Raw genomic sequence first — 137147 nt, 5'->3', positions numbered from 1 at the left:
CGATGTTTTGGACTACTCAAAGTGGTAAAAAATTTTGATCATTCCTCTGTAAATTGGATGTTAAAAGCAGCTATATGCGTAAAGAACACGCTCAGTCAGACTACAAAAATGAGTTTTGGTATAAAATCAATAAAACTGGATTTACAATGTTCTTTCCCTGTATACATTTAGATAGAATGATAACAATTTTATAAAAGAATCATTTTATGTTGGTTCAAAGTAATTAATAATCAAGATGGAAAGTAAAATAAATCTCACCTTTCTTTATCATTTGATTCATCCCTTGCAATTGGAACCTCCATAGAACTTCCACTTGTTTCTTCCAAAGATACACAAACAGAAGTGTCACACTTGGAGCTATCTTCTATTTTACGCCTTTTTATCCAAGATAAACGAATAGCCTTAGAATGCTTATTTCTCTTCCTACTTCTGGAAGGACATCGCCGCGTACGACCCATTTCTAAAACACTAGCTGAATAAAACTGTGCGTTGGTAACTCTGTCAAGACTTATCCAGACTGCAAGAAGTTCCGAAAAAAAACGTCGCCTGAAGTGGGAGGCGCCACCTCACAAACCAAGAGGGTGGCATTTTACATATTACGAAATTGTTTCATGTTTTACTTTGAAATGCATATGTCTATATCCAAAACTGTGGTACCAATCAAAAGACAAATATATAGGGATTTGCCTGATATGCAATATATAGGAATAAATAAAGTATTTTTCACAAAAATAGTGCTCAAAACTGAAAGTTTGTTCCTCATACGGAATTCAGTAGTATCAGCAATGCACTTTTCCATTTTCAATTAATAATAATTTAATATCTGTCACGATATTGACGTGTATTATTATTTTATGTCAATGAGAAATGTGTAAAGAATCATATACTTTTTTACAAAAATATTTCTGACAATTGATTACAGAGAAAAACACGTAATAAAAATGCATAATTAATAATTAATTATGCAGTAATTAATTATCTAATTTTGTATAAAATCACTTTTAATCATACATATAGTCAATGTAATAGTGTTTTCATACAGACAGAACATGAGTAATGCATTAATATTAGTAAATCTCAAAATGGCAAATGTCCCCTTAAACATTTGGTATAATAGTATAGGACCCTAATATATATTACTGTAACTTCGTTCCCTTTTAGGGGTACAAAATTGCCAAAATATAAACGTAAGCAATACGTTGTACCACGTGTTTCGTTTTTTACCTAATCTATTCCATTGGATGAGGTCCTATTACCTTATACGTTATATGGTCACGTATGGGGATTCATTTCCTATCATAAGACATAGGTACATTTGTGCACCCGGGAGGGGTACTTTGACCCACCCCTTTAATTTTGGAAATTGTCCCTTTTATATGTTTGGTATTATAGTATAGGACCCTAATATAAATTACTATAAATTTTGGTGATTCACCTCGTTTCCTTTCATGGGTACGAAATTGCCAAATTTTAGTACAACCACGTGTTTGGTTTTGGCTCAATTTATCCCCTTGGATGAGGTCCTATTACCTTATATGGTTATATGGTCATGTATATATTGGTCCATTTCCTATTATAAGATATGGGTACATTGATGCACCCTTTAAATTTTTGGAAGGGGTACCATGGCCAACCCCCTTAAATTTTGGAAATTTTCCAATTTGAGCATTCGGTATCATAGTACATGCCTCAACATGTATCATGATAAATTTGGGTGGTCCATCTTGTTCCCTTTCATGGGTAAAAATTGCTAAAATATAAACATAAGCAATATGTTGTACCATGTGTTTGGTTTTTGGCCCAATTTCTCCCCTTTGATGAGGTTCTATTACCTTATATGGTTATATGGTCATGTATATGGGTTCATTTCCTATCATAAGACATGGGTACATTGACGCACCCTTTAAAAATTTGGGAGGGGTATCTTGGCTCATCCACTCATTTTTAGAAAATTGTTTAATATAAGCATTTGGTATCATAGTACAGGACTTAAATATGTACCACTATAAATTTGGATGGTCCACATCGTTCCCTTTCATGGGTAAAGAACTACCAAAAAATCAAATTTCGGAGGTTATTGACACCTATTTAGCACGTTATATGGGTATGTACAGAGGTTTATTACCTTTATATGTTTATGTTCCCTTTTAAATTTGGGAATTATCAAATAACAAAATTCGGTAAACGTTTTCTAGGACCCATTGGTGTTCCTCTTATGACCAAATATTCAAAATTTAAAGGTTATTGACCGGCTTTATTATTGAATAAGTACAGGATTTATTACTTTTTCATAAGACACAGGTGTATTTGTGTACCAATCTTAAATTTTCGGAGGAGGTACATTTCTTATTGTCATATCAATAATTGGTAATTGGATAGTATCTCATTCATTGGGTAAATCATTGTCAAATATGAGTATGATCACGTGATCAGTTATTAACCTATGATGGGATTAGGAGTCCAGAACATTGGTACATTGAAACTTTGTAGGATAATTTGAGAATGCGTCATTGGTTTTGATTATTCCCGCCAAATATAAACGTAAGCAAGACGTTGTACCACGTGATTGTCCTTGATGAGGTAGTGTACAGGGATTCATTTCCTTTGTTGTGGTACTTCTTAAGTTTGAGTACACACACTTTTAGAAAACAGTTGGTTCTACTCAGGTAAACAATTGACGGACATTATTGACCTTATTGAACATATAATGATATGATTAATTCTAAGACTTAGGTATATCAAGAGAAGTATTATTTAAATTTGGGAATGGTGATAAACAGAATTCCCCATGAAAGGGAACGAGGTGGACCACCCAAATTTATAGTGATACATACTAGGGCTCTATACTATTATACCAAATGTTTAAATTGGGCAATTTCTAAAATTGAAGGGGTGGGCCAAGGTACCCCTCCCGGGGTGCACCAATATACCCATGTCTTATAAAAGGCAATAGACTCCTGTATACGCTCATATAAACATATAAGGTAATAGAACCTTATCCAAGGGGATAAATTAGGTCAAAACCAAACACGTGGTACTACGTATTGCTTACGTTTATATTTTGGCAATTTGGTACCCCTAAAAGGGAACGAGGTGGACCATCCAAATTTATCATAATACATATTAGGGTCCTATACTATAATACCAAATGTTTAAATTGGGCAATTTCCAAAATTTAAGGGGTGGGCCAAGGCAACCCTCCCAAATTTTTCAATGGGTGCATTAATATACCCATGTCTTATGAAAGGTAATGGACCCCTGTATACGCCCATATAACTATATAGGGTAATAACACCTCATCCAAGGGGATAAATTAGGTCAAAAACCTCCGAAATTTGAATTTTTGGCAATTTTTTACCCATGAAAGGGAACGACATAGACACCCAATACTGATAGAGGTACATACTGTGGTCCTAGGCTACCATACCAAATTTTTAGATTTGGCAATTTCCTAAATTTAAGGGGGGTGGTCCTATGTACCCCTGCCAAAATTTAGGGGGTGGGCCAAGGTACCCCTGCCAAAATTTAGAGGGGGTGGTCCTATGTACCCCTAGGTCATTGACCCCGGGCCAAGGTCATTGACTTTTCACCCCGGTCATGAAAGAGAGTGAGGATGAGTCATTCGGGCAAACGCCGGGGCCTACTACTGTCCCCTTCACCCCGCGGGATTTGTGCCACTGTAAGTATGGAATAATGTAAAACAAAATTACTAATTCAAATCTTATCATTTAATCTACTATGACATTAGTGTTAATTGCATGGAAAACAAAATAATATACATACATACAATATGTAACAGTGTTTCAACAAAAATTAAAACTAATATAGTTTGCAATGTACTGCAGTATCAATTCTCATCGAAACGAAAACAATATGTTTACGATACGGTATCTATTTAAAACGGCACTGTTAAATCGAAATATGTTTAGGCATAAGCCTATTTTTTCTAAGTTTTGTACCGTCCTGCACACCTCTTCAGAACAGTTTTTGTAGTCCTTGTTTTTAAAAAAAAATTCTCGATTATTATTACTTTTATTTGTTTTCATATATAAAGAAGAATTTTAGAAACAGTGCAGAATATATACCCTATTGTGAGTGTCTCTTACTTCGCTCATCACCGGCAACGATGTCGTCAGGGCTTCTACCGACATTATCGGCGACATGTGCAAAGTACGCCGATATTATCGGGGCTTCCTCCGATTTTGTCGGTATCGTGTGCAAACACGCTTAAGCTAATCTAAAATCTACTACCAATATTGTACCACCAAGTCCACTCTTTGATCTTGTATTCAATATTTGTACTAGCGGAAGCAAAATATTCTGCAATCTTCTTTCATGAATCCGTATATTATATATATATATATATATATATATATATATATATATATATATATATATATATATATATATATATATATATATATTTAAATTGGCTGCCATCAAAATATGTTATTCATAATCGCCTAATCAGCTCAACGAATCCGATATTCAAATATTTGGTTTGCACGGTGCATATGCATTTTATACAACAGGAATACTGCTCCGGGAGCAAAGAGTACGTGGAAGTACCCTCACCGCAACTTTTTGACAAGAAGTAAAAGTGCCACGTATAAGATCCTTCAATTCTCATTTGTATTTACCGTGCCCCCCCCCCCCCAGAAGACAATTCTTAAATCTGCATGAGCACCCCCAGCCATCGCTTTTACTTACGGAAAGGTTGTGGGCTTGTTTGACACTGCGGGAGAACTCTGCAACGCAAATTATTATCAAGTGTCTCCTACGTAGCTCCTAAGTAGCCCGCAAAATAACTACATACGTCCCTCAGTTAAATCTTTCATGACCCTTTCTCCTCGCCCCCCTTCTGTTTCTACCTCGGTCCATTCCTCCTTGATTTGTTCTCCAGGTTAATCTTCCGTATTTCATCCTCTTCTTCCATCCCTATCTTGGTTTACTGTGAATTCTCCTTATTCTTATTTTTATCTACGCATGCACTCTTTCTGTTCAGCTTCCTCCTCCATTGCAACCTCTCCCTTAATTCGTTGTCTGTTCTTGATTTGCCGTACATATGTACTTTGTCCTGGTTTATTGAACACACCTCTGTAAAAAACTTCGTCAGCCACGAAAAATCAGATTGAGCCAGATGCGTCCTAGTGTGTACCACGTTCTAGTTTCTTTAATCACCACAATCGGAAAGTCTCTTACAATCGCTCCTTTCTATACAGATATCATGAATTGACCCAGTAAAAGAATCTTTCTGTTGTTTGCTGCCACTAAATTAACTCATATTGTGGGAATTTTTTAAAAAATAATCCACTTCTGGGATTATCGTGATCCTGCTCCCGTATCCAATTTAAAATTTACCACCTGATTTCCGCCAGGGGCGGCTAATGAGGGAAATCACGCCGGTAAAAATTAGTTTTCTCACGTTTAACTAAAAGAATAAAATGCTCTTGAAGTACAATTAATACATTAGATAACCTTTACTCCCATAGTTTCACGTGATGAAACTTTAATCTTTACTAGCGTAACTTTCCTCATGAGCCGCCTCTGGTTTCCATATTGTACGATAACTAATAACCGTTATCAATCCTTTTTTTTTTTTTTTTTTACGCTCAGTTCTAAAGAATCCAACCTTAATAATCCCAAGGTCATCCCCGTTTCTTTCATTCCGTCGCTTTCTGATTGCAGATTTTTTTCAGAGCTCAGAAACTTCAGAAACTTATGCGACCTATACACTATGAGATAAATACTAGAAAATGTCTTACAATTTTTCCTAGTCAAAATCTCAATGTGTATGGCATCAGATCGTGTGTCATTTCCTTTGTTTTGAACGATCCTATGGGATTTCTCTTACTTAGAGCAGGCTCTATTTTGGAAAGTTCGTGAGACTTCGATTTAAGCGGCATCAGGTGAGAGAAAGTGAAAACAAATTTGTTTTCCCTCGCAAGCAAATATGCTATTTGCGCACCTATTAGAGCATACATCTTTATATGATACAAAGTCAACGCTCTGGCACAATAGACATGCAAGGCAGAAGGCACTGGAAAACATTGCTGGTCGAATATGCGTTGTGAAACCTGACACCTCTTCGGAGGCTGTGAAACAGGAAAAATCTTCACATGTACGGCACAAAAGGATAGGATTTCCTAAAGTTTATTCAAGGAACGTTCAGTACCTCATGTAAACAAATACACGTTCTTTGATTTTATTGGTTAGAGAGCCCTAGAACACCCATGCGACAGAAGAAAATAGTCCTTGCTTATAAGGCTTATTACCAGAATTCCTTAGAATTAGACAACAGAAACAACACTTTATCTAAGAACTAAACTGAATTAATGCAATAAAAGAGAATACGCATGCACTGGTTTTGACCCAACTTTAGCGCGAATCACAGTTAACAATATGGCCACATGCGGGGAATAAGTAGAACATCGACAGGGTACAAGCACGTGCTTCTCGAAAGAAGCGCTGACCGATAGCCAATCATCCGATGACTGGCGGAGTAATACAATTCTGCAATGTTTACATCAGGATCAGAAGGTTCGTTGAATGACGTATAGGAGATGTGTCGTGATATTTATCCTAGGATATTTCCTAGAATTTATCTAATAGTGTATACTCAACAAAACTCTTACTTCTTCCTTGTTTACCTAATTTTATAGTACAGAACTTGAACCAATACTACCAAACCTATGACGGGAAAGTAGCAAACATGTTAAATCCTTTCAATATAAGAGCATAAACTTTAGTTGCTTAACTACGTGTTACAGTTTCGCCAACTAACACGTATGGAGTATTTTATGTGAATATATTGTTTTGCTTAGCAAATAGTTTGTTTGTGTTTAAATACAGAAGCGTATACGGAGTGTCTGATCCGCAACTATCAAGACACTTTTATGAACTTATAAGCATACATTTCCTAATGATTTCCGTCAACGCAACCCAAGATTTGCGACATTCGGCATAGCAGTTGACTTTTTGGATTGTTTCACTTGTAGAATTTTGTCTATACTGGTACGGCATGACCACCAAGGCATTTGTTTTCAGTAACGCATTACAACAGATGCAGCGCCGTTTTCGTTTTCATAGACGCACGCGTATATTGCGCCAGATTACTGAGAATTGGGTGATGCATATGTATGAAAAAAAAAAAGGCATTTCGTGTCGTTCTATTAATGCACAATCAAGGACATGTGTCAAAGAGCTATACTCTCCTTTTGTTCCAATGTGTAATATTTCATGACATGATACGTTCTACGATTAGCCACAGTATGCACTTTGTTCACTTGGTGGGGAAGTTCGCACTTAGTTCATTCATGCTTATTGGAATTTGATTTCCTTTTGTTTCATCACTAAAATGTAAGCTTGCTGTTTTTATTTCTGAACCGTCGTCTTCTATTCCTCCACGTACTAAAAGGCAATTTTCAAGTGAGAAGCCTTATTTTCTTCAGTTTCTCGTTAGAGAAGGTGGGAATATGGAATACTTCTTTGTTTCGCTCTGTCATTTGACAAGTTCCTGAGTCTGACTGCTTTCACGTATAGAAGAACGGAATTTAGTCTTTGATACTTGTATTACCAAACTTATATGCAAAACTGTGCACTCATTTAGGAAACATAAAATTATAAAACAATACAATACAGGAAAATAGGGTAGTAATATGAAATAGTGACACAGTTCAAAATAAAAGCCGAGTGAAGGATTGTCTAGTGAAGTTTAATAAACTTATATAATCCTATATACGTAGTGTGCTACAACATTGAGTGTGTAGAAAGCGAATAATGAATTACAAGGTAGAGACCTGTTTAGCCGTACTTTAGACCTAAATTTGGACAGGACGATATGCATTCTGCATTCTACATATGCATTCTGAACCGAAATATGTCAACTGACTGCGAATGCTTAAGGATAGTAAGAACAAATATCACCTATGTAGTAATCGTTTTCACATGCTGAACATTCAAGATGAGCCGAAGACTGAAACTTTACGCACTGAATCCACTGTTCGTGAGGCCCTGAATTCGCCCGTCTCACCACAGAATAACATGTACGGTTTGGGTTGTCAGGATAAATCTTTCCAAGAACTGCAGGTATATCTGAAGAGCCAGAAGAGATGGAAACATCACTAGCCTAACATCTTCTGAACTTTACTCGCCTTCCTTGGTTTCCCAATGTACGTTTTTCCTCATTCGGGCAGTTGCATATGTTTTCGTCTGTCCAAAACTTTTGATGTGGAGTCCGCTGGAACCTGGACCTTGCGTATCTTTGGAGTAACGTTCTTCAGTATCACATTTCGTGGCTGCTTTACACAATTTTGTTTTCTGTTTTCCTGTGCTTGTAGTAGGGCATTCTTATATGGAGAACTAGTTAATACAGTTGCTGACCTCTGATTTCTTCTTTTTAAATACCGGCACATGAGAAATTTCCTCCGGAGTTACGTAACTCTTTCCAGGAGTTGACGACGTTCTTCTTTCTTCCGTTTGTTGCCCATGTGTGGACATCCCACTGCCGTTCGTTCTGTTGCTTGCATGTAGGCTAACTCCTGGATGACAAATGTTGATGGATGACAAATCTGCTCCTCTCCCAATGTTCCTGGGCGTTGAAACACCAGACAGTTGTTCATCATCGAAGCTGTTAATTTCATGGTTCGTCAAATTTGGCTCCTGTTCACCAGCAAGAGTCTGCGTCAGAAAAAAAAAAATCTGTTCAGCTGATAAATACCGGTTACTCTAAACCCACTCAATGCGCTAGCTCTTGTTTGAACCTTGAGATATGCGGCGTTCACAGATTTCTCTGCTATGTAGTACTGATCCATGCGTTGTTCTCATGCTCTGCCTTATCTCTTCACTGTAATATGTTTTGAGAGGGCCCTTTCCAAGGGTTGGAGTCGATGAGTAGTATGTGGTGGCAGCCATAAGTATCACATAACGTTCTCGTGCCATCAAGATTTCTTGTGGGGGAGAAATGCCCATCAAAAATCAAGAGTACAGGATCTACAGCAGATGACCGTATGAAATTTACGAAATGACGAAACCACTCTGTAAATAGAGACGCATTGACCCAAGCAGAAATAGTATGTTCCCCAATAGCTCCCGGGGTGCTCCTCTCACAAGTCTCTCGCTCCAATTGGCCCCTGGAAATATCAACATCGGTGGTACAAACGTTCCGCCTGCACTCATGCACACAATGATAGTCACTAGTGATCCTCTTTCGGCTGCAGTTAGCGTTCCTATTTGCCACTTTCCCTTCAATCCAACCCCGTATGATACCTTACTTTAGACGACATTAAGACCGCTTTCATCAACATTATAAGTACGACCAGGGGGAAATGAATGTTGCTCATACAGTTCAAGGGCATCAAAAAAATTGCCAACACGTTCTTTACTCAAGGCAAGAGCACATGCCTGAGATGTTCCTACTGGTTTCCGCAGAAAATGGTAAAACCAAGCTCGGCCTGCTATGTCATTTGTGAAAAGAGTCTGAATTCCATTTCTTGTTGCTAGTTGAAATACCATGCACTGGATATCGTTAGGGGTTAATCCATATTATTTACTTTCCATTAGAACGCAGTATTCAACGAGATCTTTTTCTAGATCGACGAGTAACGTTGGTTTTCGACCCAGTTTTGTATTTGCTAACTCCTTGGGAGACTTCTCAGTGCCATTAACTTATCGGTACATTACAACTAGAAGGATGCTCTCGGTACATTTAAACAGCTACTAGCTTCACTCAATGTCTTTTTCTTTTCCCTAACTGCACGTACAGCATTCTCCACATCTTCAGAATTTCATTGGTCTTACATTTTTCTTCGTAGGAACAAGTTGTGATCGTGGCATCTTGTACCAGTAACAATAGAAAGAGTGGTTGTAATATGGAACAAGTTATTTTTCAAATACAAGTTGTTCCATATTACCACCAGCAGCCATTTTTCCAAGCACCTTCAATACCTTGGTACGATAAAACTTTACACATTAACTAGTACATTCATATGAAGGTCTCATTTGCGTACTTTCAAAAACACGGTACATTGGTTTGCGAATAAAACTAATAGTATGTCAAAAACATGTAAAATTCTTACCTACTAACAATTGTTTGATGGTCGAAAACCTTGAGGTTTTGTCTGTGTCACGCCATTAGTAACTCAATTGCATACAACGCAGTCTAGTGAGAACTGGTGAATATATTGCAAGTGTTACCAGCCTCCAACACTGGATTGAACTAGTATAAAGACAATTATAGCGAATTTCATATTACAACCCTGTTTCATATTCCTATTTTCTTCTTTAACTTTTGACTTTTTAGGAATTCTTTGTTTCGTTTTCACCAGCTTTTTCCCTTGTGTATTTTCACAGTTCAACGTACGTGCCCAATTACCTGCATCACCTATAGATCATCGTTACCCTCATTCTTGTGCTGAACGACCTAACATAATACGTTACATCGCACAGGCGACCCGCAATTTCTAGACCAGAATAACAAGGAAAGTTTCTTCCATGGGATTGTAACTTTCGATGAAATATGAGTATCATATGACAATCGTGAATGATCAGACCTATAGTTGCATCGTGATCAATGTTCAGGACACTTTCCTGAACCACTTCTACAAACACAGGTAGTTGTTGCTGATATGGTGGTAATGACCCACCATGTATTTCTCAAGCTAGGCGAAACCATCAATGCATATTGTTACAGTGCTGAGTTACACGACATGCACCGCAAACTTGTCCAACAATGGTCAAGTCATAATATCCTAATTTTTTTATGACAATTGTTTGTCCACATGTCGCGTAATGGATGATGCATACTCTTCATGATCTGCAGTACGAAACCCTTCCTTAGCTACTGCATTCCTCCGATACCTCCCACTAATTACCGCCTCTTCCGGCATCCAATCACTTCTTACAAGAGAAGGCATTTTTCGATTATCAGGCGGTACCATGTGCTGTTCAGATCTCCTTTGCATTGTTGACTCCAGATTTCTTTCTGCCAAGGAATTCATCTTGAACTGGGCGATGGAAAAAGTGTGATTGCAGAAGGCGACTGTTTGATTAATCAGCTTTTTATTAAAGAGAAGTGACGCACCTGGGGTGAACATTTCATTCGCATCAAACTAATAATTTCAAAAATTAACCACTCAAGAAGATAGAAGAGAGCTCAAGATAGATCCGGTAAAAATTATCCTGGTCAAGTCTTAGTGCTCTGGCTAAAGCCTTCCTAAAGTGGGTTTGGGCTCAAAAGAATTGAACCTTCAAGCACGAACCGGAAGCTACGTGTTCTATAATGCTCAATGGTTCAACTTTTATTAATGTGAATACACACACAAAAGAAAAAACACTCAGAATTAGATTGAGAATATATTAAAAGACAGCACAATGGATGCATTGCTTCAGCTATAAGCCGAACCACAAGCATCTTTTATAATGTCAAACGTATTGGTTCCCCTCCATGTAGCGGACAGTCATCGTTGGAAAGGGGCTGAAGCTGAGAGGGCGGTCTCACTTTTCATTCATGTATCACTCCTCATCTGCACTCTCTTGCATGTCTTTTCAGCCGCGAATATTGCTACCAAACTCGCGGGTGGTTGGTGGGAGTCTTGGGAAGTGGATGATCTGTAGACGTCTTCCTCCATTTGGGGTGGACGTGCACTCATCCTGGACTGCTGTTGTGAGAGTCCAGTGTTTATATTGTCCACTGTTCCGGTTTTTGAAAGTATAAAAATACCAAAACACTATTAAAATATAAAAATCCCACATTTTGTTCTCTTGTGTACTACTGAGGTTATCGTTTTGGTTCGAAAGCTTCATTCCTTTAGTTCCAATCTTGTTTCTTTTAGGTTGCTTCTTTTTCAGGGGTCATGAATTTCTGTCGACAGGAATGGTTCTTACACCCCATTCCCCTTGACTGCGTCGGCCACATCCTGATCCTAGGATGAGGGCGTGCTTATGGGATAGCCAGGGGGTAGCGAAAGTTCTCCTCGCAAGCGCTTCGGTGCGAAGTTGTGGCGTTCTCACACATTTTATCTTTATGAATATATATTGAATATCAACTTTTATAGGTACTAAAAATATAAACTTGGGTCCAGGCTCAGCCTCTCGAAAAAACACAAACCAAACGAGAACGAGACAACGTGTGCCTGTAATCCGATATCTTGCAATTAAAGTTAAAGATCCTGATAGTGCCTATGCTGAAGCAAATCGTTCGAGTGCTATTGACATTTTAATACTGAATCTGTACTTAGTTTGAATACGGAATCCGAACTACAGGTTCCGGATATAAATTTTCTGTCTCCCATACCAAAGGCGAAAATGTTTACCATCTAACCACGAGGTGCCGTATCTGCGGAATAAGCATAACGTTGTGGATAAATAGAGCTATATTGAGGGTAGAGATTGATTCCAGACGATGGCGAGTTTTTGCTGGTACCATCTAAGCACTATGGAATAGGGTATCAGCAAAGTTGCCCCTACGTTCTAGTCGTCCATCTTCCTTTGATGAGGACCATTCGCACTTGATCCACGTCAAAGTACCCGGAAATTGGCCACGGACATGGACAGTGGACAGGCATCCATTGTGCGACACCTTCAATGATGGGCAAGGTTCCAAAACTGGGTCCGTTTGGGTCTCATTCATTCAGTGCAGACAACAAGAATAGCGTGTTACCATATATGATTCTTTGTTTAATCGGCGTCGTAAATCATGTCGCCAACATGACCCCTTTCTCTCACGTACTGTTACTGGAGATAAGAAATGGTGATTGTACGTAAACTTTAAGCAGAAGAAGAAATGAATCAATGTAAACAAAGTCAACACCACAGTTGATGGTGGAATCCGAGCCGTAATGCTTTCAAGGCTCTACCACCGTGAAAAGAACCCAGTACTCCATCCTATGCACCAAAGGCGTATGTGCCAGCCCTAGACAGCGGGGTGGACAGATGCAAATATTGAATGCTTGCAGAATTGTGTTTCTTGAACATTTTTGTGGGGGAGTCCGAAAATAAGTTTCCCCTCTCGTTTTTTCCAGGAAAGCGAACAGCACTGGGGAAGCAAGACAGCAGTTGCACACGCAACATTCCAGACATAAGTGGGTATCATTCACCCACGATCCTGCAGATAGTGTGCCGTCGCAGCGCCTGCGCAAAGCGGAGAATAGCGTGTCAGTCTGAGCCTGGTAGCTATGGAGAGAAGAATTTTGACGTCGTGGTCAAAGAACTAAGTGCGAGCACGAGCAGTGTTTCTTTCAGAAACAATGTTCGGGGGGAGCACTACTGATACTATTGTATTTATTATTATATTATAGACGTATTATTTTGGTCTGCTTCGGGGGGCAGTGCCGCCCCCAAATTAGGTCTGAAAGAAACACTGATCACGAGACGCTATGAATGGGCATGTGGCATATCGGGAGCAGAAATCCATAACCGCCTCGTGGAAGTCCATGAGCCTGATGTGATGTCGAAACAAATGGTGCGGAGATAGTGTCGCCAATTCAGTGAGGGGCGGCAGCAAGTACTGGACAAACCGAGACCTGGAAGGACGTACACGGCCACTACACTGCCAGGATGGTAGATGACATGATTAAAGCGAACCGGCGTATTACCATCGATGAAGTAGCGGAGGAACTTGGAATGTGGAATGTGCAAGCTCACAAGATCACCCACTACGTGCCGCGGCTACCGGAAAATGTCAGCACGATGGGTGTCAGTTGGAACATTTCGGCGTTACCATCGTGATGGCAATGACTTTCTGTTCTGGATTGTGCCGGGGGATGAAACGTGGGTCCACCACTTCACGCCCGAATCGACGGCCGCATCGATGGAGTGGAAACATCTGTCATCACCTGTCCGCAAAAAGAAAAACAACACCCTCTGCAGAAAAAGTCCTACTCACAGTGTTTTGGGACGCCCAAGGGGTTTTGTTGCTGGACCTCTTGGAGAATGGAACCATCACTGCTGCGCGGTACTGTCACACCCTGTCGAAATTGAAGGAGGCGATTCGGAACAAGCGGCCTGGTCTTCTCACATCTGGTGTTCTGTTGTTGGATGACAATATGAGATCACACTCAGAGACGACTACGCAAAACCAACTCTTGGGTGGGAACGCCTTGCCCATCCGCCACAGTCCGGATCTCCCATCCAGTGATTTCCATGTTTCCGACTTTGAAGAAGACACTCGCGGGCAGACACTTTGGAAGCAAAGCTGAAGTCACGGAAGCTGTTCGACGCTTCTTCTGTATGCAGAGCACTAAACTTTTCCTGGAAGAGGTTTTGAAAAGCCTTTTCCAGGTTTGAAGGTTTTCCAGGAAGAGCATTTTCCTCGAAGAGGCTTATAGACCGATATAACAAATGTTTTAATGTACATGGTACTTATCTGGAAAAATAAAGGTAAGTCTGATCTTTAATGTCACATGCTATTTTTGGTCTTGCATCCCCACCTCTGTCCACAGTCGCTTTGACTCTCCCTCGAATATAAAATGTTTCTCTTTGTGAAAAAATACATGGGTATTCTTACAACAGATCCCCATCCATGAACTATGATGCCAAGAAACTAACATAGCATTAGAAACTGATAGGAAGTTTTCAAGTGATGCATAGTATTCACGTAACAGATTAAATTGATTAATTAATTTTTAAAACAATCTTAAAAACAAATAGAAATCATAAGTTCACTTCCAACTGATGCAGAACCTTCAGAATACTTTGCTAAAGATACGAACCCTACCATATTATTACACAGAAATATATGTAAATAAATCTATATTTTATATGAAATATACAAAAACGTTCCTGAGTTCAAACGACTTGACGTATAATAGAAAAACCGCATGGTGAATCGATTATTCCACTTATTAAATCTAGCCTGTTGGTTTATAACAATATACCCATTTCCAAAATACATATTAGATTATCAAAATGCACCACACAGCAGAAAAGCACGTTTAATACCGATAAACACATTGGCAATAAAACTGAATCAACAGGCTTGTGGAATACGAACCACATAACTCCCACCGAGAATCGAACCCGATTTCCCGTAACAAAGGCGCGTATGCTAACCATATAGCCGTGAGGAAGCGACGTCAAATAAACCGAGGAATGTACTATGCGAGTACCCATTCTGCTTTCAGTACAAGATCAAATTATGTCTAGGAACCTAAATATCTTCACTCCTTAAGCTAAGCTACAAAATCTCAACTAAGTTTCGCAAAAACAATTTAACCGATTTTGAAGATTTAAAAACAAAACAAAAAGCTCTAAAATGATTTAAGGAAGTTCAAGAAAAACTTTGTTGGAAGAACTTGGAAAAGTGGAGCCCAAATTCATACCTTGCGTATGACGAAGTACGGACTCCCTCATTGCTCAACGTTTAGCATTCCCACATTTTGTGCAGAACGTGTGAGTTAGATGAGAGCTCTGATGGTTCAAGTTCAATTGTAAGTTCACATTTAATTGTAGGTTCTCGTTCCATGTAACTTTTATGCTAGAAAAAAAGGTGGTAAGACTAAACAAAACGAGGGTGAAGGGTAAAATACTGCTTTGATCATCTTATGCTACAGCATAGATTTGGTAATTGATTTTTTAAGAGTAACATCCATCATTTGTGGAATTCGATAATAATAATAAAAAAAAAAAAAAAGGACATGATATATTGTTTATATATATTATATGAAAACTACATCTTATATTTTATATATTTTATATAAAATTGAATGTGACTATGTTTGTGACTTCGTATCTCTTGAACTATCTTACCGATCTCATCAAATTTTCAAGGAAGGGGGACGAGGAGGAGATACAAAAAAATAAAACTTAACACTTGAACCACTATACCGATCTCGATCAAACTTGCAACATAGATGAGGATCGGGCCTGGTATGTTTTTTATCATTTCACTTTGACGGTGCAACCTAGGGGAGGAGGATGGGGGGAGGTATAGAAAAATACATACAAAAGAAAGTAACTACCTTTGTGACTTCGCACCGCTTGAACTACCGAACCGATCTCTTTATCAAATCTTCAACATAGATGAAGTTTCGGGCCTGGGAATGTTTTTATCATTTCACTTTAACGGTACAACGTAGGGGAGGGGGTAAATATTTTAAAATGACCCATATTAGTGTCGATTCCATAGATTTCGAGGCCGCTGAAATGAAAAATGACACTTCCGATGCCGTTTAAATCCAAATTCAGCCCCGCAACTTATAATGACGGAAAATGACCAATAGTAGTGCCGAATCCATAGTTTTCGGGGTCGCTGAGATGAAGAATGACACTTCCGATGCCGTTTAAATCCAAAGTCAGCTCACAATTGTAATATTTAATTTTTACTGCCATTTTTAACGAACACATGACATAAGGAGTTGTGCATTTAAAGTTTTCATTTTAACCTAGCAGAACGGGTAATCAACGATAGTATATAATATAAAAGCTGTAGTTTTGAAGTAATGCATGTTATTCACATAACAGGTCCCAAATTAATTATTCAATTTTTAAAACAACCTTAAAAATAAACAAAAATCATAACTTTGCTTTCAATTGATACAGAACTTTCAGAATACTGTAGAGCCTTTTGCATACTGTGCTAAAGATATGTACCCTAATTTGTCCCTTCCACAACAGATACCGACAGGTTGGAGTTTATCAGCCGCATCTAAGAATGAATTTACAACTAACCTTTATTTTTTATTAATATACAACAAACAAATATGTTTTGAACCAAAAGAAACTTGGTTCTCATTAAATAAAATTATGCTTTTTTCTTATTTCCATTTGAAGTTTATTTATTTACTCATCTATTCGATTTTAATGGAGAATTAAAATAAAATGACAAATATATAACAATCATGCAACTTAAAAAAAAAAAAACCTAGTCTTAAATTAAAGTGTTTTCTTTGGCAACGTGAACATTTAGACCTTCAATATACAGTAATCACTTATAAACTGACGCACTTATAATTATTACTAGTATAAGACATGTCATACTTCACAATGTTAAATACCAACTAAGAAAAACTCCAGTATAATAGTTTAAAATAATACTTTACTTAACAAGATGCAATACATATACTGTTTCATTTATAAAAAATAATTTATTTTTTATGTGAAGTAGCTCCTGGCCCACAATGAACTTCACATACAACTAAAATAATCAACAGAGAAAGTTTGCATTAAAAATGTGTCTGAAAAAGAGTGGAAGTACTCAGAATCACAGCCGCTTTAGCTATTCCTATTTCTTGGCAATTAGCTATTTTAACTTGCCATCCAAGTTAGCACAGGTGAGAGAATTAAAAAATCTCTTGGACTTTTGTTTCTCTAATACTAAAATTGACGTTATTAGCATATAACAGTTCTTTCTTTTTTTTTCAAAACAGTCCTATTTAGCACGTAAATTTCAGGATCCATTATTGCTGTTTAGATTCTGCTACTCCCACCTTAATCACCGGTGATGAAGGTTTCTTTTCTTCTGGTGGTATTTCTAATATCTTATCACCAAGATTAGATTCTTCTTTCTCTGCTGGTAAATTAGCTTCATTTTTCTTATTTTCTTTTAATCGATCAGTCATTTCACATGCTTCACAAACGTGTTTATTGAATATTTCACTCTTATCTGCATACACATGGTGACCAGCACCTGTGATAACCTTTAATATAAAAGAAAAATCAAATAAATTAGATTGCAGAAGAAATATGTATAAAAAAAAAGATTGGTCTACTAAACAAGAGACATAAAATTACCTATTACAAAAGAGAAAACAAAAAATATGAGCCATTATCTAAAAATGAAATATTTCAGTTTTACGTCCCACAGTTATGCCGGCTCGGCTGAAGGAGACGGTGATGATGAGAAATGGATGCAATGATGGAATGAATAGTGGAAGGAAACGGAAGATCTCCGAGAAAACCCACGCACACGGTATTTGTACACCACAAACTTCACTTGGTGCGAGGTGGGATCGAACTACGGACACCATGCACAAGAGGTAAACGCTCTACCACTGAGCCACCGCGGCCCCTTATCTAAAAATGATGAATGCCATAAATCCATATCTCTGGTAGAACTTTTGTGTAGAAAATGTTTATGAAAATCGTGACATTCTGTTGATTGATAAACGTTTCTGGTTTTCATTTGTAATTTTATAGAATTTGAAAGTCAGACAAAAATGTGGTAAAAATTTTGTCGGTCCAATTTGTGATTTGTCACACAAAGGGTCACACCCTCAAATGGAAACAAATCTTTTTGAAAAAAAAAATAATGAATGATATAGAAGAATTATTACAACTGTTTAGAAATACGGACATTTAGCCAATACTTACAAGGAAAGAAAGATTTACATATTTCTGACAAAAACATATTCAAAGACCGAAAGGAGAAATTGTTGGAACTTTAGTTGTTTCCTTCATAAAATACTTTTCTTTCATTTAGATTAAAACATAATATTAAACAGTCAGCAAGATGACAGGTGCACTTCATGGATAGCTATATACAAGGTGTCTCAAAAGTCCCCTGACATAGGATAACTCTGTTATTATCAAACTTACAATAAAATGTAAGAGAAAACTGTCTCCAAATACGATGTTTTCAATCTAAAGTGAAGTTTTTTTTGTTTTTTTTTTTTTTTTAAATCGGACGAGCCGTTTGGGCTGTACACTCTTTATGCGTCCAATGTTAAATGAAAATGAAACGATGCAATTTACTTGGATCCATAACGTAAGTGAATAAAGTTACTGTCTGTTATGCTAACATGTCGATGGCAAGCCTCCATTTCAAACATGCCCCCATTCACCATGTTTGTAGGAACAAAATTTGTCCACCTTCCGTCCCGTCCTTCCCTCCCCCAGCCCCAAGTAAATGGCAACTATACATTTTCATCTAACATTGAGCGCATAAAGAGTGTACAGCCCAAACGGCTCGTCCGATTTAAAAGATTCCTTCACTTTAGATTGAAAACCTCATATTTGGAGACGATTTCCCCTCTTACATTTTGTCGTAGCTCTGATAATAGAGCTATACCCTATGTCAGGGGACTTTTGAGACACCCCGTATTTGTATGACATATTACTTCTATTTACTTAATAATTCATTAAAAGTTAAATGCAGAAAACTACAAACAAAGCACCAGAATTAATTCTCATGCCGAAAAGCCAGAAAAAACAACTTATTCCTGAAAAAAATCAAATCTTGTTTCAGAACTTAATTTACACAAGTGAAAACAGTCAACCACTACAAATTCGTAGTTTTCACAATTCCCGAAGGCGCCTTACGGTTATTGGCAGACGACGGCTCATTGCTTAACATTTATACTTCGTATTAAATTATTAGTTTATCGTTGTACACAGTAGGTAGTAATCACTGAATTAATTATATAAAAACGAAAGGAATGCGAATAGGAGAGGAAACGGGAGAATCCCTCAGCCCACTCGGTGTTTATTTACAACAAAACCAATGTTAGCACCCATGGTTTGAGCGCAGGAAGTTGGCGCCAGAAGTGAAAGCTCTACCGACTATGCTACTGAATTTATGTTTTAGTATCAAATGCAAAATATTTCAAACCCACCTAACATCCGAAACATGTTCGATCCCTTGGATAAGTTTCCTTCCAATGTGTGATAATTGAACCGTCAGCAAAACCAAACCTGTTTGTTTCCCTAGTTCCAAAACAAATATTTTGTCGAAAAATAAAATATAGAACAGCAACATATGAACATGATGAAAATCCCTTTACGATTTTTCCTTACTGTAAAAGTATGACGATGTTAACATTAAAACAGGAACTGCACATCGTGAAACTTCGTTATTTTAACAGTGTAGTGGAAACAAAGTAATATTACTTTATGATAATTTTAATCAGAATTCTAACCATCCCTTTTTCTTTTATTTCACTGTAAATTTCTAAATGAAGAAATCTAGTCTTTGTTACGATTTTTTGGAGAGGAGTGCTAGTAGGGGTGTCCTCATGGCATACTTTCCAACAACCAGAACCGGTTTTGTATTTCCGTTCGAAAGCTGCATTCCAGTTACAAATCATTTTTACACGTCTTGTCTGAGAGGAGCCAGTTTTATAATACTTTGAACATTTCATATTGGGTTGAAAAAGCATGACTGCAACAAGAATAATGTGACCGCAAAACATAACGAATGTAAATGCTGAGCAGCCTTCAAGCCACAGAGACGATTATAGACCTGGTTTAGAGTACAGCCTGTTGGTAGACATTCGCTATTAAAATAAAGAACAATTAAAATATCTTGAGAGGTTCAGAAATAGGATATATTTGATTCTGACGCATTTAAGAGAATTAGGTATGCAATACCGAAGAGTGGAGACGATAAAACTCAACTTCTCTCCACGGAATACCAAACTTAACTTCTCTCCACAGAATATCACATATATGCGCATGTACGCGATAAAGTGTTGAATGACATCATCTATAGAAAAAAAAAAAAAACACATATACCACCTGAATAAGGTGTATTTATTGTACAGGTTCCACAAAAATAAATTTAAAAAACTTACAAATAACTTCACATTCCACATACGATATATGCAGATAGCGGTATGAAAACATTTAATTCTTATGCCCTTATTAATATACGGTTTTCTCACACTTCATTCTTGAAAACACACAACACTGTAATATTTGGGGGGAAGCAAGACTTCCACAGCATATGTTCCTCCCACAAAGATGATACATCACTATAAGAAATGCTGGCATATTGATTGCTCCATGCAGAGATTGAGGCGTAATAGTAACTAATTGGTGCTTTATACCTAATTTCAACTAATTACGTAGCGTAAGCGAAAATGTCTGTAGTGACTTCACGCTATTATTAAAAATCTTCTATCTTTTGCTTTAATGCTTTCTATCTTTAGAAATGAATATTCAATGCAAATTCTAAAATATAGATAACTGAGTAACTAGGAGCGCAAGTAACTCTAACAAGTTGCTTCTTCAAAGTAATATGTACGTACTAATTTGAGAACAAGAAGCGTTCTCCGCGTTGGGTTTGGTTTGGCTTGCCAGAAGCGGAATTGTTCAAAAGATTTTCACACAATTTATGAAATGTTACTATGAAGTATGTTAATATACGACGAGTGCACTGTGTTAACTTATACAGCCCTGGCTGCGTCAGTCTAGATAACTACCCAGTCTTTCTTGGGATAACAGCGTATTCGCACAGTCCGAAATCAACATTTTCAACAAACTTTAAGGTAAAATCGAACAAAATTATTGCAGATCCATATGTTCGCATAAGAAAGAAAACAGTTCGTAAATAAAGTATATTTGGCAATTCTGAATATGATTCGTTGTCTGACTTTCTCACACGCTTCACACTATCAAAAGCCATATTGTCTTCTTATCAGTCAGGCTGACGATAGTAAGTGGGAGGAACATCTGTATCGTTTCTGACGAAAAACTGTCCAGTTTGTAAAAGGAAAATTTACTATTTTTAACGTTCTTGTATTTTTTGTCTTTCATAACAAAGAAAAATTATATTAAAGAATAAATGTTCACTAAAGTGTTGTGCTAAAAAGTAATTTAGAGCCAAGAATTGCTCATAATTTCTTCGAAATTCCTTGACTCTTAACAGGACTTTTCCCCGTCTTCTTAAATTGCCTGATTTTCCCCGATTTTCCAGGTTTGTCGCTACCCTGAAGATGGGCGGAACAATTCGCTTGCATGGGAATTATACGCAAAAAAAAGTTCTAATTACAAAGTATGGTGTTATGATGGGTAAAGATAATCACGATGAAATTAGCTTGATAAAGTAAAGAATACAACAGTGCTTTAGTTTCTACTGCGACCTTTTCCTTTTCGGATTTTTAAAGCCATAGAGTTCAATGAAATCCTATGCACGTTTCCAACGGCAAGATCAAAGAGAAATTTCAATTAGTCTTATCTTTAATGATTATATAGTAATACGTTTACCTGAATGTTCATATACGACCCTTTCCTCTTCTTTCTGATAGCGTCACCCGCCGAGCTGTCAACCCACGAGCGAGAGCCGTATAAAACAGTTAATGGGATATTACTTTTCAATGATTCGATACGGCTAATCATAGGATATTTCGCCCATCCTAAGTTACTGCTCATCGCATGAAATGCGCTTTCTCCGCTGAAAATAAACAAATATGATTATATACAATAGTAATGATCTTGTTAAAAAGTTTATGATAGTTATTAAAAAGTTTACATGAATTGGGGTAATTACAAGAATCGCACTGTCTTAAATACTGCTCCACAAAGTATGAATAATTATTTTTGTACATTTCAACACCCTTTAATAATAATAATAATAATAATAATAATAATAATAATAATAATAATAATAATAATAATAATAATAATAATAATACACTAATATTTGTAAACCAGACCATCGAAACGTTCAACAAGATAAACTGTCGATAATCGCACATGAAAAGGTCGGCGACGTACATTTAAGATGAAATGCCTGGTTAAAGGTGGTAACAACTCAAATTCAGAAAAATCTTGCCAGGAAACACTTAAAAGGATGTCGTCCTCATTCTCAGCAAAGAGCTAAGGGTGAGAACTTACCGGTAAAATACAGATACTACTATCCATTTCATAAAGATAGGCCCCTGACTTCGCGATGCTGCCGTGACGTTCAGTCAAAACTTATATTGTATTGTCGTACCTCGTTGGAATTGTTGGAGTGTTGTCTTTTCAATACTTCATACAAATTTTCAATACTTCATACCTATAGACATACAAATTTTCTTTGTACTGTGTAGTGAGAAAAAAATAGAAATTAATGAAAAAGTTCGTATTTTTTTGTACTTTTTTCGTAAATCTATGTTTATAGGACTAAATCTCGGAAAGAAGATAACATGAAATAATTTCCTGTGCACGATATGTAGATGCATATATTACCTGTAAGTTCTGAAAATTTCATTACTCAACACGCAGTAATTTTCTTGTTATTCAGTAAAAAGTGAGACATCATTATCTCTGAATTGCTGCGGTGTATTAACAATCTGAAAAAAACTTTTAGAAAGATCTTAAAGTAGCTTTTTCAACCAAACTGTTTTGACTTGTTTTAAAAGATAAACAATCACAAATATGACATTATGATTTTCTCTGCTTTGCGCCCTTCGCTATCGCAGTTTATACGGAGTGCTACGTTGCCACATTTTCCTGGCGTGTATACTCTCAGCCGGACGGGTATTTAAACTTGTCACCCACACTGTCCGGCACTTTTTAGAGATATTTTTAAAATTTAATGTCTCCACAGATATATATATTTTTTTTTCAATCAAAAAGCACGAGATATACTCATGAAAATATAAATGCCCATTCGTCCCTCTCATTGCAATGAACCTATATGATGTGAGTGCGTGTGTAAGTTTTTGACGCCTACGAACCAACGGGAAGTGTTGAAGACGTAATCAGTGCGACGTGATTAGACGCAAATAAAGGACCCATTCTGTGTTACTGTACATTCGGCAGGGGAATTGATCGCAGAACTTGGGTGAACACGTGTTTGCCAAGGCTACAGTACATTTCTTTTTAACCTTTAACATGTTCGTAAGCTGGAAAGTGTGTATATTGATAGATCTTGAGGTAGAAATGGAGCCATTGTTAATGAGTATTCAGGAAGATAGCAGGAGCAGCGATGAGTCAACAAAGCCATGACGAAAGTGAATGAAGTAAATAGATTAAGAGATGGCTTTTTGGATGTTACTTCAACGTTTTATTTCGATTACATTGAGATGTGCACACTCATGTCCAAAATTGTTGTCGCATATCTATAACTGTCTTCTTGTAAGAATATAATTTGATAATGATTTTGCAGGGTACTTTTAATACTGATACTGTATGTAGAGTCGGGAAATGTATATTTGTAATTATAAATACGAAAATTAGCATGAGTAAAACAAAATGTTGCTAAATGGATAAGAAAATTTTATTTTCGTTTTATTGTTCTTATTTACTGCTCTTTTGACATGAAATTTGCCACATACATGTCTTTGCTGATTATACACATACTAACATTATAAGAAATACCAGGCGAATTCGTTATCAAATTATATTCCTACAATAACATATTTATAGACATGCGACAATAATTTTGGATTGATTGATTGATTGAAAGGGGTTTATATGGGCGCGTCGACAGCGAGGTCTTTTGCACCCTTCTCTGACTAGAAAAATGAAGTACCCAAGAACATAAAAGCAGAGTATCACAGATATAATAAAGTAAAAGCAAAGTCTGGAGTACGTAAAAGGTGTTCGGTCATTTATGAATTTAAAATGTCATAGCATTCAAGAAACGTGCAAACTCGATACACAAACACAAGGACTGGTTAGTACACAATGACAGGTTAATCTTCTCTGCCGGGGCAGCTCGGCAATAGGTGAACACACGTAGAGCAGCCCATAATTAGTATTGAACATAACAGTGCAGGAATAGAATAAAAGCAAGGAAATGCTATGACAAGCATAAAATCATGAAAGCTAAGAAATAGTAGATAAAATCGGAAATAAATTAAGTAAAAGGAAACGCGAGAAATGCACTCACAGAGCATTCATAACATGCAGATTCTGCAAATAATTGAACATTTTCTGGATCATGGATTCATCATCTCCAAGCAAGATTGTCATATCGGCTGGTAATCCAAGTCGAGCTCGCTCAGGAGCAAGAGGTACACATTCCACTAAGAGGTGACGAATACTCAGGGGCTGACCACAATGACGACACACAGTCGGAGGCGTACGTCGCAGAAGATGTGCATGGGTGAGATGACTATGTCCAATACGAAGTCGTGCCAAAGTCCGCTCTTCCAGGCGAGATGATCGGGAGCTCGTCGACCAGACTCCAAGGTGGGGCTTCACTGCATGCAGCTTATTGTGAATCTGCGCATCCCAGTGTGTCTGCCAGCGGTGAAGAAGAAGACGATCGATCACAGGACGAAGATCAGAGCTGGGGAGCGGTGCTGAATGGGCAGGTCCTGTAAGGGTAGCTTCTCTGGCAACACGGTCAGCATGCTCATTACCTGGAATACCAGCATGGCCAGGCACCCAACAAAACTGGACGTCACAACCTGCAAGGAATGGCAGGAGAGGAGAATTTGCTGAACGATAGGGTGCGCAGTTGACACGTCGTTAAGACTACATAAAGCGCTGCTGGAGTCAGAGCAGACAAGAACCTGCCGAAGATGGCGGCGAGAATATAATGCAGGGTCTCCAGGATAGCAACCAATTCAGCAGTGAACACAGTGGAAGTAGGATGGAGCTTCAAGCCAGCGCTATGATCATCCGTGACGAAGGCACAGCCAACAGAATTTTCATGCTACGAACCATCCGTGTAGAAGACAGCGTAGGTACGGTACGCATCCAGAAAAGAGAAGAACTCCTGACAAAATTGTTGATTGCTGGTAACAGACTTCTTAAATTGCGTTAGATGAAAGCTGACAACTGGTGGAAGGACTGTCCATGGAGGAATGGGCAGGAGGCCCAATGGAGAGATGGCAGGGACATCAAGTCCAAGAGAAGCACCAAGGTCTATAGCACGAATGCCAAAAGGCCGGGTAGCAGTAGGTCGTGCTTGATATCTGTCATAGCGAGCACCAGCCTCAAGGGCAAAGGCCGAAGGATGGTCAGGGACGGCACGGATATGAATGCAATAGCGCAGGAGCAGGCAGTCCCGACGGTGGGAAAGAGATGGTTCATGAGCCTCGACATAGAGACTAGGAATAGGGCTAGTTCGGAAAGCTCCAAGCGTCAAACGAAGGCCAAGATGATGAACAGAATCCAGATGACGTAGGATGGAAGGTCGAGCAGAACCATATGCAACACAGCCATAATCCAATTGGGAGCGGATAAGGCTACGATATAGACGCAACATCACCACATGGTCAGCACCCCACGAAAGGTGGGACACCAAACGTAGTAAGTTCATGGAGCGGAGACAGCGGTACTTCAGGTCTCGAACGTGAACAGCCCAGGTAAGTCGTCGGTCGAACTCCAAGCCCAGAAAACGAACATGATCCACATAGGACAATCGAGAACAGCCAAGGAACAGCTCAGGATCATAGGCACAGTGACGAAGGCGACAAAAATGTACGCAGTGTGTTTTGGTGAGAGAAAAGCTGAAACCAGTAGTGGTAGACCATCGGTGAAGGCGGTTGAGCGCTAACTGCAACTGGCGAGTAACTGTACGGAGATCACGTGAGCGACAGTAGATAGTAAAGTCATCCACATAAAGCAGCCCATGAACAGAAGGGGAGAGCTGCGACATCACACTGTTCACTGCAACAGCAAACAAAGTGACACTCAAAACACTACCCTGTGGAACGCCATTCTCTTGTGGAAACTGAGCAGAGAGAGTAGCTCCAAGCTTGACTCTAAAAGAACGTTGTTGGAGAAAATTCTGGATGAAGAGAGCCAAGTGGCCACGTAAGCCCCAGAGATGGAGTTGCCTCAAAATGCCATATCGCCAAGCAGTGTCATAGGCCTTTTCAAGGTCAAAGAAGATGGCTATCAGATGTTCTTGATGACGAAATGCATCCTGAATAGCACTTTCAAGATGCGCCAAATGATCAGTAGTGGAACGGAAGCGCCGAAAGCCACACTGAAGATTGGAAATGAGGCCATGGTGTTCAAGAAACCAGACTAAGCGGGCATTGATCATCTTCTCCAAAAGTTTACACAGACAGCTAGTCAATGCGATCGGGCGGTAGCTTCCACTGGAAATAATTTTGGACATGAGTGTACATGCATTATTATTATTATTATTATTATTATTATTATTATTATTATTATTATTATTATTATTATTATTATTATTATTATTATTATTATTTTGATGATGTTGTGAAAGGTTATAATAAATACTTTTTTTATTACATTCTTATGAAGTAGGCTTCGCGCTAAAAGCTTCCTGAACGCGACAACACTGCACGACAGCGTTGCCGCACTTCCAGTTACTGTATGGTGTTTCTTCATATAAGCGCGGGGAATTCAAAGATTGAGCTACAACATGGCTCATCGTTTAACGCAGAGAATATGTTGAAGTAAACATTTTTTAAAAATAAATAAATAAATAAATTACCAACTAAACCCTTTTTTGTTAATAGTTCCCAATATTTGGAACACTAGACTTCCAAATTTTCGAACAGTGTTTTGTACGTTTCTCTACCTACCATGGTAAAGGAGATCAGAGCGTCGTACATTTGTTTTAATTACACAAAAAGTATCAAGTGATGAAAATTGAACTTTTCACAACTTACAGTTAATGGATGCATCTACGTATTGTACACAGGAAATTATTTCACGTGATCTCTTTTCTGAGATATAGTCCTCTAAACATTGATCTACCAAAAAAGAAAGAAAAAATACGCACTTTTTCATTAATTTTTATTTTTTTCTCACTACATAGTACAAAGAAAATTTTTATGTCTTAAGTACTGAAAAGACAACATTCCAGTAATTCCAACGAGGTACGACAATGCAATATAAGTTTTGACTGGACGTCACGGCAGCACCGCGAAGTCAGGGGCCTATCTTTATGAAATGGATAGTAGTTACTTTTTTTTTCTTTAAATAACCCATATATCAAACAACCGCGCATGACGAAAACACAAGCAAAATATACGTTTAACGGATACAATCACCACATTATGACTTTCCAGTTATTATTATTATTATTATTATTATTATTATTATTATTATTATTATTATTATTATTATTATTATTATTATTATTAAAACAACTGAAGAGAGTCAACCGAAATGAAAAGCTTTATATTACAAGTTCCATAAGATGCTCATGAGAAGATCCCAAAAATTCCTATTTCTATAATCATGGTTTGGTGAGGCTGTGCTAGATTGCACTACTGAAATTCATTTCTGTAAACAAACAAGACCAAAAATGAAAAAGAAAAAAGTTACAACTTCTTGTAAAGTCTACTAGGAAGTAGTTTCGAAACTTGCAGTTGAGCTGTTATCTGACACTTCCATTCAAAGAGGAAAAAGTGGAGCTTCCAACAAGACTGAATGATTATGATTTAACGGGGATCAACATTATGCACAGCCAGTAAAGCTAAGGCCAACCAGGAATGTCTCGGCTAAAAATATTGGGCTTCGTGTCTCAAGCGGACTGATCTTCTAGCATTCTATATCTCAATTCACTGAACTATAAGCTAAGGTTTATACAGAAGGAAAGTAGTAGTATAGTCATTTTTACGCATTCCTTCATGTGATAGTGGTAGCCTTTTCACTGAGAACCGACTGTTGTGTAAATTATGAGTGTCTGGAAACTAATGGAGAATATTTTGAAAAATGAATTCATGATTATTGTATCACAGTCTTATTTTTAGAACTAATAGCAACTGAATTCGCACCTAAAGAAAAATTGGTGTAAAAAAAAAATGTTTTTTCCTCTATTTATTAATATAATACCAACTCGTTAGAAACCGTGTAGAAGAATTTACAGAATCTTATTTTCAAAGTAACTGGGATCTATGACTGTTGTTGAAGCACATATAAAGCATGCTGTTGAAGCATTTATCTCATGGTAAACAGAAAATCTGCATATAGTTAAAATAATTAACAATCCTAATAATGAAGATTTTACGACTTTTTTTTTTATTATTCATTTCATTTTAATCAAAAAGCAATTTGGACACATGCAATTTGAACCAAATATGTTACTTCATAAAATTTTATTAAAGCTTTTATCACACTTAATTTGTAACTGAGAAAACTGAACCAGTCTTATTTGGTCTGTTAACATACGAAACTATAATAGCGATGGACAGACAGATTCAACATTAGTGACAGATTTCAAACGTGAAAAAGTTATTTTCATATCTTGTTTTATTTATATGCCGGGAACGGGAGCGTGATTCTACACTCCAGCTCTTTTCGAAGTGAAATTGTGTGGTAGTGTGGTAAGGAATGACCTATATTTTGTTAGGGTTGATCTTACACTTAGGTCTCTGTATACCCCATTTCACCTAATTGAAGCCGGTCGTGGTTCGGAGCCCATGTTAATAAATACATCCTACCGCTTCCATAACCTCACTGCTACATAAAAAGGAAGTAAAATACAAAAACTCAAACTCATTTTCTTATTTCTAGTTAACTTATCATTTCTTCTTTCTTTCTACATATAAAACTACTTCACCCAAAGGGTTGTAGCCAACAACTGACTTGTTATTTATTTATTTATTTATTTATTTATTTATTACAAAAGATGCTTAAAGCAACTATTTTATTCCCGTCATACATGAACTTAAGTGCAACAGGGAATATGAACAAGTCATAGCTCTTGCCATTGGTCTAGTGGCTAGTCATCTGGGTTTGGTACATATGGTCCTAGGTTCGATTTCCGGTGAGAGAGTACAAAAATTTAATTTCACGATCATTCATTTTTATTAATCATCCGTTTTCTTTAGCTTAATGGGAATAACCGTGCAATGTAATTCTTCCCTTCCCTTCCACCGGAAAACTAAGCAAACCATCATCATTGGCCATTATTGGAAGGCCTCATGCCCCAAACTGAAAAGTTTCCATTCCCATGGTCCTCAGGTAACCTCTTCGTATTGTACCAACTATCCGTTTTAATAAGATCCATCAACTATAGTTTTTCACTCCTCTCTCTTTTCCCTTCCACTGTACCCTCTATCATGCTCACTCAGGATAAAGTTCCTTCTTGACCGATGTCCCAATCACTTTTTCTTATAGTGCTGGCCTTTTTCCTTCCACTATCCTAGCTGCTCCTCCTTTACTTTCCTGTTCTACCCAGTTCATCTTTTTTTCTCCACGCCCACATTTCGAAAGAATCTAATAGATTTTCATCGCTTTTGAGCAGTGACTATGTTTCCCCCTGTAAATTACAATATTTTATATTAATTATTTGATCTTTTTTAGTAACTCTTTATTCAAAAATCCACAGACTGTACTGAAGCAGAAATGCAATCCCGCTCGACTCTCCCAGCAAACAGGAGCAAAGTATCCTGCAGAGGCCCAAATAATAAAAAATCACAGGCTTTACGTCAAGAAATTTCGTTAAACTGAGTTGATATTAAAGTGCTTACTTTCACATATGTTTAACAAGTATCTTCGCACATACATACATACAATAAAAATTAATAGCAACTCCATGTAATTTTGTGTGCTTACCAGGTTTAATAAAAGAAATTCTACATAAGTAAGCATAAACATACATACATCAACTTCAAGAAAATTTCATGCAGAATGCAAATTAAGTTACAGAACACCCTATATCTGCAACAATGGGTGGTACTTTACAAAATGTGAACGTTAAATTTAGGTTTGTACAAAACTAACTTTGACTTGAGCTAATACTTAATTGGATATCCACGCGATTTGATTGGACCGTTTTGGCATGGAGTTCACTAAATTTTGCAGTGCCGCTACTTGAATGCATTGTTGCCAGTTATTGCTTCAATTAACTGATTTCTTGTAGTAGGTGTCCTTGTACGAATCATAACCTCCAAATGTCCTTGTACGAGTCATAAATTTTCAATAGGGTTTAAATCCGGCGAATTACCGGGCCAAGGAAGTGGCGTAACATGCCTTAGGACAGAATATAATCTTTTAAAACTCTGGCACGGTGGTAAGGGAGAGAATCGCCTTCAAAAATAAATGGTTCTCCGTTGAATACATCTCTTCTCGAAGGTATCATTTTTGTTTGAAAAATCATTTTATAAGTTTATGCATTAACAATACCATCACAAATATGGACTCTACAGACACCACTGGATGAAAAATATCCCCAAATCATGACACTTGCAGGGTATTTCGAGCTTTAAGTACAGGTAGGACTAAGTACTTCATCAGACATTAGATACACCCTGACACATGAATCATTTCATAATTGTTGATTTTTGTCTCCTCACTGAACAGTACTTTGCGCCACTGTTCACTAGCCCAATCCTTGTGTGCCTTGGTCCATTGAACACGCATTGTGCGTTGTTATTGTGTCAAGACATGGCTTATTGACAACCATGTGTGAACGATGGATTTCAATGTTTTTCTTTTTTTTCACTGTACGTGAAAAAAGATTGACACTAGAGGTTTCCCGCCAACTCGTTGCAAGATCTTGTGATGATAAATCTGTCTGCAAGAGAACTGCTGCAATACACTGTTCTATACACTGTTCTGTCTAGAAGAGAATTTTACTTTTCGATCACATGTGACAATTATTCCACTTTTTATGGACCCCACTTCCCGAGTCTTAGCCAACTGCCTGCCTACTCTGCTTTTATGTACTTCCAGAATCTGCGCAATTTCAGCATTGGTTTTGCCACACTCACTTAAGGTTCGAATTTTACTGGCTTTTTCAATGTTATGTCAAAACTTATCCCTATTCTATGCGATGTAAGTGAACTGCACGACTTTTCTTCTACAATGAACTCAGTACAAACATTTATAAAAGAAGAACAGAATTTTTAGGGTATAAATTTTAATTTCAGAACTGACATATTTCACCACACGTTTGATAACTTAATCTGCGTAATCCTGAGCACATGCACAACTGGAATGGTATTGCACGATTGAGGGGTTGATTAAATAGTCGAGCGCCGACCTCACAGCAAGCCAGACTGGATTGGCGAAGGCTGATTTGTGTTTCATTTACGACACATTTTGTAAAGTATTATTCATTGTTGCAGATATAGATAACTTCTGCAACTTAATTTGCATTCTGCATAAAATTTCCTTTAAACTAACGTATATTTCATTGTATGTTTATGCTTACTTATATAAAAACTTCTTATTAGACTTTGTAAACGCACAGAATTAACAGAGTTGGTATTAATTTTCCATTACTATCTCTCTCTCTCTCTCTCTCTCTCTCTCTCTCTCTATATATATATATATATATATATATATATATATATATATATATATATATATATATATATGTGTGTGTGTGTGTGTGTGTGTGTGTATACTGTATATACTGTATACACCTGTGTATATATATAAATAAATTGGAGACTAGTACTTCGGTAATACCTTTTAATTATAATTATACGATGTTAAAAACGTAGAACAGCAATAAAAGGAAAAACTATACAGTTCCAGTACAATAACCTATATACAGTAGTATATCGAGTCACTAACAAATCGGCCCACAACACAATTTCCGAACAAATTTTAACCCGACTTCTGAATATACACACGTGGCTTTGGCGCCATGTTTTCGGCTCGCTAACAGCAACAGTTGTACTGAAGTTCGCACGCTGTGAACGTTGTTGTTGTTGATGCGTTTTAATTAATACTTTTTTTTCTTGCATTAAATTAACTTCATTATAGCTCCTCTTTCTCCTCTACCTGTACCAGCAAGTATCAACTACAAAGATAAAGTTGCACTGTACACATTTTATATTATTGTACACTTTTACCACAAGTAAATCCATAAACAAGTCAAAAAACGATGTTTTGGGGTCGAGGGAACGGATTAATTGGGTCTGCATTATTCGTAATGCTAAAAATTGTTCGGTTCGCGAACAACGTTACGGAAAGGCTTAAGAACGTAGCCCGAGGTATCACTATATTAAGTTTTGATAACCAATCACGAGAACATTAAAAGTGACCAAATATTGAAAAAGATAAAATAAATAATTTATAAACCATTGAACAAAACGAATAATTTTATACTTACGTTGGATTTTGCGCATTACACTGAAAGATATACTGAGATATAATAGAATCTCCCTCTTGAGTCACTGGTGCGAATTTCTTCATTATATCAGGTCGTGCTTTTTCAATTAACCATTGCCCTGAAATGAAATCACAATCTCCGTTAAACTTCAGAAGTTTTAGGCATTTAATGCACCAAAAGTAACTTCTTTTAGTTTAATGTCCTACGATTATGTGCCGAGGCTAAAGAGGCAATGATGATAATGAATGAAATAGAAGGAAAGAATAGGTATGGAAAGAATAGGAGGAAACGAGAAAACCCCGACAAAAGCCACACACATGGTGTTTGTCTACCACAAAAACCACTTGATGAGAGGTCGAATAGAACCACGGACCCCACGCACCAGAGCTAAGTGCCACTGGGCCAACGTGGCCCCAAAAACTAACAATATTTCATGTAATTTAATGTAATTCATGTAATTTAATGTAATTCATGTAATTTAATGTAACATTTATTCACTGAAAATACAAACATCCATTAGCGGCGTCTATTTCTATATGGTTTTGAGCGGGGCGAGCTCGAGTGTGTGTGCTTCGAAGTTAGATATCCAAGTAAAGATATATGCCTCCTGGAAGGCCATATAAATCTTGGAGATTCACTTCGGCTGCGATTTACGGTTGTACGGAAAGACGGAGGTTAAAAAAAAAAAAAAAAAAAAAAGAAAAGAAAAGAAAGAAAGAAAGAAAGAAAAAAAAGTGTATGGTGAAAAACCTGTAAATGTACATATCTTGAAAGAAACTGCTCATTCAGATCATTCCAAATGAAGTTCGTCCATTCTGGGATTCCAGAAACGGTTGAAGCAACGTTTGGAAGTCAATGGAGTAAACTAGAGGTTGGCGCTGAACAACTGTATTGTGTCACAAAAGCTTAGGTTTAAGAAACGTTGTACTCTTATTTTGTGTTGATAAAATTCTCCCTTTGGAATCAGTAGTGTTTTTAAATCAAAGACCCTGTATTTATTTGTATGACCAAAGATGCTTTTTAACCTTGTATTTATTTGTATGATGGTATATCCCATAAATGCATGTTTACTTTTATATAAGTAAGGTAAGTTTTTTTTCAATTCTCGTAATTTTATGTATATGATATATTTATGTACAGAATTTGGTATTTTGAATGTTATATTTTATAATTGCAAATTTTCACAATTAGTATATTATGAAATTTACGTGCTTATTCATCCATTTAGCTTAATCCTTACATACTTGACAACTATATATAAGACTACAGCAGCAAAAATAGGTGATATTATTAAGTTTTCATCACTCCAGTGGCTAAATTTGTCTTATTTCATTTCATCATTAGTATCTACTTTAGTAGTTATTCTTTTGACCTAATTTGAGTTTTAACGTTCTTCCAACATCAACATCAAGCCAACCATATGTAACCCTTCCAGAATCAAGCTAAGGATTAGGCGCACACAGCACGCGCGCCATTCATTTAAAAGAAAAGATAAGAGAACTATATTTCTACTTGTAATGACCCACACCAACTTCTGGCTGGAAATGGATAAGTTACGTAATGCACGTAGTGTACTGTTTTATGAGATTGTAAATATTGATTTTAGCTGGATACGAAACTCTGTCTTAACTGTTAGACGTTGTCGTGTTCTTCTGCAGGTAGACGTCTATAAGGTGTTAGTTTGGGTCCCAACTTCCTTGCAGTTCAACGACTTCACCAACAGTTGTTAAGTTCTCTTCAGTTGAAACAGCTTTCTTTTAGTTAGCGCAGTCCTGCGATGAAACTCCCGGGATTTCCCTCGCGAGAACTGAGCCAAGTTTTGGCCCTGTGCAACGGAGTCGCCACCCTCGCTCAAAATGGCTTGGGGAAATAAAATTTAGAAGATGGACAGATTCTAGGGGACATGAGAGTTAACGTTTGTGAAATTATTAATAGCGCAATACCAAAGTAGAAAAGAAATGAGACCACGACATATTCCCTTACAATAACATAAAATCTGAAATTATAATAGGCTGTAATTAAAACTCAAATAACACATACGTTCGTTTGGAATCCGTTTATCACAAAATTGAATCAAACTTTTATTACAAGTAATAAAGATTATACTTCACAAAATTTCCGATGTAACTGACCGTATTCTTATCATGCATGCTCTTTTCTTACCATTTTATGGAACGGACGTTTTCAGAATTATTTAGATATAGATTAACTTATAAATACTCAACTCTATCTTCTACAATTAGCAGAAAAACCATTAATACTTTAAAGGTAGGAATCTTCTGAAGCATAAGTACGTGGCTATCATTATTATTTTCCATTCTTCATTTTATTAATCCTTATTTATATTCTTTTTTTCCTTTTACTTTATACTCTATTTTACTTAATAACAATTATCAGTTTATTAATTCATGATAACCCATTCAGCAAATTAATCTTGTAGACCATAATAGACGCCACTTTACATATTATCTTTTTCTTTTCTTTTATAACAAATACGGACGTACTACAAAGCTTCCAAAACCATCGTTTCACGCAAATGTTATCTGCATTGAGTAAATTGGTTGTACAGTAATCATCATTTCCTAAAACGTCGCCATTCCGTTTCTGCATGCTTAATACATTATGCCAACAAATAAATAATATTGTATATATTATTATAGAGTTTTTAGGATAGGATATCAAGAAATTTTGAGAATTTAATTGTTACACATGAAATTTGGACTTAAATTTTGTTATATTTTATCTCTTAGAATAGGTCATTTAAAAGATGATATGGTGGTAAACGATGATAGGGAAGGGAGACGAGTCTCTCCCGAATAATTTAAACTTTAGCACTTCATGTTATTACTTTCTTTCATTCTCCATAAAATTTATAATTAATTATTTCTAATTTATATAGTATCATTATTTTACTTCTAAAATTCCGTGTGCAGAAACTTTTATATATTTTAATAATATACACCATCTTTTAAATCTTTAAGTTAATACACTTATACATCATCTTTTCATTTCGAAAACATTCATTACTTTTCTGTAGATTTCAGTTTTAACATCTTAAGATGTAGATCAAAATCCAATTTTAAAATCATGGGATACGGATTAAAATCTGAATTGCCGTTTTCGAATATCAAGTAATGAGCACGGTTCAGGTATACTTTAGTGGCGCATTACATACTGTTGTGTCACCTGAAAAGTACAGCGGTAAACTTTTTGCACAACTTATTAAGCATAGACATATACCGTATTTTTCGTAAAGATGTCCAACAATGGGTGGCTAAAAGAATCTACTTGTCATATATGCTCTCTCATTTACGGTACATATATCCTCTTACCATCATGGTATGGAAGAGAAACATACATCTGATACATGTTTTACTTACCAAATGGTCCTGCAACCCTTACTGCCCACAAAGGATTCAACGGCTGTACCATGAATGCGATAGCCCTAACCCATAGTGGCAAGTTGTAAGTAGTAGCTACATCTTGAGGTTTCTCTGGGAAACCCCATGGATCAGCTAATATTAGATGATTTACCCTGAAAATAAAACGAGATACTGTCCATCTTATCTTGACTTAATTGAATTTCAAAGTTTAAATTCTTACGCAATTGTACAAAATATACTCTAATATTACGCTTTCCTTAGAAATGATTCGTCAACTTAAAAAAAATCTTAATCCTACAGTTTCTATAGTTCATAATACTAAAATTTCGTTGGAAAATCTTTAAGTGTAAGAACAATAAAGAAATTTAACAAAAAAATAACTGATCATAAATTTCGACCGTTAACTTGGCAAAAAACATTGACTAAGCGACATATCAGTAATTGAAGCGCTTAGAGAATAAAGGCGTTATGTTACATTTTTTCGAAACGTTGAATTCTGGCGGTCCATACAAGTGTTATACGTTAGTCATGCTACTTAACACATCATTTAGTGAGTAATCGTCCCAGTGAAAAGATTTGGAAACGATGAAGGGTGAATGTTAACAGACAGTTGTGAAAGACAGTTTTCCCGACATTTACAATTTGTTACATAACACCTTTATCCTCTACGCGCTTCAATTAACACCTTAATAGCAAAGGTCCAGATCTAAGTCTTCTAACGGAACACGAAACAGACGAAGCATCAGAAGCAAAGCAAATACTTATAACAATACTGACTCTTCCGTTGAGGTGACATTTAGGAGTTATGTAAGAAACATTTTACTCTCTGAAAGTATAGTGAAATAAACCTTGCAAATGAAATCAAGTTTATAAACTGAGAATTCTCGCGACCGATTTTAGCTTTGAAAAAATTAAATAAAATAAATTCTTCGTAATACATGAATACTGCATCTGTATGCATCTAAAATAAATCACTTTTGTTCTAGAACAGCGATAAAATATGCATCTCACCATGTACAACTGCAGTAATTTCAAAACGAATTAAGTTCCAGTATCTAGCCGCTTCTAAATTGGGAATAGCTCTTTCATAGTTCTGAGGAAATTAAGGTCTTAATTCCAACATAATAATTACTATTAACAATTAGGCTACAAAGGGAAATATTTTTAAGTTACCTTTCAGGATATCGAATAGCATATGAAGTCGCTATAAATCCACCCATACTATGTCCCAGAAGTATAATTTCCTCAAGATTCATTTCCCGCCTCCATTCTTCTACTGACTGTACGAATTGATATTCTGCTTCCAATGCATCAGAACTAAATTTTGGACGAGAGCTCCTTCCAAAACCTTCAACGAACCAGTTAGTTAGGGAGGAAATATGACTAGTACAAAAAGACAGTAAGCTAAGACGACATATATTTTTTTTACTTTCATGCATATCTATTATTTTATTTTGTAAATCATATATCCCATAGGAAACTATTTAAGCAAGCTGCATTCTTCCTTCATTATGCATAACGCAAATTTATTTACATAATACTGTATTTACAAGTATAGAGATAACAGTCTGAAAGTAGCACCTTATTTACTGATCAGACGGTAATTAACTTTTTATCACATGATTTGTTTCAATATGTATAACATTTTTGTTTTGTTTGTCTGTCTTTGGATATACAAATAAAACAAATAGTAAAGTCTTATATATTGAAAATGGAAAAGATACTATCGTGCTTAGTGTAGATTTTCTAGTATATTTGTAATAGATTCAAAGTACCACTGATGGTCTATGATAAATAAAAATTTGGAAATTTAAAAAAAAAAAAAAAAAAATCATTGCTTTTCTTTCAAACAAGGTGGCCATTTTCCAATATTGCTGCTGCAAACTTTGAGCCCTATCTCTAGATTTATTTTACCAAGTGTAAACAAATATCACCTTTCTTTTCCAGAAGTACACATTTTAGATGCTAACTTGTTTCACTAAAGATATTAGACAGATTGAGAACCGACAGCTGGGAGTTACATTTTCGACTGAGGCTCCAGTATCTTATAATTTTGACAGATTACACAATCCCTCAAACTCATTTTTTTTTTCTCTCTCTCTCTGATACTGGCCTCTAACCTTCACCCACTTATCTATCAATCTTTCTTCATCCATTTCTAACTTTCTAATATTCCAATAAAATGTGTTCATTTTTTTAAGTTATCAGTAAACAGATACTACTTTCAGTAAATAAGTAAATACCCTTGTCAGTAACGTGATAATACAAAATTATTTAGAAAAAAATTTTGCATTGCTAATTGAAGTAAATTTGCTGGTATTTTCTTGCTAACATTTACAAGGACGTCAGTGCTATAATTTCGCGAACGTTAAGTATTTTCAATTGCATTTTTATAGATCCGCGTACGGTTTCGCACTTCATATTTCAGCCGTTGCTTCTTAATACTCTACCTGTTCACTCCCATTTTATTTTTATAGCAGTCTTTGTTTTGTCATCCATCGAACAAAAGTGGTAGAGATACTGACGAGAATTGAGAAACACTTAATTTTTTCTCTAGATCAACATTAAGGAAGTTACGGATCTTTTAAAAATACAAGGCGTCGAATTTTAAAAAAATCCATACAACCCCTAAAAACAGAACATTTTGATTTTGACTATTTTCTTGTTTTTCAGTTTTAGAAACCTACAAGCATGCCAAGATCTGTGTTTCTATACCAATTTGAAGTATCTAAACCTGTAAGTTATTTTATTGAAAAACACTTCCATTTAGTTAAGGGAAAATTTTTCTTCTCTCCCTTAGACCCCTAAAAACTATATCGACGTTTGGCATTTTTTTTTTTTCTGTGGGTTAGTTGGGCGGGAGACTACAAACATGCCAAATTAAATCAATGTAGTCCTACCAGAAGTGCCTAATAATTATGGAGTATAGAAAGCGTCCTACTTTAAAACTGGGGAAATTTACTTCCCCCTAAAACACCCTAAAAACTAAAAGTATTCATTTTTGGCATTTTTTTCTGTGCGTTAATTCCGGGAGGATACAAAATGCCAAATTTAATAACTGTAGTCCTATTGCAAGTGCCTAATCAGGGTATCTACTGAAGCTTACTTTGATATTTCCAGTGTTTTTCTAGGAAAATTTCCAGTATATTATACAGTGATTTATATAAAACTCATACCACATAAGACTGTATAGTGTGGTGATACTTAACAGCTTGTGAAATAAATTGAAAAACCAAAGTTTCAATATTCTAATAGGAAGAATGCACAGAAACTAGTGGGTTAAAATCGAAAAACAAGAAGTTTTCTGGGCGTTATTTCTCCCAGAATGCCTGCTGTAATCCACATTCACCTGTGTCTGTCTCTCTGTCTCTGTGTGAGGGGACCGTGGGACGTAAAACTCAAAAATTTCATTTTTTTCTGTGTGGGGAGAAGGGGAGGGGGATGTAGGTATAAGTGTGCTTTTGTGTTGGCCTCCACTCCTGCTCAAAGCCAAACCCCTCCTTACCAGGTTCACCGTATTACATATATTTTGATTTTTTCTTTCATATTCGTATTACATTTGCTACAGAAAACACTGTTAAGTAGAAGACCAGTTAATTACAAATATTAAAGAGTAACATGTTTAATGTCCATGTAGATGTGTTACTGTCTTTGACATTTCATATTAAATGAATACAAACTACATATAAAATAAGATAAAAGGTAACATTTTAGAATTACATTTTGACTATTTTTCTCAAGCTATTTCTGTTTTGTATCATTATACTGTTTTCGTATTATTAACACTATCCATTTTCTTTCTTGAGCTAGCTACATTTTTAGTGGTTGGCCAGTTAGCCCTATCACCACCTACACCAGATGATGAGGCTGCCATCTTGAAGGGTCTCAAAGGGAATTTTTACACTTTTCCAGTACCACACAACTTTCAGTACATTTTCAGTATCTCCAGTATTGATACAAATTTCCAGTAGATTTCCTGTACTTCTAGTACTAGTAGGTACCCAGCTAAGAATTATGTGGTGTTAAAGGTGTCCCATTTAAACAACACGCTAAATTTGGTTATGTACTTATATAACGCTATCAAAAACCTACAAGCATGCCAAACTTTACAAACACCCATTTCAATTATATGAAATTTCTTTTCATCCCCCTTTTGACATCCTATAAATGTAGAAAATATATTTTTAACCATTTTCCTGCTGGTTTCTCTCCTAAAGGTATAAGCGTACCAAACTGACCGAGCGAAGTAGCTCAAGTGGTAGAGCGTTGGCGTGAGTGGTAGAGAGGGGTAGAGGGTTTCCCTCAGTCCTACCAGGCAAATGCCGGGATGGTACCTACTAAAACAGGCCCTGGCCGATACCTTCCAAAATCCTTTCCATTGTTGTTGTTGTTGGATATCCAGTATAAAATGGCCTCTGAGCTGTATTTGGTTATTGTTAAATAAATAAATAAATAAATAAATAAATAGATAAATTTCAACTTTCCACGTCAACCGGAAGTACAAGTGATCTTATGTCAGTGACTCACAAGGAGCACCTTGAGTGCGAGGTCGCAAGTGCAATCTCTAGTAAGGCTCATTGAACGTGTAGTGTGACCAATGATGACAGGAAAAGTATTAGCTGCTAATGACTCACCATGTGCATCACGAGGGCGACAGAAAATACGTGACCGGAAGGTGCAGAGATCAATCTTCTATGGGATATATGTATTACACTTCACAAAATGGACGTCGTCGACACTGACGAAATGTTCAAAACAAATCATTAACTTGTACCATTAACACCGAATGAAAAATGACGCGCCACAGTGATCACAAATGTTCAAACCATCAAGATCGAAGGCGAACTTCTTGGGAGTTACAAACCGTTCAGGACATTCAACTAGGTGTCCACTTTTAAAAGAAAGCCTATAGAATCATATTGATATAAAGGGGAGGTGAGAACTGATGGAATGTGATGGTACCTGTTACACCAACATGATTCTATATGCATTCTTTAAGAGTGGATACCTAACTGAACGCCCTGAACGGTTTGTAACTCCCAAGGAGTTCGCCTTCGATCTTGATGGTGCGAACATCTATGAAGTGTAATACGCATATCCCATAGAAGATTGATCTCTGCACCTCTCGGACACGTATTTACTGCCGCTCTCCTGGTGCACATAATGAGTCATTAGCAGCTAATATTTTTCATGTCATCATTGTTCACACTACACTTTCAAATGAGCCTTACTAGAGATTGCACTTGCAACATCGCACTCAAGGGGTCCCTTGTTAATCAGATCACGTGGCTTTATACATTATTGAATATATTATACTAGATATACCGAAACAAAGCAAAAATATTACACAGAATTCAAACGATACGAAAATGATTTTTTTTATTCAGAGAACTTACAGTTTAATCTCTATATATTATTTGCACACCCAGCAAAAGAAGTGTATATGTATATTCCCAAGCACAATTTCTTTTGCTATACTTGTTCCATTGAGAGGTGCTTTCTGCTTAGAATACAATACAGTTGAATTAAAAAAAAAAAAAAAAAAGCCCCTCTTGGTTAAGTTGTTGCAAACTGCAGTCAAATATATTTAACGATTCCAGGAGGCAAGCTAAATTCGCAGATTTGAGTAAGTTAGAAAGATTCGAATCATAAATTAGCTCAACTTATAGTTTAAGCTCAAAATCTATTAAATTATCATGGGCAACGAAGGGAACACAAAGGAAATCGTGAGTTTTTACTCAATGTTGCAGATCCGTCTGAAAAAATTCTACAATATTAGCGTTTAACAGGAAACACTGTCCAAAGATAAAATATACAAATCAATAGATCTCACCGAGTTGAAGAGAATAAAACGAGTGAGTGTAAACTCATGCGTAGTTTTCGAGAAAAAAATTAAAATTTTAATTTCTTTTAACTATAATACAGAGTCTGAAGGTAATACATATATCAATCGATAGACCATATCAAGCTGAACAAAATAACACTTTTGATATGAAATTCACAGGCGTAATTTACGAGAATATTGTGAAATTCGAAGTTCTATTGCGCTAAAAATTGTATCGTTGTTGTCAATAACAACAGGAAGTTTTTATTCTGCCGGAACACATTGTACAGATCGTTGTTAGGCTGGCCAGTTGGCCGCACACTGAGAGAACAAACGGGAAGAAGCAAGTGTTGCAAATCAGTTTTGTTCCGAGCAATTTCGCTCTTTGCTCACTCAATGTACGCGATAGCTTCACATCCACAGCAACACAATCTACAGTGAAACACAGACGACAGGCAGTTTAGGTCTCGGTCTGCGTGTGCGCTGATCGAAATGTGTGAATCGCTCGCTCAGTGTACGGTCGACTTATTTGAATGCATGAGGAGCTGGTTCCCGATAAATCTCAATGGAGCGAAAATTGTACAATACTTGCGTCCACTAGTTTTCTCCCTCAGTGTGCGGCCAACCTTAGTGTTCTTCAACGGTGACATACGTAATCCTAATACATGCTCCTTGTAAATAAACAGTAAGAAAATACCAGCCCAAGAATCTACCAGCATAATAAACACCTCATTCATAGTTTCCTGTCTTTAACTATATACAATATATACAAATTTCAGTTAAAATATAGAAACTACATGAATTCACTTTAGTAAAATATCCACACATTTTACATTAAATGTTATATTAAAGGCTATAGAAATACATCAACCCAAAACACCTAATTTGACTTGTTATTCGAATGTGTCAAGGTAAATATTAATTTCTCTCGATTATTTTATGCCCTTCTAAGAGACTTTACAGTAATACCAAAAGCAGGCACCACTTTAATCAACTACAGTGTTAGAAGCATAGTATAGGACTAGATACTTTTATCGAAGCAACTTTTCTTGGTTTAACATGATTTTTTCTTCTTAGATTTACAACATATTGCGCAATATAGTGTAGTTATCCCTCAATTAGTTTTTTGAGTAGGGTATGCGTAGTACGCACGTAGTAACGATACAACCTACCAACTAATGAAAAAGGAAGATTTCTTATCGGAAGTGTACTCCCTTTTTAACACAAAATTAAACGTACAGTCATTGTCAAAGGTACCAGTACTTCATTTTTCAAAATGTTCCAAACAAAAGACATTGTGTCCATACAAACCCATGTTTATTGGAATCGTTTTAGAAAAGTAAACAACGCTGTTCATATAAGGATACGAAAATTCATGATCTTGTGACATCGAGACAAATTTATTGAGGAAAGCTGCTTGGCAATAAACAGATAGCTAATGAGCAGACAACTAAAGTCACGCTTGCTTTGATGACGCATCGTTTCAACAACACCTTTTGGTATATGTATGAGCCCTTGTCAGTAGCTGTCTCTATTTCAACGAACAGCTGTGTACGACCTATTCACTCATGTCGTAATATAGGCAAAATTGGATGTAAACTTGTGGCATGCGGTCTTACTGTTTTCATTTCCGTGAACCAATTTAATAGTGTGAAAAACAGGAAATACTATAAAATGCGAAAGAGAAATTGTTAACAGAGTCGAAGCACGTGTTTAAGTGGCTATTTTGAGAGAAGAGTCTCTGCGAAAAATCGCTGATATTGGGTGGAGCAGTGCGTCGGACTCTTGAAAGATAGTCACAAAATATTATACGAAAACACACTGTCCAAAAATAATAACTTCTCTTAAGGACAAGTTTACTGGAAAAACAACAAATGGAATAGACGTTAACGGCTTCGGAAGAACAAATAAAACTATTAAAAAGCCATTTCCAATCGACATGAAGCAGGACAGTGGCCCAGGGCCTTCAGATCTATGGCCTTGGGGTAAGATTGCGGTAAACCGGTATTATAAAAAGATATTCCTGGGCTAAAAAGGAAACAAAAATAAAAAATAAATAAAACAAAACGAAACAAGAACTGAACGATGAACAATGGAAGAGGACACTCTGGACCAACGAATCTAAATTCCAATTTTTCGCCTTCCAATGCTGGAGGTTTGTGCGTCGTCGTCCGGAAAAGCATTTTCATCCCGATCGTGTAACACCTACAGCAAGACACGGAGAAAGTAGCGTCACTGTTTGAGGATGCTTTACAGGCTACGAAGTTGGTCATTTAGTTCGAATTGATGGAATAATGGACAAAAATGTGTTTCAGATCGTTTTGGCGAGGCATGGAAATTATCAGGAAGGCGGACCTGGGGCAGTGCTATAACAGGATTATCATCTCAAACATTCTTCCAAGCTATGCAATAATTATTTGCAATGCAAAGAAGAGGTTTACATCACCAACAAATGAAATAGTCGCCACAGCTACCGGATCTGTTACCCATCGAGCCCTTATACGATAAACTTGACACTACAGTCCATAAATAGATGCCAATGAGTACTGAAGGTCTTTGGAACTCTTCAGAGATACTGAAGTCGCATAGCTACCCGAAAGTTGGATAAATTATGCAAACAAATACGTGGAATTTGTAAATGTATTATAAAGTCCAAAAGTTTGTATTTCATTGAATGCAAACACACTCAATAAATATGTCTCAATGAAAATAGGACCATATGTTTTAATTTCTTTATATGAGTAACAATGTTTATTTTACAGAAGTTTAACAAACTACGTTTTCTGTGAATACTTTTTATTTTGTGTGTGTGGGGGAGGGGGAAGATTCTGAAAAAATCAGAGCAGTGTGCTCAGACTTTTGATAATGACTGTATATGAATTTCAAAACATGTCGATTGGTAGATTCAATTCTCCAGCAATAATAGTGCGCGACTGCTTCAGAATGCAGAAACAATTTCTGCTATGCTTATGCGTATTTTTTCGCTGACTAATTCTATTGAATTATATTTTGCACACAAGCAATTTTTTTTTTTTTTTTTTTTTTTTTTTTTTAAGGTTAAATTGTTTTCAAGGAAAAAGTTAAGTCTGACTTCTTTGTATCTCATGATCACAACGATAAGTTGTTAATCTTTGGTAATATTAGACATTTTTACTGCCAGAAAGAAAAGTCGGTTTAATTTCTAATTTCACTCCAGTATGCATTACCTAATAAGTCAATAGCATATACTGGCCTCGTACTGGCCAAGGCATCCAAATTGAGGCACCAGAGTGCAACGCCAGCACCCAACCCATGAAGTAATACAATTGGCGTTTTATTTGATTCTTCATTCAAAGAGATTGTCCAAATTTTATCCGCTTTCCCAACAACTGGTCCTATGTCGACATACCATCCTCGGTACGCTGTCTTAATACCTGAAAGAAAGAAACAAGTTTGAATATCAAACATCTACGAAAAATAAATAAATAAATAAATAAAAACAGTCATAACCTAAAAACAATATGTAAATTTCAAAGGGGTAAGCAAAAATAATTAAGAATTATAGAAATTACAATATTGAATATTACTACGTACATTATAAGACATTTTATAAAAGTAAACTACTAACTTCGTAGTCAAAACATGAATTGGCCTCACTTAATAATGTTATAATTTATCTATCACAATAACAATAGTCTCCTAATAGAGTATTTACAGTATATAGATGAATCTCGTGTATTAAAAATCTAATAATTATAATATAGAAAACAATGCATTACATTTATATATAACTTGCCATTGTTCTGTTACTCTTTCACTGCATAAAGCACATTTTTCGAACTTTTTATTTGAATGTTTTTAGTTTACATTAATGTTTTACTTGAATGAGTGTGCTTCAGAAGTGATACTTCTAACTCCTTTGCAGATTTTGAATGTTTCTCCTAGTATGTAACAACCAATATACTAATATTTAAATTACGGCAGCGTTAATGCGTCTAATTTTCTAATTAAGTTTCTACAGTGTGCTTTCAAATATTTTTTTTACAGAGAAAAACGCTGAATCTTCACAGATGAAAAGTTGGAATAAGTTAGTCGTGTATTTAAAAGTTCTTCAGTTAATACGAACCAAAGAACGGGTACTGATGTAATGAGTTTGTACTATTTAGTTTTTTTAGCATTTTTTAAAGTTTAACGTTCCACGATTATGTATTACCTCAAAGAAACCACAGGTGATGAATGAAATACGGAATGAAGAAAGAGGGAGGAAAACTGGAAAACCATGAACACGAGTTTGACCACCACAAAACCCCCTTGACAGGGGATAAACGAGGGACCCCACACACACCAGAAATCAGCACTCTAGCCACTGATCCACCGCGGGCCCTTTGGAACAGGAACATTACTGTATTTGAAGATGTATTTGCTACAACCTATCCATCATGGTATGATTTATATAGGTAAGATTACTGGCTTAATCATTCTTGAAATAATTCTTAATTTTATAATGGAAACTTTCAGATGTGATTGAAACAGCAGTGAGAGTTTATGTAAATAAATAAGGCGCTGACAAAGGTGGAGACTCCCATTCAAAACTGCGGCATTAAGAAAAATTTAGACACATTCCTGAGTTTAATTTAAGAGTAATATATAATAACGGGTCAGTTTACTTCCTTCAGTAATTACTACTTAAAGTTTCTGGATTTCTCCATATTAGTATACCATAAGAGAAAAGAAATTCAAATTTGACACGGTAAAATGTTTCGGGTATGTACACATTTGCATTATTTCTTGAGAGAGAGATTGCAAAATATTAAGCTCAATTTATTATACATATAAAAAACACATTTCCAGATCCGAATATTAAGGAAGAAAAAAATCAGACCCAAGACCTGCCGATACGTAAAATAGTTAATAATAATAATAATAATAATAATAATAATAATAATAATAATAATAATAATAATAATACAAAACATGCGTTACACTTTCATTCATAAGAATTTCCAGTAGTGTGTAATTGAGTAAATTACACTTAAATATTCTTATACATTTTTTAGACTTCCAAATTCTACTGTACGTAAGTGTCGTAAGTCTTACACAACAGCTTTGTCCTTCCATTCGTTTGTCTGTTGACAGGTATCAGAGCAAAAACGATAAAAGTTATCGAGAAGCGGATTTTGCAATCGATTGAGCGTACACAGAATAGGCTCAGTCTCCGCCGGTAACTTCCTACTCAAACCGGAATTAGTTAAAATTAGGCATTTCCGGCATCAACGTTTATCGCCATAGAGCGAAAACACTCAAAGTTAGCGAGAAGCGGTTTCTTACAAACGATTCAGCGTCTCATGACAATATATCATAACTATATACAACACACTACAAAACAGGAAGAAGTTCAAATTTACTACCACTTCCGGTTTCAATACTGATTTCAGTAGTGCAAAAACATAAATGCTCTCCGATGCAGTTGTTTGCAATCAATTCAGCGTCCGAAGAATAGATTCCATCTCCTCCGATGAAGCTCTATTCAAACCGGAAGTAGTTAAAATGAGCATTTCCGGTTTCAACGTTTATCACCATCAAAATTCGGTGAAAGATAGCGAGATTCGTTTTTTTCCAAACGAATCAGCGTCTTTAGACATGACATGACTACGTACAACACAGTACCAAAACAGGAAGTCGTTCAAATATACTATTACTTCTGATTTCATACTAATTTCCGTCGAGCAAGAACAGTAAATCCTATAATGATGCGGTTTTTTTTTTTTTTTTTTTTTTTTTTTTTTTTTTTTTTTTTTTTTTTTTGCAATCGACTGAGGTCCAACGAATAGGTTAAATTTCTTCCGTTGAAGTTCTATTCAAACTGGAAGTGGTATAAATTAGCAATTTCCAGTTTCAACTTCAATACTAATAGAACAAAAACTGTAATAGATAGCGAGAAACGTTTTTCTGCAAACGATTCAGCGTTTCAAGACAACATATCACGACTATCCACAACTCCACCAAAACCGGAAATAGTTCAAATTTACTAATATTTTCTGTTTCAATGCTGATTTCCGTAAAGGAAGAACTGTAAATGCTCCCAAGCTGAGGATTTTTGCAATCGATTTAGCGTCCAACGACTAGCCTCCGTTGAAGCTGTATGCAAACTGGAAATAGTTTCAATTAGCAATTTTCAACTTCAACTTTTAACGCCACAGAACAAAAACGTTAATAGATAACGAGAATCCTTTTTTGCAAACTATTTAGCATCTCAAGACACACATAATAACAATCCACACCATTTTATAAAAGCTGGAAGTGGTTCAAGTTTATTATTACTTTCGATTTCAATACTAATTTACGTAGAACTAAAACGGTAAAAGATATCAAGAAGTAGATTTTTGCAATCGATTCAATATCCCAAGAATTGGTTCCAACTTCTCCGTTGATGCTCCATTCAAATCCGAAGTAGTTAAAATTAGCAATTTCCGGTTTCAACATTTATAGCCATAAAACGAAAATGGTAACAGCGAGATTTTTTTTTTTTTTTTTTTTTTTTTTTTTTAACAAACGATGCAGCGTCTCAAGACAACATATCGATTCACAATATCCTACCAAAACAGGAAGTCGTTCAAATGTACTAATAATTCCAGTTTCAACAGACTACTGATTTCTATGGAGCAAAAACAGTAAAAAATATTGACATGTGGTTTTTTGCAATCCATTCAACTTCTCAGAGTAGGTTCCAACTTCTCCATTAATTCTCTATTGTGTATCTAACAAAGGATTCCGAAATATAGACTTCTTATCAAAAAATTGCAATTCTATTTCCATACATCCTCCCTTAGTACCTGAGATCACAAATTCTATGTACTGTCCAGGCCAGAGATGTTCACCCTCGCGAGGGTGACCCTCTCGAGGGCATCCTCACCCTCAAGTTCCCTCGCCCACAGTGACGCGAGGGCGAGGGAGCGCGAGGGCGAGGACAAGTTTTCGCCGCGATGGCGAGGGTGCGCGAGGGCGAGGACAAGTTTCGATGGCGAGGGTGAGGGTGCGCGAGGGCGAGGACAAGTTTTGGCCGCGAGGGCGAGGACAAGCTTCGATGGCGAGGGTGAGGGTGCGCGAGGGCGAGGAAAAGCTTCGACGAAGAGGGTGAGAGTGCGCGAGGGCGAGGACAAGTTTCGGCAGCGAGGGCGAGGGTGCGCGAGGGCGAGGACAAGCTTCGATGGCGAGGGTGAGGGTGCGCGAGGGCGAGGAAAAGCTTCGACGAAGAGGGCGAGGACAAGCTTCGATGACGAGGGTGAGGGTGCGCGAGGGCGAGGAAAAGATTCGATGGCGGGGGTGAGGGTGCGCGAGGGCGAGGAAAAGCTTCGACGAAGAGGGCGAGGGTGAACGAGGGTGAGGACCAAGTGTTACTGCGGGAGCGAGGGACTCGGGATTTTCCCGTTTCCTCCCGTTTTCTCATTCCACCTATTCTTTCATCATCATTCACTTGCAATTCCATCAGTCTCCTTCAGCCATCGATGGCATAACCGTTGGATGTTAAACTAAAGATTTATTTTTTTTATTTTTTTTTTATTTATTTTTTTAAAGATTGGTATCTTTGAAAGCGTTTTTAATATAGTGTAAGAATATGCAGCGCACAGTCTTGAAAAGGGAGACTATTTTGGGAGTCCAGTAGGCTTCTTTCTGTGATCTGTTACCCTTCATTATCGACGTTTTTATTATTATTTTTTTTTTTCGCTAAATAGGATATTAAAATAGAATGATTTGGTTCTATATCACAAGTTTTAAAGCTCCCTGACAACTGATATTTAGTCAGCAAAGCATAGGAAAACTTAGAAATAAAGAAGCAAAACTACCTGAAGTATTCGGCTATGGTTCATCTAATCATGGGCGTCGTAACGAGGGGCTTGGGTGGTTGCGTTCCTCCCAGATTTTCGTCACACGTATGTAAGCAAACTAAAAAAATAAAAGCATATATTCAGGGGTGTAGTCGAGAGTATACGAAGGTGTATTGCTCAATCTTAGTCATTTGCGCATACTTTCTGCTTCAAGGCGTGTAGTACTATATTCAAAACTAGCATATATAACCTGCGAAATTTTAAAGACTAGCGTATACTCTGTGAAAATTTTAAAACTATGGTGTACGCCGTGTGAAATTTTAGGACTTGAGCAGGAAGTTTTTGATAGTCTATTATTGCAACACAGCCCCTGCCCGCTGCAGCCCCTAGTTATTCGCCTCTACTTTCTAAACATTTTCTATATATTTTACATCCCTGGAGTTGGTGGCCCCGCATCGTGGAGGTTGTGGGGACATTATCTAAGCCTTTGGTCAAGTGACCTTACATTTGGACCTGTCAAGTGACCTTACATTTACATAGATTACTATTGAGATAAGTGGATAAAACTGCATTCAGGTTTACACCTATAATTTCATGATTCTTAGTGTTCATCCTCCAGAAGGGGAACTTTCGAAGATGTCCTCAATTCTAACTATAGAGAAACGTTCTCACACAACAGAATAAACATAATTTCAAACCGTTCATGATCTATATTTAGAAAAAAATAGCACTATACTAACGCAATTTGCTGTTTTGGAAAATATAAGTTTTACTTATGAATATCTGGGAATCAGTCGATCTGTCTGTATTCTGACGTATTAGAGTTAATGTCCCTTTATAATTCATCACCGATGCCTATGCTAAATGATACGTGAATCTATAGTTTATGGTAGGATCCGAACCACCATAATGCGTTCAAACTTCACTCAAGGGAATCGAACCTGAGACTTGCTGCAAAGCAGACATGCTTGCTAGACACTATACTAACTTCCTTTGTATATTTCAATATCATTTACTTTCAGTAATCACCGGTAATCGACCTATAACCAGAGTCGAAGTCTAAGAGGGAGTTATTGAAAATGTTTAATTATCCTAATTTTTATGTAAATATTTCACTTTAGAATATTAGCGTTTAAATACTCCTCTCCCCCATACAACCATTACACACGCTAATACTATGTAACAAGCAGTAACGACTACATATTATCAGGTGCAACATTTAATCAATCAACATATAACATATAAAGCTTATAAAATTTTAATTAGTCAGCTGGATTACATCTTGTGAAAAAAGTTGAATAATTTCCACCTTATATGTTAGTTGTTTGACGTAACTTAAGCATGAAGGTAAGCTTAGATCTTTGTTCGAAATTCACATTGAAATGATATTCGCAAAGAATCTTCAAGTGGGCTGAATCTCTTTCGTTCCAGGTTGGCTACAAGACTGCGATAATCGTAGGACGTAAAAATGAAGATTTTATTGCCCAGTCAGAATTTTTAAACTATCCTATCTCTTCAAGTCAATAATTGCCTGTTTTGCATTATTACTTTTCAACCACAGAGCAAAATAATTCAGTCACTCTACTCCTGTTTTAATGATGTATGGCAGCGTGTAACAAATTGTTGCGAGGTCCTGGGCAAGAAAAGTTTGTGATCGCCCTTTTAGTTTTTAATTGCTAATTATAATAAAATTTCTGGAAATCAATTAATCTACACATTTAATTATTTGTGCTAAAGAAAATAAAGGTTTGTTCTCTTACTTTCCCGTTCCACCATTTCTTTCATCATCATTCACTTGCAATTTCATCCATCACCTTTAGCAGTTACATAACTCTGGGGCGCTAAACTAAAGATTTCATCTTTTCTTTCATTACTACAATCTTAAAGTTTGCACGTATTAAAGTTTGCACGACATTATTAATTGTTGAATTGGTGGATTTATAAAAGTCAGTGCTAAATCATTTTAGGCTCGATAATCTTTCCAAGGCCCCTGGAGGCGCTAAGCTCTGCGCGTGCCATTTAGGGAGGAACGGTGGCTCAGCGATAGAGAAATTACCTTTGTTCGAAGGGTCGCATGTTCGATTCCCGTCCAAGTAAGTTCGTGGTGGAGGACATTGTGTTCGTGGGTTTTCTGGGGATTCTCCAGTTTCCTACCACATTCTCATTCAACTATTTCTTTCATCATTCACTTCTGTCTCCTTTAGCATTTAGCTTGCATAATCGTGGGATCTTAAACTAAAAATTTCATTTTTCATTTGCCTTTACGTATTTGTAGTGTAAGGAATCCTTGAGACAACGTTTGAAAGATATCATTTCATAATTGTGGGAATTACTGAAAATAAACTTCCCAACAATGATAGCTGCCAAAAATGAACCAAGACCAAAGTGATAAAGTGCACAAATTGGCCCCTAGGGTAGTTTCTTAAGACAAAGTTTCATATTTATGGCAATTATTGAAAAAAATTAAAAATTTTAACATTGTTAAGGTAGGACAAATGTATCTCTATTAGTGGTGAATATTAACAATATTTGAGCATCGAAATTAACCTTACAAGCACATTGACACATTTCAATTTATATTTAAAAAAAAACAATTAACTTAGATTCACATTCAAATCAATGAAGTCATTCATGTTATAGGTTAGAGTGGGTACATATTTCCGAGTGATAATTCAACAATAGTGTTCTGAAGTATTTTATTTGTTTGCTGATGGAGTTTCAAAATTAGATCTTTCCCTTTGAATTTGTTCAAATTCCTCAGTTACGCTACATACATCAGGGATGGCCAACGTGTTGACTGTCAAATTCTGACAGATAGTCCGCGGCAGTCACTCTACCGCCACTCATCAAATCTTGATTTCACCCTCACCCTCATGAGAGCCGCCCTTGTGTGGCTGAATACTTATGCTTGCATTGTAGTTCAAGGAACATTTTGAAGTAAAGGCATTGGATACTGTTGATAAATGATGTAAACGTCACTATCGACCGAGATCTCCATTGTAACAGTTGTTCCATTTTAGGTGTTCCACAGTAAGTTATACGGATATCTTTAGTTTCCTTTCTTTAGGACGTACAGGGTTTGTATGATAAGTAATGAGACCAGGTCTGGAAACATTGTTTTATTGATCTGATCTGTACAGGGACTTAAAAGCTTTCGAAGTACTCTCCTCTTGCGTCGATGCACTTCTGCAATCGATGTTTCCACGCTGCAAACGCCCCCTGGAAGTCAGCAGCCGGCATGTCCTTTAGAAATGTGGTCACGGCTGCTTGGATGGCTGTGACGTCTGCAAAACGGGTTCCTTTCAAGCGTGGCTTCAGCTTCGGGAAGAGGAAGAAGTCGGCCGGGCTCACATCTGGGCTGTAGGGTGGTTGTGGAAGGACTTCCACCCCAATCCGGGTCAAAAAGGAGGTCACTAAGAAGGCGGTGTGGGCAGGGGCATTGTCGTGATGCAACTTCCACCGGCTAGCGATCGCCGGTCTTTTCCGCTTGACGCTCCTGTGCAGTCTCTCAAGGACTTGTTTGTAGAAGGCGGCGTTGACGGCTTGTCCTTGGGGTACAAACTCCTTGTGGACCACCCCCACATTGTCAAAAAAAACAATCAACATTGTTTTCACCTTTGACTTCGACATTCTGGCCTTCTTGGGGCGCGGGGACGCAGGAGTGTGCCACTCCGCGCTTTGACGTTTCGTTTCAGGGTCGTACTGGAACACCCACGACTCGTCACCTGTTATGACGTCATCTTCAAAGTTAGGGTCACTGTTCATGAGGTTCAACAGTTCCTGACAACAATCAACACGTCGTTGCTTTTGTTCGTCAGTCAACACTCGCGGCACCAGTTTCGCACAGATTTTTCTCATTCCCAATTGTTCCGTCACAATCTTGTGCACTGTTGTGTGGTTCATATCGAGTTCATCAGCAATCAATCTCAACGATAATCGACGGTCTGAGTTCAGGAGATCCCTCACTTTTGCCACAGTTTCGTCCGTAGTCACTGTTGTCGGGCGTCCAGCCCTCTCCAGATCCTTAACGCTTTCCCGGCCGTTCCGGAACGCACTGTGCCAACGAAACACCTGGGCTTTGGATAGGGCTTCCTCTTTGTAGGCCTCCGTGATGAGAGAAAGCGTCTGAGTAGCCGTTTTCCCCAGGCGAACGCAAAATTTGATCGCATAACGCTGTTCGATGGAACCCTCCATGTTTGTTGATTTTCCGCCGTGACAAGAATGTTCACAAGGGCTTTGTCCAAGGCTTGTCCGCGCTCCACTAAGGCTCGGAGCCAACTGACGCGCGGTGCGTTGCTTTGCTCGGACCCCCCCCTACATCCTCCATCACCGACAAACCCGCTCCAGCGACACGCGCGCCGCGGCGCGGCGAGTCTCATTACTTATCATACAGACCTTGTATGTTAAGCAAGGGCGGATCCAGAACGGACTTCTGGTGGGGGTGGTGGGTTGTAATACTGCTACTTAGAGCTACTTTTAAGAGCTCCAAAGTCTGGGATGCGTTTTATTTTTATATATAAAATAAAGAAGTTTCCTCTTCTGGGGGGGGGCGATTGCCCCCCTGGATTCGCCACTGACGATAAGGAAATAATTCAACAAATAGGTTGAATAATTGATGCTCTGATCCTCACGAAGGAGGCCCTCTCGAGGCCTCCTCACCCTCAATTACCCTCGCCCTCAATGATATGAGGGCGAGGGTGCGCGAGGGCGAGGAAAAGTTTTGAGCACGAAGGCGAGGGCGAGCGAGGATAACGGACAACTCCTATCGCGAGGGCGAGGGTGCGCGAGGGCGAGGAAAAGCTTCGACGAAAAGGGCGAGGGTGTGCGAGGGCGAGGAGAAGCTTCGATGGCGAGGGTGAGGGTGCGCGAGGGCGAGGACAAGTTTTGGCCGCGAGGGCGAGGGTGCGCGAGGGCGAGGACAAGCTTCGATGGCGAGGGTGAGGGTGCGCGAGGGCGAGGACAAGTTTTGGCCGCGAGGGCGAGGGTGCGCGAGGGAGAGGACAAGCTTCGACGGCGAGGGTGCGCGAGGGCGAGGACAAGTTTCGACAGCGAGGGTGAGGGCGCGCGAGGGCGATGGACAATTCCATTCGCGAGGGCGAGGGTGAACGAGGGCGAGGGCCAACTGCTACTGCGAGGGCGAGGGTGAGTGAGGTCGAAGTAAAATGAACATCTATGGTCCAGGCCCGCAACGAGCCACAGAGGTTTGGCGGGGGGTGCATGAATATGTTAGGGGGGCCAAGTCATTAAAATTTCTTACAAATAGCTAAATTCTGTTTTTGTATTAATAATAGCATTTTGTGTTAAGGTCTGGAGGGGCCACGAAAAGTTTAGGGGGGCTATCACCCCTTCGTTGCGGGCCTAATATTGTCCAAATTTCAAGTTTATAGCTTAACCATTTTGGCCTAGGCATTGATCAGTCACTTCATTTAGTCATTAATTACGACACTTCATTCAGGAAAGATACATGCATCTGTGTTTGTTAGTTTTCAGTAATAACTTCACATTACGTAAAACTGACTTATGTAGTCTCTGAGGGAAGGGGGTGTTCATTTCAAATATTGCCCACGCTCATAGAGAAAACTGACTTATGTAGTCTCTGACGGAGGAGGATGTTTATTTGAAGTATTTCCAATGCTCATAGAGAAAACTGACTTACGTAGTCTCTGAGGAAGAGGGTGTTCAAGTATTGCCCATGCTAATATAGAAATTTCCCTCTACGAATAAGCCTTATGAACTTAAGAAGAGCATGATGACAAGACAGCAACATGAAAGTTCGTTCACTAATGATCGGTGGCGTGCTGTAGGGGGGGGCGAGCAGTGCGAAGGCCCCAGGCGCCGAAGTAAGAAGGTGCAAAATTCGAAAGGAAAAAGAATATTATATATATAGGGTGTCCCATTAGGAAGGGGCAATATTTTGAGAAATGGTAGTAGAAATGGAAATGGTTTATGAAACCGGCTTAGTGGTTTCATATAACTACGTTAGGGTAAGTAAGCGGTCTTGGACAAAATAGACAGAGACATGTGTAAAACAAGTATTGAAGTGCGAAACAAGCAACAAAATCGGCATGTAATCATTATTCAAAATTCCTCAAACACCCTACATAAGTGTACGAAATACTCCAACAAACAACTGTTGAATAGTTCGCTGAGTAATATGTAATGACTTTTTACTCAACTGATCACTTGATAAAGTCGAATGATCACGCAACTTCAGATCTTTTTTTTTTTTTTTTTTTTTTATACAAAGAAAAGCATGAACATGCTTTCGTTCCTGGTCAAACTTCATTTCCAGTCATAATGAATACATTGTGTACATAATAATCTCTTACGATACGTGAGAGCAGAACAGCTCGTCACAATTACTCAGCAATACGAGAACTTTGTATTCACTTACATACACACGAAGTAATCACGTTGACATTGACGTACACAGGGAAAAATGAATCACTGCTACAATTTTCACGAAAATAATAATTTCATATATATTTTTTAATGCTGCAAATTTAAATTGTATAAGGAAACTTTCACACCTGAAACGCCTAAAGTGATATAGAAATACGACTTGATCATGATTTCAAGGTCTTAAGACTAAGAAAGCTTCTTACATAATAAGATAACTCAGTAAAAACTTGTGTAGGAGCGTCACAAATTCTAGATTATTCTTAAACGATTTTCCGATTATTTAGACTTTCAAACTATGCTACGCATAAGCAGGAGACGGCTATATCCATCCGTCTGTGTCTACAGGTATCAGAGCAAAAGCGGTAAGAGATATCTAAAAGTAGCTTTTTGGAACCGATTCAGCATCTTAACAATAGGTTCTATCGGCTTCCTTAATCTTCCACTCACACTAGAAGTAGCATTCAAGTACTTCCGGTTCCCACATTGATCACCATAGAGCTAAACCAATAATAGGCACGAAGAAATGATTTTATGGAATCTATTTCATCTCATCTTTATTACTCCACTGTAACCTGTAGTGATATAAAATCTACCACTTTCGGTTCCAATACTGATTTCCATTTCTACACAGGAGAAATGGTAAGAGATCATGAGAAACGGCTTTCTGTTATGGATTCAGCGTCCCATGAATAATTTTATTTCAACCGCGCTCCCTATTCAAATCGAAGTGGTGGAAATTATGACTTTTGGTTTCAACACTGATCGTCATAGTGAAAAGCGCTAATAGACAGTGAGAATTAGTTTTTATTCTATATAGATACAGCATCCGAAGAAGCTCCTTCTCTAACTTTAATCTCCATTTCAATCTGAAATTATGGCTGAACTACATCCGGTTTTAGCACTTAATTCGAATAGTTTGGATGTGAAATGAAACTCATTTGTTAAAATCTGATACTCCTTCATCCAACCTGAAAATAAGTCTTCAATAAATTAAAGAGATTACTTATTTTGGGGAGCAAATTAAACTTTAGAAAATAATCATTACAACTTCTCAAGTGCCAGGAAATAAGAAAACAAATGACAATCATAAACTTTGTTCTTAATAGCGGTCTAGTATAAAATTCTACAGAGCCAAACTCTACTCACAGAACAGCTTTGCTCGTCCATCAGTAGACAGGTATCAGAGGTAAAACTATACCGGTAAGAGATATCGAGATGTGGTTTGTGCAATCGATTCAACGTCCCGAGAATTGATTCCATCTTCTCCGTAACTCACTATTCAAACTGGAAGTAGTTGAAATTAGTCATTTCCACTTTCAACGTTTATCGCATTAAGCGAAAACGGGATCACACAGTGAGAAAAGGATTTCTGCAAACGATTCAGCATCTCAAGACAACGTAACATAACTATGCAGACCACTCTACCAAAACCAGAAGTGGTTGAAATTTACTACTGCTTCCGGCTTCAATACTGATTTTCATAGATCAAAATGATAAAGAGATATCGAGATGCGATTTTTTGCAACTAACTTAGAGTCCCAAGAATAAGTGATCTCTTCTCGGTTAACCCTCTCTTCGAACCATAAGTGGTTCAATTTAACGATTTCCGGCTTCAGCATTTATCGAAACACAATAAAAATAGTAATATATAGGAACAAATACCTTTCTGCAATCGATTCAGTCTCAAGACAACATACCATCACATACCATACACACTAACCAAACCGGAAGTGGTTAACATTTATTACTATTTGCGGTTTCTAATTCTGATTTCAGTACAGCAAAAATGGTAGAAAAGATATCGAGATGCATTTTTTTTTTTTTTTTTTTTTTTTTTTTTTTTTTGCAATCGATTCAATTTCCCAGGAGTACGTTCTACCTCCTTTCTTAACCATATATTCAAACCGAAATTGGTTCAAATTAACAATTTCCGGTTTTAACAATTATCGCTATAGAACAAAAATGGTAAGAGATAGCGACATCCGGCTTTCTGCAATCGATTAGGAGTCATAAAAATACATACCATCACAATCCGCAACACTACCGAAACCAAAAGTGGTTGAAATTTACTACCACTTCCAGTGTCAATATTGATTTCCGTAAAGCAAAAACGGTAAATGCTCTCAAGAGGCGGAATTTTGTGATGGATTCAGCTTGCCAAAAGTAGGCTTTATCTTCTTCCTTAATCATCTATTCAAACCGGAAGTGTTTCAACTAACAATTTCCTGTTTCAACCTTTATTGCCATAGTACGAAAACAGACATAGCGAGTAGTGACTTCGAGATGTACTACATCGATTGAGCATTGAATTCCCATAGTGAGAAAGTCTAATGTCGTTTCACACGGTGAAACGAAACTCATTCACTTGTATAACCATCATCATTTTAAAAAAGTTAGTTTTAGACTTCCAAACTATATTATGCATGCATAAGTGTCGGAAGTCTTATAGAACTGACTTGTACGTACGTCCGTTCGTCGACAGATACCAGAGCATAAACGGTACTCGATATCGATAATGTGGTTTTCTCTAATCGATAAAGCGTCCCAAGAACAGGTTTGGTCAGTTATATCTCTATTCAAGTGATTCAAATTAATCATTTCCGGTTTCAACGCTTATCACCAAAGAAAGAAAACAGTAACAGACAGTGAGGAACACTTTTTGCACAAGAGTCAACGTCTCAAGACAACGTACCATAAAAATACAAACCACCACCAAAACCGGAAGTGGTTTAAATTTAAATTTCCGGTGTCGAATACTGATTTTGACAAAACAAAACTGGCAAGATGCAATTTCCTACAATAGGTTGATTGTCCCACGAATAGTTTCTATCTTTCTCATTAGCCAAATATTCAAACCGAAAGTGGCTGAAATTTAATATTACTTCTCGTTTCAACATTTATCGCCATAGAACAAAGTGGTATTAGATAGCGAAATGTGGCGTTTCGGACACGATTCAGGGTCCACAATCACAACCCGCAACACACTACCAAAACCGAAAGTGGTTGAAATTTACTACCACTTCCAGTTCCAATATTAATTTCCATAAGCAAGAGCGGTAAGAAATATCGAAATGCTGTTTCCTGCAAGTCCTTCAGCTCGTCAAGAATAGGTTCTGCCATATCCATTAACTATTTAAACCGGAAGTAGTTGAAGTTAACGATTTTCGGTTTCAACATTTATCGCCATACAACAAAAATGGTAATACATAACGACAAATAGCATTCTGCAATTGATTCAGAGTCTCAAGACAACATAGTATTCCAGCCCACAATACTACCAAAACCGGATATGGTTAAACTTTACTACTACTTCCGGTTTATAATACTGATTTCCGTAGAGTAAAAACGGTAAGCGATACCAAGATGAAGTGTTTTGCAATCGGTTCAGTTTCCCAAGAATAGGTTCTTCCACTTCCATTAATTACACTGGTATACAAATTTTGATCAAGGTCGTGCTTATGTTGGTTTTTCATCGGTTACTTAATGATTTGCACCCACTGAACACGAATATGGCAGTTATATTCGTGTAATGTCAAAATTTGTGATGATATAAGCATATCAGATTTTATTGAAACAGTAACATATTATACAATTGTATCTTATAGGAACATTGAACTACAAACATAACACACACATTTTGGACATCAACTTTCTGGGTAACAAAAATGTATATAACAATACATAAATACCAAAATATATGAATATTACATTTCTTATAAAAAATATACAAAAGTACTTGAGATTGGAGGACAAAGTGTTCATCAAGTACTGGAATTCCGTAACCAAAGTGAAGGTTAGTGGTTCTTTTTCTTTTGTGGGGAACGTTCACTTCGTCACGGACTAACTCCCAAAAATAATTACCCATCATTGCACAATCCCACCTTTCTTGGTATCTGCTTTCCATTACCTGAATGTCCTTATGGAAACGTTCCCTGTGCTCTTCGCTAACATCCCCTAAATTCTCCCTAAAGAAATCCAAGTGTGAATTGAAGCATATGCAATTTTAAAGACATTCTACATCCCAATGCTCGATATTGATCAATGAGTATCTTAACTTGGTGATCAAACGCTTCACTTTGGTTATGCACAAGAAATTCCGTCATCAACTTATGAAAAGCCTCCCAAGCGTTTCTTTCCAACTCCGTCATTTTTTGTTTAAGTGGAGCACTATTAAGCATGACACGACTCTGAGACCCTGTGAAAATGCCAGCCAGAACTTTTGCCTCTGATAAAGCTGGAAACATTTGTTTAATACATTGTAGAGCAGGTGAATTCCGATCCAGAGCTTTCACAAGTTGTTTTACCAATCCCAGTTTTCACAAATTGTTTTGCCAATCCCAGCTTAATATGTAATGTTGGTATGAGAATCTTCTCCCTGGGCACTAATGATTCATTTATCACATTATGTGTTCCTGGAATAAGCTTCGTTCTTTCAGGCCACACGGTTTGATCATAATGCAGGTTAGTTGCCCGACTGTCCCACAGACATAGAAAGCAGAAATATTTAGTATAACCTCTTTGCAACTTAAGAAGGAAACCAATAATTTTGAAATCCCCACACACGTCCCATTGATGTTCCTCATATTTAATTTTCTCCAACATCAGCTTCACACTTGAATAACTTCCCTTCATGTGGATGGAATATGCAACAGGGGTTGAAGGATACTGGTTTCCGTTGTGCAAAATAACAGCCTCCAGACTAGTACTGGAACTGTCCATGAACAATCGCCATTCCTTTGGTTCATATTGAAAGCCAATTGCCTTAAAAAGACCACCGATTTCTGCACAGTAGCACAATGAATCATCAACAGCAAAATAAAGGGGAAAATGTTGGTCTTTGCTTCTGTACTTAGATATTTTGTAGGAAGGAAGTAGAAAATTCCACTCTTTGTGTCGTGATGATAGCAATTCGGACTTATTTTTCGATAATTGTAGATCTCTAATCAGATCATCTAGTTCTTTTTGTTTCAGTAAATGAGGTTTCTCATTATCTTCCAAAACGAACGAACTATCTGAACTGTAGGAATGAGCTGCTTCTTCACTGAAAACCGTTTGGGGCGAAGGTGAGAGAATTGGGAGTTCCTTACTATGCAGAACAGGTGCTCGGGAGGATGGTATGTTTGAGTATTGTAGCTGACGCCTGTTCTTGCCTTTCTTGTAGTGCGTTAAGTCGATCATGCAAAAATAACAATCATCATGATGGTTGGTAGGTTCTCTCCACACTCGCGGAATAGGAAACGGCATGCTTTTCCTATTCCCACACAACCAATGTTCCAACGTCGACCTGTTATTACCACAAGACACATGTGGGACCCATGGCTTGTCAAGATCCCCAATCGCCATTCTGAAGTAAGCTTTATAGGCTGCACAAAATTTTGTTCCAGGCAAAATCCTATGCTTCACTTGCTTCGGACCAATATAGAATCCACACACATAACAAAAGGAATCCGCACGTAACTTGCACTTTCGATCCGACGACATGTTGCTCAAATACATTAACTACACACTGGCATTTAACTACACGCACGTACACTCAGATAGACTTATACGATAATATAAAATAACTGTGGAAAATGTGCATTTCATTACTACCAGGATTGGCTACAGCTTAATTATTGCTTAAACTCTCTTTAATCCATCTACAATTCTGGCATGAATCTTTAGAATCTATATTCTGTCTGCTATTCCGAATATAGGTAGAAAAATAAAACATGCTTATATCATTGAAAATATTGCCACTACATAAAAATAAGTGCCAGATTCGTGTTCAGCGGGTCAAAATACATAAAAATTCATCAGGAAATCATAATAAGCAAATTTTTGTATACTAGTGTTATTCAAAACGGGAGTGGTTCAAATTAACCATTTCCGGTTCCAACATTTATTACCATAGGACAAACAATAATAACCCGCAAGACTACCAAAAGAGGAAGTGATTGCAATTTATACTACTTACGGTTTCAATACTGATTTCCGTAGAGATAAACGATAAGAGATATCGAGATGCACCTTTTCGCAATAAATTCAGCTTTCCAAGTGTAGGTTCTATCTTCTCCCTTAACCATCTAATCAATACAAGATTAGTTCAAATTAATGATTTCCGGTTTCAACTTTTATCGCCGTATAATAAAAACAGTGACGCACAGGAAGTGATGGCTTTTTGATATGGATTCTGCGTGAGAAGAAAGGTTCTATCTTCGATCTTATTAATCTGCTGTAATCAGTATCTATACACAATGTACTACTTCAAGTTTGGTATTGAATTTCTATAAATTGAAGTCTAACGTAGTTTCACACTACGGGACGAAACTTACTTCTTAGTCTATATAGAGATCAAAATTTAAATTGTAAATAGTTTATTGCTGCCATTTTCGGTTTGAATAGAGCGTAAGAAAAGAAGACGGTACGTATTCTAAAAAATACTAAATCGATTCCCAAAAGAAAAATCTTTTAGCTACTTCTTATTGTTTTCGCTCTATGTAGATCAATATTTAAGCCGTAAGTTGTCGTGGATTTCTGTCACTTCCGGACACTTAATCGAAACCTCTTGTCGCTATCTATTACCGTTTATTTCTCCTCTCTCTCTCTTTCAAGTGTTCAACGTTAAAATCAGAAATGTTTTGGTACACCAAACTACTTAAAAATGGAAAATCTGAAGTGTTTTATCAACCAGTGAACAGAAAATTGTCGTAAATTATAACAATGATGATATCTTCAATTTAAACACTTTTGCTCCAACGGAACTTGAGAATTTCGAAAAAAGTAAATCTGAAAAATCGATTAAACACGAAATACATATTTCAAAACCTTTTAGGCCAGTGAGGATTTTAGCGGGTGACCCGAGGGAGGGTTCTCCCTAAGACATATTCTCCGATAGTTCTCACTCCGGGTTTATAGTAGTTTTACAGTACCACTTCCACTCTCTTGTACTACTGTCCGATTTTTCATTTCAAAACGAGACAAGAAGTGAATCTTCAAATTCGCGACGATATGAGAAACATGACAGCGCTCGTCTTGTTTTCGAGACAACATTAGAGATATCATTAAAAAATTCTAGTCTCGTCTTAATTCTCGAAAACACATTACGTTCATTTTTTTAATCAAAAATTGTTCCGTAGACTAGATATAACACGAAAATGCTTCTTTGTACGTCAAAAGACTAAAAAGTAGTCATGGATCGCACGGGCGACCGAAGAAACTTTTCTAGGACCCGGCCATCTCGATGATTGCTATATTACGTATATATTTTCGTGAGCCAGGAGGGGGCCCGGGCCCCACCCTTCCCCACCTTCAGGCGCTCATGATGGATTGCTTTCATTCCACACATTATATATCAACTTTTATTGTAAATACGTAACTACAGAAAGTAAATAACTACAGTTCTCACTTACGTTTTACTTCCGAATAAATATCCTTTCATTTATATTACATTTCAATATTCCTCTAAATTCAACAATTTTACAAAGTGACACAGGATATCTGACACGACTTTTTGAAGAGCATATGCTGAAATTATAAAAATACTGTTGAGTAGTAGCTGCCATATTCAATACTCTAATAATAGTAATAATACAGGTAGGTTTTACACCACCCTGTATAAATATTATATATTTATATACACGTATATGTATCCTTACAAGAAATACACAAGATGTTCAACACAGCAAAAGGCAAAGGAAAAAAGAGGAAAATTATATTTGCGCATTTCTGCAACATATGTTTAAAGAGTTCTTTTCTCATTCTCGAAAATGCTAATATTAAATGAATTGCAGTTTTTCAAGGTTATCTACTTCCTTGAGAAAAAAAGGAACAAATTTATAATTATGGAAATACGTACTATGGAAATGTATTCATGAAAAAAAAAAAAAAACAACTTATGAAAAATCAGAAGTATATTCGCCACAATTATCTTTAATGTGCGTGCATGCTGCCTTGTTTATATGTTTACAGCAACTTCAGTAATAGTAGTGGGAAAACATCAGATCCTAACGTGACATTTAGCTCTGATAAGTTACGATGCATGACAAGCACCCACCATATATCAGACAGATAAATACGTGGGATGCTTCAGTAACATCAGCAATTAAAGTTTACATTTAAAAATTGGCAAAACGAATTTAAAAATTATTTTCCTTCCGAAATTAGAATATTATATTGGGACATCGTCAGCACACTTGTCACAGAATGTACCTGCCTGAAATTATGTAGATAATAACATTAAGTCTGGAAAAATTTCCAATTAGATCCATTTTGTTTTAAGCAAGGAAATAGCAGTTCCAGCGAATAACTTTATTTGCATGTATTTAACACAATTTAATAGTATTCCCTTAAATGATTATGTTATCTTTTGTCTTAACCTTTGTTCTAATTTGTTTCTAAAATGTCGTTATATAACCAATGATTATATTTCCGTAAAATAAAAGTATGTCGCACGTGCGTTGACTCATACTGCACTGCTTTATCGGAACTGGCAAAAATTGGATTATCACAAGCTATCTTTCATTGTTTGTAAACTAACATTTAATACAACTAAATTGACTTCAGGAAGAGCTGTTCGATTCGAGAAATCTTCACTCAACAGAAAATAGTTGCAAGTTTAGGGTAACAAATTTGGCATCCTTACCAGCTTAAGAAATACCGTAACAACATCAGCGATTGCGCTCGATGTCCCACCTTCTGTCTGTTAGCTATCGCCCTACATCTAAGTTTCCACTAAATGAGACTGAAACGAAGTAAAATTTGATCATTTTTTTTTTATTCTTCTTGATGGATTTTACAAAAATCGTCGAGTGTGCATGCCTCACGACGGCTCAATGCTCGTTTCAACGATAACATATACATTGAATAATATTAATGCGTCAATTAATGTCATTGTTAAAAAGAAGGAAGAGGAGGAAAAAGAAAAGCGAGATAATTAGTTTAATTCATTTCTAAGATAAAACTGTAAATCACTTTTAACCCTTTCGCTGTGAAATTCGACTTTAGTTGGACTGATGACTTTTACCTTTGACTGCGATATTCGACTTTAGTCGAACTGATGATACAGAACATTTCGTAGCGACAATAACTGCATTGTTCTGTCAACTGGCGGTGATCCTTTGAACTAAGGCACTCTTATACGTGTTATTACGAGAGTCTTGCTTCATTTGGTAAAGTGTACTTCAGTGCTCATTGGAGCAGTAAGTTATGGCATCCAAAGAAAATACAATCAGCGACAATCAGATAGCTGCGTTCTTGTTAGACTTTGAGTCTGAAGATGAAGGTGGTTAATTCCGCATCGAAGTGATGATTTTTTACCACAATTCATTTTTCTTGCTGATAGATGGCAACACTGAAATCTTAGGGCCTATTAGATTGATTACCATACAGTTCTTTCTTGACGGGAACACGAAGTACTCTTTACGAACGTCATGCGGAAACTATGAATGTTACTAAAGTATTTTCAGAAAATTAATTTTGAAATAGGCTGGCAACACTGACAAATGAGATGCATGGGGTGGATGAAATACAGAACAGACGTCTTTCGATAATAGAAAATATACTGATATCAGATTGGGTGCAAATAATGTGAAGGGTGCGGAGAATCATAAGAGTTGTCAATAGTAACAAAATTTATCTAGAAAATATCAAAACAAGAAAATATTATAACAGGATGGCAACACTGACAATCGGAATGCTCGGAGAGATCGGGGATAACATATATACCTTTCTCAGATCTTGTAGTGATATTTATATCAAGTTACCTACACCTACGTTAAGAAAATACACTCTGGCAAATAATGAAATAGATACTGTTGTAAATAGGTTGACAGCACTCACAATCGGATGTGTCAGGAGCGTAACAAAATGGATAATTTGCATACTGAGGTGACGGAGTATTTGTACAACGTTTGATTTCGATTCTAAGATTTCAATTTTCTTATGAATAAGTGCCAAAATTTAGGGACTGGCCTCAAAAATAATAATGCAGCGAAAGGGTTATTATTGTAATTAGATATTGCATCTTCTTCATTCGACTGCGAAAAAGTACAGACGAAAGTTTATTTTTAGCGTTAAAATAACGAAACCGAAAGATCATTCAAGATGCAGTGTAGTTCATCCATCAAGCAGGAGAAAATTTACTATCCAAACATATAATGATATTATCTTATCTTTTCTTCTTTCTTTTTTTTAAATTTTCTATGGCATGAATTAAGGAATTTGAAATAAATTATGTACTTTTTTACTTTTTACTTATCATTAAGCGTATCACATACTGACCATATTTCAATGACTGCTGGTGATTTGTACATATGGCACAACATGCACTCAGCTAATAATACCTACGTTCGAAGCTGGATACAATGTGAACATAATGGAAACAGAATATCGGTTCTGTGTCCGAAATGGCACGATATGTGGTAGAGACTTAGGAAACATAAAAATTGACTTCATACATCGATTCAATTCTCTACATGAACTTACAATTTGTAAGGTCAGTATTCGCAAACATCATTTGACCTTTCTCAATATCAATACACCAAGGGTAAACTATAGCAAACAGGTTTGTTTATAAATGATGAAATTAAGTTTACGTCAGTAAAAATCCAACGCTTACGTATGCAGGCACTGTTCCACGTTCGTACAATGTTATGCCAATATTTCGTTATATCATTGATATTCAGTAGTGGCCTTGAGGCGCTCAATTCAGTTTTCAATGTTAAACGCCAATAGTTACAAAGCGGTCATATCTGCTCCTTTCCCTAGGACACGACCTCCTATATACTGCCGCTAAGCATGATTTCCAAGTTAGTTACATAACACAGAAGGACACGAGGTGATAAACTTCTCTCACAATAAGACAACTTCCTCTGAGAGTTTTATAACAATTTATCTTAACAGATAGCAAGAATATATTCGGTTCGCATCCTTTAGTTCATCACACTTTAGTAAGAAAATATTGCAAATACACGAACACAGGTATTAACGGGGAATTTAATTATGTTGGTCACTAAGTAAAATTACAATAAATAAATAAATAAATACGAATGACGTCTTGGGTCCGCTTTATTGAACGTCAATAAAATGCGATCTGCAGCATTTCGTAAAATGAGAGAATTACATTGAGATTTTTTTAAAAATAATCTTCTGCAATGTTGATACGCGTAAAATACGTAACATCAATGTTAGTTCTAACTAAATGCACACCAATCCCAGTTTATGTATACAGCACTCTGCCAAGTCGTGAAATTTCCACATATGGAGAATCATGATCCCTTATTGCTTCAAGGTTAACATGTTAACATTCCCTACAAAATTTCAAAAAATGAAATCTTTAAGTTTTACGTCCCACGATTATACCGTGTAGGCTAAAGGAGACGATGATGATGAGAAATGAATGAAATGGAATGAAGATATGGGAGGAAATGCAAGAACTCCGAGAAAACCCATGCACACGGTGTTTGTCCACCACAAAGCTCACCTGACGCGAGCTGGGATCGAAACAAGGACACCATGCACCGGAAATGAATGCTCTACCACTGAGCAACCGCGGTGCTGCCTTACAAAATCATGCGTATTACGTCACTATGCATCGCGATCAAACGATCTAGCCTAATTTTAAAATTGATCTTGCTTCCATTGAGGGCTAACAGGTTAACTTGTCACCCTCAATACAAAATTGTACGTATAATGTCATTACGCGTGATGATCAAACTATCTATTCCAATTCCGGTCAATTTTGCTTCCATGGGGAACTAACAGGTCACCGGTATCCAGCAAAGGGATTTATCCAGCAAAGGGATGCTGTCAAATTTGTTTCTTCTATCATCTATTTCCTCGCTTTCTAATGACAACGCATCGTCTAACCTTAACCTTTTAAGACTGGTGTTGTATTATATTGCTACGAGTAGAACTAGTATATCGTAAGAAAAATCGTTCGGTTGCCACTTTGAATTTATCAGTTGATAAATAAAACACACACCTTCTCTCTTTCCTAAATGGTACTACTCATTCCAACTAGTGTTGCCCATGAAACATGTTTTCTCGTCTCGTAAATTTGGCAGAAGTTTCGTCTCTATTTTCGAAGAATTCTTACTTACCTCGTTTCGATTCTAGAAAAGTTTTTTTTTTTTCGGAATTTTTCTTGTCTCGTTTCATAAATGTACGCCCTATTTCTTTTTCCTTACAGTTATGCCTTTTAGACTGAAAGACACGGATTATTAATGAAAGTGAATGATTCTCAGTTCTCCAACTAGGAGTCAAACCCGGGAATATGCGCTAGCTTTAGACCAGTGGGAAGGGAAAATGGCGAGGTAGGAGAAGGGAATAAAACACGTATTCGTAATACATATGAATTCACGAGTACCGTGTCTGCAGAATCATCGATGTTCTTGTTTACATGCCGGCGCTGTCTTTTATCAACGTCACCTTTACTGTCTGCTTTACAGACAATGGGAGCAGCAAACAGTCACGCCACAGAATATCTAGTTGGAAGTGATTGATGTATACCATTCCGAAACTGAACGTTGTAACAGGGTACCTAATTTTGTCTAATTTTGTAGGAAAATGTAATGCACATCGTTACACCATGAAAACTGTGACAAGTTCCTAACAGATCATCGGATATTAACAATCCATCTTAAGAAATGAACAATTAACAAGTGATTCACCGCTATTATGCATAAATAACTGAAAAATTTCAATATCAATGGTTTACGTTTGCTACTTCAGGATAGCCGAGTGTATCAATTTCAGTCCAAATATCCACAATTTACGAATCTTTGTGCCGGTATTAAATGTCGCAGGATTCCAAACTGAACCACAAGAAGCCAGCAAAAAAAAGAAAAAGAAAAAAAGAAAGGAAGAAAAGAAAATGAAATCTTTAAGTTTTACGTTCCACGGTTATGCCGGTTAGGCTAAAGGAGACGGTGATGAGAGATGAGTGAAATAGTGGAATGAAGAAAGTGGGAGGAAACAGGAGAACCCCGAGAAAACTCACGAGCACGGTGTTTGTCCACCTCTAAGTTTACATGGCGTGAGCTGGGATCGAACCAGGGACCCCAAGCACCAGAGGTGAACGCTCTACCACTGAGTCACCGCGCAACTCAAAGGAAGAAAAGAAAAAGAATAAATGGTACAGGCCACTGCACTAAACTTTCTCGCTCCAATTTCTTGAAGTAATTCATTTTATGTTGCAGTTATTATCGAAACACATATTTACAAAATATGAACAAAATTATAAGGCATTTTTGGAAAATTTCGTCCACTACCAGAAGTAAACTAGTACTTCTGGATATTTTTTTAATGACAAATAAAGTAGCTATGCCATATTAACAGGTTATTACTGAAACATTTATTTATGAAATACACAGTCTGGTCAAAAGTTCTGGAAACTTTTAAATGATCTTGGACTCATTCCGTACCAGTTTCCGCAAAACAAAAACAAAAAAGAAAAAGAAAACTGAGCGTAACGTGAGGCAAAAGTTGCAAAAAAAAAAAAAAAAATCAATTATAGTTGCTATTATTATAGTCGGAAACTAAAACGCAGCTTCTTCGTTGGGTTGCCGCAAACCGTTACGGAATTGGGCCCCATATCTCCATTACCAATCATGATACTGTGATGTTTTAATATACAATTTTAAGAAACTTGAAAAGGCTCAGTAACTTTTTGTTTTAACACGAACGGTTAAGTGGTTATAGCGGCGAAGATTTTAAAGTAAGTGAAATACTGGTAAACATTTCAGAAAAGCAATTTTAACGGGATTTTTTTGCAACATTTATTATTAGGAATAATAAGACTCTGCTGAACATGAATCTGACTGTAACCGAATTTCGCTTCGTTATTGCTGAAATCCGAGATAGCGGCCAACGTGGCTGCTGCATATTTTTTTTTTTTTTTTTTTTTTTTTTTTAATAGCTGCCAATATTGCTCTATAATTTATCATTTTCTGAGTTTGAGGGGGATCAAGAAATCAATTTGTACCTCCAAATTGCAATTCGACCAGCGGGAGTGCCTTAGACCACCATAAAAGCCCAGATAGCGGCCAAATTCGACGAGAAATAAATGAGTTTCGTTTCACAGTGTGAAACTATGGTAGACACCCAAACTATGTGAATTCAATTCCCAAATAATACATCCATAACTACATGCTGGAAAAGAGGAATAAGATTAAAGATAGAACCTGTTCCTCAGAAGTTGATCGATATCAACAAGCCATTAGTCGCTATCTCTTAGTGTTTTGACTCTATAGAATTTAATGTTGAAACTAGAAGAGTTAATTGACGTCTATTACTTACTGGAAGAGTTAATTGATATTATTTGTTGCTATACAGGAATAAAATCAGAAGTGAAACATATTCTTCTGTTACTGAATCCTTATCAAAAAAAACTGCTTGTCGCTATCTACTTCCGTTACTTTCATTACAGAATCAGTGTTGTACCCGCACAATTTTCCACTTCTGCTTTCGAAAGAGAGAGAGAAAAATCGAGACAAAACTAATTCTTGGAATGCTGAATCTGTCAATAAAACTGCTTTCCGAAATCTCTTACTGGTTTCGCTCTATGTAAAGAAGCACTGGAACCGGAAGTACTAGTAAATTTCAGTTACTTCCCGTTTTAATAGTATTGCGGTTGGTGATTGTGTAATCTCTTGAGAGGCTGAATCGATTATTTAAAATCGCCTGGCGTTATTTATTACCGTTCTTGTACGGGAATCAGCCCTGACACACGCGAAATGGTTAATTTCAACCACTTCCAATTTGAATCAAGTGTTAACAGAAGAGATGGAACCTATTCTTGAGACGGTGAAACGATTGAAAAAAAAATCTCATTATATTCTGTCGTTCTTGCTCTATGGAAATCAGTATTGAAAACGACATAATAGTAAATTTCAATCACTTTCCATTTCGGTAGTGTGTTTCGGGTGGTGACGGTATGTTCTCTTGGGACGCTGAATTAACAATCAAAATCGCTTGTCGCTATTTATTACCGTTTTTGTTCCATTGCAACAAACGTTAAAATAGAAAATGATTAATTTCAACCACTGCCGTACGAATAGAGGGTTAATAGAGGAGATGCAATCTATTAGTGGGAAGCTGAATCGATTGCAAAAAAAAAAAAAAAAAAAAAAACGCGATATCTCTTCCATTTTTGCTCTAATACCTGTCGACAGACAGACGGACTTAGCCATTCTTTAAGACTTATGCATAGCAAAGTTCGGAAGTTTAATAAAAAGTGCTGCCTATTACAGCGTGCGGTATCGTTTCTTATATGTTTTCGTGGTCAAGGATCCCATTGATGTTGCTTAAATTTTGATTCTGATGCTGAAAATACTTTTAAAAAAACATCTCAAGTGGATGATTTATGTAAAAAAAAAAAAATCAACCAAAGCAATAACATCACAGCTTTCCTGTGGGAAAGGGCTGACTACATCATTGATGCTGCATATCATTCACCTAAGACTCCTCTTCCCTTATTCAGAGGCAGATTCGCCCCCAGCCCGAATTCCCAAAATCTTCCCTTAAGTTACGGACAGATATGTTAATATTTTCATACATCATTTGAACAGGTTTGAATTAAGCTTTTTTTTAAAAAATGACTTTTTTTCTTTTTTTTACAGTGGGGAGAGCCGCAAGAAGTTATTTTATTGTGCAGATGGCTATAATATCCTACTGCTTGTGGCTTCGTCGCAGCAAAATATGAACTACGTGATTTCCCTCCCCTCTCCCCCCAAGTCCAAGGAAGCAAAATAATTAGTGTACAGTTCGATTAGTGTACAGATTAGGACAGAACAGAAACGACACATGTGACGTATAATACTCAGCGAAAATGGTTAAGTCTCAAAGACGTTAGTCGGGTAATAGAGCTAATTTAATAGGTTTATATAAGGTTAGAAATGTCTTCAGAAATAAAAACTGCGGAAAATTTATCTTAACTTAGTCCACTGTTGCTAAGATACAAAAGAGTATTCATGCACTTTCAATTACAAGCTCAAGATTGATGACCCCGGACAAAATATTACAAAGTATGGCCATTCTAGGGACCTTGGGGCTTGGCATAGCGAATGTAAGTATTGCATGTTATTTGTGACAGTATGAGCCTGGTAAGATGTACATAACCATGGGGTGAAGAAGGGATGTGACAGAGTGGCAAAAGAGAACATTATTTTCGTGCGTGCATATAGGCATTGATTGCGCGAGACGGCGCAGTTCGTTGGCGTGTCCGAATCCACGGTCAATACTGCCCATGTGGAATGGAGGACGTCTGAAAGAAATCAATCCTCTCGGAGCAACAAAACCCATCATGCCCAAGTGCGACTGTAGACGTCTGGGAAGATTAGAGATCTCTAAACGGTTTGAAACCCGGCAGGAACTGCTGCAGGAGTGTAATGAAGGCAGGGTTTGCCCAAGTGGGCCCAGCCCGAAAAAACCCACCGGGTTTTTTCGGGTTGGACCCACCTGAAAAAACCCATCTTAAAACCCACCTGGGTTTTTGACTTTTTTGTTAGTGTACTATTGGTACAACTAAGGTGATCACATTGAAAGTTATTTTTATCAGATTTTAAACTTTCTTTGGGCGAATTATATGCTTTCATGTTAAGATAGACAACAATATTCAACATAAGACCTTTATAAAGCTCTAAATGCACTGAATGAATAAATAAATAAATAAATAACCTCACCTTAGCTTGAGATAATTGTAGAACAAATTTGTGTGCGGATTATGCTTCTAGCCTGTTTGAAGTAAAGTAGGCGATTTTATATTAGAAAATACTTTCCGTGAATAGTGTGTTTCCTAACTCGGCACCGCCGAGGGACGTTATCCCTCATACGTTGACGGGTTTAAGGTCATAGGTGCCGTACTAACAGTAAACATGTAAATACATTAGTAAAACTATTAGTATTATTTCTTACCTTTGATGGTAACAAAAGTATTCAGTAAAATTTGGTTTTCCAACAACAGTTAAGTTCAGTCATTCGTTGCTAGCCTTCAAATAAGCATTCTGTAGAATCAACACTAGCAATAACGTAAAAATTCTTGTCAAAATTAAGAAGCTTAATGCTTGGAGCTCCGAAGAGTACGTAACGCTTACTATTTCAAGTGCTGCATTCAAACTTCAGTATTAATGGAAGTTTCGATGTACAGTAAAGCAAGCTGCATTTTCAGGGAAAACCCGTCGTGAAAGAAGTGTTCCGGAAATTCCCGCAATTGAACCCACAATGCAACGAAAGTGAATACTTCAACAATAAATTTATTTATTTTACGCTGGAGGATATTTCATTTCATTTTAGACATTTTGAAACATTTACTTTATAAAATATGAATTATAGGCCTATCTTTGTTAATTGTTTTAAATTAATTTTCGGAAAAGAACGGTCTTGCAACAAGTGCTCGGGTAATTCCCGTAATTGAATGCACAAAGCATCGAAAGTGAACTTCAACAGTAAGACCATTTATTTTACGTTGAAAAATATTTAAGACATTTTGATGAATTATGTCTTTGTTTTAAATTAATATAGCTATTTGGTATTCATATTTGGCGAACGTCACTGAGGCTCCTAGGATGACTCGATCTACATTTGTTAGTTTGTCTGCCTTTACCACACAGTGTTCAACTTTCGGTCTTTTAAATTTTCAGGATACAAACCAGATACACTGTAAATTTTTTGTTTAGGTTTTGGCAGCATACCAACGTAAAATTACAAAATGGCGGGCTTTAAAAAAAATTGCTGATATCCATAGGCGTTTCTGGCGGAGGGGACGGGGGGTCTCGCCCCCCCCCCAATATTTTGAAGTACAAAATATTCAATATTTCATTCTAATTTAATTTATTTACTAACGACAGAATAACAAACAAACAAATAAATAATAATAATTATATTTATTTGGAATATATTATTCAGGCTGTGGAACGATTATATCAGAGTTCTTGATATACCTTAGGGGATTCGTGAAGGTAAGCAAAAAGGTAACAAATGGAATCGAAGATAATAAATAGGTTGGACTAGGTAGCACCATTTTAATCACTTTCTTCGATGCCCCCCCCCCCCCAATTTTCACATGCCAGAGACGCCAGTGCTGATATCTACTGGCGAAAATCCCGGGGGGATGATGGGGACATATCCCCTACAATCTGGGAACTGTCCCCCTCAATAATCCGATTGGAAATGTCTTTTAGGAAGAAATGTGATGATTTGTGTCCAACTATCACAAAGAAAAGTGAGATGAAATTGATACCTCCCAGAATAATCCTCAAATCTGAGCGCCTCCCAATGTTGAAGACAACTCTGCTCCCCTACCCATGTTGTCCCGGAGTCCCACACAGGGGACATAAAATATGACGATATTATTATTGCTTTACAACTTTAATCAGACTGGCAACATTGAAAACTGTTTACAGGGAATGATCATATTTGGATCATCCCTTGTGAACAGTTTTCTATGTTGCCGGTCGGATTTTAAAGTTATGCAGCAATAATGTCGTCATATATTATGTCCCCTGTGGAGTACGCCGGGACCGACATGGGTAATCCTCCTCAGCATTGTTTTTCGCCTTCATAAATATTTTGTACATCACATATACCGTCTTACCCGTCCCCCCAATGTTGAAGACAAATTTGCGCCGCTGCTGATATCCACGCTACAAAGCGCAATTTTAGGTCTTTCAAGTTGAAATTTTCAAAGTAGAAGCACGAGAGACTAAATTAGCTGTATATATTTTGGCGGCATACAATTTCAAAATGGCGTCCATTTTTCAAAATAGCGGGTATCCATGCTACAAGGTGCAATTTTCGGACTTTTTAAGTTGATATTTTGAGGGTAGAAGCACAAGACATTCTAAATGTGCTGTATAGATTTTTTCGGCGATCCAATATAAAATTTCAAAATGGCGGCAATTTTTTCAAAAGAGCAGTGAATAGAAAGTTGTTGCAAGTTGTGACAATGACACTCATGAAATGTAAATCATATTTTAACATTTTTACCCCAAAGAGATTGGAATATTTCGAAAAAACCCAATTAAACCCGAAAAAACCCAATAAAACCCGAAAATACCCGAAAAAACCCACATGGGCCCAGGTGGGTTGGGTTTTTTCAAAAATACCCGGGTTTTTTCAAACCCTGAATGAAGGACCCAATCGTCAAGTCTCTGAGCGAACCTTCCAACGACAATTGCATGGTGTACGCATACCCAGTAGCGTTCCAGAATGCGCTCCAGCCTGAATGCCAAACAGAAGAAAAATTCCCTGTCATGGGCGAGGGGTTACCGCCACTGGAATAGAGACCAATGGCGACACATCCTCTGGTCAGACGAACCCTGGTTTTGCCTGTATTCCAATAATGGCCGTTCCAGGATGATGAGGTGGGCCAGAGAAGCCTACAAAGCTGAGTATTGCAAAGGGCTGTATAGAAGGGGGGGTGGTAGTGTCATACTGTGGGAGTGTATTTCGAATGTGCTCGTATAGATCCCTTGATAGAGGTGCCCAACCGCATGAAGGCTGTGGATTACGTGTCCATTCTAGCTAATGAGGAGTTGCCATTAGTCCAGTTTCTGCAAGATGGTCACATCCCAGAGCCCCAGTATCAAGACGATAACTGCACTGTTAACCGAGCCAGGATTGTGCGGGAATGATTTCCTGAATATGAGGTGGATATCAAATATCTCACCTGGCCTGCGATTTTGCCTGATCTCAACGTTATCGAGAAAACTTCGGACATGTTGGAACGGGCCGTAAAGAGGAGACATCATACCCTCGCTGGCGGCTCTGCGGGACCAGTTGTTCAAGGAATGAGCTAAATTGGACTTGAACGTAATCTTCTTCCACATTGACAGCACGTCACAGAAAATCAACGCTGTTATCCGCGCCCGAGTGATGTAACGGCTTATTGACCAATATAGTAAACACTTCTTTTTTTTTTTTTTTTTTTTTTGTCCGGGGTGTTTATATATATGATATAAACTCGATTAGAATAGGATTACCATCTGTCCCGATTTTGGAGAAAATGTCTTGGAGCTATCCAGACTTTGAAATGTCCTGACTTTGATATATTTTGATTAAATTGGTAACTATTATTATCATTATTATTATTATTATTATTATTATTATTATTATTGGAATCTTCCCACATTATTATATAGAGCCTCCATAATACGAGGAAATGTCACAGCAGGGGAGGGAGGTAGCAATATGCCTGGCAACAGAAAATTTAAGCTCACTTTGTAACTGGTGAATATTGAAAAAAAATGAAATCTTTGAGTTTTAAGGCCCGCGATTATGTCGGTTAGGCTAAAGGAGACGGTGATTATGAGAAATGAATAAAATGGTGGAATGAAGAAAGTGGGAGGAAATGGGAGAACCCCGAGAAAACCCACGCAACACGGTGTTCGTCCACCACAAAGTTCACTTGGCGCGAGCTGGAATCGAACCAGGGACCCCATACACCAGAGGTGAACGCTCTACCACTGAGCCACTGCGGCCCTGGTGAATATTGACTTCAAGGCAGCAACCAGAAATAGATTTAAATGTGAGCAACAATAGCAGTAGTCCTGAGAGTGGGAGCAGCTGAAACAGTAAGAATAACAAATGGTCTATTCCTACAACAAAAATTATAGTCAAGTGTCGGGATAATCAACTATTTCTATCTTCTATTTTACATGCAAGCTACGTACTATTCAAATTGACTAAATTTTTATTATATACTTTAAAGAGAATTTTATTATTTAAATTGCCTCACTTTCCTTTTATCAATTAGATGTGTATTATTCACTCTTCACTATAGAAAGATCTATATTACATTACGGAAAAAGAAACGCTGGTACATAACCCCGTCCTGAATAGCAGCACAAAGTGTCCCTACATATTGTTTTGGAAAGGTGGCAACCCTAGACTAGACAGATTATAAAAAATAATAATTGTAATAGTAATTACATCATAAAATCTAAACATTATCAGGTATGGGCAACAATTATTAAGAACCTTGACCTAGTAAACAGAACTTGACGTAATCAAATGTACACATCATGGGCACACGCCAAAGAGAAAAATACAATATGACGCAATGGAATATTGGCAGAAAGCCAAAATAATACTCGCACTTCCGCGTTAAGTAAACAAATAACCGTCATACTCAACAGTATAAAAAAAAATTAAAAATATCTTACCCAAATATTCAAGACATTATATCAACAGACAGAATTAAGAATAGTTTCTATCCAAATCAGAAATATTTTGGAAATATAATATCACCTGTTAGTCACAAATAGGAAGTTTAATGAAACGTAAACTGTAAATGGCGGCGCAGAAACGGGTAATGGAGATCACAGCAATACTTTATATCCCTAAACTCGGAAGAAAGCAGGTTTAGCGTACAATTCATTCCGTGTCACAGTATCTAAAGTTCTACTGTACTCCTCATCCCGCGTCCCTAATTGTAAATAATAATCTTTTCATCATATTGGGAAGTCCTAGCTCTTCAATTCTTTTAATACACTGGTGGTAACGCATTTTAAGGATACCCATTAGGAATTCATGGACCTGGACTAAACTTGGATTACAAGATGGTCGCGGTAGATAGTACTAATCCCAATACGTCGCCTATGAGACAATCCAGCATAGGTAACTACTAGGAATGGGCAAAACAGGTTCTCATAAAAACAGGAAACGGTTTGTAGACAAACTGAAATTTCGGTTTATTACACTCAGTTCGGTTTTCCGCCTAAAATGGGTTGCAGTTTCTGAAAACAGCCGGTTCGGTTTTCTCCAAAATCCGGTTTGATGTTTCGCCGAAACCGCCTTCGGTTTTTCAACAAAACAATTTTCCGTTTTCTCCAAACAATTTTTGAGTTTTATTGAAACCAGTGTGATTTTCTCCGAAGCCGCCGGTATCTGGCCTTGTTCTTGTAACACTAATTTCCAAACAAGTTAACAAAGACGCATAAAGTTTTTAATAGAAACCAAATCGGTTTTAAAATCAAAACCTTTTTTGAAAGGAAACAAACTTTTTGTGTTTTCAAAAAAAGATTCAGTTTCTTTTTTTTTTTTTTTTTTTAAGAAAAACTGAATAATTACACACTTTATTGGTTACTTGATTTGAAGCTTTTGGATTCCGTTCAGTGCCAAGGCTGTATTGGACGTGGACCTACAGCTTAACAAGGAATCCGAACTACATAAGCTCCCACCTCGAACCCGGGTCTCTCCCGCCAAAGGTGCGTACAATAACAATATAATCACGAAAGAGAGTTCTACATTCGTTATGTTTAAAGGAAAGCTTAATTGATGTTCAGCAGTGAATAGCATAATTCTTTCATTAAAGTAAACTGCATGTTTGTAATATTAGATTTCCAGGGCCTTTCATCGACTTGCACATATTTCAAAGATCGCTCGATATCAAAAACCAGGGTTATAGAAAATTACATGACTTAAAAAAAAAAAAAAAAAAAAAAAAAAAAAGTAAAATTCCTTTCTTTGTTAGCACCTGGAGAAGAGGATTGTCATGATAGCATTTGAAGAACTCAAAAATTTCGCATGGATAAAAAAAAATGAATCATTATTCCGTAAATGATACATATTTCAATTCTGTGTATTTAATTCTAAATTGCATACAGTATTCTAACAGACAACCGACAAGTAATTTCAATAATTTTACTCTCAATATTTCATTTCATAATGCATTTCTACTACCTTAAAATACTTATCACACTCTACAGAAACTGGATTAACTCTAAACCAATTTAAGGTGTCGCAATGCAACGTCAACTGAAGTAATAACGAATCTTAATGAAAATTATATATACAGACATCACCAAAAGTTATTTCTTTTCTCACATGTTCTTGTCAAAAATCGAAACTTAATTGATTGTATAGAAAATTAGACCATCTCCACGTTAAAGGAAATCGCACTAAAGTTGAGTAACTCGCTTGAAATTACAGAAAAAATGATGACTATACAATACATTCTATACGAAACTACTTTACAAATATTACAACACTGGAGAAAAAAGAACAAAGACACAATATATCGTTTGTGTATAAACCGTATCCCTTTTTCTAAAGTTCAATGTCTTCAAAAACATACTGCGTCTTAACGATAAATATTACATATCTGCCTCTTATCGATTTCAATTGATTGCTTAAATGCAATCGCCTGTTTTGTAACTATTCCTGTTCGACGTCAAATACAACAATAAATTAATGTAAATATATTTGATTTACAATTGACTATTATGAAATTGGGGAATATATTACAAAAAATTATCGAAAATATAATGGAGTAACAGGTCTATATGTTTCTGAAATACTGTTTGGGGTTGCGATGGCTCAATGGTAGAGCGCTCATCTTTAGTACGTGAGGTCTTTGGTTTAATCCCAGCTCGCGCCATGCGATTTCGTAGTGGAAAAACGCTATATGTGTGGATTTTCTCAGGATTATCCAGTTTTCTCCCACATTTCATTGCATCACTTCGTTCATTATCATCATCACAGTCTCCCTAGCCTAGGAAAATTTCGAGACATTAAACTAAAAAAGAATATATCACTATCCAACGAAAAAAATTAAATTATCTAAATTCTTTTTTTAATTAATCCTGTATTACGAGCACTGGCGTATCCTGAAAACCTGGAAGTGTTTACTAGAGCTAACATAGGATAAAATGTTCACAATGCAGCAGCATTTCTTGATAACCTATACAGGGTGGTAGGTAATTCTACCGAAAAACTTTGGGAGGTGATTCCTTATATGAAATGAAAGAAAAAAGTTCTAATAAACATAGGTCGAAAAACGTCTCCTTTCAGATTTATGAACAGCCGAAAATTCGAAAAATCATGTTTCGAAACGCTCTGCCTCAGAAACTATAGGACCTATTCCAAGTGGTTTAAGGAATTACACAGGAACTAGTATGCGCGCGTTCGTTTCGCCGATAACGGAGGATGGTAAAAGGTGGATATTTAGATAGCGCGTTCGTTTCGCCGATAACGGAGGATGGTAAAAGGTGGATATTTAGATAGCTCGCATACTAGTTCCTGTGTAATTCCTTAAACCGCTTGGGATAGGTCCTATAGTTTCTGAGGCAGGGCGTTTCGAAACATGATTTTTCAAATTTTCGGTTGTTCATAACTCTGAAAGGAGACGTTTATCGACCTATGTTTATTAGAACTTTTTTTTTTTTTCATTTCATATAAGGAATCACCTCCCAAAGTTTTTCGGTAGAGTTACCTACCACCCTGTATATAATATTTGATATTTTATAACGCATGCATATAAATATTGTTTTCGAAGTAATTATCTATCTATTGTAAGTTGTAAATTAAGCATTTTGCCTGTAGCTATCAACACCGAACTAAAGAAATAAATTTGGAATGGAGGCATCTTATTTATTAAAAAAAAAATAATAAACTTCAAACCAATTTATAATGCAATTTTACAGTGTAAAATTGAAATTTTTTTCTAGTGTCCCTGTCATAGAACTCTTCTTAGACACTTGAATACTTTTTTCTCCCATCTAAATAACATTAGAATTAATGTTACATTTTGAAGAGGTACACGACGCAGATACACTTGAATTCGGAGAAAAAGACATCTTTCGGTTTAACATTCCACGATAATGCCCGTTAGACTAAGGGAAATGGATGATCAAGGCAAGTGAATGATAATGGAAGAATTGGTGGAATGAGAATGTAGGAGGAAATGGAAGTGTCCGAGAAAAATCCACGGACACAATGTTGTTCACCACAAACTTACTAGGCCAGGGATCAAATCAGGAACCCCACACACCAGAGGTAAGCGCTCTATCACTGAGACACGCGCAGCCGACTTGAATTCGGCATTGAAACTTAACACACTAATAAAAAGGATCCTACCATCACAATACATAATCAACACAAGCGTAGAGTCACAAATTCTACTGTTACTTTTTGTTTGTTTGTTTGTTTTAAGTGGCCAAAGTGCGTGTTGTTGGTTCATCGGTCCTTGATCGAACGCACTACGTGTCACACCCCATTTTAAACATACGTCTAGTGTTATACACCTCCGTTGCTGATGTAAGATGTAATACAAAATTAATAAGTTATTTCTTTCCTTTCCCCCCACTGTACCTCATCTGTTCTAATTTTGAGGATAATATCCAAAAAACGAATTAAAGTAGTAACAAAACAACATATGAAAAACGTACAATATTGAATTTAAGTATATGCTTTCATTTACATTTTGAAACCAGATACTGATGAAATAACTAGTGAATATACAAAATAGACAATTTAATATTGACAGAAGCTGCAGAATTTTACGTCGTTTGCTTACAGTTTGAAGGATGTCATTTTGTACTAGCATTCGCGAAAATTGGGGAGCGCAACGCAACGCAAAAGTGGACAAATCAATATACTTAATGTCGCAATCGAAAGCGCAAGTTTTGTGCTGCGTTGACTGGAATCCCAAATGTTTTTCAGATGACAACCAAAATCGCTTCCCCGTACATGAAAGGAAGCATCCTCCTATGTACAATCAAGTTGGAGGTTCTTGCCGACAATTAGCAGTAAACTGCCTGCTATTTGGGACGTATAGCCTCTTCTTAATGCTCTTTCGCGATTTGTGCATTCATACGGATAAGATGGTTGCTCGCTATGCTGTAGTGATATACCTGAATGATTTCTTTATCTATAAGATGGTGTTAGTGCTGTCTGGCTTCAACTGAAGCAGAAAGGACATCGTAAAAGCAAGACAAATATTTTAAAGTTGTATTTTGAAGAATTTGCATAATAAATTATGCCTTAATTATATGTTTACCGGAGATAAACGCGGTAACAGAGAAATCACCGCGAATAACGAGGGTATTCTAGTGAAATAATATTTGCAAATAAAGGCATATGTGTTCTTTCTCTCATTAAATCAAAGCAGAAAAAATAACTTCAAGTGACATTTTCTCGAAACAGAAAGCTTATATAATGGAACTGTCGTTTCAAAATGATTTATCACCCGATGTATTACTGTGCGGTGTGATATTTTGTATTTCAAAGTAGCTGCAACCAGGTAGAGAATATTTTGCAATGAAATTATAGTGCTTTTTTTTGGATAAGAAACTTACCTTCCTATATAACACTCAATCAGTCTCAAGTTTAGTAAAAACGGCGGCACGATGCCTCAGCGATAGAGTGCCCATCTCTTGTACGATTCAATTCTAGGTCATGAAAGTTAACGGAAAACACTATGGTGTCTGAGTTTTCTCCGAACTTTCCATTCTCATTGCTCCAATTCTTCCATTAGCATCTAATTCCATCAATAATCAGACTCCTTTCTTGAAGGGTAAGATAGTAGAGCATTATACTAAAACTAGAGTAAAGCTCATTCTTCATTTGAATAACGACATCCATCAAGAATCAGGTTTTGGAAAAGGAGCGAAAGACGAGAAAGAAACGTATATTTGAAAACATCCTAGTAATCATCTAGTGACACTCAAAACCCACAAACTCCAGTACGAACAGATAAATCTGGAAATCCAACCTGGACCGTCACGAATGCAGGTACACGGAATTACTTTCAGCTGACTACTTAGAATTGCTCTGTATCCATTAACACAAGTACCTTCGTACACAATAATTCAGTTCTTAATTATTCTCTGCAACTTCAAATCTACATTACAGTTAATAATTGCACTGTTGTTTTTTATTGTGCGATTTTTCTTTGAAATCCTTAATGGTGTTTTGTCTTTCATTAAGCACCTAAACTTAAAAGCAACAGTATTAAAAGCGGATCTTGGTATTGCAGTACTCTTTGGACTTTAAACGTAATCACAATCATATCGTAATTACTAACATGCGATAAGTCAATTACCCTTATTATGATTCATTAAGTAGTTTGCGACTCATATACTAGCAGTATACAAAAGAACAACAACTGCCAGCGTCCTTTATTAGATTTACGATACAAAAGTACACTAAGCATAGGAAAGAAACGGTATCAACATTATTGTCTTTACTTTCAGTAATATAACTTTAAACCGAATTTTACAATGGAATAAAACCATTGACGAAGAAAGATAAAATAATGGAAGTGTTATAATTTGCAACAAAAAGTACAACAAAACTATCTAAAACCACTTACAGACGAATTCAATACTGCACGCAGTAATAAAAGTTTATTTATTTATTTATTTATTTATTTATTTAAATGGTCCCCTATACGAAAGTTGACTAGAATTCCTTAACGGTGTTCATGCTATAAACGTTTTTTAGCTTATTCATTTATACGAAGTTTCTTTTTCTGTTTTCTCTAACATGAACTAGAATTTTAATGACGTGATTTTATTGATAATTTGATTTCATTTTCTAATTCCAGTTAAATGTTCGTTATTTTTTTTTTTTTTTTTTCAAAATGAATTTGTATTATGTTATAAATTTGATTATTAAATATTAAAATTATGCATAATAAAATTTAATTTTCACGAAGGGACATTTAAATAGATTTAACTAACGAAATCATTACCATCAAGCCATATGCAGATTTCCTGTCATTTCACAATCTATCATCATCATAAGCAAGTTCCCATCACCTCTTTCAGCCTACAACAAATTCAAAATTTAGAAACTGAACGTAGTGAATTCTTTACATTTAATTTCTTACCTCTGAAGTTTCAGATGTGTTGAAGGCTTAGCAATTAAGACATTTATACGCATTCAACATTTCTGGATCATGTGAAGGGAAGAAGGTCAAGAATTCAAAACTACTATGAAAAATGCTTGACTGGATATAGATAGTAATACTTCAAATGGGGGTGGCTCAATGGTAGAGCGCTTATCTCTACTGCGGGAGGTAGCCGGATTGGTCCTTGGGCACGTCAGTTTGTGGTAGGCAATATTGTGTCCGTGGATTTTCTCGGGGTTCTCCCATTTTCTTGCCCAGTAGCACTATACAGAAAATAGCACCAACAGTAAAAATGAAATGAAACTTAAGGTTTTACGTCACTCGAACATCTCGTTTAGCCTAAAGGGCATAATCGTGTGACGTACTATAAATTTCATTTCATTTCAATACTTAAGATATTCTAATCATCCGATCATGCCACTTTTACTTCAAAATATATGAGAATATATCAGAGTATTTCAAGAAATATGAGAATAATGCGGTATCACTTCTTCTGTACAAAAAAACTATTTATCATTTTACTGCGATCAAATTATACAAACCCTGGATATATCTTACACTTTCTAGCTTTCAGCTCTCTCCTTTGGAACCTTGTTCACAGAGAATAGGAGATCAAGTACGTAGTAGAAACATCATGGAAACAGAACACACATCACGGTAGGGCAGTGCGAAGAACACATCGTCGGTAGCTACCGATCCCACGTCAAATGACCGCTGTCCCTGCTGTGGCGAGCTCAAGTTGCATGTTCTTTTGTTCAAGTAGGGAACATCATCAGCTCATATTAATGTTTATATTATTGTGCCAATAGTATATGTATTTTTCAATTATTGTTTCTCATTCCTCGTTTAAACAACCTTAATTTATGTCAAGTTTTGGATTTTCGAGAAAAATAAAACACATTTCAGAAACACGTCATTCTTGACTTTATATATAATAAGCTGTTCCTTAAACCGTTTTTAATACCTATATAACCATCCACGCAATTACATTTTATCTCGTAGACTCTAGATTTTTCATTGGCATCGGTGTAATAGCTCTTAAATTGGATAATATTCTTTTCCAAATTTTTGCTTTGAACAAACGTACGTACTCACAAGGGACCTTTTTCTGATGTCACGAAATGTGGAACGTGATTATAGTCAATCAATTTGTATTAGTGAACAAGAAAATCCATAGACGAGAAAAATCCTAGATCGCAACAGTTCCTTAGTTATGGGGGGGAATTAGGGGAACTGGCAACACAACACGTTGTGGATAATGAGACGAAATATGAAGTGAGTTCGATGAAAATATGCGTAGAAGCACAACATACACTAAAATGTGACATTGTATTCGACAATACTCTGACAAGTGAGGGCAGAGGCGTAGCACATAACGACAGAGAAGAGGGGCGGTTCTTTTTTCCCTTATTAGATAATATCACGGCTATGTACATGTGCACAGCGGTTATTTATCTGCAGTATATTGTGCTGCTTTGGTGTTTTGCAATATATTCACACAGGGGTGTATATTATTGTCTTACTTTTATGTCATCATCATCATCATCATCATCAACCGTTGTCGATCCACTGCTGGATGAAGGTCTCCCCAATACTTTTCCACAACCATCTATCGTGGGCAGTCCATTATGTTGCACTACATTTTTTTGTACCCTATATTTTTAGTCATACTTCTTGATCATTCTTATTCACGTTCAACGTATACTTTCAATCAGGCACCAAAAAATGAAATCTTTGAGTTTTACGTCCCACGGTTATGCCGGTTAGGCTAAAGGAGACGGTGATGATGAGTGATGAATGAAATGGTGGAATGAAGAAAGTGGGAGGAAACGGGAGAACCCCGAGAAAACCCACGCACACGGTGTTTGTCCACCACAAAATCCACTTGGCGGGGGCTGGGATCGAACCTGGGACCCCAAGCACCAGAGGTGAAAGCTCTACCACTGAGCCACCGCGGCCCCTCAATCAGGCACGTAGCAAGTCAGGACTTTAGGGGGGAGGGAGGATCCTAGCAATGTTGAGGGGATACACAGACGTATCACGTGGGACAAACATATGAAAATGAATGCATACATGTATATAACATTCTACACACATCGGATGTTACAAGGAGAGGGGGTCCGGACCCTACGGACAATCCACTCCATAGCTCTCCTTCTTCCATTTCTGCTTCACGGTGTCGGCTACAGGCTCTATAGTTTGTTATTAATTACTTGACCATGTATTATTACTGTACCATTCCCCTGACGTCTTGCTTCTCTGTTTCCCTAAATTATATGACCAATATATATTCGCTTTGGTCACTAGCAAATGCGCGGATTTAGAATATATCTATTGTGTACCTGCAGCGGCCTTATGGTAAACGCTGGTGACAAATTTGTTTTTAGGTCTTCTAATATTTAGGTCTAAGTATGAAAGTTTACAGAGAAAAGGAAGTTTTTCATGATCTACAGTGAACTTCAAGTTAGAAAGAATCTGATTTAGTTTACTGATTAAGGAATGCAATTGCTTCTAATCAAACAAACACAAACACTTCTCTAAGCCAGAATAATTTGGTATTGCAGACAAGTTTTTGAAGAAACTGGAATTCATACCCGAATCTGAGATCACGTCATTAGGTCCCTCATTGGCTACAGCTGACAATAAAATTTGGTGGCAGGATGAAACAAGAGTTAAAGTATCCCGAGTATAGAATTCAGACTTATCTTTGGCCTAGCAAACGATTGGATAAGAGATAAAGAATAGATCCGACTGATCTACCAGAAACAAGAGCACTTCTGTGTGTTATATTAAGGGTGTCGAGTACCTGTCCTTGTTGTTTAGCCATTAATTTATTTGGGGAAATATTTTTTTCTTTGAATGGACGGGATTTTAATTTCTGGATTTTATTGATCTATTTTGCAGGTCTATTTAAATGCCTCTTACTTTGAAAAAAAAAAAAAAAAAAAAAAAGGGATTGTACAATATTATATATAAATTTAATATTACTCACTTTACATGCTTTTGTACACGGGTTCCTAAGTCCGATTCTCGGTAGGAGAGTCTTAAAATATGAACACATTATGGACTTCGGATTTTACCTTAAACTGTAGGTTCACATCTTCTACGCTAAACTCCAACTAACCACTGATCATGTGCCTTACTCAAAAGGGTAGTGCTGACATATTTTTAGCAATAGGCAGATAACTAACTAACTAACTAACTAACTAACTCTATGGCCTATGGAACCCGGAGGTTCAGTGCCGCGTTCACAAAAGCTCTCCACTGACTTCTATCCTTAGCTAATTGGATCCAGTTTCTACTTTGTATTCCTATCTCTGCGAGATCCATCTTAATATTATCCTCCCATCTGCGCCTAGGTCTTCCTAATGGTCGTTTTCCTATGGGTATACCAGTCAAGACTTTGAAAGCGTTTCTACTTTCTTCCATTCTAGCTACATGACCTGCCCACCTAAGCCTCCTAGACTTGACGACCCTAACAATGTTGGGTAAACCGTATAAACTATGTAGTTCCTCGTTATGAAGCTTCCGCCATTCCCCATTCTCGTTCCTCTTGGGTCCGAATATTCTTCTCAGGATCCTGTTCTCAAATACTTTCAGTCTATGTTCTTCCCTCAGAGTAAGCGACCATGTTTCGCAACCATACAGAACAACAGGCATGATTATCGTTTTATATATTTTAAGCTTCAAATTCCTCGACAGAATTCGCGACGACAAGAGATTTTGAACCGAATAGTAACACGAATTCCCTGCTTTTAGTCGACATTTAATTTCTTCGTGAATATGATTTTCCTCTGTTAATATTGATCCTAAATATTTGAAAGTATCCACTTTATCAAAAGTATTATTTAATATTTTAACGCCTCCACCATTTGCCGTATTACGGTCCCGACGCACTTCCATGTATCTAGTTTTCTCTGCATTTACTTCTAAACCCATGTCCCTGCAAGCGTTTAATAAGATCTCTGCATTTCTTTCTATTGTTCTCCTATCATCCCCTATTAAATTTACATCATCAGCATATGCCATAACCTGGTGAATGCCGTTCAATTCTAGGCCTTGGTTGCTATCTTTGATTTTCCTTATGGCGTATTCCAGCACAAAGTTAAATAATAATGGCGACAACGCATCTCCTTGTTTCAGGCCATTTTCGACGTGGAAGCTCGTGGACAAAAATTTTCCTACCCGGACTTTACTTTGGGATTCACTTAAACATATCTTAATTAATCTAATTAGCTTTCTCGATATTCCAAGCTCTGTAAGAACGTTGTATAATGTTTCTCTCCTAACAGAGTCGTAAGCCTTTCTAAAATCAATAAATAGTTGATGTACCGGGGTATTGTATTCCCACTTCTTTTCGAGGATTTGGCGAATGGTAAATATTTGGTCGATAGTTGATCGATTTCGTCTAAATCCGCACTGATAATCTCCAATAATTTCATCTGCGTATGGGGTCAATCTTGCTAACAGAATATTTGAAAGGATTTTATAGGATGTTGACAGAAGAGAAATGCCTCGATAATTATTACAGTCAGTTTTGTCGCCTTTCTTGTGAATTGGAACAATGATTGACTCTTTCCACTCTTGTGGCAATTCTTCCTTGTTCCAGATAAGGAGAATGAGTTTGTGTATCTTGTTCCACAACTTTTCGCCTCCAGCTAAAATTAACTCAGCCGGAATTTCATCTACACCCGGAGATTTGTGTTTCTTTAATTTCTTTATAGCGGCTTCCACTTCTATTCGATTGGGTTCTGGAATATACGGTTCTGCGGTGTGTATCTCCTTTTCTCCACGCACATTAGTTTTTGGCTGCGTGTTCAGCAAATCGTCAAAGAAATCTTTCCATCTATTTAAGAGGCTATCCGTATCAGTGAGCCTCTTAAATAGATCAGATTTCTTTAATATATAAGCACGAGGTTGATAGCCTTTCTTAAATTCGCTGATCCCCTTATACATGTCCCGAATATTTTTATTTTTACTATTATCTTCAAGTTCCTTAATTTTAGCTTTCAAAAAATCCCGTTTCTTTGTTCTAAAAGTTTTGGAAGTTTCCCGCCTGATATCTGCGAAATTTTGTGTAGTTGTTTCATTCGGATTTTGTAGCCACCGTAATTTTGCCTGTTTTCTCTTCTCTATTAGTTTAATGCATTCTTGGTCGAACCATGGTTTGTTCCTACGTATTTCCGCGTGTCCCAATTTTTCTATTGCTGAACTTTTAATGCTATCTCTAATTTCAATCCAAGTATCCTCAACACTAGTGCACTCCGAGTCTTCTAAAACCGAGAATCTATTCGAAACTTCAATCTGGTATTCCTCTCTTACCTGGCTCTCTTCTAATTTCTTTAAATTAAATCTCTCCGTTTTCGGACATTGAGTATTACATTTATTCAATGATAATCTCTCCCGTATTATCGCTGCTACCAGGTAGTGATCAGTGTCACAATCAGCCCCTCTAAACGACCGGATGTCAATTATGCTAGATTGTCTTCTTCTATCTACTAAAACGTGATCAATTTGATTATGTGAGCAATAGGCAGATATATTTTTTAAATTTACTTTTATTCATCTCATAATCACCATCTCCCTTCGCCTTAGTACACAATCGTGGGAAGTTTATATGTACTCTTCTACGAAGATAATACTCCAACTGACGTAACTAGAAACGTCCACCCATGATTTGAGGACATAAGTATAGAATAATATACAGAATCTGGACACTGGCTCTACAAATAACTGTTGGCAAAGGGGAAGTTAGTTTTGGCCTTCCCTGACATCTACAAGCATCAGAGTTTCGCATTACCGAACTACTGTTGGAAACAGAATTTGTCCCATTACTCATATTTTCTGTCTAAAGGAATTCTATCACTTTCTGCAGAAAAATGGTATAATATCCACCTAACCTCCATTTCGAATTTCTATAGGTGATCGTACACACTCTAAATACGCACTTCCTTTTTAGATTAGGTCCTCACATTTTGTCTAACCCAGTGTTATTCAAACTGAGGTACGGACTTCAGAGGGGGGCGTAAAATTTAAAATAAGTATTATGTATATATAGTTCTTAAATGATCTGGAAACTATTCTGTCAGAGAGAATTTATATTGCATTTACTTCCAAAAATTCCTATCACTTATTACTACACCGTTTATCTTCAACAAGTAGATCCCGCGGCTACGCTCGTTATGTTATTTGTGTTCGTATATTAATACAAGTGTTTTAATTATTTGTTTCACAACAAAATGCAGAAATCGATTGAATCTAGAATCACTACTGATACTAGCCCTAACGAAAATTCAGCCACAAATCAAGAAGTTGGCGTGCAAAAAAACAAGCTCAACCATCTCATTAACAGGAGAAACATATGAGTTCATAATATAATATTTATTCCATATTAATTGTAACATAGTTCTAAATTTACAGTATGCTTCTCCTGTTTATAGCAAAAATAGATTATTTAATTAATAAGTAATAATTATATATAGATATCTTACATAAAAATCAATTTCAGTTTCAAAATTATTTTTAGGGCACTGTGAGTGAAACTTTTTTGTATGACTTAATTGAAAAGCATGCTGAGAGAAACTGTTTCGCTTCGTAACAGTTATTTACATGGATTACATCTCTAACGATACTTTTCCATTTAAGTGCATAGCCCCAAATTTAAGGTATCCTTAATTCACATTACAGGTAAATATAGCAAAATTTGGGTATATGCGCTAGAATGGAAAAGCATCGTTAGGGTCTAAAGCATGTAAATAACTGTTCTTTCTTTTGCCTACTACAAAGCAGAACAGGTTCTCTCAGCATGCTCCTCAATTAAGTCATTAAAAAAAAAGCTTCACTCACAGTGCCCTGATATTAATTTTGAATCTGAAGATGATTTTTATGTAAGACACCTACAGGCTACACACAACTGCAACAGATAACGAAAACAAAGAGCTTACAATGGAACAATAAGTTCTCATGATTCGTAGATAACAGCATGTTTTGAGCTATCTCTTCAGGATGTGTATGTAAAATATTATTTCTGACTGATGTCAAACGAAAGATATGGTCATAAGTACAGAACATGTGAACCTTTAACATACATGTCTATTACAAACATTAGACAAGATAATAAATGTTTACTTACACGACAGAATCTTCTTTTCTGCTGAACGAAGTAGATTTGAGGACATTGGTGTCCAACGAAATAAGTTCCAAAACCAGCTGAAAGAAAGAAATAAAAAAAGATGTAACCAATCATAATGACCAAAATCACTTTGGAATATCGCTGAACCTAGTAACATAACCACAACACAAACAAACATTTCATACATCAGCTGCATTCACAAAAAGCATGCAAATAAAAGAGAATGGATAAAATGACTTTTCTTTTTCGAGGAAATAATTACTGCAAAAGGGAATAAAATGGCAACATTTTTAATAGGACATATGGGAAACTACGAGCTCATTCGTGGTTAAGCGTTTCGCTAGGAGACCCGGGTTCGATTCCCGGCGGAAGCTTACGTGGTTCGGATTCCACGTTAATCAGTAGGTCTCGTCTCATATAGCCTCGGTGATGAAAGGGACGTTAAACTCAAAATCAACTCAACTTATATGGGAAACTACACTTTTATGTAGTCTATACTCATCCCAGGGAACTGATTTTCAAGATTTATATAATGTACATCATTGATCAATACATATAATAGCTGAAATCTGGGATGGTGATCTCTTCCGTTTGTACGTACTGCTTATTGTATTAATGACTAGAAATAATCACTTCAGAATTTATATATTTTAAGCACTGAAATCAAAGATTCGGATTTTGAATATTATACGAGTATATACATCATATACACCGAGATTTCTTTTTCAAGAGAAAGTTATTATGGTGCTGTATCATCACAATTCCGAGTGACATTGGGTGACTTAATTGAAAAAGTCATTTTAAATCTCTATTTAAACATTCATCAACACTGTAAAATAGGTGCTTCTGTAGCAATTCCTTGACCCTGTGCTTGAAATTGTTAACATTTTTTTTACACTGGGATGTAATAATTCGTTGTGTAATTTTATTTCCTCTAATAGAGCTGTGGATCTACAGCAACGAAAATCATGAACCAAAGACATGCTTCATTGATTACTTAGTGGGCTGAAAAGTTCCACTACAAAATAAGAGATATATGTCACGACAGATGTATATTCAGTTTTTTAGTGCACAGTGTAGCCTACATAATGAAATCATAACCACAAGAGCAACATCGGTTGCCTGAAATAACCGGGAACAAAATCACGTTTCAGTACTGGCATTTTCTTTTCCTCTGTAAACGACCTCTGCGGTCATTCTTTTGCAAGATTTCATATCAATAACCTCATATTATTGAAACATTTGCAGTTTTCTTCTTGTTATTGTGTGTGAATACGATATTAGCGTATAAATATGCAAGGTCTGCTAATTCTTTTGAAGCCCCTGGGACCTACAAGAAACAAAAGTGTGAAACCTACATTCTCCATAGACCCCTTTATAACTGTTCATTTCCAGCTTTTGCAAGAACGATAAAACCAAACAGAAGAAATTACATCATCGATCTGAACTACTGCATGTCTTGGTAGATCAACGGTTTACTGACCTCTTGGGATGAGCCTAAAGCATCTTGAAAATCTTCGGAATGGCACGTTCCCTCCTACAAACCTATTACAAATGTGGTTGGTATTTCCTACCTTTTTGCTGACATAATGATTCTTTCTCGTTCTAAAAGCATTACCAGTACCACCAAATAAACTTAAGTGGTGGTGCAAGCGTTTTGGAAATATATATATATATATATATATATATATTGGTACGATTTTTCACAGGTCCTATGCTTGGCGTCACTCAAATCATTCAACAACCGGTAGCTATATAATTATATCATTATTTACTCCAATGAAAACTGTTAGGCCTAGCAACGTAATATTGACCAAGATTAGGTAAGCGCAATTCAATATTTGCACAGCAAGGAAACTAAACGGATGTTACAAAAACGAACTGGTTTGCACATCCGCAGAATTAGTATACTTCTATTGATAAGATGCTGTAGAAAGTTAAACGGTCATATCCCAACTGCAGCAGGTCTAAATTGTAACTTTAAAAGCTACAAAGAAAATAATATAGAAGGACTACATTCTGAAAAATAGAACCAGAGAATTATTTTGTTTGTAACTATTGGATCTAAAGGTAAAGAGATGATTTTAACAACTGGTTCCCAAAACCCGAAGCATTTTACGGGTTAATTCTGTATTCGGGGGGAGGAGGGGGGAAAACTAGGTTAAAAAAAAAAAAAAAACCAGAATGTTTACAGGAGAAATGGGTTGTTGTTACGGAAGGATTACCAATGTGTGAGTAACCTGTTAAGCGAATAGAATTGAAATGCAATATGTGTAATGGAGGAACACAAAATGTTGCCGGGGGAAAGAAAAAACTAGGTATAAAAAAAAAATGCTGATGTATACAATCCGTGAAGGTAGGTATAAACGGCTATTATTTAGTTTCTGCCCCAAATCACTTGGTAGTTACTCTGGCTCACTTAGTATTGATTACGGTTCGTTATTTGTAATTGTGATGAGTATAAATACAGTGTGGACAAATGGTATAAAAACTATTGTACATAAAACACGAACCAGCTTGTGCTAGCTGGGCACTAAAAATCGCGAATGCTACGTAACCGAGTCAGAGCAGGAGTATAGCAAGGGGCCCGAGCTGCAGCGAGGAGAATACGTCCCTAGGGAGAAGGTGCATCAGCGATGGTAGGTATACGCATAAACGAGGTCATTTACAACAGCTCACAATAAATCACAGTATTGACATCAGAACCGTTGATGGATTTGGGGAGATACCAAATGTCATTCCTATAAAGTTAAACTTCCCGTTAAACACCTATTTTAACCTAACCAAAATCAGGCTATATTTAGAGCAAAAAGAAAAGTATCAACTTTTAGAAAAGTTCCCCCCCTCCAAAAAAAAAAAAAAAAGAAAGAAAGTACAATTTATCCCATTTTAAGAAATGTTTTGACCACATCTGAACACCACCACCGGTTCTATGCTCTTTTATTCCTGACTTCCTTAAATTTGCTTTTCACTTCAATATTCCTCGAAGCACCACGCAACCTGCAAGATGTTACGATTAGCTTACAAGAAAGACCAATTACATGATGTGAACAATTGTCATTAACGAAAATATCAATATTTTCCTGCTTAATCTGATCACAAAGACATATGGTTTCAAAATAAAACCATGCTGTAAAGTCGAGTAACGAATGATTAAATTTCCTTAAATCATGACAAAAAATACACTATTATTGTTTATAATGTTGACACAAAGTAGGTCCAGGCATAAGGACACTAACTGAAACTAAACTAATCAGCTCTACCCTAAGCTAAACTAAATCGTAACATGCTGGACCTACTCTGCAGCCCACAGGCCATAGTGCAGTTCTGAATCAACACTTGCCTTCACGTTAATGAACTTCTTAAATTAAGCTTCCCAAACTACAAACCTTTATATAATTCCTGAGATCCAAAGTGAATGTCATTTCCTTTTGTCAATCAAAGCAAAACCTTACATTTATTTTACTTACGAGGTCTGTTCCGTAGGCATGAGTAGTTAAGTTCCGCAATGCAGACTTTGCATTTACCGTATTGAGGAACAGAACTTGTAGTAGTTTTAAATCAGAAGCTGTTACTTCCTGACTTTTTTCTTTTTAGTTGCTTTTGTAAATGTTTAGCAGAAGGGTCTAGAAGTACGTAAAAAAAATGCAAGAATTACAGGAAAAATGAAAGATGCAAGTACTTAAACCTAATATAACCTAACCTAATCTAATAATAATAGAAGTGAAATTCTATCATTTTTTTTGAAAATTATGCTCGGAACGTACACTAATATATAAACTAACATAAACTAACCAAACCTAAACTAGCCTAAACTAACATAATGGGAACAGAAACTACCGAAATGTTATTTCTTTTTTTAGACAAAAAAGCTGCACCCCTTCTGCTAAACATTGTCCGAAATCCCTTGTCATAGATTAAGGAACTAAAACATCTACTATGATCAATTATATATGAAATATATTGCAAATCTTTCTCAATACCGTCAATAGGTAAACGTTTGATACTATTAGAGGAAAAGGAGAGGGAGGGAGATTAATGTACGTGAAATTCGCAGCTCAGAATATCTCTATGTAATTATATAATCAAAAAGTTTTTTTTTTTTAAAGTTTATTCATATAAGTCGACCTTCAAACGTTAATGACCTTGTCAGGAAACTTCTTAAAATATGACTGTCATCGTTATCTATACTTGCAATTGACAGAACCTAAAATCACATTACTTAATAAAAGATTTCTGATTAAAGCTGCAGTTCTTAAACAAATTTGAAACCATATCCGAAAGTTTTAAGTGTTAATACCTTTCACTGTCAGCATTATTTTCCGCCATTGATCTCGTCATTCCACCAATTTCAACAACACTATCTGTCACACTGACTGACTACTCAAAACTTCCTCCTTTGAAATATGTACTCACACTATCTCCTCGACTCGTTCATCATTTTCTACACTCAGATTACTAACAGACACAATGTTGCGTTATAATCTATCTTCACTACATCATTTATTACGTCCGAATACTTCTAGCAGCCGACACAAGGTTACACAACAGCAGATCGCTAAACGTTGTAACGCGTGAGTTGATTGGTGAAGTTAGATTACGTCAGATATGATGTACAAACAATAAGGGGTTCCAACCGCGCATAAATATGGTTGCATCAAGATAATTTCAAATCTTATCTTCATGCTGCACAACGGAAGTTCACTGAAGTTTAAAATAGTAACATCAAATATAGGTGTGCAGTCCTCAATGTAAAATGGAGCTCTGATCCCAGTGTTGCCACAGTCCTAGCTCTGGAGTGGGCTGAAAAATAGTACCAAATTGAAACAAAAAGGGCTGCATTCATTAATTTATACCATCGGGGATAACAGTGTCGGAGAACGTCCACTTTCAGAAAATATCTGTGGCGTCCCCCACTTCTAAAAAATTACAATGGCCAAAGATAGGAACGGCGTGAGGTCATGCATCCTCCTACTTTTTCAGGTCCACTTTTACCCCTGCATGGCTCTATAACATGAAAGTAACAGAGGTAAAGTTCTATAACACTACCCCGTTTTCGAAGAGTTTAAATGAAGAAAGTATTTTTCTTAATTAATTTTTCACCACACTGCTTCTTTCTCGTCTCCTTCATGCGCGGCTCGGATGCGCTCATCTTATGTCATTTGTTTTCCGGTATAGTTCGAATAACGAATTTTCTACACAAAGTTCGTAGCGTTATGATGCTACAGAAATGAGTGTTTAACAGCATTTTTTAAGAGTTCAACGCACAGTATGAGTAACGTGAGATATAGGAAAAGTCTTACTGGCACTTTTAAAACGTGACAAGTATTTGATAAATGGTGCTGAATTTGGTAGAATTGTACCAACTTTTTCACAAAAGGGGCTGAAAATGCCTGCGTGGTACCAATGGGCCGATGAATGACAAAAAGGGCTGAATTTAGTACAATTGTACCAAGTGTTGCAACACTGTCTGATCCCCGAATGATATCCCTCCCCTAGAAGTGCAGTCAGGAGGGATGACCCGACTCAACACACACACCCTTAGTACAGGAATACCGAAAATGGCTCACCCCCTTAGTACAGGAATAGGTCTAACACTTAACTATAATATAGCCAAACCCAAACTATCACTTAACTCAGTATGATGTGCTTATTCCGTGGAAACTCGATTTAGGGATCGTTCAACAACTTTGTAGCCCCCTGATCCAAAAACTAATTATTGGCCAAGATCGAAATCTTTTGATGATTTTGTTTTTGAATTATTCCTAATATTCTTGGCCAAGGTGGCAATCTTTTGATCCATTTCTTTTATCATTCCTAAAAGTCTTGTTTCAGTAATTTTTTTTTCAAAACCAAAGCAAAACTCAGTCAACAAGAGAAAGACCCAAGCAATTAGAAGAGCGTACAGAAGGTTTTTTTTTTTTTTTTTTTTTTTTTAAGAAGGAAACTTTTTCATCAGAGGCGCCATCTATTACTGAGCAAGGACGACACTTCCCTTAGTTTGAGATATTAGCAACATTCAGAAATGATTTTGCATGTGATTACGTCGTACTAAGCATGTTATCCACGACATTGATGCCTATATCGATGCTATCCGTTTCTGAAGGGCTGTCCAAACATGTTATCAGAAAATAATGTAAGAGATAATATTAAACATTTCTCTGTGTTAACTTTTTTCTCATAACGTATTTGTACAACCCTGAGAAAAAGTCGTGGTTTCCCTCTTCCGATAAAAATTGTGGATATCATCACAAACATTCTTCTGAATACAAAATTATAATAATCATGTGTTAGCCAAATCTTTAGGACGGCATGTGTTAGTCACATGTAAAATTGTTTCTGAATATGGCTTAGGCGCTTACTTAGGAATTCGTTTCGGGAGGGGTCCAAAGCTTTGGACAAAGGAAGTAATTCAATATGATGATAAATTTTATTAAAGTTTGTAACATCATCCCTAAAATTATATTAAATTACAGAAAAGTCAGGATTTCGGAAGAGTCCAGACACTCAGGACACAGCCCCTGAATATGTTTCTAATATGGCCAGTACTGTTTAAACACTGCAACTCAAGTGGTAGAGCGTTGGCTTCGCTTTGCCTTTGGGAGGTCGTGGGTTCGATTCCCGCTGCCGACCATCCTGACTGGGGCTTTCCATTGTTTCCCTCAGTCCTGCCAGACAAATGCCGGGATGGTACCTACTAAAACAGGTCCTGGCCGATACCTTTCCAAGTCATTTCCATTGTTGTTGTTGTTGTTAGATATCCAGTATAAAATGGCCTCTGAGCTGTATCTGGTGATTGTTAAATTAAAAAATAAATAAAAACAGAAATACATTAATGAAAAATTCTTATCGGTGAAGAATCTTGCTCTTCCCTCTTCACCCGCCTCCTTTCCCGAGCAATGTTGAAATGGTGCTGTTAAAAAAAAAAAAAAACATACAATGCGGTGCAAAATTCCGCTGTGGTGTCGTTTTTGCGACAGTTTGTAACTCGGAAATGACGCTCAATTGAACAAAATGTCACATAAACTTGCTTGTTTGTTTCAATCTATAGATTCTTCTCCCAAGCGTTGTAAATGGAATTTTGCACCACCTTGTATATTGCTTACGGGATACATCACTGGAATAGATGCTATCAGCTTTGTCCAGAGCAATTAAGTTGGACAATGACGCGTCTGGGGCCTGAACAATAAAATCGAGTCATAAAATTGCAAATTTTAAAGAGTATATTGACGATACGCGTAATAAAGTGGTGTAAATGCAATTTCACGTAAGGGGAAACGTAAAATCCATGTGTTTCTCTTCTCATTTTGAATTTCAATATATAAGTTCAATTTCTTGTTTCAACCTATCGTGAGTGAATTCTGTTAACGCGATTTAATGACAACTTTTTAAAGGATTTAAGATTTAGATTTCTGGACTTTCGGCGTCTAAGGCCATTTAGCCCGTCACATTTTGGAGGATGACGTCCCTCAGCGAGCAAGGAGGAAAGAATTGGGAAAGGAAGTTAGAGTAGGTACCACCCCGGCATTTGCCTGGTGTGAATGAGGAAAACCCAGGAAACCTTATTCAGGGTGGCTGGCCTGAAAAAGCTTTTACACTTTTTCGACCGAGCAGCCCCACCGGGAATCCAACCCGGGACCGCTCGCACCGAAGGCTTGAGCTTTAGCGACTACACTACGCGGGGACACATGACAACTTTTTGTTTCAGTACTATATACTACGTAACTCTCACAAATTGTCTGTTTTGGTGTTTTCTGCATGCTCTTCCACTTTATACGATTATTTATTTATTTATTTATTTATTTATTTATTTATTTATTTATTTATTTTACTACCCATTAAATCGCATATTTTCGCAGAGTAACTCTGATAATTACTACTTCATTGGTTGGCACTACTGCCCATTGTCAAAATTGCATATCGTAGTTATTCAGCACAATCGGCAAAAAAAATCAAGAAAACGAAAAAAGAAAAAAGAAAGAAAAGAATTTTGTGGTTACCCGCGTGATTTTGTGAGTCACTCAAAAACACGGCATGTTCCACTTAAAATGTATATGAAACATAAATATTGGAATATTCTAACTTCGTTCATTGGCACATTCCGTACACCGTCAGATGAGAAAAAATTCTCCTTACGTGTGTTTACGCAGTGTATACGTATGTACTGGATACACCTACCGTATGAATATATACTAGGGATGGCAAAATTTTTGAAAAAATACTTTTTCGAAAACGAAAAATGAAAAACGGAATTTTTCTTTCGAAAAAACGAAAAAAAATCGAAAAACCAAAAACGATTTTTTTAAACAAAAATTTTTCGAAAGAACGAAAAACGAAAAATTTTTCGGAAAAACGAACAATTTTTCGGAGAAACGAAAAACTAATTTTAAAAAAACGGAAACGAATTTGTCGAGAAACATAATTTTCGTAAAACAAACAGCTCATTTCGCTTGTTAGGACTTCCAAACTACAGTATACTATGCATACGTACAGGAAGTCTTATAGAACGGCTATGTTCATCTGTCTGTCTGTCCATCCGTTCGTCTGTCGGCTGGCATTAGAGCAAGAGCGTTAAGAAATAGGGAGAAGCATACATAGTTTTGCAACACGAATAGATTCATCTAATCCTTTTGACTTTTATTTAATCCGGAAGTGGTAGAGATCTATCGCTTTCTGTTACATTGTTGATCCCACAACAGGCCCGTAGCCAGCCCAAAAATTTAGGGGGGAGGCCGGCTGAAGTTAGAGGGGGGCCGATTTAACCATATTATAGTTCATCACCATATTATAGTTTATTTGCAAGCCTACCGTTAAAATTTTATTGAGGCCAGTGAAAATTTAGGGGGGCGGCCCCCTAGACCCCCCTGGATACGGGCCTGTCCCACAGAACAGGCCTGGACTGGCTACGTCGAGGGCCCCTGCTGCTGATAGCTGCTTGTACCCCCCAAACTGTTTGTAACGTCATTTTACATTTATATTGTAAATCACTGTTAGGAATATGTAAATGAGCTAGTAACTTTCTGTGATGATCCGTTTCCGTACTACCATTAAAACCAGACTCATAACCAAAGTTTAAAATGTTATATATAAAATGTGGTTTTCTTACATAATAAAGAAATCGTACACATGTAAAATATAAAGGCGTTTAATCTGAAGTTGGGTGTCCGTTTTCGCCACGTTTTTCTGCTGTCATCTCCTTTCCACATTTTCTGCAATTTGTTATTAGGTTCATTAATCCGTGCTCTTCACAAACTTTTAAAAGATTTTGCTCGTTATCAACGTTAAAACTATTAGTTCACTGTCCTTGTACATTCACCATGTTGATAACATAAATACATAAATGCTCGTTTCTTTTCCACAATGCAACTGTTCGGTTACCTTGCGCCAAGTAGTTACCTCCGCTCGCCGAATAGTTCTATGTTTGTAACCATGGGCGGCGATTAGGGGGGGCAAAGGGGGGCAGTTGCCCCCCCACTTTTCTGAAATGGCCTATTAATGTATATAGTTCCAACCAGGGAAATTCGTATATTAACATTGATATACAAATATTCAGATCATGTCTTGCCCCCCCACTTTTAACGTCCAATCGCCGCCACTGTTTGTAACCGTTTATATATAACAAATACAGATATTTTTCGAGATCCTTATATATTATCAAGCACACAAACGATCAAATTATCCATATTTTCCCTGTAAATTTTTTAAAAATTGCTGGAAACGGACGTCCAACTTTTCAAATAATCGATAAGTTGTGTTCTTCTTCCTACTCCTCATTTTCCTTCCATCTCATCCTCTATGGCGGTATGAAGAAGTTTATTTCTTCACAAGATGTGGCAGATCCAGTTTGGGCTTCTACGAAGTATATTGGTTAAGGGCGTCCTCTCCTCTCCTATCCGTTTTAAAACACCCTCGTTTGTTACTTTCTTTGTATATTTTACCTTCTCCATCTTTCTTCAACACCACATTTTGAAGCTTCTTAAGTTCTCTAACTTCCATAATGTCCAAATCTCTAAATCATACAATCCCATATTCCATATGTAACATTTGACTGGCTTCTTCCTTAGTCCAGTGTTAAGCCTGCTAGTTAGGAGTGATCGTTTCTTGTTGAATGCCTCTTTTGCTACAACAAATCTTGACTTGATCTCTTTAGTGCAGTAATCGTCTCTCGTCAAAATACTTCCTAAATATTTGAAATGATAGATCTCTTCAAGCTCTCTTTGTTCTACTCTGGTTCTTAAGGGCTTGTTTTCACGGAATATTCTCATGACTTTTGACTTTCCGATGTTGATTTCTATTCCATATTATTTCCCAGTGTCAACCATTTTGTTCATCATTTCCTGTACTACTTCTTAGGTCGTAGCCTAGTAGTTGTTGGGACTGTTTCTATCCAACGTGTGTGGCCGTAGAAACAAAGGATTGGACATAAATACCTTTGTATTCGAAATAATAGACCATTATCTAACTCTCACATAATTTTCATCCTTGTGTCATTAAAAGAAAAGAAGATATTGAGAGTTGAAACTGATAGATAGCTGTTGGACAATACTTTAACCGTTGGAAGTCAAAAAAGAGCATTTTGAACATGTCACATAACTTAGTTACATGTATTTAGAAACAAGGTAAATGTCGATAATACATAATTGTTAAAAGGACAGAGAATGGTAGCTAACTGGTGGGAGGCTGAGAAAATGTAAGAGAATTCTTTGACGGCATGTAAAGAAAAGAAAAGACAGCCAGATGTTTCTATGTGGGTGTTCCATAAAATTGGAGGGCGAAGTGTAATGTCCTTTTTCGAGTATAGGACCGCTTTTAATTGGCGTGTGAATTGTTACGCATTTTTTAAAACAAACTTGCCACCTAGTGGCAGAGGAAGAATGTCCATTGTTACCTGAGTTTGAAAGGGGAAAAAGAATGAATGAAATCTTTAGTAAGGCAACTTTCCCTTTTTTTTTTTTTTTTTTTTTTTTTTGCTTTTGGAAGAAGACTTGAAAGAAGATTTCTTTAAGATATTTTTGCATAAATAATTTTATTTTTTAAAAACTAGATTAATGAATTAATTATTTATGAATATTAATGAACTGGTAATGAAAGGGGTTAGAAAGAATGATTTTTCTTGTTTTTCATATATTTTAGAGGTATATTGGTATATATATATATATATATATATATATATATATATATATATATATATATATATATATATATATATAGTATAGAGTAGTACATATTGCAAATAAATGTATCAGAAATTGTGGGAGGAAATGGCCGCAACTCTAAGAAACGTATTTTATGTATTCATATGGTATTTTCAGTAGCTGATATGGGATTTTAGCATAGAATGTCGTCTTTTGGATACTGTATGGGTCTAATGGTGTACGAAGTTTAGATGAATGACAAATTACATGTATATATGAATATATGTATGTATGAATATATGATTAGTTTGTGAATGGATGCATGTATGTATGTATATTGGTTCTGATATTTGGACATGAATATATGTAGCATATTGTAGACATATTCCGCCTTATGCAGAGTCGTTTTGACGTTATGATTAGAATCATACTAAAAGCCTGACTACTGCAGGGAACATATGTTAGTCGAACTCTTTAGAATGCCACTAATCACGCATCACAACGACTCTGCATAAGGCCCATTATCTTTTGTTTCCATGTAAGTGTTTTAAACATGTATTGTTGGGTTGCATAGCTTTAGGCGCTATGGTAGTAGTATGGATACCTTGTACTCCCATGCGCAAAAAAAATTGCGCGTATACTATAACTCACGATTTTCCGTATTTATTCCTTTTTCCTTACGTTTATGGGTAAAATTGAGTTATTAGTATGTGGAGATAATAGAGAGCATTCCATCTAAGGAGATATTTCCAAAAAATATAATAAAATAATAAAAATATAAACAAAAAACAAAATTATGCTCGGTTTTGTGTATACTGGCAACGATGATTTCTAGGGATTTTTTCAGTAGCACAGCACGATTGCGGAGGGAATTCAGTAGGGGAGTCGAGGAGATGGATCAAGGAACTGGATACTGGACTAAAATGTTGCATTTATTGGTTAAAACCTAGTGTGTAGATTGCTGCCAAATATAAATTAACTTCTGTAACTAAGATGTCGTACGAAACTATAGAATTAAACAGAAAAACTCTTATGTTAAGGTTCGAAGCGATACGCACCATGGTTATGAAGATTATTTCTTAAGAAAAAAGAACAAACACAACGTAGCCTCTGTGGTTAGGTGGATAGAGTGGCGGACTCGTAGTTATTTTATTACTTTGACACCACATCGAATCCCATCTTATCCCATTCTTTTTTTTTTTTTTTTTTTTTTTTTTTTACAAAACATAATTTTCATGTTAATAAGAACCGAAGCAATATACTAAGGACAACTTATTGATATCCAGGATTACAGTATTATAGGTAATAGCTATAGTTTTCAGTTAATGTTGTTGTATAGCTTCTCTCACCCTGTTTTCTTGGGAAAATAACAATTTTGTCTCCAACAAAATGTAAAGGATATATACGGACAGAAAAAGACATCTTAGTATCAAACGTGATTTATCGTGATGAAATGGACTAGTTTGCCATTATTAAAAAAAACTAAAGTAAATTACTGAAGTTGACTTCCCTTTAGCTTTTAGCTAAAAGAAAAATATTTTTTTCTTTATAAGACTATACTTTATGAGGCAAGGTGTGTGATCATACCCACAAATTTAGCTAGGGAGTGAAAGATAATCGTTTATACAAACATTTTACAGGTTTAGGTGCGTGAAACACCAATACACCATGGTCTCGCTTATCCGACCATCCTTTGTTACACATACCGTATGATCCGATATATCATTGCAGAAAGCACCAATCGGCAAGAAGAACTGCAAGTTGTGGTCTTAATCTATTTTTCATGCTTTGGAGTATATCGCCTAGCGCGCCCGTCTACACCTTGACTCATACATCTATCATTCAGTGCAGACACGTATCCAGGTTTTCTATTCGGAGGGGGCCCAACACGAATCCTCGTAAGCACGTAATTCTAATGTTTTAAAAATATCAATATCATTAATAATAATAATAATAATAATAATAATAATAATAATAATAATAATAATAATAATAATAATAATAATAATAATAATAATAATAATACAGTTCTGTATTTCTCTTAAACTTTTTCCTACTTTTCATTTATAAACCGGTTTACTTTGGAAACTGCATTATAGCACAAACAAAATGAAACATATTTTCGAGAGAAATGTAACTAAAGAAAACTGTCTGCTACGTATATCACATAACAAAAATAGCAAGAAGACATTGAGTGTATCGTTCTAATATATTAAAGTTAAAAACAGAACGGAAACAAAATGTTAATCCTATTTAATTCCTGTTCTTTAATTCCAAATGGTATAATGGCATTATGGTATGTTCTTAGAATTATAACAAGACAGCACATTGCCCAAAGTTTGGACACTGACTATTAGTAAACTGATATAAAAGAATCTCAAAAGGGTAAAAGCATGTTTATTAAAAAGTGCTTGAGTTTCGGAGGGGGACAGCCCTCAGGCCCTCACGCTGGATACGTCCCTGATTCAGTGCAGTGCAGTTATTTGTTATAAAACATTATTATTAGATGTGTAATATGTAAAATTATATCATAAGTTTTACTTTTAACAGGTCTTTTCTTAACACATCCATATTATCCAGCGTTCTGCCTGCCTGTTTATGTCGGATAAGCGAAATTCTACTGTATTTCCAAATCTAGCATATACATGAACTAGAATTGTATTGTCCTAGAACAGACAATAGTGTGAAATGCTTATATTAAAAGGTTGGAATAAAAAATAAATAAATACTGTTTTGGTAGTGTGAGAACAAATTAAAAACAATTCAATATATTTCCTAGGTATTACAGATGGTGATCAGAAAAATGGAAACACCTGTAGTTGGCAACAAGTCAGATGTATGGGTTGGCAGTGGTGTCGTGGCGCCCGCAGCGCCGGACCGCTGGTGGTGGTGTGTTAGGTCGATCTCCATACTACCTCAGGCGCAGTGGAACAGCAGTGTCCAGTGGCTGCAGCAGACGGAGGTAGTGTAAAATGGGAGACCTCTCAAAGAGTTTCAAAGAGGGTAAATTGTTGGTGCGCGGTTATGTGGAGTGAGTGTGACGCCAGTGGCTACTGTGTAGGTGTGTCGTGTGGGACAGTGTCGAAGGTGATGACGGCCTACACAACACACGGGAAAACCACATCGGGGAAGCGGAACAGTGGGCGGAAGAAAATCATGAATGACAGGTCACGCCGGGTATTAAAGCGCATTGTCACGCAGAACCATCGTGCCACTGCGGAGCAAGTGACGGAGGAACTCAAGCAGCACCTCCCCCACCCTGTTTCGACAATCACAGTCCGCCGCGAATTACATGACATGAACTTACGGGGTCGTGTTGCACGGGCCAAACCGCTCATCAGGGACTATAACGCTTTTGCACGCCGCAAATGGTGCCGTGACCATGCAACTTGGACCGTTGAGAACTGGAAACGTGTGATATGGTCGGATGAGTCATCCTTCACCCTATTCCCAACCACGGGCCGTGTTTATGTGTGGAGAACGCCCAAAGAAGCTTATGATCTGCAGTGTCTCCGCCCAACTGTGAAACATGGCGGCGGCTCGGTGATGCTGTGGGCCGCCATATCATGGTTTTCATTGGGTCCTGTGGTCACACTTAGCGGACGAATCACTGCCAACGATTATATCGCAATTTAGGAGACCACTTGCATCCTATGGTCCGGATGTTGTTCCCGGACAATGACGCCATCTTCCAGGTGATAATGCACCAATTCACACAGCTGGCGTTGTTGCAGCGTGGTTTGAGGAACATCGGGATGAAGTTCAACACCTCCCCTGGCCCGCCCAATCCCCAGATCTCAACATAATTGAGCATCTGTGGTCCGTCTTGGAAACACGACTCCGGCGACGATTTCCACCTCCATCCTCTATCATAGCATTAGCCGATGCCCTGCACGAGGAATGGTGTAAAATTCCACTTGCTACCATTCACGACTTCTATGCCTCCATCCCACGTCGCATCAAGGCTGTTCTGAAGGCGAAAGGTGGCCCGACACCATATTAATCTGGTAAGTTGCAATTTCGTTCAGGTGTTTCCATTTTTCTGATCACCATCTGTAGATTACCATCTTATTGTGTCGATATGTATTCTTTTTTTAAACATAGTTTTAAAAGTCATAACATTCTCAATATTCCTAAGGAAATCGAAAGAAAAACTCCTATGTGCCTCTTGTGGCAAAGCGGCTTAAGTGCGTGGTCTGAAACGTTAAGGTATAGATAGAGTACCCGTACTTCAAAAATGCAAATCCGGGACGCTACTAAATTACGAGAATCTTTAAAATGCTTACAATTGAAAGAAGTGTTGAATACTAATTTACTTTTCTCCATTAGATAGAGTTGTTCAAGCATTACGTTATCACATTTTTATTCCTTTCACTAGACCTTCTTCCAAGGGCGCCGATTTCTCTGTATTTTTTTTCTGGGAGAGCATTCAAATGCAGACGATATATATTAGGATTTTAAGGCAAATTGCATTCAAATTATGCCAAATATTGTATATTCATAAATACAAAGGGGGTCTACATGAGCTTTGGGGGGCCCGGCCCCCTAGGATCGGCGCCCTTGCCTTCTTCCTAGTTAAGCAAACGTAAGCAGATGATTTACTCCCTTCCCCTGGTAAGCAAAATTTTTTTTTTGTTTCTCAAGATTTGTTGTGTTTCGTGAAATAACAGCAGGAATTTCCAGATTACTTAACCATCTAAATGAATGTTTTCACTTAGAGCCATCTCGTCGATTCGCTTTGCCTAGGACTAAAATAAATTAAGGGTCAATAATGAAAGAGACATGTGGATCGAAGATCTTTCTTTGTTCGAACTTTGATTTTTTCAAATCCATGATGGGAAATTATATTATGTATACAATTTTCGAAATTAATAGTATACAATCGTAAAAATATCTTACAAAACGATGGTTTATTGCAAAATACTTTGACTCAAAGAATAAATTACAAGTAATAAACTTGTTTCTTTTCCTGAAGAGTCTAAGTCTTGAATGAGACAGAGGCTCTTCAGCGTAGTGCTTGGAAAGATTGCCTCACTTGTTCTACCTTCCCGTGACGCAGCCTTGATTCGACTTGATCCTAAACGGATTATTCAGAAGTCGAAGTCGGAAGATGTTTCCCATTTTTCCCATCTTGGTCGATTACAATCTGCCTCACTTGTGAGGGGACAACCCAATGCCGTAAGCGTCGGTGGACTACCGATAGGCAACTAGCGACATGTCCCCAAAAATTTGTGGTCCCGCAGCCAAAAATTGGTCCCACTTCCGCAATTCCGCAACTAAATTCATACAATTATACGCACCCATCTCAAGATTTTTCACTTCATGATGTAAAGGCAGGAGTTACTCTTGACCCCCGGAGCTCAAGTATTGTCCTTATAATAACAATTCGTCAGGGAAAAGTAATATATAATAATAACCGCATGCACATGACTGGCGATAGTTCGTGTTGGTCCCTTTGCGATTCTCCGTGACAAATCAAAGGAGCGGGGATCAAAATGAAGTCCTCGCTGTTACGTGGTGGTAACTTCAATATCCCCGATTCTAGATATCTGCTTCGACTCGACGAATCCCTGCCACTAGTGGCACACTAGCGGCAATCCTTCGACGCGTCGCTATATTGACGATCGCCATTTACCAGCAAGTGGGCCACTAGGTGTTGGCGACGTTTACGGCATGGAGAAGCTAATAAACAAACCAATAAATAAATCTAAAACCTTATAAAAATGTTTTCCCAAAATTTACATCTAGCAAAATCATTTGTTGGTATTCCAGAACTGGAAATTCACCTGTATTCATAATTTACTTCTATCGTAGTTTTGATATGAGAATGATGTGTCTGAAACTGTAACACAGGTCATTAAGACTTTTTTTTTTTTTTTTTTTGCTTTAGTCAGATTTAGCAGTTTTACTTAGCAGTTAGTCAATTTGGATGTGTGATTTTAGAGTTTTAGAGATTTCCTTAAATTTTTCATTTCTACAACAGTTGGCAACTAACACCATTAACGTATCTCTTTCGATATTTCCATAGGCAATGGCTTGGTCACTCCCAGTATATTTCATACAATGAACTACGGTGTCTTACTACATTTAATATCCAACAACTCTGTACATTTTCTCTTAAATCTGCAAACTTTCTACTAGGTTAAAACTGAGTATTTTCTATTTTCTTCCTTTCTTGCTAAAACGAAAGTGTTCTTTAGACAACCTGAAATGATGACTCTATATTACATTATGTTGCATAGGGCATTTTATGTAGCATATCATTTGACAGTTGGACACTTTCTTCGTATATTGAAAGCAACAGGGATTAAGTCCTTCTACACTTACATGAGAAGTAAACAAACTCTTTTTAATTCGTGGAATTGTGCCAATGCACTAGGTCCAGAGAGTTTTTAATTTAAGATTATTATTATTATTATTATTATTATTATTATTATTATTATTATTATTATTATTATTATTATTATTATTATTATTATTATTATTATTATTTTATTGACTTAGGTTTTCCTGAATATTAAGCAATATTTCACAAAAAGCTGGTATCTTTAAACAAATGTGTTCGATATCAAGTTTTCATAAAGTAGTCACTCTCTCCTATAAATAATTTCAGAGGGGCCGCGGTGGCTCAGTGATAAAGCGTTCACCTTTGGTGCATGGGATCCTTGGTTCGACCCCAGCTCGCACCAAGTGAATTTTGTGGTGGACAAACACGATGTGCATGGGTTTTCTCGGGGTTCTCCCGTTTTCTCCCACTTTCTTCATTCCACCATTTCATTCATTTCTCATCATCACCGTGTTCTTTAGCCTAGTCGGTATAACCGTGGGTCGTAAAACTTAAAGATTTGATCTCAAATAATTCCAACCCAAACAGTTGCAGGAAGTATGTCATTTCGAATAAAACAAACTACTCTATAAAATTCTGAGTATTATTATTTTTTAAATATACAATTCTAGCGGACCTTATTTCTAAATCGAAGGGTAAGAAGACTAAATTCACTCTTATTATTATAGATTAATTTCAATTGAAGCAGTTAAAATAGTTGGGGAAAAATTAGAAAGCCATACCCTATATTCCAGTATGCCACAACCGGATAACAGGCACACTGGCGTGCCCAGCAAATTACAAGAATATTTGTCGAGTTTATTTTATTTATTATTATCAACGATTCTCCCATGGATCAGCTGTCTGTATACAGTTAAACAAACAAGTATCACGTTGAGGGAATGAGTGTAATTATTTACTTTAATAGTAATAGAAATGTATATTTTCTTGTATTTTCTACCGGGAATAACTGCATCCGGTCTAGAAAGCTGGGGCTAACAACGAAGGAACCCGATGTGCCAAACACACACCACTCTATAGTCATGAGTGCCACAAGTCCTTTTCTACGTCTTGGCACCCTAAAGGTTGTTGCCTTCAAAGAGAGAGAGAGAGAAATAACTTAAATCTATTGCACTTCCATGCTTAAATAAATACATTATGTAAATAACTGTTTCGTTTTGTTTATTATTATTATTATTATTATTATTATTATTATTATTATTATTATTATTATTATTATTATTATTATTATTATTATTATTATTATTATTATTATTATAAATTTCTTAGGAAGTTGACTGCCATATGTATGCACACTGCTCTCCCGTGCAGCGCCTCGTATATGATTTTCCATACATAAACTATATATTCCAAGTTTGTTGTGTTCGTTCTATAGGTGTGTTTGTAATTAGATGCATATGGCGTAGAAGTCAAAATTTAATGCCCACGCTACGTATATGCAAAACCATAGACAAAGAAATTTATGAACAAAGACATTTATGGCAAAAATAAAGAATTACTGGCGGATTGTTGCCCGTTGTGCACAGGTATTAACGGTTAACAGTGTTAAATTTAAACACATAGTTTTAATTAAGCACGAATTTAACTTATAGAGTACAGTGCGGAAAGGCTGGGGAGTTTGCTAGGATCGTTACAATATCGAACCCCGTAAAATGTACTGCAAACCTGTCCGCAAGCCCCCCGTAATGTTCAACAGATGTTGTGTATTAATGCTCATTTCAATGCAAACCTATATAAACCTACGCACTTCAATACTCAACGAAGGTGCACAGACTATTCATGAGTTCCAGTATTAAACTCTCTCACCCAATGTATTCTCCTAACATGTCTCCCAGCGATTACAATATTTTTTGGTATCTCAATCACTTCCTAGTAGGATAGCTTTAACTAGAGACCACTGATTAACCTGGTATTGGATGTTTCACGTTCTTACCTTTGGAGTTGACAGTCAAGGGTTGGACTTTTACACGCAAATATCTAATATTAACAACGTTTCTTCTAGAATTTCGTAATATTGTATTATTTCTTTGTATTATTCATTAGCTTGGTTAGACTTGTTTAAACACTTTTCTCTTTGCACCTATTCATTAACGTTGGATAAAAATACACTAGCTCTCACCGGGAATCAAATCCAGAACCAATGCACTTGAACCATTTGGCCACAGCAAGGCACATTTAAAAAGAAGTTTCGATTTTCTTAGGAAAATTGTGATTGAGTGTAACATTTAAAAATATATTTAAGAATGGGTACGGATGAAACGCACTGAATTTTCTCGCTCGAATTTCTTAAACTGACTCGTGTTAGGCTGCAGCTATTACTGAAACATTTATTTGGGAAATGCGAATAAAATAATGTGTTTTAGAAAACTTTGTTCGAAGCAACTTACGTCCAAAAGTAAAGTACCCATTCGTCATATTTCTGTTAGAGATAACTTATGCCATACATTAGAATTATTAAGGAGAAAATTGTATGTGAACTATGAGCAAAAGCGTCTGAGTACTTTCTGAGAAAATCGTTAAAAAAAGTCATCCCCAAGAATAAAATATCCCTTGTATATCTTTTCAGGACAAACGAGTTATGCTATTTATGAAATACGAACAAAATTGCTAGATTAATTATCGACAAAATCGTAGGGTAAAACTTGCTCCGAAAAGTAATATACCACTTCTAGCTTTTTAGGATGATGAAATTATACCATATCGTTAGGTTATTTATGTAACATTTATTTATGAAATATGAACAAAATTGGGTCAGGCGTTAATGGGAAAATCGTCGAAGAGTAGGCTAAACTACCTCTTCTGAATGTTTACAGGACGAACGAGTTGTGTCATATTGTCAGGTTATTAATGATACATTTATTTATAAAATGTGATTGAGAAAATTGTTCAAAAAAATGCATCCCATACAGTAAATTACACCTTACGTATTTTTTCAGAGCAATGATTCATACTATATTTGTAAAAATACAAACAAAATCTTTACAGCCGTTTTTGAGACAATTTAATGATTTTAAATTTTCATCCTTCAGTAAACTACCCTTATTTTTAGGTGTCGGAGGATATAGAATTCGAAACAATAGTGTTATAAACACAAATCTCCGGGTGTAGATGAAATTCCGGCTGAGTTAATTTTAGCTGGAGGCGAAAAATTGTGGAACAAGATACACAAACTCATTCTCCTTATATGGAACAAGGAAGAATTGCCACAAGAGTGGAAAGAATCAATCATTGTTCCAATTTACTAGAAAGGCGACAAAACTGACTGTAATAATTATCGAGGCATTTCTCTTCTATCAACATCCTATAAAATCCTTTCAAATATTCTGTTAGCAAGACTGACCCCATACGCAGATGAAATTATTGGAGATTATCAGTGCGGATTTAGACGAAATCGATCAACTATCGACCAAATATTTACCATTCGCCAAATACTCGGAAAAAAGTGGGAATACAATACCCCGGTACATCAATTATTTATTGATTTTAGAAAGGCGTACGACTCGGTTAGGAGAGAAACATTATACAACGTTCTTACAGAACTTCGAATACCGAGAAAGCTAATTAGATTAATTAAAATATGTTTAAATGAATCCCAAAGTAAAGTCTGGGTAGGAAAATTTTTGTCCACGAGCTTTCACGTCGAAAATGGCCTGAAACAAGGAGATGCGTTGTCGCCATTATTATTTAACTTCGTTCTGGAATACGCTATAAGGAAAATCAAAGATAGCAACCAGGGCCTAGAGTTGAACGGTATTGACCAGTTTATGGCATATGCTGATGATGTAAATTTAATAGGGAATGATAGGAGAACAATAGAAAGAAATGCAGATAATTTATTAAACGCTTGCAGGGACATGGGCTTAGAAGTAAATGCAGAGAAAACTAAATACATGGAAGTGCGTCGGGACCGGAATACAGCAAATTATGAATGCGTTAAAATATTAAATAATACTTTTGATAAAGTGGATAGTTTCAAATATCTAGGATCAATATTAACAGACGAAAATCATATTCACGAAGAAATTAAATGTCGACTCAAAGCAGGGAATTCGTGTTACTATTCGGTTCAAAATCTCTTGTTGTCGCGAATTCTGTCGAGGAATTTGAAGCTTAAAATATTCAAAACGATTATTATGCCTGTTGTTCTGTATGGCTGCGAAACATGGTCACTTACTCTGAGGGAAAAGCATAGACTGAAAGTATTTGAGAACAAGATCCTGAGACGAATATTCGGACCCAAGAGGAACGGGAATGGGGAATGGCGGAAACTTCATAACGAGGAACTACACAATTTATGATCTACCCAACATTGTTAGGGTCGTCAAGTCTAGGAGGCTTAGGTGGGCGGGTCATGTAGCTAGAATGGAAGAAAGTAGAAATGCTTTCAAAGTCTTGACTGGAAGACCCATAGGAAAACGACCATTAGAAAGACCTAGGCGCAGATGGGAGGACAATATTAAGATGGATCTCGCAGAGATTAGAATACAAAGTAGAAACTGGATGCAATTAGCTAAGAATAGAAGTCAGTGGAGAGCTTTTGTGAACGCGGCATTGAACCTCCGGGTTCCATAGGCCATATAGTTAGTTAGTTTTTTTTAAAGTGTTATAAAAACTTCATGTCTAGAATTCGGTCCAGATACGTCGAACAGTATGGCCTCTATTTGAATACATGAAAAAGCGTGATGAACCGACAGACGAACAGATGGACAGACATCAAAATTACTTTTTCGATATGTGGGGGCGTGAAACTTGAATTCATTGAAATCTCGAATTCGATTTTTATCACTATTACTACAATTTCTTCTTTCGTCGCTCGAACGTGAAAACGAATGGGAATACAACGACACGTAAGGTGATAATTTGTAATTCCCAAAATTTAATGAGTTAAGTTTAATGTGTTGCCGTGCTAGAAAAAAAAGCTTATGCCTGTTTGTTATATCATTTTAATATCAGTTTTTCACGCTACTATATAATGTAGAAATATGGTATGATTATCGTTCATATTCATGCTATCTTTTGGAAATATTCGTGTTCCGCATACATAGATCTGTATAATTTAGCTTCGTTCAACGAAAACATTCCTTACACAGACTTATGATTGCATTTTGAAATCGTGATTTGTCGTCGTTAGAATTTAGTAAATATAAGCATAACACTCAAATTAGTTTTTGACTTTTACAGAAAACCAAATTTCTGTAAAAAAAAAAAGCCCAAAAGAAAAAACTGCGGCTGACTTAATCCCCACCCTCCTTGTGCAGTGCATAATAAAACGCAAGTGTTATATAAATTATCCCCTACTCTGATTCGTTGCCACTAGCGCAAATTATAAATAAAATTAAAAAAAAAATCATTCCTATAAATCAAAACGGCCATCTAATCAAAGTAAATAATTTTAAAAGAAATAAAAATTAAAAATAAAGTAATTGTTTTTAAGCACTCAGGTTGTTAAATATATAATTTGCTTGTAGTTTACTTATTGTATATTATTTGTTTAATCATAATACATAATACTCGTAATTTTAATCTCACGTTAAATTCTTAGCCGTAATCGCTCGTAACTTTACAGTGTATTATAAAGATTTAAAAATTATTTGTTTTAATTTGTTTTTTTTATTCATTATCTTTACGGCAAGCACTTTTCTCTTCCCCAATATCTTTTCAGCGGTCGGTGAAAACGGGAACTGCTTATATAGTTTATAATGACCTTTCGTGAGTGCTAAGAGCCACAAAGCCAAAGTTTAAAGCAAATGGTTAAAAAAAATGTCGTCTGTTAGCAATCCAAAATAAATCGTCCTATTCCCAATACACCCACAAAGGTCGGTCATAATTTCTTGCAATTGTGGATATGAAAAAGAGAGAGAGAGGGAGAAAGTCAATATTCTAAAAAAACACAAGCACACACACACACAGACAAACGATAATTTGACATCAGCTTTTTCCTTTCTTCCTTTTTTCACGACAACAAGCATCATTCGATGTAACGTCATGTCGATATAACAAGGGGTAAACTTAGGAAGACTGTCAAGGTCGCGTATGTTTTTTTCCTGTTCTTGACACACAAATCCGAAGTGAGTTGTCTGCTGTTCAAGAACGGGCAGGTAACATACAAGAACAAAAACTGAAAACAATAACTGTTTCCAATAGTACACGTAATCTAATACTGAATAAATACGTCGATTAAAGGATACTATCAATAAGTTATTTCCTTATTATACTGTTTCGGTTCTTATTAACATCAAAGTTATACACTTCCAATAATGTTTTGTTAAAAAAATGGGATGGGATAGGATGGGATTCAATGTGGTGTCAAAATAATAAAATAACTACGAGTCCGCCACTCTACCCACCTAACCACAGAGGCTTCGTTGTGTTTGTTCTTTTTTCTTTAGAAATAATCTTCATAACCATGATGCGTATCGCTTCGAACCTTAACATAAGAGTTTTTCTGTTTAATTCTATATTTTCGTACGACATCTTAGTTACAGAAGCTAATTTATATTTGGCAGGCAATCTACACACTAGGTTTTAACCAATAAATGCAACATTTTAGTCCAGTATCCAGTTCCTTGATCCATCTCCTCGACTCCCCTACTGAATTCCCTCCGCAATCGTGCTGTGCTACTGAAAAAATCCCTAGAAATCATCGTTGCCAGTATACACAAAACCGAGCATAATTTTGTTTTTTGTTTATATTTTTATTATTTTATTATATTTTTTGGAAATATCTCCTTAGATGGAATGCTCTCTATTATCTCCACATACTAATAACTCAATTTTACCCATAAACGTAAGGAAAAAGGAATAAATGCGGCAAATCGTGAGTTATAGTATACGCGCATTTTTTTGCGCATCGGAGTACCTCTTGGTTTCGATTGTTTTAATATTGGATTGTATTGTAAGGTTATATATTGTGACTTTTTATGCATGTAGCCTTAATTTAACGTAATGTAGGGTTGCATATCTTGTTTTGGTGATATGCTAGGTGAATGCAAACGCCTGAACTGATTGTATTGTATTAATATTGGATTATATTGTAGGCTTATATATTGTGCCTCCTTATGTATATAAGTGTTTTAGATTAACTTGAATACCATGTTAGGATATATATATATATTGTGATTTTAACGTACGTAGATGCTTGTTAGACATGTCCTAGTTGTATTTTAAGCACAAATGATATCACCGTGGTATAAGCCATTTACTTATAGATATCTTTTAACTAGCGTATTCTAATGAAAATATTGGTACCCTTACGTACTTATAGGATGTTTATTTACCTTGTAGAAGACATTTTTAAAAAACGAATAGCAAATGATTGAGTTAAATTAACGAAAAGGAATAATTCGTTTGTTGAGAACAGTGGCGTATGCAGAATATGATTATGTGGGCGGCTTATTAAGAGTAAATTGAGATTGAAGTATATGTAAATGCTTTTGAATGATTATTTTTTATTTTTAGCTATTTAGCGTTAGTTTAAAGATTTTTTGCCATTTGAAAGGGGGAAAAATTAGGTTCTGAGTATAATATATGCCTATGTAATGCTACATTATACGCTTTTGGCTACTACTGCAAAGCACATGGAGATTATACAAATTTTAAAACATTGTTACTTACCAAACACAAATTGTCCTCTTGCATGTTTGAAGAACGTACGGGAACTGAATAGCAACAAATAAAATATGGTGGAAAAAATAAAAAACTTGATTAGCTAACATGGGAAGTGAAAAAATATTTTTGTCGGTAAACGTATGAGGCATGTTAAACGCAGAAACGTTGATGTTAAACGCAGAAAGTCCAGTATAGTACTGATAATGATGCCTATATAGATGGCGTTAATGGAAAAAGGAAGATTTTTCCGTATAATAACTTTAAATGCTCATAACTCCTAAACTATGCATCATATAATAAAATTGACTAAAGAAATCGATTTGTCAGGTGAAAAACTATATAGAAAGACACCATACACGATAAACTTTAACTTTTTTTTTCGGAGTGTTACAAGGGCGGCTCAGAAACTAAGTTTTGTGACATTACTTTTTTTTTGCTTTTTTACGGCAAACTATTGGTCGTAGAAAGTACAGAAAGATATTTTCTTGAAGCTTACGACCTAAGGAATACTACTATACATGTTAGAACATTGTGACTTTAAACTAAAAATTTAATTAATTTGCATAAACAATATGGCGTTGATTTTTTTGAAACTTTGGAAATATGGTTATTAAAGGATATATTTTTACATGAATAAGTAAAATGAATGATATTACTAAAATAAACACCATTTTTGCGCGTTTTTACCGCTACCGGTGCGCGCCGCGTGGTATTTGCGCCCGGAAAAGGGTTTTTGTTACGCGGGACGTGTAAAATATTGCTGCCCGGAAACTGCGCGGGGTATTGCCGGTTATAAAAACAAACAACACTCGGTAACTTGCTATGGTACATGTACACACACGCACAGTTTTATACACACTAATGTTAATGTTGTGTGCACAGATGGCGTTGTTTAAAGAAACAAACATTGGAAAATCATTGAACAAGGGTAAATTGTTATAAAGAAATAATAGAACTATACAATACAATGTAGGAAAAATTTTAAACAAGAGAATAATAAAAAGAGAAACCTTACAGGTGTATGCTTAAAAAAGAATAATAATTTAGGTGCCGAACAATGGAAGACTGTTATAAAAAATAATAGAAGTATACAATACGTTGTAGGAAGAATTTTTAAATGAAAGAAGAGAATAATAAAAGAGAAACCTTGCAGCTGTATGCTTTAAAGAATAATAATAAAAAGAAACATTGGAAACTTGTTGAACAATGATAGATTGTTATAAAGAATAATAGAAGTATACAATACGTTGTAGGAAGAATTTTTAAATAAAAGAAGAGAATAATAAAAGAGAAACCTTCCAGCTGTATGCTTTAAAGAATAATAATAAAAGAGAAACATTCGAAATTTGTTGAACAATGGTAGATTGTTATAAAGAATAATAGAAGTATACAATACATTGTATTTGTATGAAAAGAATAATAAAAGAGAAACCTTGCAGGTGTATGCTTTAAAAATAATAAGAGAGAAACCTTGAAAACTTGTTGAATAATACTACATTGTTATAAAGAAACAGAAAAGAATAATAGCTTATGTTGATGTTATGGGAAGTTGCATTGTACAATATATGAAATATTTATGAAAAGACTTTTAATTGGGTGGCGGATGCCGGAAACGTGGACGTGACGCGGGAAGGGGCAGGGCGCGAACGGTAAAATCAATTTGGGCGCGGATGGTAATAAACTTGAAAATGAAGTAAAAGAGAGGATGATTTAGAATTTTAAAAGAAGACAATAGTATTTACCTTGAACGCATATATGAAAAGAATTTCGGGATTTTTTTGTTAGTGTAAAGAAAATTTGTTATGTTTTTGTATTGTGTTAATAACATGTTTAAATATTGTTTTGAAAAGGAATAGGTGACTTATATGAACTTGATGCTATTGGTGGACGCCATCTTGTATGTTTGAACTGCTTAAATACGCGAGTTTTGGAAAATGTTGTATGTATTTTAGCTATGGCTGCTATGCAGAAAGAAGATTTTGTGTACGCCGATGAAGAGACTTTGCTTTCTCCACCATGTGTGGAGAAGAAGCCGAAGACAGAGAATAGCGATTTATCGGTAAACGCACGAGCAGATTCTCCAGATAGTGTGAAAACTATTTATTTATCATCATCTTCTTCGGATGATAATATTGATATTGAAGAAGATGAAGAATTTTTGGCAAAATCACCATCATTATTATCAAGAACGGTACGATTTTGTAGATTACATTGTACACCTTGTCTCAAAAAGGTTGAGCGCATTCTTTATTGCTGTTTCGAGGCAAAAATTTTCTAAGTCCAACTTCGGGTATCTTCGGAAAAAAGTAAACCAGGTTCGAACCTCGAAGCCAACCTTTGCAATCGGGAAAAATTTTGCAGATGTGTTTTTCTTCTTTTAAATATAATAAGACTTGTTACCAATTATATATAAAAAAGCAACATTGATTGAAATACTTAATGATACAATATTTCGAAACTTTGTATTAATGTCGGCACATGCTTGTTTGTCATTTTGCGCTCCATATTTAAAGGAACATTTAGATACGTAAACGAATCTTTCCATATGTAAAAGAATGGTGAAAGTTAAGACATAGAACATTATTCTCTCCTGAGTACTAAAATAAATGTCAAAGTAGAACAAAAACCGCGTTTGCAGTGGATATGAATGTAATTATTATCTTAAATACCGTTATATATCGCTAGAAGTATAATTCGTGGAGCGCTTGTGTTAGCTCAATGGTACGCCGTTGGATTTCAAATCGTAAGGTCGAGGGTTCGATTCCCATCTGAGTCAATGTTTTTTTATGAAATTCTATTTTCCGCAATGCATGAAAAATTATATAAAATAATTACATTAAAATACGTCAGTTGTATATATATAACATATAATTATTGCAGAACAAAGTGATTATTATGTTTAAAATATAACAGGTGTTCACAGTACGTTGGTATTCTATGATATATGTGAATGTTAAATACAAATTAAGAAAATAATTTCATCGCAATAAATAAATTATGTAGTGTATTTATTTGGAGCTATTTGTCATCGGAAGTTACTTCTGAATTTTCTCATTACAGCAAGTGATTTACGCTTTCTGAAAGGTAAAGAGACCATTCGGGTATACACAGAAATTATTATACAAACTCCAATCTTCGTTACAGACATAAAACTCCCGATCCCAAAAATTATGTAAACAGGAAATTTACGAACACAAAGTCATGTCTAAGAGACTTATTTATACTCGAGAAAGAAGGCAGAATAGGATTGCTTTCCAAAGGATTTCAGTTCAATAATCTGCAAGGCTTTTGTATGGATGTGGTCCCTTTCTCTCCGCCAATATATATAAAGTAAAAGCGATCGATATTAGTGTCGAATCCATAGTTCTCGTTGTTGCAGAAATTAATAATTACAACTCCGAAAGCGTTAAAGTCCAAATTTAACTCTCATCGTAAAGCTCCTTTGTGGTTAAGCGTATAGCGTACACGCTTTCGGTGTGGGAGACCCAGATTCGGCCCCCAGCGAGAGCTCATGTAGTTCGCGTTAATTAATAGGTCTACGTCTCATATAGCCTCACTGCTGACGGGACGTTAAACTCAAATCAATTCAATTGATTCAAAACCCATTATTATGGCGGGCGATAAAGGATGAAAAATAAAATGTCTCAAGTGACTGAGATTAGTGTCAAATCCATAGTTTGAGTTCGTGACACTGTTACGAACACAATGTCATTTAATGCCACGTTTTGGTATGAGCGACTATGCCTCCTGGATTTTGAATTTACAGGAGCAACATCAAAAACATTGCTCACGCAGCTCTAAATGTTTTGATGTATGTATACGTGTATATTCCAGCGAAACTCCGGAATGTCTGGAGCAACTTTTACCTAACATGGGGGACATATTACTTTCAATCTAAGGAAAAAAATATTGTGGAATTCAGATACCTCAAGGGATTGAAGTTGGGAAGAGTGGCTTGTAAAAATAGTGTAAAATGACTGATTGTAGAGTGTTATCCATTGTTTTCTCGGTCGTTGAGATGAGTAGTGAGGCACTCAATGGCGTTATATCCAAATTCATCCCCATCTTTACAGGATGAGGGGCTTGAAGATATGATTAATAAAATGTAAAAACTTACTTCAATATGTGTCGAAGTAATAGTTTTCTGGGGTCGCGAAAGCGTTTCTAATAACTTTGGAATGTAGTTTGTAACCACTTTAAGATGGGCTCTTTAATCATATCAATTTCTCACCTTAAGAAGAAATTACCATCTCAACCAGTATATGTATCAAGCTAGCCTTCGCAATCGAGAAAAAATTGTTAGATGTATGTTTCGTCTTTTAAATGATATACTAAATGTAAAATCAGAGATTGAGTTGGTCGGTGGGTCAAATGGGTCAAGATTTATGAGTGGGTCAGTGGATCGTAGGTCAGCAAGGCGTGACCCACTGCGAAGCACCATCACTGTGACTCACACTGACCCATTGACCCACCAACCCATTCTGCTCAGTGCCTTCTAGATAGCATTTTCTGAACACTGGCAACTTTGTCTACGTTTTACTTTCAAGACCTCCATTTTTCTTCTTTTTTTCATTTGGTTGTAATGAAGAAAGAAGTTCAGGCTCTTTTGGATTTTGATATTTCCAGTTGTAACAATGGCAATAGGACTTACTGCTTGGCTTTTGAGATGCAGGCTATGAGTTTTTAGAGGAGCTAACTACTGGAAAAAATTGGTTTATTACAAATATAACCTCTTAAATCAGTAGAGAGGATGGCGTGGATAATGGATCAAACTTAATGACGATGTATTTTAGTGGGTCGGAGTTGGTCACAATGGTTCAGAGTTGTTTATAGTTGGTGGTGGGTCAGAGTGGGTCATGGTGGATGAATGGGTCACGTTGGGTGTTGAGTCATTGTGGGTCACGATGTGTAGTGGGTCAGTATTTTGTGGATCAAGGTTTCATTGACCCACACCATCTCTTGTCAACATTGCACTAAAGAGGAGAGTTTCCGAAGGTGCGCGTCGGCGATTTTCTCAAATTTTGCACATAGATAGTACCCCACCAGAAAGCAATAAATCTCGAAACGGTTCACAGTACCATCTCACAGAACTCGAGATAGAGGGATTTGTTTGATTGGCTAAATTAAGACCTCAATAATTTATCCTTCTACAAGCGAGATTTTCTTCATCGTTTTCGTGGCGAAGTCAGAAGAATATGCGGCAAGTAAACTTGAGGTTGAAGGTTCGCGCCCACCTTGGGATACTTGCTTTTTTCCCCTAGTGTTTTTTTTACACTCACCTGAATATAAACAAATCAAGCATATGGGCGATTTAACATATTTTGGGGGAGAAATTTTGTGGTTCGTTGGCGTTTCGTTAAGTCTCTGCCGCTGGTGGTATAGTTTTCAAAACCGAAGTGGGGCCACCACGGATCGTAGCTGCGGGATCACCAACTTTTGGCGAAATGTCGCCAGTTTCGCATCGGTGGTCCACTGACGCTTACGACATGGAAGCTTGTATCTGAAAACTAAGAGAATAAAGAAGTATGGTATCCATGAAGCCCTTTGACACTAATAAAAGTCTGAAACGATGAAACACATGTCAACACCGGAAAACATGTATTTTATAATTTCAAAGGTACCCCGTGTCGAGGAAAAATATTTGCCCCAAGGTTCCCCGGTGGGTCTCAGGAGGGGTGCAACTCAAAATTTGAAAATGGTAAGGGGAACCAAGTAGTATGTCATTTAAAAGTATTACTAAAATTTAAAAAAATGGTAAGAGTCCCGAGTCTTTATGCTAACTTGTGCAAAATAGCGAGCGTTCAAGATGGTAATAAATCCTTCATTGAAAACTCCTTGACCACCTCTACAAATGTGAAACTGTGAAACTACCCAGAAGAGGTAAACACTTGTCTTACCATTGGAAAAGTATAATGCACCAAGGTAAAACAAGAAGTGACCCATTATGGGTTTATTACATCACTAATATTAAATTCTACGTTCCACGATTGTGTCTTTAAGCTAAAGGACAGGGTGATTGCGAATTATGAAATTAATGGTAGAATACAGAATTGACCCACAACCAACTATGAACCACTCTGAACCATTGTGGCCAACTCCGACCCACCAACGTAATCAACTCTGACTCATGATCCACGTCCTTCTCTCCATTGACTAAAGAGGTTACACTTGTAATAAAACAAGACTTGAAATTTTCACTTATCGGAGTTTGAATTCCTACCGTCAATCGCTCAAGCACCGCTCTGTTACAATACCGGTGGATCTGACCTTTAAGATATACAATGGTAAAGCGTTTCTCATCTTCCAAATTAAGATGATTTTAAATTTATCATATATAATTATTTCTTTCTTGGCTTACATATACATTTCAGTAGAAAACAGGATGAAATTGGAAGGTATCAAATCAAAATAAAGTAGACCAACGTCAGAAGAAAAGAAAGAAAAACTAGTTTTCCATATAATTAAGCATGCTGTACTAATTTAAAATGCTCATGAAATTAAGCTTGGAATACAAATGTTGTTTATTTTTCTCACAACTTTATGGTTTGATTGCCTTATGCCCTGAACGATCCATATATTAAACACCAGCTTCAGCAATTATTATATTAGAAAGCAGTGGGTATAAAATGCAAAGGACTACTTTTCATTCCTCAATTAGTTTCTCAACTAATATCAATCGTTTTCGATAATTTTTACAAATCAACCCACTACCAATTTCCAATATAGAAAATCCCCCCCGCTCATAAAACACATTTTTAAAAATGCCAGGACGCGTTCTGTTTATTTTTAGTAAAGAGTTATATACTGAATTTAAGCTCTCTAAGTTGAACGGCTTGTAAGATAGTCAGTTTTTCGCAAAAATTCGGACACCTACTCCCCACTAATGATATGTGTTATAATGAAAGTGATATGCTTATGATAATTTCCCAGTTGGGATTGGGGCCTGATTATATACCAAATGTCATTTCATTTGACTTTGCAATTTGACCGTGATAATCACGCAGACACAATTACTTTCAGTTTTTTATACTAGGTATAATAATTCATATATTACAATTGATTCAAAATTTTTTCCAGCAGTTAGCTCCTCTAAAAGCTCACAAGCTGTATCTCAAAATTGAACTCCTATTGCTATTGCCACTCTTACAATTGCAAATATCAAAATCCAAAAATTCCTGAGCTTTTTTCATTAGAAATGGAGATTCAGAAGAAGAAAATGGAGATATTGAAAGTAAAACGTAGACAAGCTCACCAGTGTTCAGAAGATGCTGTCTACAATGCGCAGAACAGAATTGGACGGTGGGTAGTTGGGGGTCGTTTCGTCCAAAGATATTTCGTCCAAAGGATTTTCGTCCAGAGAAATTTAGCCCAAACACATTTGGTCCAGGGACATTTGGTCCAAAGGGCAATTTCTCCAAAGAAAATTTTGTCCAAAAGACAATTGGTCCAAAGGACATTTCGTCCAAAAGACATTTGGTCCAAAGGACATTTCGTCCAAAACACAATTGGTTTAAAGAACATTTCGTCCAAATGACATTTCGTCCTAAATCCAATTGGTCCAAAGGACATTTCGTCCAAAAGCCAATTGATCCAAAGAACATTTCGTCCAAAGGATTTTTGTAAAGAGACATTTAGTCCAAACACATTTGGTCCAGGGACATTTCGTCCAAAGGACATTTCGTCCAAAACACAATTGGTGCAAAAGACAATTGGTCCAAAGGACATTTCGTCCAAAACACAATCGGTCCAAAAGATATTTGGTCCAAAGGGCATTTCGTCCAAAAGACATTTTTTTTCATTCGCTCAGCCGCGTTACTGTCAGCCGGTGCCTTGAGCATTCAAAACCGGCGAAGTATCATCATTGCGAATGACTTCTCTTTTGGGTTTATTTATTTCATAATTTTGAAGAAGGAAAGAGAAGGAAAAAAGGACGTGAAACTAAAACAAGGGATTTGACAAAAAAAAAGATAAAAACAAACAAACAAAAAAATAATAATAACTAAACTTAATATTTGCTTAACTCTACTCTCATTTCTAGTCTTGTGAGATTTTGTGTGTTTTTTGTTTTATTGAGTTTGAGTTTGTTACGTGTGTGTTGTTTTGTATATCGTATGTTTTGTGTTTTGGTGTTTACCTATTGGTCATCTTCTTCTTTCTTCTTTTCTTCAGGTTTTCACTCTGTATGTTTGGTTTCTCTGGTTTCTGCCTGCATTTCTCTCCTGTGTGTTCTATTTCACATTTGCACTATTTACACTGGCTTTTCACCTGTAAATTTTACCTCTTTTCACTATCCTGCATCAACACTACACTACACTCACTACGGATATTGACACTGACTGCTTTTGATAAAATCAGTAACCTTCACCAACTAGTACTTACACTATGAAACACACACACTACACTTACTTTTATCTAAATTTTCACATTTTCAAAAAATTTTAATTTTCTTATGCTTCTAAATAAGCGTTTCCTGTTACTTTTGCTTTGATGCTTTAGTGTTCTCAGTTTCGTATCAATGCCAGTTTCTACCCATTTGTGCTGGCTTGAGGTCCAGGGCCCACTCAGAGCACTTAGTGCAGGCCCTGGTCCGTTTTATCCTTCGGCCGGCACGCCCCTGATGGGCCGTCCTATTGGCGAGAGTTTCTCTATGTTTTCTCTCTGAGACACTATCCTCGCTTCACCTCTACTCATGCACTCACGCAACTTCACTCTTGCACCGGAGTTCCTTTCCAAACCGAGAGGCTGGAGGTGCATCACGCATTCTGGTCCTCGGCGAAAGCACGGTAATCCAGTGCTTGGGTTCCAGGAGTCTTTTCTCCGGTCCGAGGACTTCTTCACACATTCTTCCACTTGCATTCATCCTTCTATTCTTCTTCTGTAAGTTTTTCGTCTTAGTTCGGAGTATTCATTTGTCAAATTTTCCAATTTTTTGCAGTGTTCCTCTACTTGTATTATTTCTTTCAGTGGTTTTTCTCTTATTTGAGTTCTTAATTCTAAAATTTCTTCTAATAATGGACACCACATGACATGGTGCTCAGGAGTTCCTTCTTCTCCGCATTCACACATTGGACTGGGTCTTAACTTGATTCTGTTTGAGGTTTTGTTCGTATGGTCCATGGCCTGATAGATAATGAACCAATCCATATGTAGGATTTAAGTGATTTATTTTTATTCTGTCGACGATGCTAGGAAAGATTCTATGTAATCGTTGCGCTCCACTGTATTCCTGCCATTCTTTATCCCATAGTTGTATTATGTCGTCATTAATTTCTTTCTCGTCTTTTAGATCCCTGTTAAAAATTTCTCTAATTTTCCTTTTCTCTTCTTTTCTTAACCAGTAATTAGTTGCCCTTTGCAGTAACACATAGTTCATTGGTTGGATACCAAGGATTATACAGAGTGCGCTATGCGAAGTAGTGTTAAAAGCTCCAGACATTCTGATTAATAGGTTTCTTTGTGGTCTATTGATTTGGTTTCTGTAGATCTTATTTCTTAATAGTCTATCAATCCAAACGCTGGATGCGTACGCCATGGTAGCTGACAAAATAGTTTCTTGGTATAGTCTTAGTATTATTAATGGTAACCTGTATCTGTTTCTTGCAATAGTGGTCAATTTATTCGCTACACTGTTTCCCCTTTTTACTATATATTTCAAATGTTCATCAAATTTTAGTCTATCGTCTAGCATTATGCCAAGGTATTTATTCTTTGCACTCGTTCTACTCCTACTCCATTTAATTTTATAGTCGGATTTCTTTGTAGTTTTGTGCCGAAAATTAGATATTTGGTTTTCTTTGATGATATCCTTAATTTACTCTCCATACTCCATTCTTCAAGTGTTTCTGTTATCTTTTTAACTTTTTCTTCTAATTCCCTTCGGCTGTTTCCTGATATTGTTATTACGACGTCATCGGCGAATGCCACTATTTTATCGACTTCATGCTTTTTGTTTATTTTTTCCAAGCATGGTTGTAATTCTATGTCCCATAGTAGGGGTCCTAATATTGATCCTTGCGGGCATCCTTTCTCTGTTTTAATTACTATGTCGCCCTCTTCATTGGGTATTATTATTTTTCTGTTTTCTAGATAGTTTCTTATCAAATTCAGTAAGTATTCTAGCATTTCCAGTTTTTTTACATTTTCAATCAAGGATGGAAACCATAAATTATCAAATGCTCCTTCGATGTCAATGAAGAGCGCTAATACATATTTCTTTTCGTATATCTTTTCTTTGATATCATCTAGAAGAGTATTTATGGCGTCTTCTGTTGATTTTCCTGCTCTGAATCCAAATTGTAGTTTGTCTTCAGTTACGTTTCTGTATTTTTGAATTCTGTTTAATATTACTCTCTCAAAAATTTTTGATATATTTTTTAATAAGCATATAGGTCTATATGAGTTTACTTCGGATGGATTCTTTTCTGGTCCCTTTGAGAGAATAATTAATTTTGATGCTTTCCACGGCTCTGGAATTTCTTGTTTCTTTATTAGTAGGTTGAAAAGCTTCGTTAGGTAGGGGACCCATAAATCTTTAGTCTTCTTGTATATTTCGTTTTTGATGCCATCTACACCCGGAGATTTCTTGTTTTTAAGTTTTCTAAAGATCTTTTCTATTTCTTCGTTAGTAACTTGTCCGATTTGGTCCAAGGGACATTTCGTCCAGGGATGTTTAGTTCAAAGCACATTTCGTCCAAAGAACATTTGGTTCGGTAACGCTTGGGGGCCAAGGGTTTGCTTCTATTAGAAGAGTAAAAGTGATGCATATAACATTATGATTCACAAGTAATACCTCCCTCCGAGTAACACTCCGATTTTGAAAAAAATAGGCAGGTAGATACTACACACAAAATAAACGAATACGTGTTTTTCTGCGGAAAAATGGTTTTAGGGGGGGCAAAAGCCCCTACTCAAAATTTTGAAAGTTGACGCCCAAAAGGCAAGAAGAGGTGGACCGAAGTGAACGAAATTGTGCACAGATATTACAGACGTAAAATGAGGGAATACGTGTTTCGTATTTTCCTGGAAAAAATGGTTACGTGGGGCACAGACCCCTCCAAACCTTTGATCACGAAATATCAAAAGTACTAATAACAGTACGTCAGATGTGTGTAAAGAACATGACGAATTGCAACGAAACTTTGAGTAGGGACAATACGCCAAAAATAAATAAATACGTTTTTTTTATTTTCTGCGAAAGAACGGTTTTAGGGGGCAAAAGCCCCCATCCAAAAGTTTGAAACTTGAGGCCCGAAAGGTCACAAGAAATGAACCAAAGTGAATGAAATTGTGCAGAGATATTGTAGACATAAAATGAGGGAATACTGGTTTCGTATTTTCCTGAAAAAAAAAGGTTTGGATGGGACACAGACCCCTACAAAACTTTGATCGTGAAACATCAAAAGTGCGAATAACAGTATGTCAGAAGTGCTTAAAGGACATGAAGAATTGGAACGACATATTGTGTAGGGACAATACGCAAAAAATAAACGAATGCGAGTTTATTTTCTGAGGAAAAACTGTTTTAAGGGACAAAATCCCCCACCAAAAATTTTGAAATTTGAGGCCTAAAAGGCAAGAAGAAGTGTACAGAATTGAATGAAACTGTGCACAGATATTGTAGACGTAAATTGAGGTAATTGGGTTTCGTATTTTCCTTTTAAAAAAAACGGTTGCGTATATCACGGACCTTTTAAACTGTTGATTACGAAATGTCAAAGGTGCAAATAATTATATGTCAGAAGTTCTTAAAGAGTATGGAGAATTGCAACGAAACCTCGTATAGGGACAATTCTCAAACCAAAAAACGAAACGTATTTTAATTTGTGCAGAAAACAGTGTTGGGGCCTAGGCCTTCTCCGAAAAAAAGTAAATATTACCGTAATAGCGCAGGAAGTAGTGGACCAAAGCAACTGAAATTGTGGGTAGACATTTTAGAGACCCTATGTAAAATAAGGTCTTTCGTGTTTCTGAAGTATCCCTATCCGTTTTGCTTCAAATTTGGCACATCAACAGCAAACAGGAAATTAATCGACACGTGTTTTTGTTTATGCGGAAAAACATTGTAAGGGTTAAAGGTGCCTCCTGAAATGCTATAAAATACACTATACTGTTTGTGCTTGTTGTTGATCTGCCAAATTTGAAGAAATCAGATGGAGACACTTGTGAAACACGAAAGGCCTCAGTTTTCGTCTACAATATTTGTGCACGATTTCATTCATTTCGGTCCACTTCTTCTTGCCTTTCGGGCGACAACTTTCAAAATTTTGGATGGGGGCTTTTGCCCCCTAAAACCGTTTTTCCGCAGAAAATAAAAAACACGTATTTACTTATTTTATGTGTAGTATCTGCCTGCCAAATTTTTATCAAAATTGGAGTATTACACTTGGGAAGTGTTACTTGTGTAGCTTCTTATTTCTAAAGGAAATTTTGAAATAGAGATTTATCCGCAATTTTCTTTTCGATAAAACAAATATATGTTGAGACATTCAGAAAAAATGTAAACGCCTGAAAACTAAATGGCCACCTTTCTTTGCTTTACATCCCTGGACATCCCTGGACGAAATGTCCCTTGGACCAATTGTATTTTGGACGAAATGTCATTTGGACGAATTGGACTTTGGACCAATTCTTCTTTGGACGAAATGTCCTTTGGACCATTTGTATTTTGGACGAAATGTCATTTGGACGAATTGGCCTTTGGACCAAATGTCTTTGGATTAAATGTCTCTGGACGAAATGTTCTTTGGACGAAATATCTTTGGACTAAAAGGGTGGCCACCGGGTGGGCCAGTGTGAGTCACGGTGAGTGGTGTTTCGCAGTAGGTCATATCCTTTAGACCCACGATCCACTGATCCACTCACAAATCTTGACCCATTTCACCCACTTACCAACCGACCCACTGACCCACTCCATCTTTGATTTTAACATGTCTTGTTTAATTTAAAAGACGAAACATACATCCACATAATTTTTTCGTCGATTGCGAAGGTTGGCTTAATATCATAATTGTAATGATAATTTCTTCTTAAGGTGGGAAATTGATATGATTAAAAAGCCCATCTTGAGTGGGTTCAAATTACCTTCCAAAGTTATTAGAAACGCTTTCTCACCCCGAAAACTATGAATTCGACAAATATTTAAGTAATTTTTGAGATTTTATTTTTAGCTCTTCCAGGCTATCATCCTGTAAAGATGGGGATGAATTTGGATGTAACCTCCATTGGGTGCATCACTATCCATCTCAACGACCGAGAAAATTATGGATAAAACACTAAGATCAGTCCTTTTACATTATTTTTTCATGTCACACCTCTCAACTTCCTTAACTTCATACTACTACAATATTTTCTTCTTAGATTGAAAGTAATATGTCCCCCAAGTTTGGTAAAGATTGTCCCAGACATTCCAGAACTACGCTCTCCTTATTAGATGTGCTGGGGGATCTTACTCTTACTGGAAGTTGAACTTAAACTTAAAGGTCATCAGAACTGCTCCCACTGAACTTGGCGACCACGAAAGATATGGGTTATATACTAACATTGGTTATTTTCAATTATTTCTACATGTCACAAATTTCACAAACTCCTTCATTGTGTTAATGAGGGCTTAACTTACATGGCATCTGAAGTTCCAATCTTTACCTAAGAGAGCCTCAAAATTATAGATTCGACACTAATGTAGGTCTTTTTTTATAATTTTGATGTCAGTCCCTTTCATTCCTCCTAGGACAGCAAACGGATACTGCCACTGCTAGGACTAAATTTGGTCTTAAATGGCATTAAAATTTCTACCAATTAATTTAGCGAACAGTGCTGCATTTAGAAGCTCGGCGTCCCTACGCACTTTTGCTCTCGGCGCCTCCAATAACTACACATTTCTCCGTCCCTTGATCCCTAACTTACAAATATAACTTAATTCGAATATGATTAATTAGTGAATTTATTGCAGTTAAATACCACTCACTAGATGCTACAGCTACAATTACGTAACAAAAAATAAATGGGAAACATGTTCTGAATTATTTTCAGATTTCTTACGCTATCATTAAATATATTAGAATAGTAAAAGAGGACTGCTCATGAAATAGTATATTTGTTCTCGATTTTTTTAAACTTTTTCAAACGAAGAACTTTGCGTTCTTCAAATATGTTGTCCTCTAGGCACGGGCCTAGTTGGACTAATGGGAAATGCGGTACTGAAAACTTACGCTTCGACTCTAATATTGGTTGATTTCGGTATTTTTTTATCGCTACGTAACCACCCTGGGTGCTACTGGGAGCTTAATTGGACTTGAATTGAAAGTAGAACTTTACCAAAGCGACCACGAAACTATGGATTCGATACTAATATCGATTCTTTTCTAGCATTTTTGATATATATCCCGACAGTACACTTTTCCAGATTGTAAGAAATATGGTTAAAATTGCTCTAGACATATCAGAATTATGCCGAAACACACATACATCCACTTTCATATATATAAATACAGAGTGAGCGAGCGAGAAAGTGAGAGAGAGCGACCAAAGGCATCACCACTTCCACATTGCAAAAGCGGTGTATATCAGGTATTGAATTGAAAATCTATGTAAAGACCTTCTCCTGTGGCATGGTTGAGAAGGAAAATTCCAGTCTGCTCACGTGACCTTTAGGGTTCATCAATTTCTTGCGAGCGTTCTGACTGTGGATTCTCTGTTTATACCCTCTTTTTATGCCTCGGATAATTTTTCAAGAATATCAATGACATGCTGTAATACGAATGGTCAGAAGTAACCCCTATATAACAAATAGCTGCAAATAAATACACTACATAATTTATTCATTGCGATGATATTATTTTCTTCATTTGTATTTAACATTCACATATATTATAGAATACCAACGTACTGTGAACACCTGTTATATTTTAAACATAATAATCACTTTGTTCTGCAATAATTATATGTTATATATATACAACTGACGTATTTTAATGTAATTATTTTATATAATTTTTCATGCATTGCGGAAAATACAATTTCATAAAAAAACATTGACTCAGATGAGAATCGAACTCTCGACCTTACGATTTGAAATCCAACGGCGTACCACTGAGCTAACACAAGCGCTCCACGAATTATACTTCTAGCGATGTATAGCTGTATTTAAGATAATAATTACATTCATATCCACTGCAAACGCTGTTTTTGTTCTACTTTGACTTTTATTTTATTACTCAGGAGAAACAATGTTCTATGTCTTAACTTTCACCATTCTTTTACATATGGAAAGGTTCGTTTACGTATCTAAATATTCCATTAAGTATGGAGAGCAAAATGACAAACAAGCATGTGCTGGCATTAATACAGTTTCGAAATATTGCATCATTAAGTAATTCAATCAATGTTGCTTTTTTATATATAATTGGTAACAGGTCTTATTATATTTAAAAGAACAAAAACACATCTGCAAGATTTTTCCCGATTGCAAAGGTTGGCTTCGAGGTTCGAAACTGGTTTACTTTTTCCCGAAGATACCCGAAGTTGGACTTAGAAAATTTTTGCCTCGAAACAGCAATAAAGAATGCGCTCAACCTTTTTGAGACAAGGTGTACGTGTGGAAATTTTAAAGTGGACAGAAAGTGCATTTTAAATGCTATTAAAACTGGGAGACAAATAAAATTTTAATTTGTAGTGTTTCTTTTGTAAGTGTGGAGAACCAAATGGTCGACGAATGTTTATTTATGACTGAAGAAGAATTGGTGGAAAGAGCCATATCAACTTTAATAGAAATAGAAATTGAAGAATTGTTTTATACATATGCCAAATCACATATAATTGGCATATGTACACAGGAGATGTTTTACGAATTGTATTATGATTTGATTGAAGCAAGGGACAAGACATTTTTAACTGAAGTGATTGATATTTTTAGAATGAAAGATAGAAAGCATGTGTGAACTGATCTGCAGATGTAAAGTGAACTTTGTGTTTGTGTTTGTGTAAATAGTGTAAAGACATACAAAAAGTGAAAAAACGATTTATACTTTAAAGTTTTGAATATGTATGTATGCATATTATGTATTCCGAAAAATATGATTTGTGTATCATGTGGTGAAGAACATATTAGTGAAGTTTGTGTTTTAAAAAACTATAAGTGCATACTTACGCTTTAATAATATTTTTGTGAACATTGCTGCATTTTGAACATCAATGTTTATTTCATCATGATATTGGAACATTTGATGTAGAACATTTATCCAACGACATAACTCTTATTGATTTATTTGAAGTGTTTGAAGAACATCATAGTGAAATTTCAAGTATAAACTTTATACGCAAAGCGCGTGATTGTTTAAAGAACACTGAATTTGTCGGACAAATTATACCGTTTTTCTTAGAACGTAAACATAAAATTTCACCATGTGTTAATGAATACATTATTGACATACAAGTTTTAAGATTTCAAATCATGAATTTATTATACGTGAATTTTGTTTAACTACGTGTGATGATACAGTAAATTTGCATTGTTTAATAAAATCACCAGTAGAATACAATGCACTTCCGTTAGGTTGTCAAAAACAAATTGAATGGTTATCATTAAACTTACATGGATTATACTGTTTCACACATACCTAAACTTATATATTAAGGTTGTAAATAACATGTAACATAGCGTTGTAAAGGTCAGAAAAACAATTTGATTAAAACATATTTTTGCATTAACTAATATTTTTTAATTTGGAAAATGAAAAGTTTTATTAAATATAACATTGAATGCATTGTATGCAAACAAGAAATAATATTAATTATTATTATTATTATGGTGTAATGATTGATAATACCATTAAGTTTTTGTTATTGTCATTTTATTGTATTGTAATGTGATGAAAATATAAAGAAAGAAACTTTTGCATTATAATTATTTTTCTTGTTTCCTTTTTTAAAAATGGTTAATGAAATAAATAATTCGAAATCGAATAAATTAGATTTGATACCTTTGAAAGTTAATACGTATAAAATTAACAAATCCGTGTGGAATTTTCTTAATAATGTATCAATACTAGTAAACATATTTAAAACTTTGTAAATTAAGTTTCCGTAATACTAATTTGTATATACATATGTGGTTGTTAAATTTCGTTTCAGTATTTCTATTACTCAATTATATATGTATGTATGTAAGTTTTTTTCTTTTGTTTGATCGCTTCATTGATGTTTTCTATTATAACTTTTTAAGATAAGTATTTTGTTTAATTGCCTTAATAGAAGCTCATTATTAATTATGTAAGTGTTTCCATTTGATGTTTTCTATTTTACACTTTTTATATTGCTTTTCAGTATACAATATTATGTGTATTACTAACTGTATATGTCTATGTGTACATGTTTCATTTTTTGTTTTCAATATACTTTTCTCAGTATTTTTATTACTATGTAATATGCTTTTTCAACTTTTTAACTTATTGCATTTGTAGTACATGCTTACTAAGAAATCTTTTTTTCACTACTGTTATACTTTTAGGAAAATATCAAAATAAACTGTTAACGAAAATATCAATAGCATAAACCGAAAACGTTCATAATAGTTTCTCGTAAACTTTTTGTAAACTGTTTCTTATTTTTTCATTATTAGTTTACATGTATTTAAATTATTTTCACGAATCGGTTCCTTTTTCATTCATTCTTTCGCTTCATTAAAAAGTCATTGTAAAAAACATGTACTAACAATATCTGTGTATACTAAAGAAAAAATTCAATGTTAAAATTTCTTGTTATATTAAAGTATAAATATAAACTACAATTTAATTTTAAATCATCAAATTAACTAAACATTCATTATATTCTTCTTTCCTTTCAAAAGTTTTTTCTATGTATGTATTTCAAACATGATTATTTTATTCTTTCTTATATATTTTTCTTCTTTACAAATGATATTTCATTTTTATAGTTCACCTAATGTAATAAAATTATATTAAAATAATTGTGTAATTCGATTTTATGTACAATTACAAAATGAAAACATGTATGTAAAACATTACAAAATAAATTCCAATGTGTGCAAAATTACAACTAAATACGTTTGCACATAATATTACAAACTATTTGTGTGTACAAAAATTACACACTATATATTTTTTTAAAAAATGAAAATGACAAAAATACTTATAGAAATAATATTTTTATTTTTCACATAATTGAAAACTGATTACATATAAATAAAATTGTTGCAAAGAATATAATATAAATAAATATGTAATGTTATATTCTAATTTTAAATTCATGTACATGTAAACAATTTTATCATACTAAATTTTTTTGTTTCAAATTATAATAAGTATTTTACAATACAAAATTTATTGTATTTACATTGTATAACTTTTACTTCGTTTACTTATTTCACTAACACATAAAACAAATTAAAAATTATAAAAATCATAAATAAAATCTTTTTCTAAGAAAAGCTCTGTAATTAAATCGACATAATTTTTGTTTAATAAAATATTATATAATACATACATAAAGGTCCAATAATCTATTTCAATATCGTGATATGATGAAAACATTTCATAGAGTTCATCAAAAGTATCCCCTTGTACCATAACACGCCATGCATTAAAGCACATCATTTCATAGTCCGCAGTAATACAATCGTGGTGGTCTATAATACGGGAGTTTTCGAAACAACCTTCACGTACAAGTTTATATTCTGGTTTCCATCTTGAAATACATTCCAACACGCATTGTTCAGTCACAAAAAAGAACTACAATTATACACACATGGTCTATCTCCTGTAGGCATTTTTGTCTTTTTTAAAACAGTTCCATTAACTGAGAAATATAAGTATCAATAAATGTAAGTGATTCATATGATAAATTAAATCTATTTAAAAGCGTTTTGTTTTGTTTGTAATTATCGTCTAAACGATGTTTCCTCAAGTACAATTCAAACACTATGTCACGAGTTTTCTTCTTAATTACAAATTCCCACACAGCACGTTTTAATCGATTATTATATGATAATAAACATAAATGAAGGCACTCATCTGGTATTCTTAAGGAACAAGCACAACAAAGTAGTGGTTCATTCAGTTTATAATTTTCAAAAAGATCTTTTATGCACAAGTCACTTACTTTAAATCGATTGCACTTACAGTTCACAGTATCTAATTCATGAATTTCAATATGTGTATTAGGATACATTTTTTCAAATTGTATTTCATCATCATTTCGATAAAATCTTCTAAACGAATTACAATGTTCTTCATTAGGATATAATAATTTCACTTCACAAATATTATTATCATCTACAAAAATAACTTTTTTCCTATTAACAAGTTTAAGTTCTTTCTCTCGTGGCGAAATATACTCGGAATGATATACCCGTCTACTACACATCTTCACAAATACTATACCATTTAAGTAATGTTCCTGTGTATACATAAATAAATTTGCGCATGCGTATAAACTTTTAACGAATGCGCATGCGTGTTACAAAGTTGGTATTTACTTTCCATTGGTGACCATAGCTTCCATAGGTTACCAGAGCTTCCAATTAAAACATGTGTTTTACTTTTCATTATGCAGGTATGTATGTATATGTATACATTTTTAAAGTATACTAACATCAAAACAAAGTAAAATTGTATTCTATATCCAGAACACAATAAATATTAATATATGTTTTTTCTAAGTTCGCACATTTTATTATTTTCAAATCATTTTTATTAGTTCACACGTAGTGTTTGAGTAATTTATTGCGCAAGGTTAAATAAATAAATAGTTTTTGTAAAACAATTGTTTTAATAATACGTAAGGTTAAAAATAAAAAGGTTAATTAGTAAAACAAATTCTCCAAACATTTTCTACATAACGTCTTACTTGAAATAACACGAAAAATTATTCGTAGAGTCACACCTTTTTAACTGAGTTTTTTCCAAAAGAAACGATAAAATACGAAGGGAAGTTTTCTTTGCAATTTTTAACACGGTCATACAAAGTGTTCGACTAATTTAGTACGAGAATATTAATAAATAATATTTTCAAAACATTTCTTTTTTATTAGTTCATACATAAATTATTTAAGTATTAAACTTTTATTTTACTCTAAAGCAATATATATATGCATATATATTTTAAATTGTAATACTTTGTTAGATATTTTATTATTATTTCTATTTATCTTTAAATATTTTCTTAAAATGTAAAATATTACGAAAAATTAAAATAATGCAAACATGTGAAACAATACTAATCGCCAAATAATATAAGTAAATGCAAAAGAAAATAAATATCAAACATGTGTTACTTACAATCATTTTCAATTTTTTTCGAATTATTTATTTCATTAACCATTTTTAAAAAAGGAAACAAGAAAAATAATTATAATGCAAAAGTTTCTTTCTTTATATTTTCATCACATTACAATACAATAAAATTACAATATAAAAAACTTAATGGTATTATCAATCATTACACAATACTAATAATTATTATTATTATTTCTTGTTTGCATACAATGCATTCAATGTTATATTTAATAAAACTTTTCATTTTCCAAATTAAAAAATATTAGTTAATGCAAAAATATGTTTTAATCAAATTGTTTTTCTGACCTTTACAACGCTATGTTACATGTTATTTACAACCTTAATATATAAGTTTAGGTATGTGTGAAACAGTATAATCCATGTAAGTTTAATGATAACCATTCAATTTGTTTTTGACAACCTAACGGAAGTGCATTGTATTCTACTGGTTATTTTATTAAACAATGCAAATTTACTGTATCATCACACGTAGTTAAACAAAATTCACGTATAATAAATTCATGATTTGAAATCTTAAAACTTGTATGTCAATAATGTATTCATTAACACATGGTGAAATTTTATGTTTACGTTCTAAGAAAAACGGTATAATTTGTCCGACAAATTCAGTGTTCTTTAAACAATCACGCGCTTTGCGTATAAAGTTTATACTTGAAATTTCACTATGATGTTCTTCAAACACTTCAAATAAATCAATAAGAGTTATGTCGTTGGATAAATGTTCTACATCAAATGTTCCAATATCATGATGAAATAAACATTGATGTTCAAAATGCAGCAAACAATGTTCACAAAAAATACTATTAAAGCGTAAGTATGCACTTATAGTTTTTTAAAACACAAACTTCACTAATATGTTCTTCACCACATGATACACAAATCATATTTTTCGGAATACATAATATGCATACATACATTTTCAAAACTTTAAAGTATAAATCGTTTT

The 137147-nt window shown here is 36.0% G+C and overlaps 2 protein-coding genes across 3 annotated transcripts in view; both read right to left on the bottom strand.

Annotated features, from left to right (window-relative positions):
• LOC145685889 (uncharacterized) overlaps positions 1-1016 on the bottom strand; it is a 3865-nt gene extending 2849 nt beyond the window's left edge. Inside the window, exon 1 of the mRNA XM_081758670.1 lies at positions 259-1016. Coding sequence (XP_081614796.1) covers positions 259-458 — 200 coding nt within the window. The 5' untranslated portion in view covers positions 459-1016. The remainder of the gene's footprint in view (positions 1-258) is intronic.
• A 15996-nt stretch (positions 1017-17012) lies between these two features.
• On the bottom strand, positions 17013-95415 carry puml (pummelig). Of its 2 annotated transcripts, none has more exons than XM_081758783.1 (8): positions 95220-95415; positions 90804-90880; positions 45061-45267; positions 37204-37378; positions 36028-36182; positions 32648-32765; positions 21919-22105; positions 17013-17633 (listed from the first exon to the last, which is right to left on the bottom strand). In XM_081758783.1, exons 2-8 carry the CDS (start codon positions 90847-90849, stop codon positions 17394-17396), a joined length of 1128 nt encoding a protein of 375 aa, XP_081614909.1. In that variant the 5' UTR covers positions 90850-90880; positions 95220-95415; the 3' UTR covers positions 17013-17393. The 2 variants fall into 2 exon arrangements, with proteins under 2 accessions (XP_081614909.1, XP_081614900.1); XM_081758774.1 differs by having other exon boundaries at positions 95104-95398.
• Between the last annotated feature and the right edge of the window lie 41732 nt (positions 95416-137147).

Source organism: Thermobia domestica, chromosome 1 (assembly GCF_964235325.1).
Source record: "Thermobia domestica chromosome 1, izTheDome1.hap1.1, whole genome shotgun sequence".
NCBI lineage: Eukaryota > Metazoa > Arthropoda > Insecta > Zygentoma > Lepismatidae > Thermobia > Thermobia domestica.
Note: the sequence above shows the minus strand (reverse complement) of the source record. Positions and strands in the feature narration are given on the sequence as shown.

Excerpts from the sequence above, each read along its gene's own strand:
- puml (XM_081758774.1), bottom strand. The coding sequence starts at position 95,144 with ATGACGAGATCAATGGCGGAAAATAATGCTGACAGTGAAAG. Across the intron at positions 22,106-32,647 it reads TGTAATGCGCAAAATCCAAC|CGGAGAAAGCGCATTTCATG; the intron begins GTAAGTATAAAA and ends GTTTATTTTCAG. Across the intron at positions 17,634-21,918 it reads GGTCGTATATGAACATTCAG|GTTATCACAGGTGCTGGTCA; the intron begins GTAAACGTATTA and ends TTTATATTAAAG.